Source organism: Dermacentor albipictus, chromosome 10 (genome assembly GCF_038994185.2).
Source record: "Dermacentor albipictus isolate Rhodes 1998 colony chromosome 10, USDA_Dalb.pri_finalv2, whole genome shotgun sequence".
In the NCBI taxonomy this organism is placed as follows: domain Eukaryota; kingdom Metazoa; phylum Arthropoda; class Arachnida; order Ixodida; family Ixodidae; genus Dermacentor; species Dermacentor albipictus.
Window position 1 is genome coordinate 63,715,101 of NC_091830.1, and position 137,989 is coordinate 63,853,089.

The 137,989-nt window shown below is 45.3% G+C and overlaps 3 protein-coding genes across 5 annotated transcripts; all 3 read right to left on the reverse strand.

The window, feature by feature from the left end:
• Window positions 1-53,646: 53,646 nt before the first annotated feature.
• LOC135904226 (glutamate receptor U1-like) lies at window positions 53,647-65,635 on the reverse strand. Its single transcript, XM_065434863.1, has 8 exons — window positions 65,533-65,635; window positions 64,075-64,165; window positions 62,732-62,893; window positions 60,367-60,502; window positions 59,519-59,616; window positions 58,137-58,262; window positions 57,498-57,784; window positions 53,647-53,918 (listed from the first exon to the last, which is right to left on the reverse strand). Exons 1-8 carry the CDS (start codon window positions 65,616-65,618, stop codon window positions 53,678-53,680), a joined length of 1,227 nt encoding a protein of 408 aa, XP_065290935.1. The 5' UTR covers window positions 65,619-65,635; the 3' UTR covers window positions 53,647-53,677.
• Window positions 65,636-80,466: 14,831 nt separating this feature from the next.
• LOC135904225 (glutamate receptor U1-like) lies at window positions 80,467-93,479 on the reverse strand. The gene is made up of 8 exons (XM_065434862.1): window positions 93,375-93,479; window positions 91,585-91,675; window positions 90,219-90,380; window positions 87,724-87,859; window positions 86,451-86,548; window positions 85,741-85,866; window positions 83,576-83,862; window positions 80,467-80,977 (listed from the first exon to the last, which is right to left on the reverse strand). Exons 1-8 carry the CDS (start codon window positions 93,458-93,460, stop codon window positions 80,710-80,712), a joined length of 1,254 nt encoding a protein of 417 aa, XP_065290934.1. The 5' UTR covers window positions 93,461-93,479; the 3' UTR covers window positions 80,467-80,709.
• Window positions 93,480-109,737: 16,258 nt separating this feature from the next.
• Window positions 109,738-130,352, reverse strand: LOC135904193 (uncharacterized). Of its 3 annotated transcripts, none has more exons than XM_070526752.1 (4): window positions 130,112-130,352; window positions 126,472-126,772; window positions 121,356-121,592; window positions 109,738-111,093 (listed from the first exon to the last, which is right to left on the reverse strand). In XM_070526752.1, the coding sequence occupies exons 1-4, from the start codon at window positions 130,154-130,156 to the stop codon at window positions 110,999-111,001; spliced, it is 678 nt and encodes a 225-aa protein (XP_070382853.1). In that variant the 5' UTR covers window positions 130,157-130,352; the 3' UTR covers window positions 109,738-110,998. The 3 variants fall into 3 exon arrangements, with proteins under 3 accessions (XP_070382853.1, XP_065290901.1, XP_070382852.1); XM_065434829.2 differs by having other exon boundaries at window positions 121,352-121,592; window positions 126,472-126,768; window positions 130,108-130,346; XM_070526751.1 differs by having other exon boundaries at window positions 121,352-121,592; window positions 130,112-130,344.
• Between the last annotated feature and the right edge of the window lie 7,637 nt (window positions 130,353-137,989).

The following is a 137,989-nucleotide window of genomic DNA, read 5'->3' on the forward strand; positions in this document are numbered from 1 at the left end:
TTGCTTGCCCCCATATTGCACGGTGTGGGCCTGTTGTGTTTCATGTTCAGGTGCTCTCGAGGTTGTTTCTGTAGGGATGGCTAGTCGCCTTTGCATCTCATATGCCAGCTAGCAGAGTATCTTGGGACCAGGTTCTGAACTCTTGAGGCAAAGAATTTGTGCTGCAGACTGCAACTCTACTCTGTCTAGGTGCTTGTTCGTTTGCTCTTTTTCATAGAAGTCTTCAAGCATGGTGAAGTCGGAAAGACCTGTTATTATTCTATACCTGTATTCGATGAGTTGTCGTTTTTCTGCGCTGCTGGTAATCCATGCCGTACAATACCTTGGACACAAGCATAACATTTGAGATTTTCCATAGTATCCACACGTCCACCCCCCATGATTTCAAGATTATTCTTTTCACCAGGTGTAGAATTTGCGTCGAGGCATGGCATAATTATTTCACCCACGTGCTGGCTCTGCCGTCATGGTCGTACACTAGCTGAGGATTTGTGGGTGTTTACTTGCGGGTATATTTCCACAGCTATGTGGATCACAATGAGCAATCAGGGGTTCTTCTTTATTCTAGTTTTTTTTCCCACGTCCATGTAAGCTGACTTACCAGAAAGCGAGAGGCCAGACTGGCCAAGAAAATCTGCAGTGTTGTCGAGAGCTTGTTGCATCATTCTTGCTTTCTGTATAAGATAGCTTTCCCATAGACTGTAGTTCACCATAGGCTGTAGTACTTCTAGTATTATGCCTGTGTTGTTGGTGTGGGTGGGCCAAATGTACCTCCAACTATCACCTGGAATTTTCCGTCTTTCAATAAGTTACTGTTTAACTTAAGTGCTCTCTTAGGAATTTGTTTGCTCATCGTTCCTCTTATTAGAGTTGCATCAGTTATTGCTTGTAAAAGCCTTTTCACTATCTTCATTCTTTCACACAATGCCCTGCAATAAAGTTTTTGCTGCTTATGGCCTCCTGATACCTGCAAGCATGGACAACTCTTGAAAAAGGTTTTCTTTATGCTATGTGTGCGACGTAGTTAGAGCCTTCATGTCTTGACATTTATACATCTGTTGAACCAGCTTCCTGAAAGAGTACTTGCTATACCTGGTTATGCCTATTTGTGCAGTGCTGCTGAACACTACACATTGATGCAATGAATGTTTACGCACTCGAATTATCACGAAAGATGGTTGTTTTACAATTGTGCCCTTTGCTTTCAATTGGCGTTCGATTATGCCTAAGCATGCCCCCCTATGCAATAGTATTTGGAAGTTTAAAGATTCAATAAAAGGTGATGAACTAAATATAAGTGCACGACCCTTTTTTTACCTATGGCTCCCATCGAAATGCGACTTCCATAGCTGGCAAATCAACCCCTCGCCTTGTGCTAGTAGCGGAATGCTATAGCCAGTGGCAGGTGAATAAATAAAAGAACAATATTTTTGTCTATAATTTTTTTTCTTGCCTGTATGTAAGTAAAATATGGAATAAGTTTGTCATGGCAAAAACAGAAGGTTGTGGTTCGTCATTGAATAAACCCCATATTTTGTATAGTTGTAATGCAGAAATTTGTTATAAAATCCTCGGGTGATATGTTGCAGGTAGCATAGTATTTCATTACTGATAAGGATAGTAATCACAGTGGATATCATTATATGGGTTTACACACTAATATATGGGATCACAAACTTAGAAACTTAATAAAAACATGTAAGGCATGCTCTACGCACTTGGTGAGCTAGGAAGGCGCGAGAACTGCTTGTACCTAAAAGATTCAAAGTTTCACAGGAAGGGATGCAACTGTCTGACTTCACTGCACGGTGTCGATTTACATTTCTTTAACGTGTCGTTTTTTGCTCGTTTATGCCCACAAGAACAGGCTGCTTGCCTGCTTTTCGCATTGTTGCGCGAGTTTTAGATGGCGGTGCAGGAGGGTACGTCGTCAGTGTGCCACTATAGCAAGCCAATAATGTATTTAATTTACTAGTTGTAGAGGTAATTACCTTTCAAAGCAAATGTTAATACAGGTGCAGTAAGGATACAAAGTACGCAACATATTCAATGTTTATTGGTGTCTGTGCAAGAAAGAGAAATTCTCCAGAGTACAGGCGCAGCTTAGCGTGCATGATATATTCGAAAAAAATTCACGACGTTGTCTATTCAAGACACGTATTTAATTCTACCGTAGAACATTCATTACGATAGCCTACACTGCTGCTCTGTCAAATTTAATAAGTGAGGTATGATAACCTTTCAAGATGCTTTGGGAAATTCACGCTTGAAAAGAGACAACGAAATGCAACTAAACGGTACCGCGTTCAGCACAAAATTGAAACTTCAGGTATCTTCCTCTCTTGTCATTTGCCCTTGCCGAGCTTGAAATAATTCAAGCTGCTTCGTAAGCGCGAATTTTGCATGCTACTGAAAGGAAGAAAATTTTGATGACCTCCTCCTCTGGTGGGCATCGAACACTTCCTAGTAATTACAACTCGCAAAAGCTTGTGAAGCAAACGTGAAAATTAACTTCATTTGTTGCGTAGCGTGTCAACATACGCATAGAAATGGGAGAATGGAATCTGCAGTACAAGTTTTTTGTTCTCACTTCGCGTCCGTACCCAATTCGGCAATCAAGGTCTCCGCGCACTGCAATTTTTGTGCGAGACGCCATCTTACAAAACAAACCAGCAAAATAGCTCCATGATAGCTCTCCGCGCAATTTCGACGGAAAATCGCAGCGATCGCCGCGACGGTGCGACTGTGCGACCAACCGGTTGGTCGCAGCCGAAAATCAGAGGATCGGCACTGCGACTGCAATTATTGTCGCAAACGACGGCTATCACAATTCCGGTGTGACGAAAGTCGCATCATGTGAAACAGGCTTTACTGTCCGCCCATTACCCGTTATGGGAGGCGTATCTGTTAGGTACAATGTGCTTAGCGCTGTGTAATCCCACTTAACGTACACGGCCAATATGACACCTAAATGCTTGGAATATGTTCCAATCACATGTATTTTGCCATTCATTTGGTGAGCTGCCCGGAATACAGTTGAGAAGAAAGAATATATGCTGCTTGTTTCAGCTATGATAAGTTTTTGATAGGTTGACCACTTGAGCATTCTTCGCAAAAGTTTTCCACAGCGACGCTTGCATGAAAGAGCTGAAGACAATTGTGAAGATATGAGCGTTCCCTCTTATAAGCAGGTAGATGTCAAGCTGTGTGGATCAGAACACGTATGCCAAAGCGATATCTATGGCTCACATAATCCCCACCTTATTAGATAATCAAGGACACAATTCACAAAACACAAGAAAACCAACTAAGAAACGCAGTGTACAACAAGAAAATCTTGTAAGACAAGTGCATGCGCAGAAATGTAAAAGCGCTCGTAATACGAAGTTTAGGATGCGCTCTGCTGGAAAAACAATCTCTGTAATTGACAACAGACATGCACGTAATTATAGCAGAGTTTATGATGATGATGATGGTTAGCGTTTAGTGGTGGAAGGGCCAATATGGGCTATGAGCGCCAGTGACTACAGTGACGTGTGCTATGTGTATAGATGACACATAAACTTAAACGTTCTATTATTAATATTTTCAAGCAGTACTACTTACATACAGGGACGCCTGAACGCAAGAGCCTGTAGGCGTGTTCTTTGATACTCCTGCCACAGCATAGGCCTCCATTGAGAGGCGGTTCTATGGATCGCTAGGATTTATAACGTTTAGCATACGAACATTATATGCGAAGCCTAACAAGGATTTCATGTCTGAGACCTGGCTTTTACCGAGAAACATTGCGGGTCGCAATGGTAAGCGTTGTCTAAATGCTAAAGTGCTTTTTTTGCTGTTTTACTTGGTGACATTCAAGCAAGAAAGGAGACAATTTAGCTTCTCGCTACATTTAGCACAGACAGAAGGATCACAGTTTGTTAAGAGATAAACGTGTGGGCCATACGTATGGTCTTTTGAAGGCGACAGAAAGTGACCTCTGTTCCTCGTGTTTTGTTTGTGCGTAGCAAACTTCTTAATTATGGCTGTATTATACTAAGCTCGTTTTAGTGTTACGCGCCCCATAAGCGTTGCCAATAGCACCACAGTTTTCTGAGGGCAACTGTTTCAGATCTATAGCACGGACCATGATGGGCGAGTTTTTAGTGTTTGATCCTACAGATGTAGCCAGTTTTCCGGCAAGCAGGTTGTCTTCATTTCCTCTGTGCCTTGGAAATTAGCATATATTAGTGAGAGGAAAACGCAACCAGTCAGTTCCAAGCGAACGATCGTTTACCGTTAGTTTTTGCAGCAGCTACCACCCACCCTTCTAGGTCCTCGGCTTCCAGCATTACTAGCGCGTGGCATTACCCCTCCTTCCAAAAGAAAAGAGACGTCCTCTCGCGACATGAAAGCTAACCCCATAAAGCTGGCAGCGTGTTGGGAGAAAAGAGTTGGGAGAAAATAAAAGAAATGGGCAAGACAACGGGCGTGTCGACAGGGAGCGCACCGCAATGTTTGTGAATGGGAGTCAGTGCGAGCGGCAAGGCTTCATTCTGATGACGTGAGCAATGCCATAGAAGCGTGTTCTACAATTGTCGTGCGATGTTTCGGCTGGGACAACTTTGTAGTTGACTTGACTTAGCCGATGCAAAATATGTAGGCTTGACTGTAACGGCGCCATTATTTTTCTGAGTGACCTCATTGACGTATAGGGGTCCAAGCCCATATGACATCTCCCTGCTTGTATATAACGTCGCGGTGGCATTTGATTGTATTGACGAGCATCTTGACATTGTCCAGACAGAATTTGTTGCCGTACAAAGTGCCCTGCTATTTGGGCACGTTGCGCTAAACTGTCTATATGATGTGGTCGTATCAGAGGAAGTTGGCAGGAGCATGACGTAGACGATAGTGGTGACGTCGTGTTCGTAGACCAGAAGAAAAGGAGGAAACCCGGTGGTTTCTTGAAGCGCAGAGCTGTATTCAAATGTCATATAAGAAAGCACTTCGTCCCACTTTTTATGATTCGTGGCATCATACAAGGAAAGCGTATTCGCAATCGTTTTATTGAGACGCTAACACGTTGTTCTGTGGGTGATACGCAGTTGCCGTACGATGCGTTGTTGCCCCCACCTGCAGAATATCTAGGACCGACTGCGCTTTGAAGGCCGTATCCCGGCCTGTGATGACGCCAGTGGGCGCACCTGGTTGCAGGAGAATATTTTAACAAAGAAGGTGGCCACATCTTACTCTGTAGCTCGCTGGACGGCTTGGCATTCACAGTGTCGAGTTCGGTAATCATTGGCGACAACAATCAAGCGGTTATCAGCTGAAGACGTCGCAAACGCACCAAGTAAATTCATCTCTACTTGTTCGAAAGATGAGAAAGGAGGTCGGGCAGACTGAAGCAGACCGGCTGCTTTTATTCGTAGAACATTGCGACGTTGGCAATCATGACAACTTCTGACGTACTACTTGAAATTTTTGTGAGTTTTCGCCAGTTGTACTTCTGCTTGGTTCTTGCCAAAGTATGCGTGGAACTAAGATGCCCGTATGTTAGTTCACCATGGCACTCACGTAAAATGTCATGGTGGAGAGAACCGGAACAACGAGGAGGAAAACAGTTTCCTTAAGAGGAATGTGGTGCTTGTATAGGATATACCTGTGTAAGCAGAAAGAGGACAAATGACGCTCGAACTGCCGCGGGGGTTGTTGGCGGCGTCCTTCAAGGTATTCAATCAAGGGCTGCAACTCGGAATCATAGCGTTGCCTTTGAGCTAGGTTTAACAATGAAAGAGTACAAAGAAAGCCACAGTCCTCGTTTGTATCTAGTGGTGCGGGCACTACATGTATGCGGGAGAGATAATCGGCGTCAGTGTGTTTCTGACGATACTTATTGACGATTCTCACATCAAATTCCTGCGACAAAACGCTCCATTTGGCGAATCCCAAGGATCTTGGGATTCGCCAGCCAGCAGAAAGAGTGGTGGTCGCTGACGACTGGAAAAGGGCGTCCCTATAAATATGGCCGGAACTTCCGGGTAACCCATACGACCGCCAGACACTCTTTCTTCAGTTGGTGAGTGGTTTTTTCAGCAGCAGACATCATGTGGCTGGCATAGGCAATAACGCGTTCAACGGCCCCTAGTTTCCCCGGCGTGGGCTTCTGCCATTGACTCCAGTGGAATCGATGTTGCGTGCAGTACGGTTTGCTGACCCGTCACGACTTGGTGATGACAAGCGCGACTGTCTTCGCTGTGTGGCAGGAGGAAGACGATTGCTTTCTGAGTATTGTTCAACGTCATGCGGACGTCTGCCAAATACGCGGGCAACGAGCTTCCGTGTGGTATCCACGCAGACCAATCCATCGGTACCGGCAGTCGCAATACACGGGACCAGACTCTCCACCGTCGTAGCACAACCAACTGTTGTAGGGAGCGCGCCATACTGTGGACTTCCACGGACCAAGATGCAGGAAGATGTTTGTTGGAAAGGAAAAAGGAAAGCGAGAAACTGATGGAACATCGAGATATGGGAAGCGATCGAAGAACGGCAGAATGCATCGCGACAGCATAGGTAAGCAAACTAAGTACAGTTACCACCGCATAACTCATACCGCTAACTCATTAATCGGCTTCTTATGTACCAGTTTTATGAGTTAGCGGTAAGAGGGAAAATCGAGGAATTCCAGATCAAGCTACAGAACAGGTATTCAGCTTTAACTCAGGAAGAGAACCTTAGTGTTGAAGCAACGAACGACAATCTTGTGGGCATCATTAAGGAGTGTGCAATGGAAGTCGGTGGTAACTCCGTTAGGCAGGATACCAGCAAACTATCGCAGAAGAGGAAATATCTGATCAAGAAACGCCAATGTATGAAAGCATCTAACCCTACAGCTAGAATAGAACTGGCAGAACTTTCGAAGTTATTCAAGAAGCGTAAGACAGCTGACATAAGGAAGTATAATATGGATAGAATTGAACATGCTCTTAGGAACGGAGGAAGCCTAAAAACAGTGAAGAATAAACTAGGAATTGGCAAGAATCAGATGTATGCGTTAAGAGACAAAGCCGGCAATTTCATTACTAATATGGATGAGATAGTTCAACTGGCTGAGAAGTTCTATAGAGATTTATACAGTACCAGTGGCACCTACGACGATAATGGAAGAAAAAATAGTCTAGAGGAATTCGAAATCCCGAAGGTAACGCCGGAAGAAGTAAAGAAAGCCTTAGGAGATATGCAAAGGGGGAAGGCCGCTGGGAAGGATCAGGTAACACCAGATTTCTTGAAGGATGGTGGACAGATTGTTCTAGAGAAACTTGCCACCCTGTATACGCAATGCCTCATGACCTCGAGCGTACCGGAATCATGGAAGAACGCTACCATAATCCTAATCCATAAGAAAGGGGACGCCAAAGACTTGAAAAATTATAGACCGAGCAGCTTACTGTCCGTTGCCTACAAAGTATTTACTAAGGTAATTGCAAATAGAATCAGGAACACCTTAGACTTCTGTCAACCAAAGGACCAGGCAGGATTCCACAAAGGCTACTCAACAATAGACCATATTCACACTATCAATGAGGTGATAGAAAAATGTGCAGAATATAGCCAACCCTTATATATAGCTTTCATTGATTACGAGAAAGCGTTTGATTCAGTCGAAACCTCAGCAGTCATGGAGGCATTACGCAATCAGGGTGTAGATGAGTCATATGTAAAAATACTGGAAGATATCTATAGCGGCTCCACAGCCACCGTAGTCCTCCATAAAGCAAGCAACAAAATCCCAATAAAGAAAGGCGTCAGGCAGGGAGATACGATATCTCCAATGCTATTCACAGCGTGTTTACAGGAGGTATTCAGAGACCTGGATTGGGAAGAATCGGGGATAAAAGTTAATGGAGAATACCTTAGTAACTTGCGATTCGCTGATGATATTGCCTTGCTTAGTAACTCAGGGGACCAATTGCAATGCATGCTCACTGACCTGGAGAGGCAAAGCAGAAGAGTGGGTCTAAAAATTAATCTGCAGAAAACTAAAGTAATGCGTAACAGTCTCGGGAGAGAACACCAATTTACAATAGGCAGCGAGGCACTGGAAGTCGTAAGGGAATACATCTACTTAGGGCAGGTAGTGACGGCGGATCCGGATCATGAGACGGAAATAATCAGAAGAATAAGAATGGGCTGGGGTGCGTTTGGCAGGCATTCCCAAATCATGAACAGCAGGTTGCCATTATCCCTCCAGAGAAAAGTATATAATAGCTGTGTCTTACCAGTACTCACCTACGGGGCAGAAACCTGGAGGCTTACGAAAAGGGTTCTACTCAAATTGAGGACGACACAACGAGCTATGGAAAGAAGAATGATAGGTGTAACGTTAACGGATAAGAAAAGAGCAGATTGGGTGAGGGAACAAACGCGAGTTAATGACATCTTAGTTGAAATCAAGAAAAAGAAATGGGCATGGGCAGGACATGTAATGAGGAGGGAAGATAACCGATGGTCATTAAGGGTTACGCTTAATGACCGATGGTCATTAAGCGTAACAGGGGGCGGCAGAAAGTTAGGTGGGTGGATGAGAATAAGAAGTTTGCAGGCACGGCATGGCCACAATTAGTACATGACCGGGGTTGTTGGAGAAGCATGGGAGAGGCCTTTGCCCTGCAGTGGGCGCAACCAGGCTGATGATGATGATGATGATGATGATGACCACTGGATAACATAGGAAGTGGAAAACATATCGGTATATAAGGTGTATGGATCAAACACTCATTCAAGCAAATTATAAAGGTAATAGTGAGCGTTGGTTATCAGAAATACGTGAGAAATTGCAGCACACATAGCATTGTGGAATCACATTAACTTAGCAGGCAGAAAGTCAGTAAGATACAAAACATAGAACATGATCGTCACAACCTGGAAGGAACGCAGCATTAGAGTACATAAAAATATATTAATCATTTAAAGGTAATGACAAGGTGGTTTTTGAAAAAAAAAGCACTTTGCTTTCATTCACAGCAAAGGTCATGGGTTCGGCTCCCGCAAAAGCCTATGGGTACGAGGGCTCTACTGAACCATATCTTGTTATTAACTGAGTGCCTTATTGACTTCGCTTTAATTATCACGAAAGGTTGGGTGCTCGACACCACTAGCGGTCGTAGCGCCTGTGTCCTAATTACCTGTGTTTTAATTAACTTCCCGATACTTAACACCAAAGGTCTTGTGTTCTATACCCACCAAAGGTTGAGGGTTCATAGCCTTTTTGTGCGTTCGTGTGGTCGTTCCGACGCCGACATCATCATCATCATCAGCCTGGTTACGCTCACTGCAGGGCAAAGGCCTCTCCCAAACTTCTCCAACTACCCCGGTCATGTACTAATTGTGGCCATGTTGTCCCTGCAAACTTCTTAATCTCATCCGCCCACCTAACTTTCTGCCACCCTCTGCTACGCTTCCCTTCCCTTGGAATCCATTCCGTAACTCTTAATGACCATCCGTTATCTTCCCTCCTCATTACGTGTCCTGCCCATGCCGATTTCTTTTTCTTGAGTTCAGCTAAGATACCATTAACTCGCGTTTGTTCTGTCACTCAATCTGCTCTTTTCTTATCCCTTAACGTTACACCTATCATTCTTCTTTCCATAGCTCGTTGCGTCGTCCTCAATTTAAGTAGAACCCTTTTCGTAAGCCTCCAGGTTTCTGCCTCGTACGTGAGTACTGGTAAGACACAGCTGTTATAAACTTTTCTCTAGAGGGATAGTGGCAACCTGCTGTTCATGATCTGAGAATGCCTGCCAAACGCACCCCAGCCCATTCTTATTCTTCTGATTATTTAAGTCTCATGATCTGGACCCGCAGTCACTACCTGTCCTAAGTAGATGTATTCCCTTACCACTTCCAGTGCCTCACTACCTATCGTAAACTGTTGTTCTCTTCCGAGACTGTTAAACAATACTTTAGTTTTCTGCAGATTAATTTTTAGACCCACCCTTCGGCTTTGCCTTTCTAGGTTAGTGAGCATGCATTGCAATTGGCCTCCTGAGTTACTAAATAAGGCAATATCATCAGCAAATCTCAAGTTGCTAAGGTATTCTCCACCAACTTTTATCCCCAATTCTTCCCACTTTAAGTCTCTGAGTACCTCCAGTAAACACGCTGTGAATAGCATTGGAGAGATCGCATGTCCCTGTCTGACGCCTTTCTTTATTGGGATTTTGTTGCTTTCTTTATGGAGGACTACGGTGGCTGTGGAGCCGCTATTAATATCTTTCAGTATTTTTACATACGGCTCGTCTACACCCTGATTCCGCAATGCATCCACGACTGTTGACGTTCCGACTGAATCAAATGCTTCCTCGTAATCAATGAAAGCTCTATATAAAGGTTGGTTATATTCCGCACATTTTTCTATCACCTGATTGATAATGTGAATATGGTCTATTGTTGAGTAGCCTTTACGAAATCCTGCCTGGTCCTTTGGTTGACGGAAGTCTAAGTTGTTCCTGATTCTGTTTGCAATTTCCTTAGCAAATACTTTGTAGGCAACGGACAGTAAGCTGACCGGTCTATAATTTTTCAAGTCTTTGGCGTCCCCTTTCTTATGGATTAGGATGATGTTAGCGTTTTTACAAGATTCCGGTACGCTCGAAGTCATGAGGCATAGCGTATACAGGGTGGCCCGTTTCTCTAGAACAATCTGCCCACCATCCTTCAACAAATCTGCTGTTACCTGATCCTCCCCAGCTGCCTTCCCCCTTTGCATAGCTCCCAAGGCTTTCTTTACTTCTTCCGGCGTTACCTGTGGGATTTCGAATTGCTCTAGACTATTCTCTCCTCCATTATCGTCGTGGGTGCCACTGGTACTGATAAATCTCTATAGAACTCCTCAGCCACTTCAACTATCTCATCCATATTGTAATGATATTGCCGGCTTTCTCTCTTAACGCATGCATCTGATTCTTGCCAATTCCTAGTTTCTTCTTTACTGCTTTTAGGCTTCCTCCGTTTTTGAGAGCATGTTCAATTCTATCCATATTATACTTCCTTATGTCAGCTGTCTTACGCTTGTTGATTATCTTCGAAAGTTCTGCCAGTTCTATTCTAGCTGTAGGGCTAGAGGCTTTCATAGATCGGCGTTTCTTGATCAGATCTTTCGTCTCCGACGCCGACAACTACGCATAATTTTCCGCCTCATGCGCGATTCTGATTCATGAGCTTTCGCAATAAGAACGAGGTGTACGTAAACTGGTAACAAAGCTCCCTTAAAAGCCCACATGTCAAGAAAATGGGGCTCGTTTTGACCGAAGCACGGTATGAGAACGGGCTAGTTGGTATTCCATTGCTGTTGTGACTAGCGCAAGAGTAGACACGGAACACGAAAGAACGACAAGGACAAGCGCCATCTAACCGTCGCCATCTAGGTGTTCTGGGGAAAACTGACAGCAAGCAAAAAATAAAAAAGTAGTGACATCACAAGCGGAAATGGCAGTGATATCAAGATCTTACGCTGCTTGGCGCGAATGTTTTAATTTCTTTAGCGTCCGGCGTTACGGCTGCTACAACAGAAGTCATTTTTCTTTTGAGGCTTTGGCGAGTTTGCGACTCGCCTCAGCTGAAACGTCAGCGTCTCCTGTAACTATCAGCCGTGGTATATGTCTTAATTTGGACGTAATTAGGTTGTTATTAATGGAAATTGCTGCAGTAGCTTCTTAGGAATGTGAGCAAATAGGACAGAAACAAATGACACTGCCAAAGAGCTTTCAAAATCAGCTTCACGCTTATACGTCTTGAGTAATGAAACCAATATAACTGGCCAAATTAAACATGTTTCAATGATAAAAAGTGCTATGGCCAGCATACAGTCGTAATGCATCGCAACCTATAGGAAACGTTTTCACAGAAGGATTTGCAATTCCGTGCCACATCATGTGTTCATATGCAACAATTATGAGACAAGACAACAATGTCTCACATTATCATTTCCAAAACATTCCACTTACTAGTTTTGCGGCCCATCGGACACTCAGCCTGTGCTACAAAGAGCAAACGTACATTGCGCGACGTTTCTTCGAGGGGCCGTTCCGCAATTATCTTCATGACGATACAGGCTCATCGGATGCCGCAGCGCGAACTTGCACGATAACACGGTACTCACACATTTCCCCAACAAATGCAGTGCTCTCGCTCACGCAAAACTTGAAGTGAAGCGCAAGCCACAGTACGAAGAAACATGCAAGGAAAAAAAGCTCGGGCGAAACTGCCGCATTCAAGTGAGCAACACCATTCCTCACGACGTAATAGCTGGCTCGCACAGCTTTGCTAAGTCTTGCGCCAGAATCACTGGTCTGTAAGGACCACCAAGAAAGAAATAATACATTCTGAAAAAGAAATAGCATGTGTTCTTTTTAGTACAGAATAAAAATATCTGAAACTGAAAATTTACTCGTATGCGCGTATTCTGATTAAAAATTTTAGATCCTTCTTTTACACATAGGTATTTAGTTTCAGTGTTTGTCCTCCTCTCGCCTAGTCGCGCATCAGTCGTGCACCACTAACTGATATCCTTGGCGATAGGTTTTGGCACGCTTTTGATTCCAAGCTTCGCGACCTATTTAGAGGGACCTTGGTAATAATTTGCTGCATTGCGTTGTAGTGAGCCATCTATCGTCTGTCTACTTAGCTCTTCCATGGCGAATCACATCAGTCTGTTGACAGTTTAGAGAACTTGCCCCCACATGGACCGTTTTCTTTTCCTGGGCGACGCCATATTGTGAACGCAGTGGCGCCGCCTATGAGCATGCGCCATGCTGGTTTGAGTGAAAGCGATGTTTTGCATGCTAGGTATACGAGCGGCTACATTTGCGAGCGTTTTCTTTTTTGTACTTGCATGCTCCATTTCGCATGGCATGAAGTGTTCCACATCGCAAGTTATTCTGTGGGACGTGCTGAATTGATTTAACCGGAGATTGCTGGATTTTCTGCTGCTAGTAAAGCAAACGTTGCACCCGGTCTGATGTGCACACCCATGTTGGCGCCAACAATCAGCCTCGGAGGTGAGTTGCTGATAGTTTTTATGAGTGCGTGTGCCGACGGGGCTGTCGCTAAATTTTCCGAGTATTTCTTCAACTTCAGCAGGAAAAGAGCAGTTCAGAAAATACCAGCGTATAGTAACAGCGTGTGCGCCGTTTAACTTTTCACTTTGAGAACCATTAATTATGTTGTAGACATATTGTTCTTGGTCGCTCTTAAAAATGTTTTCATTAAGTAGCAAACGGATGTCGCAAAAGATACAAGCCTTTGAAAACCTATTTTTATGTTCGGCTTTCGCATCGCTAGTAGCCTTTTATGCCCCCACTTGTGTTACGGAAATCGGGTCCTGGTAAGGAGCCACCGCAACTTTTTTAGGCTGGGTCTATTATATATCACAAATTTATAGGGCAAGCAATTGTTGCTGAAGCACAGCTATTATACAGAATGGTTGTTAGTAACTGCAGCAATCCCCATGTTAAACCAAGCCATTGGCGTCGTACAGGAGGTCCAGCGTAGACATAGCACCAAAGATTCAAAACTGCGAGAACAATAGGGGTCGTTTACGCAAATCTGCTCACGAGTTGCCCGTAAATGTTTCAAGGTTTTTGAGAAAAGCCCTTGCCTCCGACTTAATTGAGTTGGCCGTATGTGAGCACTGCTACATTTCACCAGTCCAGTCATACTTGATTGTCGATTTGAATAACGAGAGTGCTCACTATTAATATTTTGTGGCTCTTCCAGATTCCTAACCTGCGACAACACAAATAGTACCCTGCTGAGCAAGTTATGTAATAATCCATTGACAGCCTTATGTGCATGCCATGAACCCTTCCTGCCATATTGTTTCCCGCCGCCATATTTTGTTTAGCGGACGCAGGCTTTCGTGTTAAATGCAGCGCTTGCATTGATAATATGCGCTTCTGTCACAGCCACGTACCACTAATGTTTGGCACATAAAACGCTAAAGTTTTATTTTTTAATTGCTAAAGCTTGAAAACTACGCATAACAAAAACATTTTGTAGGCGCACCCTAAAAGAGGGGTAATAACTATAACCTTTCTGGCCCACCAATATGTGCCGTGATCTCCTAAAAAGTGTTAGTTCTCAAAGAGCTGCATGTGTGTCCTTTTGCTTGCTTGTCCTTTAGCGTGTTAAGCCAACAACTCCTGAAATGTAGGCATCCCATTGCGCCGTTTGATCTAGAAAAAGGTGCGCTACGATGATTTATTTGGACATATGTGAGATTATTTGCACACCAGCTGTATTTGATAATTGCAGTATGTCTATGCTGGAAGGTTAAAAATACTTCTTTCTGGCTTCATTTGACAGAGGACAAGTGTCACCAGCAGCCAAGTGTGATTTGCAGTTGGTGTGATGACATGAAAAAGATGATTATTGCTACTGTCCACAAAAAAGGCACCAACCTCCATAAAACCCACCAACATTATTGGTATAAGGCCACTTCAGCAACGCCTGCTGCACAAACGAACGAGGCAAATCTTTGATGGATGGCGCGGTGATTAAATGAGCAACTTCGAAGACTGCTCACTTGCCGCACCTTCACCTCACCATGGGTAGCCGTGCTCAAGATTTTGATTAATACGCCGTTACTTTATTATTTCGCCTTTAAGAGCGTTCTAGATTCGGCGAAAGAAAGGCCAAGAAATGCACAGTGATAACTCCCACTTCGCTGCTCTTGCACTAGGCGAAGTGACAACGGACACGGATCATTACTGGCAACCATTCTCCTCGCTGCATTTCAATCATGACATCGGGTGCGGAGAAAAATCGCTTGTGTAATCTCAATTTTAGAAACTTCGCACGAATATTGGACACTACCAGGGAGGCGCCCTTTCTGCGCGAGCTCGTAATATACCTCAAGAAGACTGGCACTGGGCCATGCGAGCCTCTACAAATCTCGCTGAACCTGACGCGCCACTTTTCCACTGACGTTCGGAGACTGAGGTACGAGGTCGACGCAACCTGCGCCCACTTCCTGCGCTGCCAGTGCGCCAACCATCGCGGCATAAGCACTGCGACAGGTGTTGAGACAAGCATAATACCGACACTCTGCGCCCGTCGCGAGCTGACATGTTCCACAGGTGACTTGGTGCCATACATAGTTAGTGTAACGCATCGTGCAATGCATGGTACTTATGTTTTTCATGTGCTTTCCATTGTTTGCATGCATGAGGAAGATTAGCGTCAGTAGATTTGAGAATCAGAAGAGGGTTTAGACGAACTGCAAGAGATATTGGAAGGTCTTCGGCAATTTCTGGCAAACGTACAGGATCGCGTTCTCGCCGTTCTATGGCACTGACCCCTCATCTAAGAATGTGCCTGAGAGCAGATACGTCAGCAACCTTGTTTCTTGCAAGTGCACATTTTTATACATTGACAAACTTACGTTTCTCTTGCGTTAGAGGCATGCGAAAATGTAGATAACCTATCCAGATTTTGGAAAAAATTTTTGTTTGCGACAGTGCTAACAATGAGATTGAAATAAGGCACACCGCTCACGTGAAGCAAAACTGAGCCTAACGCAACAGAGAACAATAATTGGATGCTAGATGAAAGCACATGTAAATGTATACCGTTGGGTTATGTGTAAATGTTTCCCTAGCTGCATTGATGCAGTGACGGCTTGTTTAAAGCGAAACTGTCTGATGGATGTCAGAATTTTTCAAATGCTTCAAGAGCTAATCTGTAAAATACGAAATCTAAATACGGACGCTTCGTTGGAGTAGTTATTCGGGTCCATTCATGAGATGAGTACCGAACGCCTCATTTTAGACAATGAAAACGTACGCATATTTTCATATTCGTATGGCTGCGGTTTCCATCTCATTGACGCAGCAATTAGATCGTATAGTAAAGAGGCTACGCTGCAGCGAAGCCTCGCTGATGTTGCGAGCCTTACTCGTGACTGTACTATGCTCAAATCACCCCAATATGCTAAATTTAACGTTGCAATGTTGCAATGATGGTCCCCGTGTCTGATGCTTAACCAAAGTATCTACACAAACATTTGAAGGAAGTCATTGAGCGCCCCAGCGAGTTCGCATATATATATATATATATATATATATATATATATATATATATCTTCCTTTGTAGGCGCCCCAATATCACAATTGCAGCTCATAGAGGTCAAACACAGTAACCTCATTGGATTTGTTCAAGTGGTTTCATTTACCCCAGGTGCTCCTTTTCATTGCACGGATTCCTTCAGTCGCATTCTATGTCGTTTCTATTTGTATAGTCCTCATTTTGTAATTCTTTACAACGTCTATGTGCTTGCATAACATTGACGATTGTTTAAAATACATTTTGTCCCATTTCATTTACCTTGTCATTTATGTCGATGCGATTGATTTCTCCTTGATTTTTTTTTCATCTCGTAAAAGAATAAAATGTACGTGTCCTGCAGGTTTTTAAGGCCGATGGGATGTTTTCTTTTCTGAAGTCCGTCATGCTTCAGAGTATGTGACTGTGGGCTGTAGAAACAATACATTGTATTACCGCTTTTGTCCGGAATTCAATCGGAAGATTGAAATAACTCTTGGGCAAGTGAAACTGATCGAGTAGCCACAGTAGTGAGCGCTGGTACATGCAGGTCAAAAGCGAACTTCTCGTAAAATTTGGGTTAAGCTCAGAAAAAAGTGCTTCTCGTATATGGGTGATCCATTTCAATGTATTTCGCTTAATATATAGCCATACTGTGTGGAATATATGAGGTTTGTGTGCTTGAACAAAGGCATCAGATGTATTACATAAGTTTGTTGGTAAAAGTATTTCCCGCCACTTCTCAACCAAACCATATCAATGAAGCAGCGAAATAAATTGCTCATATTAGGCGATTGTATGAAAAACAAGTTATCCGGGTTTTATGTCTTGTCGTGTGCATGGAAAACGTCTCTGTGAAGAATGAAGCTGAGGATTTTAATTTTATTGCATTGAAGATTCAGACTGGAGAAGAAGCAATTGGCAAATACGGCGTCGATTCTAGCAACGCTGGAGGAGAGATGCTGGCAGACTTCGCAGAAAGTAATAAGCTACGAATAATGAACACCTTTTTCGGGTTCCAACCACGCAAGTACGTCGGACTGCCATCGTTCATAATGCTGAGTTGGTGGTAGCAAGGAACTTCCACAAGCTTCCGGCCCCTGGAATCTATTCTGGAGCTTCCCCAAGCCACGTGATCAGTATTAAAGTATCCCGTGATAATCCAGGGTCCAGAAGTCGCCGTCAGGACGCCTCGCAGTCGATCGCCGCCGAACTGACTATATGGGGATATGTAGGTGCCAATAAAGGCGAAGACCACTTTATTCTTTGTAATGTGGAGACACACGTAGTGGATTCCATCATGAGGCTGCACCGAGTGGGGAATTTTAGTTCTGATCGGATGTAAATAATTACTTTGCTGGGTTGCCCGCACGTCGACACCATAAAGGCTTCGTATCCAGAGAGTCCTAGCGCTTTTGACGCGTTTGGTTCACATATTACCACTGCAGGAAATCGGTTCATAAAAGTCTATTGGCGAAAACATGAACTCCGTAATTTAAGTCCTCTGGATTTCCACTGGAAAATCGTCGCACTACGCACTTCATCACGGAGTGAAGGCAGTGGAAGAGCCATTATGCTTACGCAAGGTTCGCAAGCCCGCGGCTCAGAGCATCCAACACTTGCACTGCGCTTCGAGCTGTTGGCGTATTCGAGTTGCTCACAAACGTGCGAATCGCATTTATCAAAGACTTTAGCATTCTAACAATTCGGTGGTCATGCTCTGTCAGCTCATCTCGGTGAGGGGTGGGGTGGAGAATTGGGGTGCCTGTCCTTGTTGGAGTTTTCCCACAGGGCTTATCCTTGGCAGTGGTGGTCTTTCTTCATCCACGGCACTCTTCTCAGCTGCTCTGTTATCTATACGCGGTTTGGACACGTTCTGCACTGGGGTTGGAGCAGATTCAACAGCAAGAGGCTTTCCGGCACGCGTATTCTTTGTGCGGAGAGCAGAATTTCTTGATGAGCGTTTGCGACGAGAACAACGTCGCCTGACGTCAGCAGCTGTTTCACGATGAGTCGGCCTGTCCCTCACCATTTTCTCCAAGATGGAGAGTTCTCGCTTAACTCTAGGACATTCCTATGATGAGGCATCATGGGGCCCTTGACAGTTCGGACACTTATAAGTTTTTGCCTGGCATTTGCCTGCCAAGTGTTGTGCTGCACAGCGGGAACATATAACAGACTTTCCACAGACGGCTCTCACGTGACCGAATTTCTGGCAGTTTCTGCACTAAAGCGGCTTTGGAACAAAGCGCCGTTGAGCATGTCGGAAATGACCTACCTTCACATGCGATGGAAGGCAGTCACCTTTAAAGACATTTTTCACACATCTGGAATTTCCAAGACGAGCCACCTGCAGTATGTGGGTCCCATGATTCGCAAGCTTTATCAAAAATGGTAAATTCTCGCCTGAGATGGCCGCATCAATGCCATATATAACGCCTGTAGCAGCCTTTATTCCCATCGGGATGATGGTACGGACGTTCATGCCACCGAGGACAGTGACAGCTCGCAGAGAATCTAACGCCGACGCTTCGGTGACGTCTACCGCGACAACATTCTTTCGAGAGTTGACTCGGACGTCCTCAATGCCATGTGGCAACAGTCTCTCGAGTTCAACCTATGCAACTTACCTAATAGGAACCACATGCTGTCGTAGGGTAGCACATGTAGGAAAAGGATGGTGTACTTCGGCGAACTATGTGGAGTCCTCATAGTAGATGTGTCCACAGGGGCCCTAAGCATCCGCCGCTTTGCTTTCTGACTCAGGACAGTCACGTAGTCGTCGTCGGAGCTGTCGTCCCTCTCGGTCGAGTCTATCAGGGTAGCTTCACTGTCACTCGAGAGGCTGTTCCGCTTCCTTGAGGCTGCCGACGGGGGCGCCGCTACGTCAGGTGGGAGTGCGGTGGCTCCATTTCCATTCCCGTCGAGCAAGGAACAGTGCTTCCCGGAACAAAGAAGAAAGCCAGAATTACCAGAAAATACTGGTGACGGAGAACAAACACTAAGCAATAGGACCACTTCGTCATCTTCCTCAACATACAACGAAATTACAGTCATGCTGGGGGTCAGAGGAAGCGTCACGAGCTTCTCCCAGTAAGATTCAGAACACGTGAAAAAACTGTGACACACAGCCGAGTTGCTTTTCGCTGCGTCACCATGCCAGGCGCCGCAAGCGGGCCTCACAAGTAACAAAAAAGTACGTAACTTAATTTTCAACAATGTTGGGCGTCAGAGAAAGTAAAGCGCTAGAAACTTGCCATTACATTAAAGCCCGAAATTTAATTGCGTAACAGGGCCGCGCTGCTTTCCGCTAACCACGACACAACACCAGGCGCGGCCACTGCGCTTGAAAGGTACCATAAAAAGTAACGAAAATAGTTACAATAATGTTGGGGGCTAGAGAAAGTGCCAAAACTTGTCTCAGTACGATTAAGTGCACGCGAAACTGTGTCACTACGCCCTGTGCAACAAGCGTGCCCAAAAACTACCGAAATAAGTTAAAATAATGTTGGGACTATTGAAAAGCGTCGCAAATATCTCCCAGTACAAGCAATAAATTCAACTTTAATGTGCCACGACGGCCAACCTGTTTTTCGCTAACTCCGTCACAAGTGCAGGTTCCATGCCGCAAGCTTAACTGCTTGAAATGCGTCGCAGATGCTCGAACAAAATTTCTCATCATGCCGTAGTTTAATAGTGCAGCAGTGTCGTGCCGAAGTGCAGAAGGAAGGCAAGAATTCGCAAGACCCTTAACAATACACTACCAATGAAGTATCACATAACTAATACTTGCGCTTCAGCCTTCAGAAAACTATGCCTGTTGAAACGCATACTTACGAAATCCCCATGTAACGTTAAAGTGCTATGCTACATCTCCCTAATTAGACAGAAGGTGGAATAAGCTTGCATAGCTTGGGATCCATACACAAAAACTAATATCCATAGTCTTGAGAGAATTCAGAGAAACGCGGTCACATTTCTATTGAACAAATTTTCCAGATGTGATTCCCCCCCCCCCCCGAACTTATGGAAATTAGCAACATTGAACCACTCGAACTTAGGAGAACGAAACAGAGACTTCAATTCCTTAAACTACTTCACACCAACAATTTATCCCTTCACCCATCTGCACATTTATCGCAGTTATCGGCTACAAATACACGCCACCGCCGACAAGATGCATTAAGCCCTTACTTTGCAAGAACAAACACATACAAGTTTCTTTCTTTCCTCTAACTGTAACCGAATGGAATTGTTTAATTAAATCCACTTCCTAATCTCGTCATTTAGTGGTCCGCTTTGTTTTGTCAAGATGACTTTCATTGCATGTGCCATATGTCGCCCTCTCTGATTGGACCACGTGTCCGAAGTATTTAAAAATAAAAAAAATAAGCCAGGCGAAATCTAAACATAGAAAAATAGGCAGACGGGTCACCGAAAAGGCCAACGCTCAGATGCGCAGCCGGTCTCGCTCGCTGCGGTGGCGTGTTTGACGGCTAACACATAAGTCTGGCGCGTCATTCGCCTGTCACTAGGCCGCGGAAGAAAAGTAAGCCGCAAAGTATAATTTCATTTATACAAATATATATTTAGTTCTGCCGGGAAAGAATGAAAAAAATGAAACAATTTCTGTTAACTTCACTTCCCTTACTCTCTTTCTTTTTCTCGATGCTCGCGGCAGCAAAAGGTCAGCGTTAAAAGTGGCGTGAAGTATTTCTTATTGCAAGTTTTCGTCAATGTCCCCTCTTGTTGACGTCTTTTCTCTGTGGTCTCAGGCAGCTATTCAAAGCGGCGCGCGGGTTCAGGTTAGTTCAGCGCATACTTCCAAGAGAGCAGCGGAGAGCGGACGCGATCAATCAGTTCAAGTATAAAGGTGATGACATTTCGGCTGGCGCAGTGTAAGCGTCGCAAAGTGCCTAGCTGCAATCATCGCTCTCCCGCGTGCCACAAATGTCGTGCTATAAACGCGCCTTAAAGATGTCATTGCCAGAAAGTCTCATATGGACAATTTATTTGTGAGTTTCTCATTGGCCTTACTGTTAAGAGTCTTCTCCAAGTGGGAACACTTACGAAGCGCTGTGTTACACACACACGACCCAGATGCTGAGTAACAATATATTTGCGCGCAAAATTCGTGTGCCTTATGACACCGCCCTCTACCTCCAGTGCACGCATCGAGCGAAACGGTAACCTCAATTTATTTCCTTCCTTTTTCATCCGTGCGATGGTCGCCTTCGCAACTGAAACGAGGTCCGATGAGTAGTAAAATGTTTAAACGCTATAGTTAGTACAGGCACGCAATCCATCAAAGGCGGCTGGTAATGCACCGAAAGCGCCTGGTCATTTCCTTCTACTTACTCTCTGTAAGCCTCCTTGACAAATGAAGGAAACTAACGTCGAATCTTTCAATTACGTTTGACAAATTTTCATTCTTATTGTGCGGCAGGAATTGGTAACATTCATCAAATATCTTTGTGAGTAAGGTGTGCCTGATTATAGCGCATTACTTTTTTTATAACCTGCATAAATCTGCTTGCGAGCGTCGCGATGATGGTGTAAAAAAGCGGCCACCACATGACTTAAGCTTTCTCTGTGCCAATCGGACGGCCAGAGCGAAACCTGCTCGTGCACGCCATCTTGAAGGACGTGCTCGAATCAAAGTATACTTCTGTCGTGCCAAACGCCAACTGAGCCTTTGAGAAGAGTACCGCATGCGTCACGTTGCGAAGCACTGCTGTTGGAGAGAAGATGTATGAGCCCCAGTTTCCTTTACTCCAGAGACGCAGGATGAAATAGGCAAATTTTAAAAATTTGACCGCCCGCTTTACAAACGCTTCGGCTCACATTGGTTTCACAACGGGCTTTGGATGCGCATGTAGGTGTGCGAAAGCGTCAAGCGTTCCATTCAGCGAAAAAAGCCGTCGCCTGTATTCCGTAGCAGTAAAACTTCACCTAAAGTACCGTTGGCTGTTCTCCCTACGCGCCTCGAAAACTTCCCATTTGCAGCGACGCCACGACACATACGCGCCTCGATGGAGGAGAGAGAGAGTCAAAGGAGATTCTTCCTGTTGCCATAGCGTGTCAGGTGTTGCGGGACGGGAAAATGCACCACCGCGACGCCACGTCACCATCGCTCTCTCTCCTCGAAGCCGGCACGCGGGGCCCAAACCAGCGCCGCAGGCTTTGGTTGCTTGCGAACTTGGGCAACTTGTACAGAGATCGCCTGCCGTCCTTGGAGGCCATTGCCGCTTCCTCAGTCTCCCGACGCGAAGCACGTCGGTGGCATGCGCCGTTGGCACATAGGCTACTGTTTCTTTCTGGCTTGGGTAGAATGTACGGCTACGGTTCATTTACACGAAGCGCAGAACTGGAAAGGCTGCTATGCGGCGTTCAATTGGGCACTAATGCTTTTACTTTGACAGGTATTCAAAAGCGCTTAGGTTTCCTCAGTTTTTTCAGCCTATAGACGCACATTTATTCGTTGGTGCCCCGGCAACTAATTTGTTTTTCTCTTTATTACTAGGAGTCTTAGAATAGAAGCGGAAATACATAATATGGGAGATGAAGCAGGCCCGTGCCATCAAAGCCATACTGAGTTCTTAGAGAATTGAAAAAATTACCGACGATTACGTTACTTCCTAATGCGAAATTTGAGCGCAGCAAATAAGCTGTTTCACCTTTTCGATAGACTGAGGCAAAGAAATCGAGCAACACATGTATGCGCTATCACAGAATTTTTTTTTATTTTTCACACGTATTCCTTTAACAAAGACTCCACTAACAGTTATTGACAGTCATGAAGGAAGCTTTGTGGTCGGAGAAATAGACTGATATATGTTCGACTTGGTACACCAATGCTTGATTCTCAAAGACGAGATCTATACAAGTGCCTCGCGAGGTTGTCACAGCCGTGGGACGCGTTACGAGCGAGAGGAACGGGATGTTCTCCCGCATAAGTGTTAGGAAATTGCTGTTTGTCTTTATGTCAACATTAAAGTCCCCCACTACTAACATCGGTGTGGATCGATGGACAGTTAATGCGAGTTGCAGGAAGCGCACGACGTCTTTCGTGAGTGCGGTAGCGGACTCACGAAAGCGGTATCAGTCGGTCGCTGCTAGCGCTGGGGGGATGAAAGGGGGGCGGAGCTGGTTACGAGGCCGACGATAACGCCGACGACGACGCGAAACCCAGGAACGGACGCCAAAGAGCCATTTGTGTAGCCAGCCCTCCTCCACAGTCTCTCCTCCTCCCTTCCATCATCCTCCCTCGCCCGGAGAGCCGACAGCGCGCATGCGCGGCGGCGGAGCAGCAGATTCGTCGGCGAGCTGGTTACGAGGCCGACGACAACGCCGACGACGACGACGACGCGAAACCCAGGAACGGACGCCAAAGAGCTGCGCTCTAAAACAAAACAGTTAACAAGTGTTCGGTTTGAGACAGCTTAAAAGAAACCAGGCTGTGGCATTGACAATGCCAAGTAGGCCTTGGCATTGCCAATGTAAATATGTATTTGGGTGCTTATGTAAAGGGGCAGGTAGGTGCTTGAGCTTCCAAGCCACCACATAGTCGGCCGGTATGGTTTGGCGCCACCAAAAAAACGACTTCAAAACCCAGCCGGACATGAGATCAGCACGTCAGCATAACTTGTCGGTGGCTGCGCCTCCTAAGGACGTTCCTACAAGTTTGTGGACTTCAAACTTCTAATACTTTGCTAAGTAATAACGGTCGTTTGTTCGAAAAGGGAGACAGCGTTTTCAGTACCGCACGGTGAGATTAGGCAGCATTAGAATGAAGAAAGGAACTGTTAATGGTACAAAAATGGCATGCAAATGGCGCGAGCTAACCAACAAGCTTCTTGCGTATTCACTTCAAATCGTATCAATAAACCTGCAAATATCCTGTATTTCTGATTCGCGTTTGCTCGTGTTTACGTCGCAACACTCAAAGGCACCTAATACAATCATAATTTTGTATATTAACTCAAAACACCATCAATTGAATATATGAGTTTAGTCTCACTAAAGAATGTGTTCTTTTCCATCAGCGATAACCAAAAAACGAGATCGCCACTGCGAAGAAACTGGTAGCGTCAGTCAGCGGCAATCTGTTGCAGTGCTCTGAATGTTACTCTGTTTGTTGGCAGTATTCATCGAATGACCACCCGTGCGTTTTGAAGTGAGGGACGGAGCGACAACCGTATTCAAGTTATCACCGTCACCAAGATTGCACTATCATCAGGCCGTTGCTGTTCACCGCTTCATACCAGGGGAACCACGCGAGCAAAGGACAAGAAAGTTCCCACCGGGAGGCGCTACTGGAGCCGGCAGCAGCTACAAAAGGATACGCGAGCCACTGCAACCCTGCAGTCAGCGGCAATCTGTTGCAGTGCTCTGAATGTTACTCTGTTTGTTGGCAGTATTCATCGAATGACCACCCGTGCGTTTTGAAGTGAGGGACGGAGCGACAACCGTATTCAAGTTATCACCGTCACCAAGATTGCACTATCATCAGGCCGTTGCTGTTCACCGCTTCATACCAGGGGAACCACGCGAGCAAAGGACAAGAAAGTTCCCACCGGGAGGCGCTACTGGAGCCGGCAGCAGCTACAAAAGGATACGCGAGCCACTGCAACCCTGCAGTCAGCGGCAATCTGTTGCAGTGCTCTGAATGTTACTCTGTTTGTTGGCAGGTGAGCTGCATATATATATACATACATATAGATTTTTTTCCGCCGCTGACTGCAAAGCGTTTTTTCGTACAGTGTTTGATCCGGTACTATGACTGATAGCAGTGCAGAGTGTGGTTTATGCAATGCAATTTTTGAAGATGAATGTAGCGTTACTTGTGCGGAATGCAGTTTGTCTTATCATTTTGGGCAGCACTGTTCTGGTATTGCTGAGTCGACATACACGTCAATGGGGTCTGCGAAACGTGAGAAATGGCGTTGTCGTACATGTCGCGGAGACGCTAGAGCCACTGCCGCTTCTGGGAAGCTGTCGCAGGACAGCTCTTCAGGCATATTGGCAAGGTTATCTTCCCTCGAAGACAAGCTGACAGCTATCCTTGGTCTAAAAGACGTAATTGACAGTCTTGCACTGATACCAATACACGTTGATAAGCTGACGCTCACTTGTCAGTCTCTGCAGACCACAACTGTTGAGTTAAAAGCATCAGTCACGTTCATGTCGTCACAATACGACAAGCTTCTTGAACAGTGCAATAGCAACTCGCAAGCAACGATGAGACTTGATCAGAAAGTGGTTTGCCTTGAGGAAACTGTATCTGAGCAGGCAAAACAGATCAGTCACTTACAATCGCAACTAAATGACAGTGAACAGTATACTCGCAGAGCTAACCTGGAAATAAGCGGATTACCGGTCACGGCAAATGAGGACTTGCCGGCGGTCTTGTCGGACCTGGCTGTGAAGCTTAATTTGCATGACCATACGGCGGAACAGGTATGTGCTGTTCACCGCTTATCAGGAGGCCAGGGAAAAATACCGGTGATATTGGCTAGATTCACGTCACCAGACTTGCGAGATAAATGGCTGCAGGCAAGGGCTCGACTCAGGGCGTTGGCCGAAAACAAACAGATTCCTGACATTTTTTTCAGTGAGAACCTGACTCGTGCGAACAGTGAACTTTTTTGGAGGGCTAGGGTTCAAGGCAAAGCAAGGGGATTTAAATTTGTCTGGGTGCGAAATGGGAAAATATTTGCGAGGAAGACCGAGGGTGCTACTGCTCTAAAAATCTCGTCTGTAAGCGACCTTGATAAGATGGCCTAAGATTTGTAGTTCCTCGCAAAAGAGTATGTCGTTTCCAGATTTCGACTCCTTTGTTAAGACCTTTCAGCCAGCGTTGGGTTGTTCTTGTACCATTCTTCACATTAATATTCGGAGCATCAGGAAACACTGGGATCAATTTGCGGTTACGGCCTGTGCTCTCAGTGACTTTGTTGACGTGTTTGTATTAACGGAAATTAACATTACCGACACTCTAACCGATGTATTTAGGCTTCCTGGTTACCATGCCTATTTCATTACACGCAACAACAGCAGGGGTGGTGGCATTGCGGTATACTTCAAGGAATCATTGATGATCTCCGAGGTTACCGTTTCCTTCGGCACAGCGGAGGTCATGGCCTTTGAAGTATCCTGTCGTGGCATTTCATTTTATCTTCTTGCTATGTACCGACCTCCTAGTCAAAATGTGTTGGGATTTATTGAAGAATTACAAACTATACTGAAAACCAACTTTGTTGCTAAAAACGTGTGCATGATAGGGGACATCAATATCGATTTGATGAAGGGTGATCGCCATGGCACTGAAAGTTACTTAACAGTACTCGCAGAATTTGGCATTGAACCACATGTCGCCGATCCTACTAGAGAAGAATTTCTTAATAATCGCCTTACTACTACTTGCATTGACCACGCTAACGTCCGTGCGTCGGACATTTCTTCAGTGACCGGAGCTGTAATCAGACAGAAACTGGCAGATCACTATTACATTGCGTGTCGCCTTATGAAAACAGACTCTATGCAGCCCGCTAACTCTACCAGGTGTGTTGTGACGATTCTAGACCAAAAAAAGTTCGATAATCATGTCACTGAATATGATTGGGATTCATTTACTCATCATAACAGTAACGACACTGCGTACGATAGCTTGGTCACGATATTAGGCGAAATAAAGAAAGTGTGCAAAAAAACCTTGGTTGTGAAGAAACGTAAACTTGACTGCCAGTGGCTGACTGCGGAAATCCTGGCTGCTATCAAAGAAAAGGACACTTTCTGGTCTCGATGCCGCAGGGCGCCAAAAAATGACAAACTTCGAGCAGAATATCGTTGCATCAGAAATAAGGTAACTGCGCTTATCCGCTTATCAAAGAGGAAGTTCTTTGCACAGCAGTTTCACAACACTCGTCGCGACGTAAGGAACACCTGGTCTCTGATAAACCAGTTACGTGGTAACATACGCTTGTCCGTCCAGGAAACGGTGGAGCATAATTTTGGCGTAGTGTCGCCTATTTTGGCTAATGAGTTCAATAACGTATTTTCGGCTGAGCAACGGGTCGCAGTCCAAAGTTTGAGCTCGACAAAGATTAAAAACAGTGTATCGCCATCAGCCTTCCTTCCTCTTATGACAGAATCTGATCTTTTCAGCATTTTGTCTAGTCTGAAACGTAATAAATCCGCCGGACTTGACAACATTTTCATAGCTGATCTGATAAGAAACATTACAGCTCTGAAACATGTTCTGCTATTTATTTTAAACGGCATAATTGCAACTGGTACATGGCCAGATTCACTGAAGAGTGCTCGCGTTATTCCTCTGTACAAAAGTGGGAAAAAGAATGATATTGCCAACTACCGCCCTATTTCTGTTCTTTCCTGCATATCCCAGATTTTAGAAAAACACGTACTTTCTGTGATGAATGCATTTGTTGCTAAACATGACCTAATGAGTGTGAATCAGTACGGATTTGTTAGTGGGTCTGGAACACAGGTGCTATTAGAAAATCTCTCTGATTTACTGCACCAAAGCCTGGAAAACAATGAGGTGGCATTTGGGCTTTTTTTGGACGTAAAAAAAGCTTTCAACACAGTACATCATCAAATTTTAATCTCTAAACTGTATTCATATGGATTTAGGGGTCCTTTTTTGTCACTAATTAAAAACTATCTTCACAATCGCTCACAAGTAGTCATGTTTGGGCCTATCTGCAGTGACGCGGTAAGTCTGGTGTGCGGTGTCCCGCAAGGGTCTATCTTATCTCCTTTGTTGTTCAACTTATATGTGAATGATATATGTGACCACGTGAAAGCATCCGCCGTATTCCTTTATGCCGATGACACTTTACTAGTGTCAAGCAACCCTGAGTTTTCATGTGCCCTGGCTAACCTTCAAGAGGACGCTATTAAAGTTAGTGATTGGTTTGCCTCAAACTTAATACAGATAAATAGCACCAAATCCAGACTTGTCTGTTTTCGTAACCCGCACAAAGATGTACCAAGCGTCGCTTCCATATATTTTCACCCTTCATATTGCTCTTTGTGCTCTTGTCAACCTATAGCTAGCGTCCAGTCGGTTAAGTATCTTGGTGTGCACATAGACAGTGATCTGACGTGGAATACTCATTTGAGCCACATTTGTAAGAAACTTAGAAGTGTTGCATGTTTGTTGTTTAATTTAAAAACCATGATGCCTTTTTCTATCAGAAAACTAATCGCCCAGGCTCTGGGGTATAGTGTTTTAAGATACGGTATGTGTTGTTTTTTTAACTGCTCTTTCACATGGAAATGTCGAGTTAATAGGATTTTGAAAAACATTGCTACAAGCGTCCTACACATGCCACAGAAGAATTTGCCCAGCAGTGTCTTTAGAACAGCCGGTTTGCCTTCTTTCGAGAATCTTTTTAAACAAATCGTAGTACTTAAATATTTTTGGAGCAGTGCATACAGGCACATAAATACGAAACCGGTACCGTTGAGACATGTTCCTCGTTATCTTAAACCGAGAGTGCGCACTCGTTACGGTAAAGCAACAAGACGCTATTATGTTCCTGCTATCTTCAATGAACTACCGGACGATGTACTTTCTTTGTCCACCCGCAAAACACTGAGAGTTGCTGTACAAGCGTTAGAGAACCTTTAATATGTACTGATGTTATCAGTGTATCTTTGATAATGTGTGATGGTTGTGCCAAATGCACAACCAGCTTCTGATGGAGTTCTGGTGTGTCGCGTAGATTGCCGCGGCTGCCGGTTGTCGCCGCACAAGCCCTCTTGTGGCTTCGGCGCTTCCGTTTTTTGTATACTGTTTTAACTATGCTGAATAAAGATTATTATTATTATTATTATTATCATTTATGCCTTGTTAGCAATAAGGTAAGTAAATTGTCCATGCGTCCCATCTTTCCCTCCATAGCCTGCATGCGCCGAAGAATGTAATGTGTGATAGCACGCAACTCTGCACCAATTCTTCTGCAAGATTCACATGTAAAATAAATAGTTAAAGGTTCTAATTAGCAACCAGGCTCCATTTACTCCATTCGACTTACCACAGACACCATTATAGCCATGTGCTAGTTTGATTATGCGATGTGAAGAGACGTTTCATGCATGGTGGATTTCAGAAAAATTCCGACCACTCTTGCAATGAATGTCGATCATAGTGTGATTAGCGTTGATGCAACATTCCGACACGTCGTAATGCTGGTGCCGAAACGCGTGCTGGGTAGGTGCATCTGTTCGAATAAATTCTGACAGTAGTCCAGAGCACTGTATAGGCCAGTACAGGCCAATATAATCAGTATAGGCCAATCGGCCTATACTGGTTTTTATTGAACCTCTCTGGTGCCAAGTTGGGTCACTGGGTGAAACTGGCTGTGAGTAGCTATTCATCAAGCCTCTTCGAGTTCAGCTTGCGCAACTAGATATGTGCCACATGGAATTAGCGACTCGTGAATGATAAAAGAAGTTTCTCTAAATATATCCGATGCCGAGGAAAATTCACATACATGACAAGGGTTCTTCAAGTACAGTAACCGGATCATTTGGCTGGCTCCACCACTAATGCACTTGGCGTGGGCTGCATCAATGATACTCTCGTTTATTTGGGTCACTAAGCATTAGGAGCAGGTGAGCGCGTCTCCTCCTCTAGCGCAGTAACGGCGGTGAAGTGTAATCGGCGTGGTTGATTGCGTACCCACCTCCAACCGGAGAAAATACTGGACGAGCCGATACGCCCAGCTTCTTCATGTGTGCGCTTCTTCGCATGCACCAAGTGCTGAATGTCACGTAATCTCAACCATCGAAAAAGAGACAAAGAAAGAGCCATCAGAAGCGCTTTCTCCCATCTGTTTGCGCTTATCCTGACACCAGCGCTTTGACAGCGAGTGTTCGCCACCATCGAGTAAGGTCCGTTCCAAGATTGACTGTGCTCTCGCGATTGGACCATTGTTAATTAGAAAATCATTGAGTGAGTAAACAGTTGCTGCAAAAAGGCACTAAGCGAAAAAGTCGGCAGCGGAAAATTGGAGTAGTTTGCTGTAGAGGTGTAAAATGTTGGCATGGAAAGGGGCCGATTGTGTAGAAACGAGCGAACAGAATTGGACCAAAGCCTGCTTTCAACGAGCAGCGTTGAGCTCTAAAAAAATAAAGCAGGTGTTAGCAACGGAAATTTGGGGAAGACGACTACACACAGGTGAAGAATTTGACAATACTGTGTGGCGCTGCCCTGCTTCAACGCTAATCGCATTGAAATTTATATTCATCGTGAGACCAGTTCTGCTGGATTATCAATCGATCACATCACTGTGAAGAGAGGTATTCGTTGAATGAGACGGCGATGGCAGTATCAAAGCAATCTTGTGTCTGCAGAAAACGTATGCTGAGCTGCTATGAGATGATATTCACGTGTTATACGACACAAGCCACACCATTCCCTCGTTCCGCAGATTTTGCGTGCCTCGGTCACGACGTACGATGGTCGGTAAAGAAAATAACGATGTGTGTCGCGACATGTCTTTGTCCAATCTCTGCATCTCACAGCAGTTGTATTGGGCTAGATGATTAGGTGTGTCGACGGAACCCCGTAGAGAGGAATAAGGCATCCCTCCACATTTCAGGCAAAGATGCCGGTGCGCTCAGTATAAAGGTAGCATGCCTTGATAACAGTGACACTATTCAGAGAATCATGCAACTACACGGACGCGACGTTTCTTTTCTTTACATAATCGGTACCGCCAGTCTATTTAACGGTTACTTCTACAGCACGCGTGCAGTTTGGAAGTTTTTGATCATCCTCTTTCATTTGGAGCGTAAATATCTCTAAAAAAAGCCGTGCACTAAACGATAGTCAGCGTTCATCCTGTCCAGCATTTCCTGTGTTTTTTTTTCTCGCCCTGTTTTTCATCTTTAATGAACCTGAAGTAGCTCAGGTTCTGACCTTTTTAATGTATTGAAGTTGTTCAATAGCGCATGTTATCTATTACCTTCGGCAGACAGAATAGAAAAGATAGAGCATGCAGAGCTAAATACGTGTATGTTGTCCGTAACCGCAAGCCTGCGCAGTGAGAACCTTCGAGTCCCTGTCAACAAAAATGTGGAAGTTATCATGACAAAAAAGTTGAGGCATAAATTTTTCTTTGCGAAGTTTCATTGGCTAGGATCAAGGATATTTCGTATGAGCATGATGGTGTTCCCGCGCACGGCAGAAGCAAAGCTTGCAAATGGCTGCATGAAGTATTCCCGTAGCCGTGGTTTGGATGGCATAGGTCCATTGCTTGGCCGGCATGGTTGCCATATTTAGCTACCCTCGATTTTTTTATCTAGGGCTACGTCAAGGATCAAGTATACCGGACACCAACCACAACCGCAGAGAACATAAAAGAAAAAAATCAGACAAATTTGCAACTGTATCCCCGATACCATGATGGGCAGCTCCTCAGCCGGCCGGGACCTCTCTTGGAGCTCTCATGTTGCCCCCTTGAAGAAGAAGCTCACAACTATTGTTCACGTCTTCAAGTTCATCGCCGGTAAAACATGGGGATCGTCAGTGGGCTCTATGCTGCAGTTAAATCGAGCACTGGTTATCGGATTCCTACGCTATAGCTCTCCCATGCTTCGTAAAACATGCAAGTCAGATCTTCGAGAACTTCAGAGCGTGCAAGCACAGGAACTGCGCGTTTGCCTAGGCCTTCCGCTGAGCGCCTCAACAGCAGAAACCATTATAATGGCTCAAGGCCATCTGATCCCGACTTATATTAGCACCGACACGCCGAGGGCCATGTTCGTCATGTTTCACGGATGCAGTCAAGCCCTCTTGCCTGCCTGCCAGAACGACGACCACAGGCGTCCTTCTCCAACAAGGTCAGCATCCATCGTGCCTCTTCACCATCAGCCTTCACACACTCAGCCCGTTCAACCTCAGCTTTGTGGTGTTTAAAACAACCCCAAGTGTGTCTTACGGTTCCAGGGATAAGAAAAAAGACCGACCTGCCTACCTTGGCCTTGAAGCAAGTAGCCCTCGATTGTTTGCACACTTTCTACTTTGACTGAGTCCACATATATACGGATGGCTCTTCCATTCAGACCAGCTCCACCGGCGCAGTGGTTACACCATCACGATCACTAAGCATCCGATACAAGATTTCTCACTTGACAACATCGACCGGGTCGGTGTTTTCGCCCTCCGAGGTGCCGTTGATTATATTAACAACCAACCGGCTCATCAGTGGGCAATATTCTGCGATTCGAAGGTGGCCTTACAATATCTTCTGTCATCTCTTCGTCGTGGGTCCTGTGAACAACTCGTGTGGGAGACACGAGAAATGCACCATCACATGATCGCCAAAAGACACGACGTCGTGTTTCAGTGGGTGTCTGGCCATTGCGGTATCTGCGGCAATGACCTCGCTGACGAAGCTGCTAGGAAAACACATGAAGGACCAATCCTTGTTTCTGTACCTTTATCGCAGACTGGCGCTGCCCAACACCTAAGCAAGGTAGCGCACCGTATGACATTGGAGAAGTGAGACACACCTCAATTCACCCAACATAGATTGCATTCCCTCGATCTATCTCTGCAACTTCGGCTGTTACCAGGGCTTTCGCGTAACGAGGTAACAATGCTGTGCCGCTTACGCTTGGGCGTCGCATTCACCAATGCATATACGTTTTCGATTGGAATGGCTGATAGCGCCGAGTGCAGTCCCTGCGGTGTTGAGAATACTGTAGAACATCTACTGCGCTACTGCCCATCTTTTGAAAATGAAAGACGGGATCTCTGCACAGCTCTCAACCAGTTCGATAGAAAACCATTCACCTTGAACAAGATCTTGGGACCATGGCCTCGCATATCGAAGCTACAAAAGGACACAAAAGAACTGCTGCGATATTTGAAAGCTACAGGATTGAGTCAGCGTCTGTGATCCTGACTCAGTCAGCGAACAATATCCCCAGTGGACTTTCTCTTCTGCCTTTAATCTTTCCGTCCCCTTTTCCGTTTCCCCAAGGTAACGTAGCCGACCAGGCTCTGTCCTGGTTAACCTCCCTACCTTTCACTTATAATTTGCTGTCTCTCTTTCCGCGGAAGGTGTGCCACTGAGATGCCAAATGGTGCGTTACAGCAGATGGTGATCTCTGTAAACACGCATGGTCATCAAAGGACGCTTTTTGGATTCAGGGTCACTGGAAAATTATTCCAGCCCTAACGCCGCCTCCCCACCTAACCCCCTTACACTCTGTCAGCAAGATTCCAGCCCTTGACCATTTCAAGGATAAAAAAATTAAGCTTTGTTCCTGTTCTCTTTCGTCTCCTTAGACGCTTTATCGCTTCCGCACCACTCGGCCAGCTGCACGCAGGTGCACCGTCATGCGATAAAAGCCGCATGCCCAGATAACTATCCCAGGCATAACTCCTTGTCGTGGGCCAGTCTCGCTGCAGCCGACCTTGTTCAGCTATCACACCCTTGACAGCAGTCGAAAAAGAGGGTGGAATCACCCCGTCACATGGTATCTTTCGATACTTTGCGGGATTTCATTGCAACGCTGAAAAAAGGACCACGTGAGAAATATCTTGTTGGCAACAATTTATTAAGAGGTTTCTCACGGTGCTCTACAACTTTGCGTGTCACACTTAAGGTCTGCAGCCAATAATTCAAAAGTTGATGAGTTAAGCATAAGTCAGGGGGAAAGCATAGTTCAGGAGGAAAATAGTGCCTGAGTAACTCTAGGCCAGTGGCCAACATTATGCGTTCAGTTCAACTCGCGTCCGGAGTGCCTTTCATTTTTAAAACATTGGCTCAAGTAATGTGGGACACCATGTATAGGTAGCCTCCGACAGTGGCCGATGTGTGTCTTTCTACACGTCGCGTCGACAAAAAAAATGTATCCTCTCCAGTTTCTCGCGAATGATTTCCACCTCGCCATCCGACACAATTATCTCACAAAAAGATATACTGAAATTGCCCAGCAGCACCACTCTATCATTATGCGGAGTTTAATTTACTTGTCCTAAGTAGTTTGTTCACACTAAGAGAGAGAGAAATAACTTTTATTTATATAGCCGGCAGATTCGTGGGGGGGCCAACCCCGCCTAGATGGCGGCCAGAAGCCCTTGAGCTCTAGCGGCATCCTCGGCCTGCTGGACAGCCAAAAGTTGGTCTTCGGGGGCCGAGCTGAGCAACACGGTCTCCCACTGCTTCCGATCCTGAATTTTTTTGCCCTGTCGTGGCGCCCGAGGGCAGGCCCAGATAATGTGATCCAGGTCCGCCCTTTCTTGACAAAGTTTACAATTGGCCGAATATTGGTGTGGGTAATAATGATTATAAGTCACCGGGTTCGGATATGTATTTGTTTGAAGGAGGCGCCATGCCACCGCCTGCTGCTTATTAAGTGATGGGTGTGCGGGAGGAAAACGCACCCTTCCCAATCTGTAATGACTAGTTATCTCCCTGTAGCCAACCATCCGGTCCCCTGTCAGCCCCAACCGCGGCGCCCCGGTGGCTCGGTTTGTGAGTCCTCGAGCCACGGTGTCGGCCGCCTCATTGCCGGGGAGAGAGGGAGTGCGCAGCCGCCCAGATGATATGGACAACCCGCTCACCGCGAAGGTTTGCCAGGATACGTTGTGATTCCGGCGAGATGCGTCCCTTTGCGTAATTTAAAATGGCGGTTTCAGAATCACTGACTGTTATCGTGGCCAGTGTGGAAGCCATTGCGAGAGCAATGGCCGATTCCTCAGCCACCTCGGCTCTGTTAGTTTTAATAGATCCGCTCACCTTACGCTCACCTTGCGAGTTCACTGCAACGATACTCATATTCTGAGTAGTCGTGTACTCTGCCGCGTCGACGTACACCACGTCCTGAGAGCGTTGGAATCTCCTCTGTATAGCCCTTGCCCTTTCCTCTCGCCTTTCCCTGTGGTGTTCAGGATGCATGTTTTTGGGTAGTGGTGGGATAATAAGCTGCTTTCGTATGTCGTGGGGAATGTCTACTTTAGTGCCATACTGTGATGCGTATGTTACTCTAAGCTTGTTAAGTATGTGTCGGCCAGTAGGTGTTTGTGAGTCTTTCATATTGCGCTATCGTATGGGCTTCTATGAGTTCTTCGAGTGTGTTGTGGACACCTAAGGCTAGGAGCCTGTCATTTGATGTGTTTATCGGCAAACCTATGGCTTGTTTGAATGATCGTCTAATGATGCCGTCGATTTTTGTCTTTTCTGCTACTTGGAGATTTAGGTAAGGGGTTACATATACTATGCGGCTGATGACAAACGCCTGGACTAGTCGTACCAGATTGTTCTCTTTCATCCCATAATGGCGATTAGCTATTCTCTTAATTAGTTGCATTGTTTGTTGTGCGCTGTTTTCTAGTATTCTGATTGTTTCCCCGTTGTGACCGTTCGCTGATACGTGGAGTCCGAGGACTCTAATGCTGTCGACAATAGGTATTTGGGTGCCATTTACAAAAAGCGTGATGTTTGGTTTACCCATAGAACTCTTACGGCCCCTGCGTGTCGGTCGGTATAGAAGTAATTCTGATTTTTGCGGCGAGCATCTCAATCCTTTATCCGTGACATATTTCTCAACCGTATGTATGGCTGTTTGGAGGATTTCCTCAATCTGCCCATCACTTCCACCTGCTACCCAAAGGGTGATATCATCGGCGTACAGGCTATGCTGTAATCCTTCTATATTTTCTAGTTCTGCTGGCAGGCCAATCATAGCTACATTGTAAAGAAAGGGAGATAAGACTGATCCTTGTGGTGTGCCCCGGCTTCCGAGTTTTATCTCTTTGGATTTCACTTCACCGATTGTGATTTGCGCAACACGGTCAGAGAGAAAGTCTAACATACGCGTGGGTTCGTTGGCCCACTCCTAGGCCTTGTAAGTTCTCTAAAATAGCCCTGTGGGTGATATTATCAAAGGCCTTCGTAAGATCAAGACCAAGGGTAGCTTTTGTATCTAGTGTTTGAGGTCCCGCGTCTATTATTTGGTGTTTTATTTGCAACATAATGTCTTGTGTAGACAGTTTTGGTCTAAACCCAATCATGGTGTGCGGGAAAAGGCCGTTATCTTCCATGTAGTTAGTTAGACGTGTGAGGATGACGTGCTCCATGAGCTTGCCAGCACACGACGTTAACGAAATAGGCCTGAGATTCTCAAGGTGAAGTTTCTTTCCCGGCTTTGGAATCATTATAACCCGAGCGGTTTTCCATTGACGTGGAATATTACCCCGTTCCCAGCAGGTGTTAATATACTTGGTGAGGGCCGAGATAGATTCATCATCGAGATTTCTCAGGATCTTGTTAGTGATTCCATCCGGGCCTGGCGTGGATTTCGTGTTGAGCCTGAGGAGTTCCGCTCGAACTTCAGCCTCGGTTATGGGGCTGTCAAGATACGGGTTCTCCTTACCAGTATACGGATGTTGTTGTTCTTTGGTTGTATTTCCTACGTATAGCCTTTGTAGTTCCTGTAAAAGTTCTTCTTCCGTGCCTTTGTATCTGTGAATTATTTTGTACAGGCAGTGTCGTTGTGTGGACTTGCTGTTTTCCGGGTCTAAATGATAACGCAGAAGATTCCAGGTTTTAGGTAGCCCTATCTGTCTCTCCATGGCGTTGCACGTGGCCTCCCACTTTTGACGGCTTTATCTGTTCGCATAGTCTTCTATTTCCTTATTGAGCATAACGATTTTCATTCTCAGGTTTCTGTTAAGTTTTTGCTGTTTCCAGGGTTTCTGCATGCTGCTTTTTGCCTCCCACATATGTAGGAGTTTGCTGTCCGCCTCCTCTATCCCTGCTTTTTCCGGAATAGTCTTAGTGGCTCGTATCACACTTTGATGAAGTTTTTTAGTCCAAATATCGATGTCTTGTATGACCTCATCAGCTTCCTCCTCCCAGATTTTGCGGAAGAAGTCCCATTCGGCAATTGTTATTTTCCTGCCTTTCTTTCGTGATGGGCCTGCATGTACAGTTGTTGCCACAATGAAGTGATCACTACCCAGATTTTCTTGTGTGTTTATCCATTTTGCATCAAGTGTGTTCTTTGTAAAAGTTAGGTCTGGTGTGGTGTCGTTGCTGACACTGTTACCCATTCTAGTGGGCGCCTGTGGATCCGTTACGAGAGTGAGACCCTCCTGCTGAGCGTCTAGCCATAGATTACGACCCTTGACGTTCTCCAAACGGTATCCCCAAGCCGCGTGGGGTGCAATAAAGTCCCCTACAATTACCATTGCATTTCGTTCTGCTAAATTTAAGCATTTACGAAAAAGCGGGCTGAATCTCATCTTGTGTCGAGGGCTACTGTATACATTTAAGATGAAAAGGCTTCCTTCTCCCTTGCGCGTGGGAATGATTTCAATCAGGACGTGGTCTACACCGGTCACGCCAGTGGTGTGTTCTATGACCGTAAGGTTTCTATGTACGAGAGTTGTAACAGACGCCTTCTCGTTGGAAGCACCGTATGCTTTATAACCGGATAATTTAGCCAGTCCCCCCGTTTCTTGCAGGGCGATGACGTCTGGGGCCTCCTTGCTACTTAGGAACTGCTGTAGGTGTCCCCGTTTCCGGCGATACCCGCGACAGTTCCATTGCCTTGACTTTACTTTACTGACTGTCACGTGACTTTACTGGTTTCTGTCACTACGGGTCGATGATATGGTTTGGTGGTCGCTTTTACCGGTCCCACTCCCGCAGGCCTCAAGTCCTGTTGTGCATTTTCAACGACTGTTAATCGGGTTTCAATGCCTTCTATTCTTTGTATAATTTCCACGAACTGTGCCTGTAACCCGGCGAATTGTTGTTGTAGCGTCTTAGTTAACTCCACAAACATTCCCTCTACTTGCTTTTCTAACTGCGTTGAGACGCTGCTTTGCGCGTCTGGCGCGTCTTCGGCTTTTCTTTTGTGGGGCGGCGTCCCTGTCACTTGCGCGAGAGCGGGCGTTGACTCGCGGCTAGGCGTCTGTGCCGTACTGGCGGTAGACGTGCGACTTGGCTCGTGTGTCCTATTCTGCTGAAGCCTAGCGTTTTCTTGCTTTAATTGTTGAATTTCCTCCCTCTGCTTAGCATTTTCACGAGTAATTTGCGCTAGCAATTTTCTAATTTGGATCATTTCCTGCTCCAGGGCGGACCCTTCTATATTAGGTGTTATATTAGACGGAGAAGCAACGCCGGAGACCGTGTCTGCCCAGCTCACCTGCGTTTTGTTGCCGTCGGACCCGCCAGAGCCCTCCGGGGTTCCGCGTAGTGGGGATCCTCTCGATCTCGATTCAGACCTGGGCCGGGACCTGGACCGGGACTTGGAGTTGGACTGGCCGCCATCGCCTCCACCGGGGAGTCTTGGGAAGGAACTAGAGCGGCTCCTGTCGCGGTGACTGCTGCCGTGACTGTTGGTCCATGTCGATCCCTTGTGCGATTCGGTGCTGCCCGACCGCTCCCTGGACCGACTTGGGTGATTGTCCGCCATAGCTTTCTGCGGTGGATGTTCATTCCGTTGTTGTTGTTGTTGTTGTTGCTGTTTCCACTGCCTCTTTCTGAGAAGATATGGGGTCTTGAACCGTTCACGGCACTTTTTGTCTCCTGTAAGGCGTCCCTTCCCACACATGAAGCATCTTGGCTCGCACTGATGATCTTCGGGTGGATTGAGAGTTCCGCACCCGCGACATTTCTTGCTGTTCGGTGTCGGGCACACATCCGCTCGGTGGCCGAGGCGGCCACAGGTGATACATGTTTCGTACTGCTTACGATATAGTAGGCATCGGTATTCAGCTCCGCGGTAGTACACGTAGTGTGGTACGTACGTACCTTCAAACACTATCACAACCGAATCGGTGCGTCCCATGCGTCTTGCGTGTAGTATAGTCGGGTTTCTGCAGTTCACCAGGCTTTTTTCAACGTCTTCAGACGTGTCGTATTCTGGTATACCGTGTATGACTCCTTTGGAGGTGTTGTCCGGCGCAGTAATGTAAGCGGCCGTACTGTAGGTGTTCGATCCAAGTTTGATTTCCCGTATCTGGCTGTAGCGTTTCGCATTCTCCAGTTTCGGTGTGCTCATGATCATGGTGTTTTGTTTTGGATTGATGCGTAGCGTATCTTCTCCGGCATTTTCTGGTGTCAATGCGGCTGCCAGCAGAGCGCCATCCTTTATGTACGCAATGCGTTGCTGCGCCATGTCGAGCCCACCTCTCGGGCGGATCACGACCTTGTAGTCATCCTCCGGTAGCTGCGGTTGCCTCGGGGCCATTGGTCGCTGTAGAGTTCGCGCGTTCTTTTTTTTCCTAGCCGTTGAAAGCGGCGAGTCTCCGATGTTCTTCGATCGTTCATCGAGGTCTGGGCGTCTCTTGGCGTTACTGCGGCGTTCGTGAGCCGCAATCCAGCCCTGGTCGTCATATTCTTCCGGGGAAATTGTCTCCCCTTCCACCTCTACGACGTCCATCCTCGCGTCTCGTGGCGAAGCGGGGGCCCACCCGCACCCGAGTCAGGCGGCGTTCCCGCCGAAGTGGTGGGAACAGTGGCGTCGTAGACCCAGCTAGTTAGGGTTAGCCAGGCCGTTGGCGTGGCAGTGTATGAAAACTGCCTTTGTGGCTCAAAAAATCGCCCACCTGGGATAATCCCGATGTCTTCTTAGTCCGTCGACCTTCCTGTGTAGGTGTGTCGACCTTCCTTCCTGGTGGTAGGTCTAGACTCGAGAACTGCCTTTTTCCGCCACAATCAGGGAAAGTTTTCGGAGCCCATGTGTAGCCCGTCTTGTCGGCTCGGCCCCCTGCTTTCAGTACATGGCCGTCTACCGAGGGAGTATGGTGACAGAAAACGGCTGCAAATCTTGTTTCATCTAAACTAAGCCGAAACAAATTATATGACAATTAGCCGCTAAGGGAACTGTAAGATTACTCCGAGTTTAATCAACTTTCCATGATTAGGTGGTTCACAGCAAAGTTCTAAATATTGTGGAATTCCCGTCCACACCCCATGCGGTGGTACCTGCATACGTCACTACTTCATAAAAGAATAAGAAAAGATCGTTTCACAGCCACAAATGTACTCGTTGTTTGTATATAATAATAATAATAATAATAATAATAATAATAATAATAATAATAATAATAATAATAATAATAATAATAATAATAATGCCTTTATATATATAGATGCGTTGGTTGAGGTAAAACACACCCCAGCTTCGCTGCTTGTCCTTCTTCATAGAGTGGAAAGGCTGAGGAATTTTTAAAATATTACGTAACGTTCTCCTGGCAAGCAAGCAGCTGAATTTGATGCGACTAGAGAGGTTCTGCTCTTAGCTATCTCTGTTTAAATACAGAACAAAACGGATTCTTAACGGATTGAAAAATGCTCAGAAGAAAACAAATATATTAAGAGAAGTTTCCTCCAATTAAATTTGTATGTCGCCAGGGGCAACAATTCTGTCATAGGAAGGTATTATGGGGTATAGGCGGCTCAATTGTGCTTATATATTTTCTTCAAGTTGCTACTGCTTCACATTAACCAGTGGCTGCTACTGACTCTCTGCTATTTTTTGTTGTCCCTACCTACCACGAAGTCCTGCTGTGGATGCATCTGCGCAAAACTTATGGTACAGGAGCCACTGCTGGAGATATGTAAGTATGGAAAGTATACGTATAATACTATAAATTTCCTTGTGCGGCGCTTTAGCTTCGAAAACCTTCTGCCCCAATATTTTCTTCATACAACACAACAGTACATGCAAGTATTTGCAGTTATGTTTGCAGTTATGGGAAACCTTAATAATAATTTTACAATGTGAGCAAGTGCCATTTGCAATGGGAATAAGCATTGGGATGCATTGGGAATAAGCAATCAGAATGTTGGTTGCAGCTGTAGGCAAATAAGAATTCCGTAGAAATTAAAGAAGGTGCAATCCATATGGAACTATGCAAATGGCCGACACTCCCCAGAGGCACCACACATGTTATTGAAAGGAGACAAAAAAAGCCCAAAACATTCAATTACTATGGTAACCTGCACTCGCTTCGACCACAGGAGGGGACGGCGTAAACAACAAGGTGACACGCTACGCAGTTGGAGGGCTAACCGACCGAGTAGCGACGAACATTGGTGCTGTCAACTCGGGGGCCGCCGAAGAAGGCTGTTAGATTGACCAAATACAGAGATATGGCAATAAATTACAAAATGCAAAGCTGCATTTATCCATCACCTCATCATAAACTAAATAAATCGCAGCCTGCCCTGAGGCGGCAATTACACGGACACACTGTGATCCAGTAGTTCGGTATTTCATTGATCCAGATATATACAACACAAACGAATGTAAGTTTTGAGGCTCAGGAGCAACTCTTGAGCATATGCTCTGGGGATGCAATGGGCTGACGAGTAACAACGGAGAGACCACCTCTAGCGAACGCATCAGTTTGCGTTGACGTGCTTTACTGCTCAGCTCAGTCCCAGGTCAACTATGGACACTCCAGCGGGCCGACGACGCTGTCAGAGCTGAAGGGCTCGTGGCAGAAGCCTAGGCAAGATGAAGCCCTTGCCGGACAAAACTAAAGTTTTCATCACCACCACCACCACCAACCTATATAAAATACATGGTAACATTATGGAGCCGAATACGAAGATACTGCAATATACACGCGGTTGGTCACATAGAAAGAACAAAAATATTCCAAGAGATCCCGAACCGCTGCCCCTTAAGCTGAAGAAAAAAACACATTCCACTGATAGCGTAAGCTGCTCTTGGACATCTCACCTATGTACCAATGTTTTGCTCTCATGGGCCACCCCTGTGGCTGACAAATGGAGGGCGAAGTCACATTTTTCGGAAACGCTCCGTTTCTTCAGATCAGATTCATGCTTTCGAGGCGGTCTTATTTTGTCAAGTATTCAGGCTCCCGTACTCGGCTGCTATTGGCCAATAGCTGAAATCGTTCAAGTGGCGTTAGCCGATTATCGTCTTCTCACCTTGGGCCGCAACGCCAACATTATAACTGCGCGAAATTTAAGCTCTGGTCACACGTACGCTAGGCCTGCAGGAGCCTCTCGTTAAATGGCGATTAGCATTTACAAGGGACGCGCACCAGTGCACGCGCGCTCCCAGTCGCTCCTGGGTAGACGTTACGTTTTTCGTACTGAGCGCTACAATGTGCGCACTATGAATTTGCCTACTATCCGGCCGAACATAGCCTGTACACACCAGCAGCACGGCTAGAGTAGCGAACGCGTGCATGCACCATAGCCCTGCTGTGCACTTACCGTCACACGTAGCCGCACGTAGCTGCGACCTTTGCGTAGCGTAAATACCGAGGCCGGCGCGGCGCACCGCATTGAGTGCGCTTGCAATAGTGTCTCTCTGTATGCTCCCAAAAGGAACCGAGTTACACGTACTTTTACATTTTGCTGCTCGTTCCGCTACGCGCAGAAGCGCGTCACATAGCCTAAAAAATGATGTCACGTTGGTTGCCGTGCTGCGGAGACGCCAACTTTACGGACGCGACGCCGTTTTTTCTTTACCTGCAATGCCAGCAACATCGCAATTCGCCGCTTTCGTAGCATGATGCGAGTGACACGTGATGTCATCAATGACTTAACCTGATATGCTGATATGCACGCACAGTATATCAAGACATTAAATGAAAACGTGACCGGCACATGTCATGTGTCAATAAAAGATACTGACTCCATAGCAACAAGGTAATGATGGCCGAGCTGCACTGCAATGCATCCTTTGACATAACCAAGCAACCCATAGATTGTAGAATATACAATAGACGTATATTAGCGCCAGAATTTGCGCAAATCGGCCTGAAGTGGCACTCGTTATCTGGTGACGTGGACACGCGACCTGTGAAGCAAGTGTGAGTGAATTGACAACAACGGTAGCTTCTGAATGACGACGATTGTATGACGAGCACGATGATATGCGAAGCCTGGCAGCTGGCATGCACTTGCTCCAGCAAAGAAACCCCGCAGCCTGTTTTATTGCAACCTGCGTAAAATCCAGAAGGCAGCGTGATATCGTACAGCATGTGAATGCGTTACTTGCCATGAAGAACGCGCACGAGGTATTGGCGCTTGAACAGTTCCGCTCTTAACCAAGCAAAAACTACCATTAAGAAAGAGATCAGTTATGTTCTCTTGTGTCGTGAATACGTCTGCATGCTTTTGTTTCAGTTCTCATATACATTCTTATGTAGATTGAAGATGCTTGCGTTTTTTCTTTTACATATGGCCCCCCTCGCAGAGGAAACGGTAGAAAAGAAACTATACACCCAAACCAAAACGTCATTTATCATTTAAAAACCTGGCATCTCTCAATATGAGAGGTTCGTCTTCTTGGGTCTATGCAGTCTTTTTCAAAGTCCAATTTCTCTCTGTGATGAAAAAGGTACACGGAGAAGAAACTTGTTTCAAATCGACACTCTATGCTATGGGTGCAGTGTGTAAAGGGCGCAAGATGTTCCACATTTCTGGACTTCATATTAAAAAGATCTGTTTTTCATCATGATTATCAGGTTCTTGTTCGCATGGCGCTTTATTTTGCGTATACTTCACTGTGTGGTAAAGTAATAAATGCCTCTGCAAATGAGAGAGTGGAGCATTCCGATGCTACTCTAAGACACCTTGATTGTCCTCAAATCATCGCAATTGGTTCCATTTTATAGAGCCATGGCTTGTGCGACGCTTTTCCAGTACAACAAATATGCAAAAGCAGAAAAAAGAAAGCAATGTTGGAGAGAGAATAATAAAATAGCTTAATTTTAAAGTGTATGCGTGTCTATATAAACTTTCGATTTATATGCTGTTCTAGCAGATAGATAACAAGTGACACTGAATACATAAAAAATGACTTGCTAAACCACTCTGCGATCTTTTCTTTAGGACTGCTACAGAGGGCTTGAATGTCCTGCCCCTTGCAAGTGCCCTGGAGTTATTCAGCGCTTTTTCGGACACTACACTTGTCATTGATTTAGATCTCAAATGTAAATTTTAAGGGGTCAAAATAAAAATTGTTGCAAAAACCATTGTAGCGTTCTACTTCTTGAGAGCTTGTGATTTCAGCTAAATAAACGGCTAATAAATGGAGTTCATTAACCACACTTTACACAGAAAACATAAAAGAGATGATTTGCATCTGGCGGCTTAGGATAATAAAGATAACATTAGACAATACCATGGCACGAAAGCTACCCGTTGAATTTATTCTACCTGCAACTCTCACACTTGAAATTAAATTGCATTTATTATTTTGCATTTTATTTTGAACTGCCTGATTCTGGGCCAATCCTCAAAGGAGGAATGTGCCACTAACGCCCTGACCATGTATACATGACCATCTGTGCAAGAAGCGTAGGCTCAACGTACCAGAAATGCAGTCCTTCATTCGTAAAAAAATAAAAAGGTTGAGAAGTGCAGACTTTCCTCAGCCAGATCACCTGCTTTCGATGGTGGTTCTTAATTCGGAGGATATGTTATATATATTTATAGGTCTCTGGCCACCCCTTGCCCACCTGGCGGATAGCTCGTAGAGAAGCGGTGGAAGGCTGACTCTTTGCCCATTACTCGTTGTGGGAGGCGTATGTGCAATAGGGTTGCCGCTGTCTAATCGCACTTCCGTACACAGTCAAAACGACTCCTAAACGCTTGGAAAATGTTCCAATCACATGGCTTTGCCCGTTCAATAAGCAGGTGCTGCTCGGACATCACTGGAGAAAAAATCTACGCTGCTTGTCTTTCGTGTGATAAGTTTTTGATAAATTGACCGCTTGAGCATTTTTCGCAAAAGTTTTCCCTAGTGACGCTCTCCTGAAAGAGCTGAAGACGATGGCGAAAAAATATGCGTTCCGTGTTATAAACAACTAGATGTCAAGCGGTGTGCATCAAAACACGTATGCCAAAGTTATACCTATGGCTCACATCATCCCCACTGATAAGATAATCAGTAGCGCAATTCACAAAAACACAAGAACTATGATTATTCTATAAACATGTAATTAACCCGCGGCATTCACTTATATTTTGTTCTCGCGCTCGATCGCCGAAAATTTCCTATTCAAAATATTTTCGAATTAGGAATATACTGAATTCCGCCCAGGGGCGGAATTCAGAAAGCCAACTAAGAGACACAGTGTAGAACGAGAAAAACTTGGGAAACAAGCACATCCGCAAAAAGGTAAAAGCACCCGTAATACGAAGTTTACGACGCGCCCCGCTGTAAAAACAAGATCTTTAATTGACAACACACATGCACGTTATTGTAGCAGAGCTTATGGTAATGACGATGACGTATAGTGTTTAGTGGCGCGAGGGTCAGGTGTGACCAAACAGTGACAATGACTATAGTGACCTGTCTATGTGCTTAGATGACATATAAACCTAACGTTCAATTATTAATATTTTCAAGCAGCACTACTGACTCACAGGGATGCCTGACCGCGAGAGCCTGGAGGCGTGTGCTATGATAATACTGCCGCAGCATAGGCCTGTGGGATGTCGTGGCTGTCGAAGGACGAATCCCAACCTGAAAGCGTAACAACTGTTTATTGGATTAGTGGTGGCAGGGGACGAGCATACCAATGCTACGCTATTCTAGGTAGCGGAAGGAAAAAGGCAACTCTTGCTATCCGGGCAGCTTGTTTTTGTAGCCACCGTCGGTGGCGCATACCTCGCAGTGGCGCTGTGTTTTATCGGTAACGCAGTCCGACGTGTAGCCGTGTTATGCTGGGCCGGATGATAACAAGGTTCTGGGCCGGATGATAACAGTGCTCGCAAATATGCGCATAATGTGTGGCCGCCGGCCTTTATTGAAACGCCGTTCTATGGATCGCTCGGACGTATAAGGACGTCAGGACCTGTAAGTATAAGTATAAGGACGTATAAGGACGTATACGAACGTCATACAAGAAGCCTAAAACTGATTTCACATAAATGACCTCGCCTTTACCGAGAAACAATGCGAGATCCAATGCCAAACGTTGTCTGTATATATGCTAAAGGAAAGTGCTTTTTTTATTTTGCTGTCTTACTTTGTGACATTCAAGCAAGGGAGGAGAGACGTTAGCGTCTCGCTACATTTCCCACAGACATGAGGATCACTGTTTGTTAGGAGATAAAAGTGTGTGCTATACGTGTGACCTATTTGAAGATGACAGAAAGTGACCTCTGTATCTCTTGTTTTGTTTGTACGTGACAAGCTTTTCAGGTAGTGTTTGGCACATGATAGCCTAAGCTGCTTATGTGCCATTAAACTCAACTCAGCTCAACTTTTTAAGTATGGCTGTATAAAACGAAGCTTCTTTGAGTATTACGTGCCCCACAAGCATTGTCAATAGCACCTCAGTTTTCTGAGGGGCATAGTTTCCGATCTATAGCAGGGACCATGATGGACGAGCTTTTATCGCTTGATCCTACAGAAATAGCCAGTTTGCCGGCAAGCATGTTGTCTTCATTGCCTCTGCTTTGGCAGCCAGCATATATATTGTCGCGACAGGGAAAGGAAAGCACTCAGCTCCATGCCAACGGTCGTTTACTGGTTGTTTTTGCAATAGCTACTACGTACCATTCTTTGTCCTCGGCTTCGAGCGTTACTAGCGCGTGGCATTACCCCTCCCTACAAAAGAAGAGACTCCGTCTATGCGACATGAAAGCTAAGCCAAAATAGTTGCGAGCGGGTAAATCCCACAGGCATAAACTAAGAGAACTGAGCAAGACAGTGGGCGTGTGGACAAGGAGCGCACCACAATGTTTGTGAATGGGAGTCAGTGCGACGGGTAGGACAGTATCCTGGTGACGCGAAAAATGTTAGAGGAGCGTGGTCTACAAGAGTCGTGCGATGTTTCGGCTGGGACAATTTCGTAGTTGACTCAGGCGATACAAAATATGGAGGGTCGAAACAAGCGAAGCTATAATTTTTCTGAGTGGCCTCATTGACGTATAGGGGTCCAAGCCCATGCGAGATCTACCGCCTTGAATATTACGGCTTGGCGGCGTAGGTTGCATTGACGAGCATGTTCACTTTGTCGAGGAAGAATTTTTTGTGACGTGCAAGGTGTCATGCTTCTTCGGCACGCTACACAAAGTGTCTGCATCTGGATTGGTCTTATCAGATAGAGTGTGCAGGAGCATTACATAGAGCATAGTGGTGACGTCGTGTCCATAGACCAGACGGAAAGGAAGGAACCCTGTAGTTTCTTGAAGCGCAGGGCTGTATGAAAAAGCCCTATACGCGAGCAGTTCGTCCCAATTTTTATTATTCGAGGCAACATACAAGGAAAGCATATCTACAGTCGTTTATCTGAGACGCTAAGTTAACCCGCTGTTCCGCGGGTGATACGCAGTTGTCGTACGGTGCATTGTTCCACTCAGCTGCAGAATATATCCGACCAACTGCACGTTGAAGGCTGTACCCTGCTCTGTGATGGCGCCAGCAGGAGCATGGTGTCGCAGGACGATATCTTTAACAAAGAAGTTGACTACATCTGAAGTAGTAGCTCGCTCGACGGCTTGGCTTCCGCACTATCGAGTGATGTAATCGGTGGCAACAACGATCGAACGGTAATAAGCTGAAGACTTGGGAAACCGGCTGAGTAAATTCATCCACATTTGTTCAAAAGGTGAGAAAGGGGGCCGTACAGACTGAAGCAGACCGGCTGGTTTCATTCGTGGACCCTTACGACGTTGGCAGTCTCGACAACTTCTTATGTACTGCGTCAGAAGTTGTGAGTTTTCGCCAAATGTACTTCTGCTCCATGGTTCATAAAGTACGCGTTCAATCAAGATGCCCGTACTTTAGCTTGTCGTTGCACTCACGTAAAATGTCGTCGTGAAGAGAAGTGGGAACAGTGAGTAGGAAAACGGTTTCCGTAGGATGAAAGTTGCGCTTGTATAGGATCTCCCTATGAAGGCAGAAAGAGGTCAAATGACGTGCGAACTGCCGCGGGGGTTGTTGGCGGCGTCCTTCAAGCTATTCAATCAAGTGCTGCAGTTCGGGGTCTTGGCGTTGCTTTCTAACTATGTTTAAAGATGAAAGAGTACAAAGAAAAACCCAGTGCTCGCCAGTATCTACTGGGGCAGGTTTCACAGGTATGCGGAAAACCCAATCGGCGTCGGTGTGTTTCTGACCAAACTTATAGGCAATTCTCTTATATGCGAATATCCGGCATGCTACGATACGGGGTAAGAGTTCTGCGAACAGGTTGAATGGTCCGGCCAGTGATGTTTCTGTGTTCGGTTAGAGAGGTCTGCCTGACTTAATACGTGGTGGCAGAAGAGTCGCTAAATGATGATAGTACACTCACGAGCCTCTCCTTTTTGAGTTGTTCCAGCTGTGGATTGATCTTGACCTGACTGGTCAAGTCCACATCGCTGTATTCCTGAATCGAGATTGTCGTTACCGAAGCTCAGGCGTTGGAATCGCACAGCGTTTCAAAGAAGGACATTGTGGTATGCTTCGCAAAGTTCCTGTATTCGCCAATAATATTAGTAACTAGCATCGTGCTCCGCCTACTTTGGAGATCTGCGAGACTTCTTGCGATGCAGACTTCTTGATCCAGCGAAATGATGAGGTTGCCTCCGGCGATGCCTATATCTAGTTGATATTGTAGGCACTCAACGGGGACAAAGTTGCTACTTTGAGGCGGTTACGTTGCGCAGTCATCCACCGCGCGTAAACCGCATGATGATGTTCATCATTCCCATTAGATTCCGAAGAAACATAGAAAAAGTCCCGAACAAGTGACGCAGGTCATTGGTCTCCGCATATTTGTGAAGGAATTACATGACCAATATAACCTCCCGAGAACATTTGGGTAGCACAAGGAAAGGTGCTGCGAAGTTCGACGTACAAATTGCAAATATGGCGCTGTATCAGCCAGTGGGCGAATGGAGGGGTCCTCCAGCTGTGAAAAGATGTGGGCCGTCCGACGCTGTCAGCAACTTGCGTAGTCGAGTGGACAGTAAGGCAAGCATAACCGAGTAATCAGCTCCCGTATCGGCAAGCCCAGTTGCCGGATAACAGTTCACGAAAACTGTAACAGCAGCAGAAGCTCTTTTCGCGGTTTTGAAGGAAGGTGTAAGCTGTATGTGGCGAGGAGGTGGCGCCGGCGGGGGATATTCTCGCGGAGGTCAGTGTTTTCAGTTTGCCCGGCGTAGGCTTCCGCCGTTGACTCCAGTGGAACCAATGGCAGGTCGAGCACGGTTTGCTGAAGCTTGACGACTAGGTGATGGCGACGACGATTGTCTTCCATGTGGGGCAAGAGTAAGACGATTGCTTCCACGTATTCTTCAATTTCATGTGGACGCCTGCCATAGCACGAGCAGAAAGCCTCCAGGTGGTATCCCCACAGACCAATTGATTGGTGCTGGCCGTCGCAATACAAGGGTCCAGCATCCCCACCGTCCTAGCACGACCGACTGTTATCGGGAGGGCGTCATACGGTGTACTTCCACGGACCAAGATCAAAGGCTGTTTGAAGAGTCGTGTGGTGCATTGGACTTGGGAATCGTTGAGGAATCCCTGCAGGTGGCTACAGGACACGGGCCATTGACGGTGAAGAAACCCGAAGAGCATCCGCGTACGAAAACGTGCAGGTTCGATTCATGTTGGATTCGTGTTGACCAGGGTAGAACCACCTGCGTGATTTTCTCCCGAATGACGTCCGTAAGAGCCAAGGAACTTGAAGGGGACGTAGCAGATGCATAATACTTGTAGAACTCTCGAACAACCTGAAATATTAGTTCAGTAAGGGGATCCCTGTCATCATTTGCAGGTACAAGCGAGCATGCAGCAGCCATGGTGATCGGGCGTCCACACTGCGAAAGCCGCTGCCGAAGCATGCTTTCCGTTATTGTTGCCTCACGGAGGAACCGAGACATTGTTGTACGATGATTGCGCATGAGGCCCGCAAAAAGCTGGTCTTTTACGTCTCACGTTACCAGACGCACAATCTTGTCTTCTAGCATTAATTGGTTGGCCCGACGGAAAATTCGTATCATGTCTTCGACGAACGTGGCGATGGTTTTGTCTGGCATTTGGAAACTCTAGAATAGTTAGCCTCTTTCTTCCTTTTCGGGAGCGTTCAAGGCGTCGGAAGCAGTCGCTAAAACTTATGCCACATGGTAAAGGAGGCTTCGTGGTTAATCTACCACACTATGGCACCTCTAAAAGGGAAAAGTAGACATTCTTCAACTTCGGATATCGTCCTATTAATTAAAACGGCCACCAGGTCGAAATGGTCGAACCTGTCTTCGACGTCCTCAAAGGCATCCGGTGGAACGGGTTAGGCGTGCGAGGTGCGACGACAGTGCATGGTGCAGCATCATTTGGGACCCCCTCGGTTTGGTTTGCGGTTGTTGTCCGCATCTTCCTCGCAGAGCTTGCTAGGGGACTGCATTGCGGTGGAAGACCTTGGAGGAGACGGCTGTTTCGATGGATTTCTGCCGTCCACGAAGTACTGGCGTAGGTAGCATCTTGTTCAGGACCAGCAGGCACAGGGCGTATCTGTACCCTGCACAACCACCAGTTTGTCGCAAGATAGTATATGCAACACGCAAGGCCGTGAAATAATGATCTGCCACTTTTTTATGTATAACTAGCACCTCGGTTTCAAAGTGTGGGCATCTCGACGCTATATCATCAATGCATGATCTCGTGTGGCGAGAAGCTACAACTTCTTCACGGGTGAAATCGTGTATATGATGTACCGAACCATGGGCTGAAAGCAGATCTACATACTCAGCGACTCCCTGTTTTCTTGGTTTGGTGACATCGATGTTTATATCTCCCGCTATATTTATGTTATGACGAGCATGTTTAGTGAGGAATGTGGACAATTCAGATAAAAATACTTTCAGATCAGAATTAGGTGGTCTGTATACTGCTAATACCAGGAAATTAGCTTTAGGCGTCCATAATGTAAAGGGATTATATAATGTAAAGGGTTAGATTTATCTCTGTTAATATGCGGATGTCTAAGTATTGCAATATTTCGCTCAGGTACACAGTTATTGAATCCGAGTGTTTTTTAATGCTTCTGATATTAGTGTGCACAAGCTCTAAAAAGGGTGCAGTGCAGCCATCATTAGAGCGTAACCTTCTTTGTACCCATTCTGCGAATGAACTGAGCGCTGTGGGCATGACTAATTCAGCCTTAATAAATCAGCTTCGGTGACAATTTTCTGCGCGCCAGATCCTTCAGTTCATCTCATGAAATCCATTCCATTCTGATTGCACAAAAACTTGAATGCCTTAGCTTTTGCCGCTTGCTTTGCCTGCCAGAGCAGCCTCCTTGTGTCTGCTGTCAAGTTCTCATTGGTGAAAATGTTTTCCTTTACCAAGATTGTACGTTTGCTATACCATGTGTCTCTTTGCATTTTTGATATAAATTTAACGATTATGGGCGGTAACCTTTTTTACCAAGCTGGCGGCCTATGAGCTGCATCAATTCAATCAGCAGTCAGTGATGCTATATCGAGTTTTTCTGCTAGCGATTTCAACGCAACATTAAGGTCTTCATTATCACCAGGTTTCACGCCATGAATTCCGATGTTATTCCTGCTAGAATAAATCGCCAAACTTGTGACCACTGTCTGCAGCTGTGCGATTTCTTCCTTCTTCGCCGCAAGACGCGTGTCTCTTTCATCAGAGTGTTTCTTGAGAGCAGCAACCTGTCTGCTTTGAGAACCAATATTTGTGGTTATTTCATCATATTTCTTGGACAGCATTTCCATCGAGCTTTCAAATTTTTCGATTAGCTTACTCGGCATTTCAGCTAATCCTAGCACTGAGTCATTCTTAGTAGACTGTAACTGCATGTTCTTATCAAGTCTGTCTACTCTCAAGTAGAATTCATCTAGCCTGCTCTGAACAGAGCTTATGGCTACCGAAACCTCTCGCAGAGTGGGCTGCGGCTCTTCAGAATTGATCAATTCCGCAGTTGCTTTTTTTCATGGCGCACTCAGAACACACCCTGCGGACTTTTACGTTCTTTTTTTCAACGCTTGAGCACTTCACAGTGTGGTATAAGCTGCTAAATTCACAACAGCACACGTCTAGCGCATCCCGTGGCAGCGGTTCGCGACAAGCAGTACAGTTTGCAATTCTGGATGCAAGGGACATACATGACGAAATACACAGCCCTACGCAAAAAGCCCTGTCGCAGCCAGACGGGGTGGAATCAAAGCAAGAAAAAGTGGCTATCGCTAAAATTATAGCTTACCTACAAAACAGAAGGCATGTTAGCTTGCGAGCCCACACCTCGTCAGACTGCGACAGGATGGCTGTCCGCTGCCGCTTTTGTATGCAGTCCAGTCCCTGATAGCGTCCCTCGTGTCGCTGCCGGGCAGACGATGGCCAGAGGAACGTTCACGCATGCGCAGCTTGGACAGCCACACTAGTCGGCGTAAGATGTTGACCAGGGCAGCAGGAAAATCTTCTTTGCCGTTGATCAGCGGGGGAAGCGATTGCTACAAAACAGAAGGCATGCTAGCTTGCGAGCGCACACCACGTCAGACTGCGACAGGATGGCGGTCCGCTGCCACTTTTGTATGCGGTCCAGTCCCTGATAGCGTCCCTCGTGTCGCTGCCGGGCAGATAGAGTAACATAGTAAACGTAAAAAGCGGACACTCCCATAGGCGCCTGTGGCCGACTTTAGTGTTCCTGTATATGCTATGCTCCCTGCGGGAGCATATACAGGAACACTAGCCGACTTTGGCTCTCAGCGCACCTAGCGGAATCGGCGAAACGCACCAGCCCCCAAGATGGTCGCACACGCTGCCGAATCTCGGAGGCTCCATCACAACACATCCCGCCGGGGCGGGGATGTGTTGTTCCGTCTACTGTTTGCGACACGAAAGTGGCAAACAACATGGCAAACAACATGTTTGTTGCAAGCCACAAAGCTTGTTGTAGCCTTGCCTTATATGAGCAAATGTGTCGCTGATTTCGCATGCGTTTCCGAAGTAGTTAGGGGACCAAGAAAAACACCTTAACATTTACAAGTCCTGTTGGTGAAAGTCTCGTGCAGAGACTGCGTAACCGCATGTTAAAGGAATTCAGGTGTTTCAAATATTTAGCTGTCCTCCATGAGGCGCCACGTACCATGCATGTTGCTTTGGGACAAAACGCTGCGTATTTTAACTTGATAATTGACTGCAGTGTGTGGCTCAGTCTGTAACCAACTTGGTCATTGTATGAATAATTGTTTTAAGGAGCATCGCAACAACAATGAAAACATAAATTTACTCATATACATAGACCCCAAGAGTTTGCTTATTTCTTATAATTCTGTCTTGGTCGGGAAATGTCTGGGTGTTGCTTACATTCCTGAGCTTAAACGAAACCGGGGTAAACGAACAAGAACGAAAGACCAATTTTGTAATTTTATAACTACTGTTTCGAGTAAAACTGTGCTTCACGTGTTTCGTGAAGCACACGTGTTTCACGTGTTTTCTGACTTCTGCCTTTAGTGATAGCAATTTTGGAATGAAAATCTATAGCAGCTACACAAGAGACATTTCCACTTCTTTTTCCTAAAACAATGGTCATGAGCCAAGCAAACTATATTCCACGCTTGACGGCAAGCCTTTTTATTTACTAAGAAGGCTTCCAAAAATGAAGCAACAGTTCCACGACGAATACGGCCACGCTAAATGCAAGGGAGCATAGGAGAATCAGAAAGGCCGCTTGCACGTCCACCAGGTTCAACACCTCGTAACGCCCGGCAGCTGCTTCGCTACCACTGCCTGCTAGTTGGTCGAGGAAGCAGGTGGCCGGCTTGCGAAATATCTCGTGGTGATGCATGAATGGCACCGCACCTTCCAGAAGCCAGCGGATCCTGCGCACGGTTCACAATGCACCACAGAACATCAGAGTGCCCCGCATAGCTGCTGTATTTGTTGCTCATGTTTGTTCTCCTTGTGCCACGATTATGATGTAATTCTTGCTCGTCTCGACACAAGTCTACAGCAGTCGAGTTTTCTTGAGCGATGTGAAATAAGAATATGTTTTCTAGGTGTTAATACATTCCCGGATGTACGCGAAAAGCAGTGAACAATGTGAAATGTATAGCGGCCCAAGTTTAAACAGTGGAAAAAGTACATGACCATTTGGATTATATTTGACAACCGACAAAGATGCTCACCGCTGTCGTTATGATTTGATCCTTGCTTCTTTTTTCTTATTTTTCGCTGCCACAACTACGTGGCAATAATAGTTGTAAAAGCTTCGTGTGTTATGCCTAAAATCATGTGTCCGACATAATAAACTAACTCGGTAGCAAGCTCTGCACGCATGAACCACCCAACGAATGCACAAGGCATACTGATTTTGTTTTTCTTTTTTCATTTCCTAACAATAGAATTTGGACAGAGCCGCATTTTACGTGGAAGCAGCTCTGCGAATCCTCTTGCTATTTTTTTATGCTTTCTGCTTCTTTTACTCGTGTTTGCGTAATCTAGCGCATAACGTAATTTCATACGCGAGGCGTGCATTGGTGTAAAGCTTGCACAATCACATTCGGGAGCGACAATTAGCTAACAATGTTTCAGGAAAGTACCACGTGCACATCGGCACTTCTCTATAAGCCTTACTCGTGTGAGATCAGTTTGCTGTAAAAACTTCGAGAATGCGTGCAGAAGTTGAATATTAAAATAGAGCAATCATTCCCGTCAGAATTATTCAATGGAGCGAAAAGAATAAAAAGAACAAGGAATAAATAGCCGACTTCTAACAATATTTAAATGTGGCAGTCAATAGATTTGATGGCCCATAGGTCTGGCTCAACTGGGAAGCTCTAGCAAATCTCGCTTTTTTTATGAACAGCACAGGTTCAAAGCACACAAAGAACGCAACCACGGCTGTCCCTTACTGATGTTCAGAAAGTGATGTGCCTGCAGTAAGAAGACCCGCCTCATTTTCCTCCCCCCGTCTATGTATCTACCCCCCAGGGCATGGAGTCTGGAGAACCTGGAGGACACTGGGGAAACTGTGACCAGCTTTTCATTTTACTATGCTTACGTTTCATCGAAAGCAAGGATTTTGACATCCCCAACAAAGTTGCGGGTGTTAACGACCGTAGGAATATTCAGGACAAACATATTTTCTCGACATTTTACTGCCAGCTTAGTGGGACTGCATTGCATAATTTGCAAAGCTTTTTCCAAGAAAACAGTACTTTCGGCAACGTTTAAGGATGCCTTCTTGTTTGTGCTGAATCCTCTGCAGCGGTCGCGCATTAAATTACTCTTCGAATCCATTGATTGATGGATTTCGGTTCACACCGAAATTGGCCTGCTTCCCGTGCTTGTACCAGGAAACAAAGTATGCACGACAAGCTATGTGAATCATTTGTGACTGGGGATGTTTATTGGCAGACATAAGTAGGACCTCGGTAGATAAACAATACTAGATAACGTTACCGCCTCAACGAAACAAGTGTATAAATTGCTAGAATTTTCGCGAACGAAAACAAAAAGAAAGACTCGCGTTAATAGAAGCAAATAACTTTGCACAGCTCGCTACAGAAGACGGCACCACCCCCCCCTCACACACACACACAGTAAACAAGCTTTCAAATTTTTCCACCTGAAAAAGAACGATGATTTATATTTCTAGCGCAGCTCTTAGGCACGCGTTCCTGCGGCGAGCATTGGCGTCAGCGCAACCAAAATAACGATAAAACAAAGGGTGAAAGATCGAATGCGCAATGCAGCCACCCGTGAAAGTCCGCGATAGAGAAGAGAGCATGAGCTATAAAGCGTAGCTGGAGGATGTAACGAAACTATGAGGCGGAAAGCAAAGTAGGAGGATATGGCAAGAGTATGAGAAGTGTAGTGCCGCACAAGACGGGCTTTTCGGCGGCGATGGCTAGGAGACGGCGCCAAAGTAGCGCGCGTCTTCCGGAAGGTCTGCAAGGTGGCTACATTGAATCAAGCCCAAGCGTCACCGATGCGCTGGCTCTCGTGATCTCTGGATTAGAGGGGCTGTCGCGCCACACTTAGCTCCGTTTGCAGTGTGCCACACGAGATAGATTGTGCGCGCCCGCCAATCTATCGCGAAATGAAAACATCTGTAAAGAATTTCGCACTATGGAGTATAGGTATCGTCGGTGAACTTTCACAGCGAAGCTGTATATGCCTAGGCGAAACCTAGGCGAAACCATTGCACATTCTAAATGTCTACTGCGCACCCAAATTGCGTAATGAATCATTCTCCGGCATTTTTAACCCTGCTCTAAGAGTTGCGTGTCGGGACCCCTTCTTCATTGTTGGTGATTTCAACGCCCCCTGTCGAGTCTGCGGGTACCGGCGTGAAGAGAAACGGGGACGCAAGTTGGCGGAGCTGGCGTCAACGTTGGGCCTCACTCTTCACAGACCCCGTCCATCCAGCCCGTATAGGCAATTCCGTGACTCCGGATACGTGTCCGGACTTGACCTTTACCCGCAGCATTCAGTATGCAGACTGGGTCAACTCCGAGGAAACCCTCGTTCGCGACCACTGCATCTCAAACACTAGAATTCGGACCAAGCCATTAGCAAAACCCACAACACAGGCCCGTCTCCCAGATTGGTCCAAGTTTAGGCAAAATTACAACACAGCGACATCTATAATCGAGCAAGGCTACCAGTCATGGTCCTAACAATTGGTTTCTAGCCTTCGCTCCACCGAAACCAAAATTCAGTGAGGCGGTATCGGGCGTGGATAACAACCTCTTCTACCTCTGCGAAACGCGGGATTTCCTCGTCCGCCGGTGGCGCCGACAAAAGCATAACCGCAAACTTAGGGCTCGAATTGCGGAGCTTACCCAGCAGGCGGCCGAGTATGCGGCCGAGCTCGCAGACGCCAACTGGGTGGATCGTTGCAATACGGCGGCGCGGCAGATCTCCAGCAGGAATACCTGGTGGCTCTTCCGCACCCTTGTCGACACAAGGCGGACACGCACAGAAACTCATAAACATCTACAACGTGCCATACACAGTTTTCACGGCAACACAACTCAGCTAAAGCACAACATACGGGATCAATACTTGTGCACTACCCAGGACCCCTGCGGACCGGCGCCCTCTTATGCAGGTTCGTAGAACGCTGAGCTGGAACCACCGTTCTAGCTCGACGATCACTGTTTCAAATTGCGTGTATTGTTTTCTATACTTTTTGTTATTATTTAATGTGCTTCTGTGACCGCAGCTGCCAAGGGTGGCGAGGCCCAGTCTTGCATGTTCAGTGCGTTTTGTCGCGTCCCCCAAGGCATTTCCGTAAGGAATGTCTTGAATAAATGAATAAAGAAAGAAAGAAAGAAAGAAAGAAAGAAAGGAAATATGTGTCTCCAAGCTTCTTTGGCATCACATATTCCAACGAATTCTGACGTAACCACATTTCTTTTTGGATAGTGGCCGCTGTTCGTAAGAACTCCTACCTGCGGTCCATAGCGGCTATCAGCTTGGGATCCAGGCGCTTGTTCATGTACCAGCGGAAGTCTGCCGTTTCGAGACGTTGCGATGACATGTGGAAGTAGGCTGGCTGCAGCGCTTCGCAGTGAGGCGCCACGTACACCCGGTTGCCCGTGGCATCCATGATAATGATCGCGTCGCCAGCCACAACCTGACTCAGTGTGCGCTGAGAGTAGATGTCGGTGATAGGTACCTCAGTGCGCATTCGCATGATGCGGTCGTGCAGCGCACGGTAGGATTCCAAGCCTGAAAGCTGCAACCACAATGCAGGAACATTTTAAATAAACTAAATGATGGGGCTTTACGTGCAAAAACATAGATCTGATTATGAGGCATGCCGTAGTGAGGAACTCTGGGAGTTTGGACCACCTGGGGTTCTTTAACATGAACTTAAATCCAAGTACACGGGTGTTTTAGCATTTTGCCCCCATCGAAATACGGACGCCGTGGCGGGGATTTGATCCCGCGACCTCTGCTTAGAAGCCCAACACCATAGCCACTAAACAACCACAGCAGGTTGCAGAAAAACTGTTACGACTGAACTATTTAGCCTTCAAGGACGTCAAAGTAGTCATCGCATTTTGTGTTGACCGCGGATGCCCTACCTTCAGCATGTTCATGAGTGGAGTTGCTGTGAGTGTCACCGGCCGTATCGGTGGTCGCCTTTCCAACATCTGCTCAAGAGTGTCGATGCGGGGAGCTGGAGAACGGATTAGCAACGCCGCCTTCACCTGTGGTAATAAATAGAAGAAAAAAATAACATATTCTTTGATAAAGATTTCCCAGTGGAGGGTATTGCTTGTGAATTCACATGAGTACGATGACCTATTAAAGCATTCGGAGCAGGAATATCGGCGTACACAACTGCTCTGGCACAGCAAGACATTCGGGCACAACCCATGTCGTGGTGAATGTAGAAGTTAGTGCGATTGGCATGGAAACTATGTACTGACACAGCATATTGGAAACGCCCAAACGTGTATGCAGCCGGGCGCCTTTCTAGCGCTTCCTAGTACACACGCTGCGCCTTCTAGCGGCCCCGCCGAAATGTTCACACGTGGCGCGGCTTTGAATCCACCGAGCACCGCCACAACTTAAAGGATATTTTGTATCTGAAGAGACAACAAACTCGATTTGTCACACGCCCAGTACATAATCTGAAAGACCTTCATTGAAAAGCGGCCCACGCTTCATGGCACACACCCAGTTCTACATATCCAGTCCCATAAATTGGGCCAACAATCGTTTTCAAACCCTGTTCTAAAGTGCCTCAGCCCGATACGCTATTCAATTGATCATGGACTGGTGGCCCACTGACCCAAATAGGCTGAAGAAACGGTTCGGTACAGTGATAGGTATAGATGCAGAAAGATGGATAGACAGGCAGACAGACTCGCAGAAAGTTCGTGAAGAACCCTGAAAATGCTAATCATACCTAAGCTGTCAGATAATCCAGTTCAGGCATGTTAAAAAGAGGAGGTCAAAACGCTATCATACCGTGGGGCCACAGGCGGTGCAGATCTGCAGTGTAAGTAGGCGCAACAGTTGAATGCCTGATACGTGACATGCAAAAAGCCGCATATCTTTGGCAATACTTCGTGTCATTTATATACGTGTTATAGATCCGTGAAATTCAGTTTCGAAAACGCGCTCAATATAAGCGTTGAATTTAACCTAAAACCAACTACAGTGACAAATCCTGCGGCATGTACTCACTCTCGTCATCTATTTGTGCTAAACGCCCCCATGCCTTCTTTTTTCTTTTGCTTTCATTTCGTGCCACTTATGTGCTGTGTGCTATTTAGAATATGCTCTTGCCGCCACTGTGCATAGGAGCCATACAGCGGAAAGCAAAACACACAGAAAGAAACGCGAAATCAGATAGCGCACTGTAAAGCAGTTATTTTTTTTCTTACTGCATGTTTTGTTTGCCCTAATGCAGAGTAGCTGTGCTTGGGCGCAATATTGTCACGCAGTTACTGCTCACCTGACCAGTGAGGTACTGGCCGATGATGAATGTGCCAATCATCCAGGATGCGAACAGGATTCGAGAGGCAGTGGAGTTTAGGTGCCGGGTGCTTGTCGCTGGGCACGTGTACATGTTGGATAGAAAGAAATACAGGGCGTGTTTGCAACAATGTCTAAGGCTGCTGAAACGAATGCATTCCAGGCGTGCGCAACTTTTTTCCATTCAATACACTATATTGTCACGTGAAAGTGACGGTGAAAAAAGCAAAATGGTGAATGGCGAGACTAGTATTCTGTTGGGAAAACTTGTGCCCATAATAGCAAGTTACACACAAAGGAGAGCATTAGCGGCGAACGCGATCGGCGGTCCACGAAATCTGCTCAGCAAGTCTAGCGCATCGGCTTTTATATATCAGTCGTGGAATGTTCCAGAGTAATCGATGGGACCCGCGCGTCGTCCACAAAGTTCTACATTATTCGCATCGCGCATACATGCATTGAGAATACACAAGGTTCAGTCGCAGACAGCGGATGGGACCATCGATAACATTCCGGAAACTTCCGATACATGCAGGCGCGTCCTGCACTCTGCGATAACATTTGTTAGGCGGTGAAACGGGGTCGCCCGACAAATATAAACAAGTACACGTGTCCATATAAAGACGCAGCGGTGGTTTTCAAATATTATTGCCTGAATATCATTTTATGAAGCATGCAGAGGACGGTCAAGTATTCGATCGTGAATCGGGCTTCGGTCTTATTATTTGCAAAGGTCATGTCATGTGATATCGCAGTTTCGTTTTACGATCCCTTTCTTCCATTTAGAACACACTCAAAGTGCGGGTGTACACGATGCAGAAAACTCACATTTCAAGAACAGTGACTCAGCGTACACCCAGAAGAGCTTGTACATTTTTGTCGTCCATTTCATACGTGTAGTGCGCAGCGCCCAGGGTGACAGGATCACCAATACCAGCATACACGCGAACAGCAACGTCATCGTCTGCATCAATTTGTTATAAAGTACAAGAATAGTTAGCCAAAATTTATCTTGCAAAGTAGCACCCCCAAAGTTCAATACGAACAACGCATGCAGGTGATAATCAGAAGTACCCCAAGAAATATTGGTTACTGTTGTTTAGTATCATAGTACATAACCGGCGTAGACGGAAACCTTTTCGCCACTCATATCTGACAATGGCAACTTACCGCAAACACCGCGCCCTCACTGTTTCTAGACAGCCACTTCTGTTGCATCAGTCTCGCCATGCGTGAAAGTAAGTTTTGCGCTTTTTCTACTCTAGAATCATTTTTAGGTTTGATGTGAGTCCTATACCGCATGCATGAACGGCACAATAGGTGTACTTAAACGCATCACCCGACGGATCGCTGCGCATAGTTATCCGGCAGCAATGAGGACGCTCTGCTTCTTGTCATCTTCCCTTGTTAGACCTACGTGATGTTCGCCATGTCAGGCAAACTGCTTTGGAAGAAAATAAGAACGAATGAAGAAATAATTAGCGAATTGGTACCCCGCCCAGATACCCATCAGAGCAATCGGAAATTGTAACCGCTGATTCCTGCTTCTCTGCTTTCTGGCGCACAACATTTGTTGAATTGGGCGTTTATAGAACAGTGGTTTTTATGCATATATTCTGCATTCTAGTCAAACATTTCATATCTAACCTATTCGATGCAAACACCCATTGCAGGCTGTCTCAGAAAACCAAGCCCTCAGTCGCCTTGCCACCTATTGCCATGGAGGTGAGCTACAATAAGTATATTCCCCATTCCGTTGGCGCAGTGGTCCAGCTATATAGCATTCACTACTGTAAGCAGATTGAACAACATGAAAGTAGGAGTGTGTATACACCGTTTACCCGTGACGCCTGCTGCAGAAATGATGTCACCTAACCCCCCCCCCCCCTAAGACTGCACATAGGTGGAGAAGAATTGCGCTCCTGTGCTTCAATTATTGGTTGTGTTATGTTTTGGATTGCATTTTTGTCTTCGACATCTCCATAATTGCTAAATGCTGTAGCACGGGCACATTTGCAATAATCACCTGAGCAGATCAGCAGCGGGGCGTATTATATGATTGGTATATTTGCGAGAAGCACACGTTGTCATATCATCGTAACGAGTGGTACCGAATAGAATTCCTTTTGCTTGTTCTGAAAGCGTGCTTTTAACGTGATAGTAGAACCTGCAGCTGTTGTTGCAGCAGCGATGGCGACTAGAATCTGTGCGGTCCGCACCAATTCACGCTCACGACAGCTTACACACGCCGAATGAACAGTGACGTGAATGGAGCATGCATTTCGGTTTTCAGCGTCCTTATTCTCGACGCGTCTTAATGTGTAACACGCAAAAACCAACTAAATACGACAGACGCACTTCCATAAATACACTGCGTGATATGTGGAATATTACTGTAAAAGAAGTTGAAGCGAGACATCGGACGTTAATTTTATCTAAAGCAATAAAAATTCTTATTTCACACAACGGTAAGCAACGTCGTTTTGACATTAACCTGCGGAAACTGCTTCACCCTGTTAACTCCAGTAACCTACGAAGTTACTACAGCTAATACCGTTGTCTTGGCAACAGGCAATAGGTATGCACAAACAACAAGTTGCCGAAGCTCGATTTGAGAATGCGCGCTTGTGCTAGAGATGCCACCGGTGCTTTTTCGCGGTGGTTTTTTCTAGTTTTTCTTCTTTAATTTCGCGAGTATTCTATGAAACATGGTTAACTGAAACATTCAATCACATTTGCTAATGGTGTCCTCCAAATTCAATGATAGCGGAAATTGTGCCTAATTGAGGTTCCCGGGATGAGCCCGGACGGCTCTCATCAACCTCTGCAAGGGCAACAAGAAGTGCGCTGCCCTTGCTGAATCATTTGATAGCCCACAAATGTAATCACACGACACGTTTGTCTAGGCCTGGTGCTGCCTTTAGTCGAAAGGTCTACGGTATGTGGCACTCTATTGGGTGGTGTCATGACTTAAAATTCGGCTCACAATGATAGTCTTTCTGTTGGCACAGATAGGACAAAGAGTGCACAGCGTTCTTTCGATTAATATGCCATCTCCTACCACTCAAGAGGGCAGAGTCGAGCCAATTAATTCCACCTGTAAGAAGCTGCTTTCTTCTATTCGACTGTGTCCGAGCAAAGTAGAGCCTTGCTCTTTTGAGACTTCTTTGCGTGTGGTTAAGTCAACACTCACTTTAGGCTCAAAGGAGTCAGTAGATGAAAATGCGCCTGGCAGATAAGGTCTGCTCAGTCCCGATAAGATAGGCACATCAACATAGACGTGCGCTTCGGCGGCGTACAAATAGCGCAGGTAGTCCACCTTGAGTGAGAATGGCCCCACAGCGACGTCGGCCTCCTGCGTGAAAAGAGCCCGAAGGTGAAACCAAAATATCCTGTGGATTGCACGTCATGGCGTTACACGGGAGTGTTTAAGGTTTGTTTTGCAATATAATTCTTATCACACCGTAACCTAACGATTATTGACCAGTCTCAGTGGTATACCGTGTGCTTTGATGTGATGTTTATTTATTCGTAATATATTGCCATGACTATTTTTCCTTGTTGCCTAATTTAACATCGTTTTGCTATGAGCTGAAGTATTTCACCTAGAGTAGACGTTATTAATACTTCTAACAGATTATTGGATGATTCTGTGAAGGGAATTTCACTGTTACACGTGCACATTTTCAAACTTAGTTCAAGCTTTCGGTATGCAGCAGGATTTTTCTTTTAGTGTAGGCTGATAACCATATTATTCAGTGGTTTCTTATTAGTTTCTACCCACAATTCTGGTATTGTGGGTTCTTCCGTAGTGAGACTTTTCATTCTGTTAAACTTAACAAGCAACAGCAAAGACATCGAGTGTGGAGGTGGCGTATATTTACGTAAGTGCAAATGAACCTTCAGAACTATGTGCTTGTGCTGCGGGTATGTATAGTTGGTGACAGAAAAATAAGACAAATAGACTCGCATCGTAAATATCTAAAAAAATTGTCCACATCAGGCAGTTCGCATCAATGGATTTACTCGCCTTCTTGATTCAGTGGCTATGATATCATGAGGCTGAGCAAGGTGTGCCTAGTTGAATGCACTGCTGCAGAGAGCGTGCGGGCACCGACAGCACACATGTACTTTATGCTTCGTATTTGTTGGGTTTAACAGTACACATTCAAATACTTCTGCAGCCCTGCACTGTAGCCAGCAACCTATTCTCCGTGTACGTAGCTCTTTCGCGGCATATTACATCGATCAGTTGACAGCCTAAAGAATTGAGCCACGTACACAGACTGTCTAAAATATCGTGGCATCTAATTTTTTTCTCTAAATAAGTCGTCTTTTATAGAAAATAAGCACATATGCCATAATATTTGTAGTGTTTTCTCTCTTTGTAGCAGATTTCAGTACTTTTGCAGATGCCATTCGAGAGCTGCTCGCAGTCACATCAGCGGCATGGTGCACGAAGTCTGTAGGATCTCGACTATTAAGTTTCCGCCGTTATTTGATGCTAACAAAGAAAAATATTTAAGCACAACTTACGTTGCGTTGCAGCATCCCAAGGGCACCAGTAAAGTTGCCGTCATCCATTAAGTTTCCCCAGTAGGCATCCACGGTGTCCAGAAGTTCGTAGCTGCATAGTTGAACATCAAAAACAATAATATTTGTATTCGGCAAGTAGCCAATGGACGATAGTGACTAGCTCATCGGCCTGTTTTGCCGAGGGTGCTACTCTGTGATTCGCGCATTGCCAGAAAACACACGGCTAGCAGCACATACCGATTGAAACAAAAATGACGAGACTTTCATTCCCATCTCGTGGAATTTTGTGGAAAAGCGCGCTCTGCCTTCGCTAAGAAGGCAGTCGCTAAGAAAATAGCGACTGCCTGCGTATGTTCTTCTCAGATGTTCATGTCTCTCCCGAAGCAGACTAAACCACATCATGTGGGGGTGCCCTAAGCACTCCCTTCCCCCTTTTCTCAAGCAATTAATATCTAGTGAGGAGAAGTGGGAGGCTGCCTTGCGCAGCTCCAGGCCCGATCTTCAGGAGGCCATCCTGGAGTAGGCTGAGAGGATAAAGGAGGTCTACTTCAAGTAGCTCCTCCCCCCACCCTCTATTCCATTGCCCCCTTCCCTTTAAAGAGGGATAAATAAAGTTTTTCATCATCATCATCAGGTGAGTGAGATCAACAAACAACCATAGGTAATGAGAGCACCACTGTGATTTACGTATGCCTTTTCTGTGGCTCTAGAGCAGTTCTGTCGGCCACAGAAAATCGGTGCTTAGGAAGGCTCTAGAAGATTGGTGACATAGCGCAGGAGCATTTCTGTAATCCTTTTTCGACGCCACCACAGGGCATATTGCGACAATATCTAAGCATGGCACTCCAAGCAAAAAATCCATTCGGCTATTTCCTGAAGAACAACATTGTAAGCTCGTGATGTCATCTGCCTAAGCAATTACCACCAACGCCATTGAATCCTGTTGCTACATTCGATGATTTGTTGCAGAATCACGTGATGTCAGTATTAGTTTGTTTTTATGCTGCAGCAATCTACGGTACGTTATTAAATATGAATTTGTGCCTTCTTGGGGCGAAAATGTGATCATATGAGAGCTTAACCAAAGATACATATAGGTTAAATAATTAAAATGTAATAGAAACATAGATAGACATACAAGGAAAGATGGAATCAAGGCCTGCGTCAGCAGTTTACTATTCATTCAATCATTTTTATTCTTTGTTGTTATGCCTTCTATTAATTTATACTTTCGCTAAAAATATTTTTATTTCATTGCTGATGTTTCAGACACAGTTGGTCCTTAGAAAGCTTTTAAGTAAAGTTATTTTACTAAACTATTTTTCTAAACCCTGTTATTCATATAGCACGCAAATACACAAAACTAATGTTCCTGATTTCCACTGATTGTGCCCTTCCACAAAACCATACTGAGAGTAAACTAGCCTCTAAAAGGTTGATTCATTATGGATAGCATACCTGATGTTCAGCGATGCCGTAATGTTTCCGAAGAGGGAGCCTGTAATCCCGTACACTTGTCTCGTTCCATCTCGCACTACTGTCATCGTGTAGGGAAAATACTCGAACTGCAATTGGAAAAAAAAGAAAAGCACGCGATAGCATAAACAACGTATAACGCCATTTAGGCGTTCAATACAGGCGTAGGGTAAATTATATACTTTCGTAGCTTTTTCCAGCAGAAAGCACGGAGTTGTGCTGGACGCCGTGAGAGTAAGTTCGTTTCATAATGTTTTCTTGGCTCATATAGGCGGCACGTGACTGGATATCAGCCACTCTTAGTTTCGCGACACCTAGTACACATCAAGTCTGAAGTCTTACTGCTCAAACCTTGGATGCTATACCGCAAACGTATTCTAAAATTTTCTATTATAATTAGCGCTGCACAATGTGTCAAAAAATATTTTGGACCACCTCCACTTCTCCTATCGACACGAAGAAAACCGCAGTAGCTCCCTGTCTGATATGACGGGTACACACTGATTATGCACGAATAGACCGATCAAACCAAACATAATTACTGCTGGTTCGACAAAATTTTCGCCATTAGGCCTTTCTTATTGGTCAAAAGTTTTCGGTCTCCGCCCGCTTCGCCTGTCTGTCGGGCAACGTCACAAAATGACGAAAACTCGCAGCGTGAAAGTGACGTGTATGCATTATAGGTGCAACAAAATTAAAAAAAAACTGAATTTGTTTTTCTGAATAACCGTAGATTCACCCGTCACGAAGGGATAGAAGATGCCCGCCGAACGCTCAGGCACAGCTAACTTCCACCTGCAAGAAAGTATGGATTTATTTGAGCATAATTAGGCTTCTTGTGTGGCAGTATAACGTTATCGATCCTTTTCTGCACGTATACGACATCGCTCTGCCGACTCTTCGTCGCTGAGGATTCGTTTTAGCGGCATTCATAACCTTCCGTTCCACGGCACCGTGGTTTTAGAACAGCCACCACAAGCTAAGTAAGGAGAAGTGGGCCAAATACAGATGTCGGCACCGCCCTCCCGATCCGCTTATCTAGTTTCACTGCGCTGGCTCGACCTCATCAAAACTGTTTCCACATGAGCGTGCTCCCCCCCTCTTTTCAGTCAATTAGACAAGAAAACCGCTCATCTTAGACAATCTCATTCGCTTTGAAATCAAACAAACGTTACCTGCTATAAACGTACGGTGCGTTTAATGGGGCTGTTCAGACAACACTGTGGGACACCGCCCGATGCTTGCGTCGGAGGCTGCGTAAATTTGACGTTAGAATATTCGAATAAAAACAGATTGAAACAGTTTTGCGTTACAGCACCCTTGAGTGATTCATTCAGCCCGCAATGAAGTGCATTAAGCCAACGTGTACCAAGAACGTCCATGCATTATCGCATAGGATATCATAGCATTAGCTCAAAGATTTCCCTGAAAATGCCTAGAGTAGCGACAGTTCGTCACTGTGGAAAAAGTGATTTTGATCTGCTCTCTCGATTTCAACGGAACATGATGCATTTATTATTACGTAGGTTTTAGTGCACATGCAATTCTTCTGCCATTTTTTACACGAATTATTGAAGTTATGTAGCTTTCAGGAAACGAACGAAAAAAAACTGACATTTAGAAAACCATCACCGCAGAAACAAAGCGTACAACCGAAATGGGTAGGCGGTAAAATAATTTGAAACCTCGCTCCAAAGTTATTTCGTTATCTGGCAATATAATTTTTGTATGAATTATCCAGAAAAGTAATTATTGTACACACACAAGTGACAGCCTTAAAATTCAATAAAGACAAACAGCTACAATACAAAGAAAGAAATGAATGGTATACTAGCATATGTTCTATATCAATGTATGCGGGTCTCACCACTTACCTGCTTGAAAAGGTAAAAATTCGCAGCTGGCTTTAAGGAGAATGGAATACTTTGTTAGTAATTATCGAGAGGTAACCATAATGAGTTGTTTGGTTACTACGTTTTCTTGGAAAACTCACTTGCTTATTTACAAGTGATTTTTAGTATAAATATTGCAGTGGTTAACTAATAAACTGCTTCTGAGGTTTTGCAGGATTTCTAACAGAGGAAATGAAGTTACCATGGATCTAACGCATCCCTGTACGATAAACGAGTGGCAAAAAACATTGTAAACCTGTTGCTTTTTCGCTCTTAAACCAGTATATTGCCACTGCTCTGAATAGTTCAACACTTTTTTTCTGAGAATATTGGCACTAGTATGAACCAATCTAGTTCTTATGGGCCTTTTCCCGCACTATCAATTTTGCTGTAGGGATAGATTACCGAGTGAAGAATGTAAGCTTATTAAGATGGCTGCGGTGGGAAAGGTCACTCGAGGTTGTGTAGGTCCAGGCAGCCGATTCCATTAGATGATACAATTATTTCACTCAAAATACTACTCTTCTTAGAGCTAAAAACTCGAAACCTGTCATGTCACACATAGCGCGAAAAAAAAAACGTGCGAATTGCTGGTCTGAACAAGAAAACTTGTTCGAAATTTTAGGCACTTGCAGGTGGCTGAGATTTGAATAGTGATTGATGAACCCAGTAGCCAATGTCAAGTTTCAATTTTTTGGGAAATCCACGTAGCACGCGCCGCTCTCGCAAGTGTGCTTAAAGCTGTACGCCGGGTAGGCATGGCAAGCACCCTTCAATGCAACGCTCAATGAAAATAACTTTCAAGACACATCTGTCTTAAGTGCAATAGAAATGTGGCAATCACGTGTTAGTAAAATTGCTATGGCTGATTATTAGACGAATATTTTATACTTACCACCATTATCAAAGGTACAATCAAGTTTCTCATTCACTACGGCGGAGTATGGCTTCATTCGGCGGGTGGGCATGGAGTGCCATAGCGCCACCTCAGCGCCTGTCGCACAGGAGTGCCGAGGGTAAGCTCCCTGTGGCATTTTTTTTTTATTGCAGCTGAACCACATCCTACATGCTGGTACAGTATATGTGAGTATCACGCCCATTACGGTAGGGTTCGAAACAAATGGAAGCGTGAAAAGCAGCATGGATATGCTCCTTTAGAAATGTTATAACACCAAAATTATAAACCAACTTCTGCAATATGAGGCACCACCCAATATTATTGTCTATAGGGGCAGCTCGGGCGTATTTTACCTCAACGGCAACTCATACGTCTTGAAAGTAAAACTGAGATAGTAAGTGGACAGTTTAATAGGAATCACGCTGATTACTTACTGGCCCTTTGACGACTTTGAGGACAAGATTTCCAAAGCCACCTTCTGTCATCGCGCCTTCAGACGATTCCGACAGGTCGTAAAGAACTTAGACTCGCTACCCTTTGAGGGCGAATGGCTATGTCGGAACGGGCTTTGTTTCGAACACCAGGGCGCGCCAACGCCAAGACTGATCCTCGGCTTGCTAAACAGAAGCATTTGTAAGTCCTTGACCGCTACGTCCCACTGAGCAAGCAATTATTTGTACCAGCATCATGTTAAGTTATCGTTTACTTAGGGGATATCGGATCAAAACACTTGTTTTGTGCACGGAAGTATTGGCGGTTGAAGAGCAATCTTATCAGAGAAAACAATAAAGCCTGCAAGGAACTCCGAGAACTTCGACAGGACTCGAAACATGCGCCTTGACAACACTGTGCAAACAAGCGCTAAAAGTTCACATCGCCTTCAAACAGTAAACTCGCACAGATGCGGCACGTGCAGCATATAAAAATGTGAAGAGCAAACATCTTTGGGCGATCGGTTTGTTAGAAGATGGAGCCCAATGTTTCATCTTTCTTTGTGACACATTGTCTCACCGGCGACCCCAACCAGGCATCAGCGTTCATCCGTGAGACGATCGTTATGAGCCAACCCGTTTTATCCTCGGGGAAACTTCATATGTAAAACAAATATAAGTGAACATTGATGTGTCACGTGAAGTTGTGATGGTCCTCATTGTCGGTGGTGGCATCAGTTGCAACGCATGGAGTTCGATACTGCCTCAGGATGTCTTCGTCATTAGCATTCGACCGTCAACGGAGACATTGCGACTGTCGGCGAAGCGGAACGCCAGAACGCTTCACAAAATAGTCGACCACGCAGAGATTCATTTGCGCCATTGAGTGCACGATAGATTGAGACCTGAATATTTGCATTCACTAATCATCCTGGTACTGCAGGCCCCAGTAAAGTGGAACAGGACGATCGACAGTGTGATTGCAATCGGTATATAATTAGGCTAATTGTAGCACAGCCAAATTCGTGCGTCTGCAAAAAAAAATTCTTATTGCGAAAAAGACAGCCAAATAAGGAAACAGGTAAAGTGGACAGTGAAAGAGGGTTATTCTATGTACTCCGCTTTGTCCCGCAGTTCTCTTTTTTTTCTTTTAACGCTAACATTTTGCCACGAAACTCACCATCAAGCTTTACATGAGGCGCCGACAGAAACTTCCGGAAATTCTAATTGTGAGAACTGCATGGGCCGCGATTTTGAAGCGAAGTTTAATATGGCTAGGCGAAACGAAAACGAGTCTGTCCGCGCCTCTGTGCAGGAAACTATCACCACTAGGAATGGCTCGAGCGTCGTCGTCTTCTTCCACAGCTAGCTCGTTGGCGCCCTTCGGTGCAACTGCGCGAACACGCTTGTACCTGCTTGTACCACTGCTCCCGCTTTCGTCGTCGTCTTCTTCCGCGGGTCGCCCCATTGTCGCTCGTCTTTCCAGTGTAGAATTTCAGTTCTATCGTCGTAATGGGGATGCCGGGTTTACAGGAGTATGAGCCATTGTTTAAGGGAGTATGAGTCATGCATTTGAATAGGCGATGACAAGATTTTGAAGCAATGTAATTTTGAAGACTAGCAAGGGTCAGTGACGTGCGGATGCTGCTAACCACGCCGCTGACCAAACGTCGGCTTTTTCTGACGGATGCCAGTTGCCTCCGCAGATTTTCTTTTGGTAACCATGATGCGCATTTTCAAGGGCTTCATTTTAGGGAACATGCGCAATCCTCTGGAGCGCTTCGGCAACGGCCACTGCGACGCCGAGACAGATCGGGAATTCTGTGATGAAGACTGCGAGCTAGTGCAGTTATCTGTCGTCTTACTCCGTGCATGAGCACCTTGATCAGCTGCATACGTGTATTAATCGTGCGAGTGCTCCAAAACGACTTTCGGCGACAGTGCATTCACGTGTTTCTCGCGGCTGATTGTAGCAAGCCGTATCAGGTCGAGCACGACGCGATACATCACTGCGGCGGAGTGCACACTTGTGAAAACTACGAAGATTCCTGTCCATTAGTGCTCGTATTGCTTGTGCGTTCATTGCTGGGTGCGGATTGTGCGAGCGGCGGCAGTCGCGCCGTCCGCGCGTTATGTACTCGGGTAGATCATCACTGACTACGTTAATCCGAGGACGGCGAAGAACACCGCAGCCAACGTCAGTTTCTCTATAAATAAGCAGGGGTGCTCACTTTAATTTTTGCAATATTTTTTAAAATTTCATGCAGCACGTTGTGCTAGGAAAAACAAAACGTGATCTACTGTAGCTTTGCGTGCAATTTTTGCAACTTTATTTAATTTGATGCAGCTAGTTGCGCAAAGGAAACGAAAAAAATACAGTAACTTTTCGTTCAATTTTCGCAATTTTCATTAATCTCATGCAGCTACTTGCACCAGGCAAAGCAGAAAACTTACGGTAATTTTGCATGGAACGTGTCCAGCTGGTGGTAGTCATAAGCAATAATTACGTCAGCCTTTAATCAAAATATTGAGTCTATAAACATATGAGCCCAACGAAGAAGTGACCAACCATGAAACGTCATTCAAAATTATATCTGCATGTGCACACAGGTGAATGGAATGTTTTATTTGCATACAAAACACAGGAATAACAATACGACAGGATATACTTTTTGTGCATTACATATTTTTTATTGTGATAAAAGAAAGCTGGAGCACTGCAGTGAAAGCTCCTAATATATACATTGTCAGTAAGTGGAAGCAGACATGTCTCACATATCTTTGTTGCGAATATGCCAGTTAATAGACGGTTCATAATGTGAGTGGTGGATTGCTGTATGTCGGTGTGGCTGCGCAAATGGTTAGACCAGCTGAAAAATGTTTCGTTGCAAATATAAATAAAAACAGTCCGAGCTCATTATAGTAAAAAAATTGTCTTGTTGAGCAAAAACTCTTGAATGAATGTTTGCGCTACGAAAAGTAAACTGAAGAAAACTACTGCAGTACCTAAGCTAGTTTTCATGGGCGTTAACATCATCTTATATTTTTCACCAACCCCTTCTCTTATGCAGGAACCACGGTGCCAACACAAGCACATAGATCAACTGCCTTTCCAAATATGTGGCGTTTGCTGCGCTTGCGGGGGTGTGCATAATGTGTCCTGCTGCATTACAATAGTTGTAATGTTGTGGCTAAGATGACTATCTCTTTTCTGACCTCCTCCAAGCTCAAACATCAACACTAAAAGCATTTTTACTGCATGCATTTGCCTTCACAGACACCTTGTAGCTGAAGTAATTGCACCTTTTGTCCAAGTTTCTTTGTATCGGCCATATTTATTCAAGCAGTATCTACCCTTAATAATTTCTTGTCAGCCCGAGTACCCAATCATTATAAAACAAGAAATTACCATTAGGCTCGTCTTTGTGTGCTTTTATAAGAGGTAAAATACAGGGTGAACTCTGATCCTAAAAACAGAAGCAGTAGGACTGCTTACAAATATATGCTAGAATAAAACACAATCCGTGCTCGACACAGTAACCTGTCGGGTGTAGGCACCCGACAGCATGCAGTGGTAAATCTTTGCACAATGTATGCTGTTTCTGTTCTGGTTATCGCATCAGCCTAAGGTGAAATTTAAAGGCCGGAACTATTAATTTCTCTCGTTGGATGTGGATGACAGCGGGTTTCCATGGAGCATGCAGAACTTCAGCAACTGATTGAGGAATAGAACCCGGGGTAGCAGCGTACCTTGTGGGATCCCACAATAGGTCAAATGGTGATGCAGACTGTAACGATGACGGTGCTGAAAAATGCAGTATTGAGGGCATTACTACCGTTATTTCTGAAGAGCTGAGACCAACCATCAAAATTGTGGCATATTTTTTAATGTTCACTTCTTCATGCTAAAAAAGCTTCAGCATACTACTAAACATTGAAGTGGGGGCTACGAATGCTATGGAAATGCTGCATCACAAACTATGGGCAGTAAAAAGTTCACGACGCAAACGCAACACACCATTGGCAACTGATGACTTCGCACATCATAATCATGAATATATTCTCTTCAAAACAACGTTATACAACAGTTGAAAAGGAATAAAATATGCATTTGATTTCATCATGGCATAGCTTTTTTTGGTTTGTAGTTCTAGATGACATGATGTCCATTTCGACTTTTTGTCAATGTGGGGAGACGTAATATCAATTATTACACTGTTTTTTTTTTCAAAAGTAAGCACATACTAACTAACGGGCAAGGTAATCAAATACTTTTTCAGCACCAAGTTCTTTGAGGGAAGAGGGATGGCGCAATTCCAACAGGCAGGCACAGTGCCTATCGATTCTTTCAGGTCTGCCACAAGCCTTACTGTGCAGCATAGGGCATTTTTCATGGGCTCGTCCTTCAATGGCCTGATCTTGGATTGTAGCGTTAGGTGAAACGGACAAAGACTAGAAGCAGTCAGGACGAGCGCTCGTTCTGTCTGCTTCTAGTCTGTCTGTGTCAATTCACGCTACAATCCAAGATCAGAACGACAGAAAGCTGAGCTGGTTGGTAAGGATTAATTATGCAAAAAAAAGAGGTGAGTCGTGTAGACAGGACACAAGGAACGAGAAGTGGACAACACGAACGCCGACTATCAACAAAAGGGAGCACTGAGGCGAAAAAAACAAAGAAGACACAAAACTCATCTGCGCAAGCTGTGATACCATTTAGTGCTGATACAATTCCAGAGCTTGCGCAGATCAGTTGATAGTCGGCGTTCGTGTTGTCCACTTCTCTTCTCTCGTGTCCTGTCTGCACGTATCACCATTTTTAGATAATGAATCCAAGATCATGTTACCGTACGAACTCACCCAACTTTTTATCCTTTTGCATTACCTTCAAAGGCCCACGTCCCATGACAGGATTGAAAAAATTATGCACACAAGGCGTTCACGCGCTAATTCAGTGTACCTAAGCAGCGGAAATGAGAAAAAACCACAACTTCAAAAAATGTGGCCATTGTATGAACTCTAAAGCACAGTTCGTGGAACGTGCATCAGGTGCTGCCACATAGCACGATGAAGAAGGTAAGGCGAAAAAGCACTAATACCAGAGATGAACTACTGATAAGTCAATTTTCTGAAGATTACAACATTGCGTAGCGTATATGTGAAGTGAAGAAGCGCAGGAAATGCACACACCAGTGTTGGTACATTCACAATATGTACTACAATTTCAACAAACCGTCTAACCGTCACGGTTTATAAACCAAGTGCAGGACTCAGAAACGCTTGTTTTCTTCAACCCGCCGGAGCTTAAATTATGAGGTTTTACGTGCCAAAACCACTTTCTGATTATGAGGCACGCCGTAGTTGAGGACTCCGGAAATTTCCACCACCTGGGGTTCTTTAACGTGCACCTAAATCGAAGTACATGAGTGTTTTCGCATTTCCCCCATCGTATCTTGATGAAACGCCTATAAACTGGGTGCGACAACACCGTTATTTGGGCCTGATTGTGGATGATCGCATCTCTTGGCGTCCTGCCGTTAAATCTGTACGACGCAAATCGCACTCCCTTCTTAAGTATGTGGCCGCCTTAACTGCTCGAGGTGCTGGTTGCGACCAAACAACGGCTCTTCAGGTGTACCAGTCATCTGTACTCTCAGGCATGCTGTACGCATTACCAATTTTGAACATACCACCTAGTTTGATGGCCCAACTGGAGCGAGATCATCGCGTTGCCCTTCGACTAATGCTTGGATTACCTCGTGAGGCGCAATCTATTGCATTACTTACTGAAGCGCATCAGTTACCCCTGAGGCTGCAAGCAGATCAGAGAGCTCTGTATCACATTGAGCGTCTGCACTGCGCATCGAATGGTCAATTGCTTTTTGATCGTCTGATTCACCGCCCATTATCTCGCATGGGAAAAATGGCGGCATTATTTATGGATATCACTACCATTTCTGAACATGCAGCTTCATATACGTCTCCGCCTCCAAAAGGTATCACGAAACACGTATTCCACATTTTCCTCACCATCCCTGACATGCACAAAAAGTCTGATATGGCTGTTTCGGCAATATTTCAATTGACTCAGTCTCACTTGTTCGAAAAGTTTCCAGATTATCTTCAAGTTTTCACGGATGCATCTGTACACAACGACGGTCAAGGCGCCTCTGCAGCTTTTTACTGCCCTTCAACAGAAGTACGACATATCTTTCAAATACCTCATCCAACTTCGTCAACAACTGCGGAACTAGCAACGATTAATGTTGCACTGAAATACGTGCAAGAGGAGTTAATTACATCAAAGGTTGTCATCTTTACGGACTCCCGTGCTGCCCTTAGCAGGTTACAACGCAGTGAGCTTGATTGTCCGCTTGTGCGCAGCATTAATGACTCTGCGAGCAAAATTACATCACGTGGGGTATGTCTCGTTGCTCAATGGATACCTTCACACGTAGGAATCGCCGGAAATGAAGAGGCTGATCGGCTCGCTTCAAGTTGCGTTCATAACAACTGTGACTGCCCAGAAATTACGTGCAAGCTTGATGACGCTCGTCTGCTGATTCGTCGCCACCTACTCAAGCAGCATCCAGATCAGCGCGTCGCAAATGGAACGTTCCCGCCCCGTGTTCGTGGTCGAGGCTTGCCTCGTCGCGCTAGAGCACAACTGCTCAAGCTGAGGGTTGGTTGCGTGAACGTGCACGAACGTTTATACAGACAAGGGCGTGCGGAAAGTCCATTGTGTACGTCTTGTGGCTGTTACGAGACACTTCAGCACCTTATACTTCAGTGTCCCGCTTTCAGTGCGCAGCGCATGTCACTAGTGAGAAACTATCATCTCCTTGGCCTGCGGTGTGCGACACTCGAGGAATGTTTATACCCCAGTGGCTGTGCATCTAAACGTGATCAGGCCCATCGCACCCTACTAACCTTTATAGACCTAACTAACTTAGGTTCACGTTTGTAGCATGAACATTCGACATTCTGTTGTAGCGTGACCTTCAGTGACCGGCCCTACTGTGTGTGATCAGTGTTGTACCCTAACGCTTCTTCCTTTGAAGATGGGAGGTGGCGGGTTCAAACACCTTGTAGTGTATATTGTGAACTGGTGATTACGTGCAGGTCATTACGTGAAACGGTGATTACGTGCAGCTTTACTTGGCGTCTCATCGTGGAGAACACAATCACAATAATTGTGGAGGCTGTTCGACGCGGCGTCACTTTAATTCCGGCTGCAGAGTTATACTTTAGTCTTTAGATTTGTCCTGTTGCAGTGTTCTATTTTGGTCTTTAGATTTGTCCTGTTGCTCTCCTTTCCTTTTTCCTTTTTCCTCCCCTCCTTCCTATCTTCCATTTCTGTGTTGCAGTCGCCTCCCTTCAGAAGAGTAGGCAGGCGTTGTGCCCCTTCCGGTGGCAGTTGCCAGCCTGCTCCTCGCTTTCCCTTTCCTGTTACCTGTGTATATGTGTGCAAAACAAATAATAATAATAATAATAATAATAATAATAATAATAATCGTAATGCGGCCGCCGTGGCCGGGATTCAATCCCGCGACCTCGTGCTCAACCTACCGGAGCAAAGGCACTCAATCAATGCATTCTGCCACATGTACACTATAACTGCCTCTCCTCTGCGAAGGATTTCATACGCGATACTGGAATGATCATTGGACACAGGTGCCGATGGCCACCTTCTGCATATTTGTTTTAAAAAGTGGAACCATTACCACATTGTCGCGCCTAATCGACCACAAGCTGCAATTTGCAAAGTTAAAAAATGTTTTGCGCAAGCTTATCCTGCTTCGAATAACGTGCTTCCCGTGCTAATGTCCTCAGCATGAGCAACTGGAGCCAGTCAGGCTTGGACACAGAGGAAAGGTTTATCGACAGGACCGCCGCAACTTCACGAAAACTGCATCAAGATAGTGTGATTCCATGCATAGTGGCTCACTCACCCATATTTTCTGTCCAGTTGCGTTGAACAAACTTGCAGCACCTTGAAGCAATCTTAAAGGTAAACAAAGCTACCCATTGGGCGTTCCATCTGTGGCAACCGAATTAATGCTGGCTTGGTCATGTTACACAGACGTACAAAATCACCCTTAATAACCACGAACAACCGCAACATGAACTACCAATGAAGCGCATGGAAACGGAGCAGCATATAAATGTCGGCGCAAATTTTCTTGTTTCTAAACAATGTGGCACGCTTAGCCACGCTCTCAGCTGTTAGGTTACTATTGTTGCCAGACCTCAAACACAGCTCGCGCTTGATCTATCAATCGAGCACTAACAGTGGCAGTGTTGCCGAGCTAAAGTTGTGCATTCCAGCTTGCAGTTGCTTTATTAAATAGTCAAACTAACGGAAACGCATATCTGCCTTAAATAATTGTGCTTTTGCTAAGTACATTTAAGAATGTCTAAATATCAGATGCTTTTCACGGTTTGTGTACTTGAGTCTAGGGCGCCATTTCAAGGCGTTCCTCGATGGAGTAAACGGGGAGTAGTGTTCATGAAAGGCAAGACCACCTGAGTGAAGGAAGGCCTGTCACCTCGACTTGGCCGAGTCGAGGAGAATCGTTGAGTGAAGGCGTGTTTAAGAATACGGGCGTCAGTTGCACCATAATCTTGAAATGTCTGCGGTGCTTAATTTTACCAAGCAAACGTAAGGTGCAATTCTCACTTGTTGCGCACAAACTGCGCTTTCCTTCGGAATGTTCCTTTTTTGATTTCGCCTTTTCATTGTCTCCACATCTTATGCAGCTGCATCACAGTGACGCGACAAATGCCTGGTTGGCTGTTGCATTCTTCAGTCAGCTTCTTCCAGGAATTGTCCTAGGTGCACGTCGTTGCGTTATCAGTTTTGAGATGTTCTATGTCAACTCCATGCCTCACCACTAGGTTACGGAGCAGTTCTCATTTGTCATGCGTGTAGACGAAACTCAATGCGCCACTTTTACCGCCACCACGATTGACGCCGTTGTCGCTATGCATACTCATAATAAAAAAAAGAAACGCGCACAGCACGAACACTGCAGGAAAAGAATAGCCGGCAGCCAGAGCTGGAGCCGTCAACAGGAGCATGTACAAGGGAAGCTTCCGATTTTGACGGATTATGCTATGGCACGATTTGGCCAAGCTTGGCTATGATCCAGTTCCGGCAATATTAGCGTTTGATTGATCAAAATATATGTTGGAAGTGTCACTCATAACTTTATTCACAAATATACTGAATAATACTTTATTAAGTACAATAATTAAACGTGCCGTAAACATTTGCAGTTTTATTTCCTGTTCTTATTGCAATATTTAGCCATATATTTGCGTTATCGAGGGCGCTACTCGGAAGTCGCCCGCTGTTGAAGTGAATGCCGGTTTCTGCAGCAGGCCCTTGTCGGAGAAGTGCTGAAGTAGTGCGCATGAAACGAAGCGGCGCAGTGAGTGATGGAAGGCGCGTCGCCTCGACATGGTGAAGTGAAGGTGAAGCGCCAAGTCAAGGCGCGCGTAAGGTTACGGGGATAAGAGTTTATTAACCTTGTAGCAGAGGGTTGCATTGAGGTTTTGCCTTGAAGACTGATACCAGTCGTTCAGAGCCGACACTGTAATAACGCACGATTTAGTAAGCTTTACAGAGCAGATGGTGATTAGAGAAGGCTGTAGTCAAGGCAAGACGCCTCGAGTGTTAGAGCAAGTTGTGGCAAGTCTGGGTTCAAGTCAGGCACATGTCTCGTCGCCGTTTTATCTGCAGCTCCCTTTTATATATCTGCCGTGGTAAAATAGCTGCATTTTTCATCTGTTGAGCACGATCATGCGAGTTTGGTGTAACATCTGCGCCCGCCCAAGTCGGTATTTTCAAGAATAGAGTAAGATGCACGTTAAAGGCAAGAAGTGATTTCTGGTAACCAAGGGCGGTATTCTACTAGTGTCCACTTAGTGGACACGTCCATGCGATCTTCTACTTAGGTGATGATGGACTGGGGGCCCCTGCACCCTTCTCACGAGTACTCCAGCTCAGACACATGAGAACTTCAGCACCAAACCAAATGGACATGTGCACTACGTGTATGTACAGTCGCGGACAGAATAAAATGGACCACGGGATCTCCGAAAACGTTAAATTCCCGAGCAGCCTGTAGCAGTAACCAGTAAAACTGCCCACGACAACGTTGTTAGCATATTCTAGTTGAGGTCCAAAATGCAAATACCAGATTGCGTTGTGAGGTTGCGGAGATATTCAGCTTTTTCTTAGATTTCATGGTCCATAATATTCTGTCCGCGACTGTACATATAAAGTATATTTCGCCCTATAGGTTTTCCACTAAACAGTGTCTCATATCGTTGTTTCTGTTTCATGGCGCATTGGTGCCCTTCGAAGAAAGAGTACTGCTACATATTGCGAACTATGCCTCATCACCAGGTAGTCAGCTTTGTTGAATAAGCGTGAAAAGATGCACCCACCAAAAACACTAAGCATTTTCATTTTCACATTTCACATTTCACACTAAGCACTTTTCGGTTCCCCATAAAGGAACCTTTTTTCATTGTTTTTTGGGGGAAGAATGCTCCGTTATGTCGCCTTGAAGCAGACAAGTCCACTTGTCGAAACGTAGGCTCCTGCATTCCACTTGTTCACCTTATATATACCTATTCTTCACCTATATATTCACCTTGTTCACGTTTTGCTCATCGACAGGAAATAGAAGACACGCGAAATTGAGAAATATAAAAAGAGAAAAGAATAAGCGCAATATTCCTGAACGCGACATGTGCAAAACCATGCGTAGCTATATATGACAGTCGACGTGGTGTGGAATGTGTTATGCGTAGCAATGGTTAGTGTGTGTGTGTCGGGGGGGAGGGGGGCAGGGCTTATGTTGACGCAGTATGCCTCAATTATTTATATAGGAGCGAGGAGTACGAGCAGAGAGATGCAGATATTTGCATTTCTAAACATATACATTTTGCACCAAACTGACCGCCATATAATGCTACGCACACTTCTACAGTTCCCGTTTCTCGAGGTTCCACCTAATTTGTTTGTGTAAATGGCCGGTGCGGCTTGTCAGCGCATAATGCCGCCATAGGCAGCGAAAGTGCGAAGGCTGCACGTGCATGCGCAAATAAGAGCCGTATAACCAACGCGTTAATGCCGGCAGAGCCAGCGGAGGTGCGACGGGTGCGCGTACATGCGTGCACAATACACAAGTTGCGCATCCCTCGCATTTCGATTGCCTTTAGCCCTTTACATCCAGTAGGTACCCCACTGCTTGCTATCCCCATTTGAGTATAGACTTGGGCATTTCTGGTCTACATTGAGCACCTCCAATCAATGTGTTGTGTGCGGAAGGGCGAAAAGCGGACGGGCTCGAAGAATGTTTTGGTCCGGCGTGCTTGTTCTTATTGCGGTCGATGGGTTGGTGGTCACTGCGTCCCGGACGATAGCTATCAGCCGCGCGCAAAAGAGGCTAAAAATGCGAATTCTCACCCTGTATTCAGAAAGGAATTGTCTCGCTTGACACGGGATCTTTCGACCGACTCTGCACATAACGCTATGCATTTAAAGCAAATATTATGTGGCAGTCAGCTATAAATAAGAAGATGCAGTTTCTTCTGGAAGGCGAAGCATCGAGTGCGTCAGGAAAATATTAGACAGACATATAAAATAAGCATACTGGTTTTATTGACCGTATGTGCCCGTAAATATTCGTTTATTAAGTTAAAAACCATGGTGCCACTCGCGCACAAGAAAACATACACATCTCAGGTGATGACAACAATGCCGGCCTAGACTCTGGCTCCATAGCAGGTCGCTTTCAAAAAGGGGCCCTTGCGGCCGCACTCAGTCACGCCATACCCAGCCGGCAATGTAGTAGAAGGCCTCCGTATACATCCTTTACCACCCTGCTTGCCTTGTTGTGCCCGATAAAAGGCGGCGTGCCTTCTATCACGGTGAATGCCAGGCTTCACTTTTTCCCAGCGCGAAAGCCTTGTGGAAGGCCAATTCGAGAAGGAATGCTGTAGTGGCAAATGTCAGCGAGCAGAGCAAAATTAGCAAGGCACCCTCGACATCTTCAAGATGCAGCACTTCGTACTGTATGGCCGCCGCTTCCCTCCCGCTTCTTCCACGCTGGTCGAGGAAGCAGGTGGCTGGCTTCCGGAATATTTCGTGGTGATGCATGAACGGCACGGCTGCTTCCACCAGCCAACGGATCCTGTGAAGATTGATATGCGTCTTAGTTTAAGTTTTACCCTTTTATTATTTTGCTTAGTTTAAGTCTTAGTTTAAGTTTTACCCTTTTATTATTTTGCTTGGGGATTACGGCAGGATATATGAAGTCTGCGTTCAGCACCACCTGCCAACAGATACTTTGGATCGGCAGATAATAACAGAAATGCAAATGGTGCAAGCGTAGGCAGTGCAAAGTACAAAAGAGTATTTCATACTTTGTTCGTTATGTGCGAAAAGCAATGTTCCCGCATTTCTTCCTGTCGAGCTGAGTATTTTGTGGTGTGTCGTATCCCGAGTTTCTAGGGCAGCAAAAGTACGTGAGCAAGAGCCGGCAACATTGCTGAGATTGCGTGACGTCACGCGAGCACTCCACCATTTATACTTCAATCTCTCCGGCTGCACGTGTGGTTGCATAACTATAGCACGCACTGTGACGGCCATCCATGGGTATTCGGGCGCATGCTGCCAGTGCGCCTCCTAGCGAAGACTCGTTAGTAACATTACGTAAATATTGTTATCAATTTGGCGCGTTTACTTATAGATGATTGATGAGAGTCTAGGGAAAAAAGTACAGCGCCGGTTTTGTTCTGTGTTCCGCACCAAGAGGATCCGTCATCCTCTTACTTTCACCTCAAAGAAGGCGTTACATTCCCCGTTTCGCAGACGAAGCCCACTGTGGGAGTTAGGGCTGAGTGATAGTGTAATATCGCTTGAGGTCGGTGACATGTGCAACTTGAGCAGTGCTAGAGCAGCGTCCTGGTGACCTTACACGGGCGACAACATACTTAAAATCACTAATGCGGTCAGTGACGGTAAAGGGACCGGTATACTCAGCCAAGAACTTTTCGCATAACCAGCTTCTGCGCTGTGGGGTCCACCGCCATACGAAGTCATCTTTATCGAATAAAACTGAATTTTGGCGGTGGTCATACCGCTCTTTGGAGCGATCTAGTGATGCCAGTGTACACAGATGAGCAATTTGCCGGGCTTCTTCAGCATGGCACAAAGTTTTGGCAACTGAGTCGCATGTAAGAAATATAAAGGAGAAGATGGTCTCAAGACTACTGCGTGGTGCTCGAGCGTAGAGCAGGTAGATAGGTGTGAAATTCCGGGTTTCGTGCTTCGCTGTATTGTACGCATAGGTAATAAACGGTAAGATGTCGTCAAAGCTATTCTGATTGGATGATACATACATAGCGGTTGGTAGGCTCGACAAAGCAGTTATTCTGGGGATGATATGGTGTTCAGTGGCGGAACTGCGAAGTCCCGAGTCTAAGAAGTTCTTTCACGGGGTCGGTGACGAATTGGCGGCCACGTTCGCTGATAATTACGCGAGGCAGGCTGCGGCAAAGAATTACGTAGTGTAACAAAGAGGCAGGAATGCAAGCGACTGTGGACGAAGATATCGCAGTGGTTGCCGCGTTTCTAGTAAGGTGATCGACACAGACAATGACTGAGCGGTCATCAAAACAGTCCTCAATGATGATCCTCAAGATCATCAAAACAGTCCTGGCAGGTCGATACCAACATGCTCGAAAGGTGTAGTAGGCGGCGCTACAACAGAAAACCTTGCGGAGCGCTTGTAGGTCGCTTTTGACGCTGGCACTTTTCGCAGCTCCACATGTATTGTTTAGTGGAATATCACATCTTAGGCCAGTAAAACCACTCCCGTACCCGATAAGAGGTGCGAATGACTCCAAGGTGGCTAGACGTCGGATCATCATACATGATACGGAGAACGTCACATTGCAGGCTTTCGGGAATAACTGTTAAATACCGTGCGCCACTTGTTGAGTAATTTGTCTTGTATAACAGTCCTTCGCGGAGACAAAAGCGACCATTGCATTGGGACTAGAGACATCGGCAAACAGGGGGCCCAAACCTAAGTTATTGGGCTGTTCCTGCTGGAAAGCGGTAGAGTCAGGAAACATGTGAGACACAACAGCAAAGCAGGTGTCGAGACTGTCCGCGTTATCCTCTGTTGGGGACAGAAGAAGGCGGGAAAGGCAATCAGCGTCAGCATGACGTCTGTCACTTTTCTAGGACACAATGAACTGAAATCCTTGGAATCATACAGCCCAGCGTGCTAAACGAATGAAGGGTTCACGGAGGATAAGAAGCCAACATACGGAATGATGGTCGGCTACAATGCTGAAGGGCACCCGTAGAGGTGGCAACAAAACTTCCGAATAGCAAATACTGCCGCTGAGCATTTTCGCTCTGTCCCAGTGTAGTTTCATTCAGTCTTGCTGACAGACTGGCTCACTTGGCTGACTGACTTGGCTGCAAAGACCACTGCACCATTCATGCTGACTTCCTCCACATTGCGGCATCCATCTGATTTGCCATATTCTTTGTTCAGTATATTGTTGTGTATATCAAAAAAACTGTTCGCTTCCCTTCTTTACTTTCTTTCTCATTCATGAAATAAATGGTACATTAAAATACTTCAATGTTTCTGACATATATTGCTGGAGATTATCGTACTAAAATATATGCATTGCCCGTTTTCTGCTGCTTGCTAGGCTTGTTCTGCATGCGTGAGGCAGTCTAAATAGTAATATTTTTATGCAGGTCCCACCTGCGATCCATTGCAGCAACCAGTCGTGGATCCAGACGCTTGTTCATGTACCACACGAAGTCGGCTGTCTCGATGCGCTGTCGCGACACGTGGAAGTAAGCAGGTTGCAGGGTGTCGCAGTAGGGCGCCACGAAAACGCGGTTTCCCGTGGCGTCCATGATGATGACGGTCTCGCCGGCGACCACCTGACGCAGCGTGCGAAGCGAGTACACCTCACTTTGCGACAGCTCACCGCGCATGCGCACAATGCGTCCGTGCAGTGCTCGATATGAGTCCAGGCCGGATAGCTGCATCAGCCAAGTCACATAAACGATGTGCTTAAGATAGGCGGAACACTAAGGTACACTTCAAAAGCACGAGAAGAGAAGAATCGCTCTACATCATTTATGACACTGTAGACGTTGTGCACCAGTACACTGCGAACTTCTTGTAAACGAAACGCGTGAGTGTAAGACACGTTCCAATACTTCTGTATGTCTAGTGCAATATCGTCGACTTTGCATTCTATTAGCTAACACATTTCTACGCATCTCTGCAGTGCGCAATACGTGACATTAGGAGCTGCATAAGTTGTCTATTCGCTGAGAAAGGATACTCTAATGCATACACTAAATCCTAAGGGGTTAGGTAAATAATTTTGTGCTTGAATAAACATAAACATCAGTGCATATAGCCAGAGACAAATGTGGCAACCTTAAGGTTAAGGTTACATCTACATGAAAAATCCATAGTATGGGAAGTCTATCAATACCAACCAAATTTTCGCGATACCCATGAGGCGGGAGAAAAAGCTAACGCCAAAGGAATGAGTGATGCGCAGAAAAAGCCAGCAAGGGAACTACAACATAAGATGATTATCCAGGCTTGATTACGGTATCTGGAAAACACACGAAAGCGTTAAATTTTTTTATCCTAGTAAAAATGAAAGGATTGATTATTTGACATTAGAGCGGGATTGTTTATAAACAAGTTATATATGTACAACTGTGGCAAGTCAGACGAACGATCAAACAAGCCTAATAAATTGCACTACTTGCCTCTCAGTTGAGGCAATAAACCAGACCCAAGGAAAAATATATGTTAAGACAGTGGCCAAAGGAACGTCCAGCACGAACAAGGTGACTACGTTTGGGTGTGTACACCAATCCATTATCAGTGGCTTTTTTAAAAATTACTGCGCAGACATTTTGGCCCGTACGAGACCGTCAGGCGACTTACCGACGTGAACCACGTGGTCGTCCCTCAGAGTACAACTATGAGCTCGAGCTGACGACGGCCACGAGCCAATACTGTCCACGTAGTATGGATCAAGCCGTACTTCGCCCTCCAAGAAGTGTCCCTCTGATATACTTTCTCTTGCGCCCTCAATCGCCCTTCACTCCCTCCCGATAAGTGACCAGGACGGTCGCTTTTATGTTAGCAGTAATAACGCGAAGTAAGGGGCTGATGGCACGACCCGATCGCCAGAAGTCAGCTGCCCTCTACAGGCACCAATCGCCAGAGAGAAGACGACGAGGGGCGAAGTTATGCGACGGGGTCTTTTGGGTGCCGGCTGTCTTGAAACAAGGCTTTTCTGTTTCGGCGAGCCCGTCTTAGTTATCTTCGTGACAATATATTAGAACCGACATGGGGAGCTTAAGCGGCACTAGGTGTAGAAAAAAAATGGGTCTGGAGGGTCGACTCAGGAGGGCAACAAAAACATTTCAAGCGCATAAAAAATACTCATGAAATAAGCTTCATTTATTGCTAACCGATTCTGTCACAATCTTGAAGGTAAACTAACCATCTATCTATCTATCTATCTATCTATCTATCTATCTATCTATCTATCTATCTATCTATCTATCTATCTATCTATCTATCTATCTATCTATCTATCTATCTATCTATCTATCTATCTATCTATCTATCTATCTATCTATCTATCTATCTATCTATCTATCTATCTATCTATCTATCTATCTATCTATCTATCTATCTATCTATCTATCTATCTATCTATCTATCTATCTATGCTGTGTGTTTTCTTGGAGGAGTTCAGCCTTAGCGCATAAATATCAGCTATCGCTGTGACTATACTGAAATGGGGCGGTAAAATTCCAATTTTTTTTTTCCGTGGGGCTTAGAGGTGTTTGACCGCTTGCGATCAAGTACATTGGTCGTACCTGAAGCATGTTCATGAGTGGAGTGGCTTTGAGCGTCACTGGGCGTATGGCTGGTCGCCGCGCCAGCATTTCGTCGAGAGTGTCGATGCGGGGAGCTGGAGAGCGGATGAGCAGCGCTGCCTTGACCTGCGCCCCACACAGAGCAGCACTGCAGCGAACAATACGTATAATTCTATTCTATTAACTCAACAAACGTTTACATTTAGAGCGCAGTTATTAGGCGCCCGCGACGAGCGTCGGCGTCGGCGGCGTAACCAAGCGAACGACACAGCGAAATATGAAAGAGTGAACACGCAGCGGGAGATGAAAGACGCGAGCAGCAAACGGCAGAGACCAATGAGAGCGGCCCACTAAGTGACATCTTTCTCTTCCTTCTCCTGTCGTGCTGGTCTTCCTGTGGTGAAACCAGAAGAACTAACTTAACCCTAAATCTTGATGCTTCATGGAGGCTCGTTTCCCATTACGGTGGAGCGAAGCTGACGTATTTTTTTTTCTGCAGTTATGAACAGTTTTTTTAATGTATTCATAAATATTTAATGTGTATGGATCATACAAAAATTATGGCCTCTCCCCGAATACGAGGCGAAAATTACTAAGAAGGCTGAACTGTTTGCGCACCATGGTGCTCTGTCCTTGCCGAAATTTAGTTCTTCATAACGATTATCTGTTACAGATTGACGGTTACTGGGATGGCTGCATTCGTCTCTCACCTGACCAGTCAGGTACTGGGCAATGATGAAAGTGCCAATCATCCACGATGCTAAGAAGATCTTAGAAGCCGTCGACTTCAGGTGTCTGGTGCTTGTCGCTGTTAATCGATTAACGTGCAAAATAATTAAAACATTGGTATCATTCGCGAGAAAATGTCCCTATGATATACATACGCGAAAAGCCATAAATTTGTTTATGGTGCACTGATTACTTTGTTTATAATCACACTTCATGTAGTTCTCTAAAAATGCACTAATATTATGATAAGTAATCGGGAAAGGATTGTTTATTCATGCTGATTTTTTCTGGCTAAGTTCAACGCTCAGAGCTATATTCCTTGCGCTAACCTGAAATGAGAACCTGTGCGCCCGACAAGCATGGGTTGTTTCGTCCCTGCATAGCTCTAGGGCTGCTTGTGCAACGTTGGAACTGTTCGCATTCATCGCAGTTGTCAAAGCAAACGTACAAGTGAGATCGACGCAAAGCTATTCTGTGCATATTCATTGCGTGGAACGTTTTTAACGAAGCTTACACAGCATGTTTTAGAAGAGTTGAGGCTTGAGAGTGCTTGCTGCAATAACTGTTCATTCCAAAAAATATCACGTCACATTTACCATGTCAACGTCTTTCCTTTGAAAATCAATGACTTTGTGTCTGCACAACTTTCAACCAATTAGGTAGAATACTTTCATTGTAGAGCAATATCCTTCTACCATGCTCTCACACATCATTGTATCTAGGAAGTCATAACAAAACTGTGGCGCTTCCTGACAGTCTAACAGATTGGGTAAGCGTCTCTCAGATAGCGCCGAACAGTCCATCTCATCTGTGTACTTTATGTACCCTACTCTATCTTGACTTTTCCGCTTTATATTTTACTTTCTTCCTACATCTCTGCCGGCATGAAAATTGAGAACCAGACGGGGTCGTTGTAAGATTCCATGCGTTCTCATTATCAATCAGCCCTCGCACATACTACCTATGTAATGAGAGGTTTAGAAGCTCGTTAGTGGAAATGTTTCCAAATCAGAGAGGCTCTTTTATGAACTGGTGCGACCATTGCCTGATATTGTTCGACGTTTATCCATTTCAGATAGCTAGTTTCAATTTTTCGGTATTCCTTAATGCCCCTCTTTTACCGTTTATTTTCCACACGGCTAGTTTTCGGGTTCCTCTAAACGCAGCCGACATCGGGAGCCTCGAATATTTTTCTGTTGGTTACTGCGAATCATATCAGTAGTCATTATAACATCCACATAAGACATCACGTACGTTTTAGTAATAGTAACGCAGCGTAGACCCAGAAGAGTGACTGCACAGTGGTTGCCCAGTTGCTTCTTGCTGTACGTAGTGACCAGGCAGACAGAAGCACAAGAGCCAGCATTGAAGAGAACAGTAGCGCCATCGTCTGAGTGGAAAGTGAAATCGCAAAACACAAGAACATCAGACAAGACTAAGCTATGACGACTAAACAAGTATGCAAATAACCAGAACGCATCACGTGTAAGGCGCGCATTGTGGCAGCACTTCTTTCTCGCGATTCCCTCGGGACAAGCTCAGCGAACTTCCGGTGAGCCAGTAAATTCCGTATGTGGCCTCCGAGAAGCATGGCGTCCTGGTAGGTGCGAACACTGACCGCCATCTCTGTTTTATAGCGAAAAGGAGGTAAATCAAAACAGTTTAACAATGCACCACTGCAAGCAATTTCACCACGCACTATAGTGAAATATTATATGGAATTTCAACATACACTAATGAGTGCAAAAGTAATATTGTGCGTGTTTCCTCTTTGTAAGAAGTGTATTTATTTCTTTGTAACCAAAAAAAAAAGAATGTGCAATACAGAAAACTTATTCTGGGGTTCAGCGTGCCAGAACTACGATATTATCATAAGAAACGCCGGAGCGGGGAACTGTGCATATATATTTTTTTGAGAATCTGAGTTTTATAACGTACAGCTAAATTATGTAAACGAGCCTTTTGGAATTTCACCCTACATCGGAATTCGGCCATTGCGGTAACCATGAAACACGCGCCCTCGTGTTTGCAGCGCTATGCGGCAGCTACTAAAATACCGCGGCGGATACGTAAGAGAAGACAAGACAGGATGAACGCACCAAATGACGTGGTAAGAAAGCTCTTAAATAATACCGTTTACTAATTTCGTGAGGCTTTAGTTAACTAAAGACTGTGCTAGGAGTGAGCACTCTCGTAAGCTTATTGATCTAAGCGAAACTTTACTGGACCAGACAATTTCACCAACTTCATGTATCAAAATTGTTCGTAAGGATACGAGTGTTTGCAGAAGAACCAGCGTACAAGATAAATTCAGTTTAACTTCCTCATTCCAACCACAATCGGTCCCATCTTTCCGGAGCTATATTGAAGGAAGTGTGACTGACGCACTTCGACCATTCAGTTAACAGAGAGCCTGCTCTAGCCTAAATTCAAGATACTCCTCACTTTTTCGATGTCCCGCACTCTATGGCACTTAAAATTTTCTTTTGGATTTACGTTATAACACGCAAGTCGACAGCTCAACCACACCTCCATTTATCAACGACGCTTTCCCCTTAATACAACTACTGCTGATTAATTGAGCTTTATATGTGCTATAAAAGAATAGCATCACCAAAATTGTAAAGACTGTCCTGAAGAGACGAGACTGAGCACCGTACCCTCTCAGCGCTTGTTTTACTCTTCTTACTCTTCGCCTCCCGTTCACTGTTCAATCATGTGTAAGCACGCTCCCTCTTCCTTACACTCGACCACACTGCGAATACACATAAGAAAGCCCAGCATGGTAACTTGTTTCGTGTAGCGACGCATACATAATGAAACTGCCAGTTCTGTTCTCATCTAGGCCTAATGAACGAGGATGCACACTTGCCACATGTTCCCCACGAGGCGGTCGGTTACGGAAAAAAAGTCCTCTCGAAGTTGTCACGAAGCGTTCGGTCATTGAGCACTTCGGTATAACTGGGCTCCCTTGTTCCCGCCCGTGGAGGCCGTAATTACCGGTGATCACATTGTGTACGACCTCTATATTTATTCCACGTTTAAGCGTTCCGTAAGCGACGAGACAGTGCCTCAGAATCCGAAACTAGGCTTTGGTTGTCTGAGAGTAGTTCTGAGTGGTCGCTCTCAGTAGGAAGCTGTACAAAGTATTGGCGCTCTCCCGGCCTGTCCCTGTGCAGTCGCAAGTGCTGATGGTGCATTTGCTAATTCGGCCGAGGAGTCAAGGCCAACGAATGCCAGCCGGAGAGTAGCGTCCCTCTGGGAATCCATGACCACTGTAGCGGGCACTAGTTGCACCCATGGAATCATGGTGCGGTCCCTGAAATCCAGGCTGTCGAGTAGGAAGACGCTTTCGAACGAAGCTCGGTGCTTAAGGCTTGTTCGCCTTAAGCCTGACTGTTCGCCGACTGCACCGCTATCACAAAAAAACAAGACTGAGCGCCGTTCCCTATAAGAACTTGTTTTGCTCTCGTTCCTCGTTGTCCAACCGTTGTTCAATCATTTCTAAGCATGCTTCCTCTTCCTTGCCAGACAAACACCTTTACAGTGCAGCAACGCGATAACGTGGCTCACAAGCACAGGTACAAATATCGAGGGAGGTCATGTGTTCGCACACTATTATTAACGAATCTTATATGGGTCCTAATTATAGCTGAGCACATTGCGAGTTCCTGTTCGTCAAAAGTGTGTTTGACAAATACAGCAATGTTCAGTTTCGACTGCTTCAGACATATGAGTTGAAATTTTACCATTGGATCGAAGGAATCCGTGGAGGAGAAGGCGCCAGGCAAAAAGGGTCTCTTCAGTCCACTCAGCATCGGTACGTCCTCGTAGATGTGTGCTTGGGCCGCGTATACATAGCGCAGGTAGTCCACTTTTAGGGAGAACGGTCCCACGGCTACGTCTGCTTCCTGCGAAAAGCAATTATTCTCCGTATTATTATTACTAATAATATTGGCACCAACAAGGAGTTAAATTGTTGTTTCTTGCGCAGCATTTCCGGTTCACCTCCTGAGAAGACCCGGGAGGAAATAAAAATAAAAAAATAAAAAAATAATGCAGTACAATATTCGTGGGTTTCATAATAAATATGATGTCAGATCATAAGTTTAGTTACAAGTTGAGCTAAGGAAGTGCCTGGAAAATTAGAATTCATTATAAATCACTGACATGACCGGAAACGAAATTTAAAATAAATCAGTAAAATATAGAAAAATTCTACGTTACAAAAATCCTGGGTTTTATTATAAATGTGATAACACCGCATAAGTTTAGTTACAAGATGAGTTACTGAAGTGTCCGCATGGTAATACTGAGAAACCGAGGGTGCAAGAGCTACTTGTAATGTTATAAATAAGGGCAGTAACCTTACAATTTCGGGTGGCACATCGCCTTGCACATGCCCCCACTTCTGTGAAAGATAGCACGGGGTCCTTACCGCACATTGACAAACATAGCTAGCAGAGGCAGCGTGATATTTTGAGGTTCCTAATTCTGAAATATCTTCCGAAACTTCTATTGTATCCACACGCATTCGTATTATTTGTAGTGGTCCACAAATTTTGGCTAACTTTGATCTTGGTCGCATATCTAATTATGGAAGGGAAGGAGGTCAAGGATTTATCCACAATTAAGGCACACTCATAATAATCCGAAGCGCCTAGATGTACAATTTATTGCAAACGCCGCAATTTACCCATATATTTGCAACTTTGATTTAACAATAACCATAACCTGCCTAAACGTTTTGACGAAATATGAGAGGGGTACATTGTACAGTTCACCAAGGATTCCATAAACACGAAGTGTGATCTTTCTCAACGCGTCTATTTAAACTAGGCACACGATAGTTTCACCCCATGCTGCAGGTAATATTCCCACCAATTTGGTGGAGTTTCGCTGAAGCTAGCGTTTCCTGTGGTTGTAGTAAAACTTTGGCAAATGTAGCGGCAGTGTGGCAATCCGTTACGCTTGAATGAGTAATTTTCTACAAAGGCCCTAATTATTATACAGAGATAATACGTTTATCAGGCGTCCCCCGGACAGGTTTCGTAAATGAACGCAAAATCACCTTTAAAAAATTCGCTTTCTAACAAACAACCCCTAAGAACGTACATTCCTTTGCAACATTCCAAGTGGGCCTGTGAAATTTCCATCGTCGAGGAGGTTTCCCCAGTACTCGTCCACGCTGTCCAAGAGGTCGTAGCTGCAGTTAACGGCAGTTGAAATTTACACTTCAGCACCGCCAAAACGCCGAAAATGTAAGTGTTATTTTAAGCGTTATTTTTATGCCTGTTCGCACAGATAGCTTATTTTAGCTCCGAGCAATGTACCGAGCAGCGCGTTATAAACTATTACGCAGCTTGTTATTGGAATATCAACATACCAGTCATACTCTGCACCTTAGAATTTAGTCTGACCTTCAGCAACATATAGCTAGTGACGACTCGTAGGGCCTCTCGTCAAAACCTGTCTTAATGAAAAGTACACCAATCCGTTATAAATAAAGTGCTGAATAAGCGAGAAGAGATAATCGGGCCATAATACCCGTGTTGGCCGCTCCACCAACAAATACAACATTCGCTTTCGACCTCACATTCGACGTCGGGGAGCTTGCTCCGACCAATTGCTCCGGCTAATAGCTTCGGCTCACTTGCTCGGACTAATTTTCCGGATGGTACGTAAATGTCACTGTCTTCGCCATCCCTAAAATAAAGGTATTATTTTGTGTAGGCTGTTTTTTCGCCTATTTTTATTCAGCAATAGACAGATTTTGTACCCATAAGTAAATATCCTCTTTGGGGCCACACCAAGTTTGTCGCTGCGGATTATTCATAGCAATGCACTGCGCGCCCCGGAGGCTGTCCTAAGAAATAACGTTGGAAATTATATAAGGTTTAATTTGGTACAATGCTGTACGAATGTCTCAGTGAAACAAAATTTATGATAGAACGCAGGTGTACATGACTGTCAATATCAATGCAACAGTAGTTGAGTGAGAACCTGCCAAATTGGCCATCATAAATATTGAGATCTCAAATATCGTCCACACAATTATTATAATAGGCATCATGAAATGCGTCATTATATGATGTCGTTGCTGTAACACAAGGAATTGATTTCATCAGGCGCCATCAGACGTCAGACCCCTGTGGTGGCAGTGGGAAAGTCAGCTAGACATAGAGGCCAGAACCCCAAGGCCAACAAAGTAGTAGCCAAGGGTAAAAAAAATCCGCTCACAGTTTTCTATATATTCCCGGGCGCCAGTTGATAGTAACATGGTGCACTCAAAGAATACATGTAGGTTGTTTAAGGCAGGTTCAATACATACATATCACTAATCATTGCAGTTCATATAACACGTATACTTAAGCTGACACGAAACTTTAATATGGAATAATAACAGGCAAATAACTCAGAGTTTGAACGCAGCCTCAAGATGCGGCAGCAATTTGTTCTTCTTATCACTTTTGTAGCGATGTCACCATTGACACACCGCTCAAATACCATATTTTAGTATAAGGAAACTGTAATATTATCTATTTAGAGTGGTGCGTTTTATTTCTCTTGCATTCACTGACAAAAATCTTCGGACTCAGTTTATTGACAGCTATTACATACCATCTTCCAAGATATTGGAATACGGCACCACATTTCGCTACAACAAATTTGGCTTTTCGCGACAGCAAGTCAGGCTTACGAATTAAAAATATTTTACTAGCACCCAGTTGTGTCGTTTGGCAACAAAACAAATCACCACGCTACAGAAATTTGTCGTGACAAGAAATGTATGACTAGATATATGCAACACGTTGTACTCTTCAGATAAAATTTTCAATTTCGTGTCTTCATCGCTGAGAAATACCGAATATATATTTAATGTAGTCACAGGCAAACACACTTACCTTATGTTGAGAGAGGCTGTGATGTTTCCAAAGAGAGAACCTGTCACACCATACACTTGTCTCTTACCGTGTTCCGTTATGCCCATGGTGTATGGAAAGTAGTCGAACTAAAAAAAAAATCATAGCATAGAAAAAACTAAGTTCACTGTTTAATAAGAGCCTAGCTCTATAGACACACTTACAACTGAATGCAATCTCTGCGTGTGAAATGTTCAAAATAACATTGCCTATCAAGCGTACATCGCATTGAAGGTTCCTCTTTAGTTGCGCTTCTAAGACAGAACTAATGACAAAATGTAAAACCATGTTATATTGGTACTCACCATAATTTTCGCACTCTTACTGGTAAAGATTGTCTCGTTCCCTGCTTACAAACAGGTATAACAAGGCGGTGATTTCATTAATTCATTGCGACTTTCAATTGCGGCATAAAAAATTGTAAGGCGTTTAGTTTACGGTAGCAATAATTAGAAAGAAAGATATTAAATGAGGATGATTGTTGGTTTTCCTGGCATAACGAAAATTGTGTTCTCTTTCCTTGTCCCGTTCTTGAACGCTCCTACAAATAAAATTCAGCCCTTTTGTATAGAAACATTCTTCAAGGTGTGGATGCAAATAGCATTATTTAAGCATTGTTAACATCTTACCATTACTGGTGGTGGCTGTCACGTGCAAATGTGCGGTGATTACGGCTCTCGCGACATTTGCCACTGCCTTCCGGCAAATTCATCTAGACGGCTTCCACTGATTACTACAATTCCAAGGAGAGGGTAGGCAAGCACATAACAGAGAAAAAACATCCCAGTCAGTTCGGCAATGTCTGCGGTCATTTGCAAAATCCTGTATAGTCGCAACCATATTGTTTCTGTTTTGAACATTTCACTGGACTCCTGATGGTGTAGTCGGCAGTGGACAGCTCGCGTGCCCCATGTTCTACGTGTGCTCAAGTAGTGCAAGTAGTAGCAGTTATTCTGAGGTGGCTGAACATTACGAAGTGGATTAGTACTACTACGTGCTGTGTTAAACGAGCTCACTAAGCAGGTTTGTGTTATCTTGCTTTTTTTGTTTTCATAGCCCATTGAACTGAAGCTAATTAGACGTGATAATTCTTCCGCTAATAGATTGCAATTTCGGGCGACTTGTGGCGAAATTAGAGGAAACATTGAGTTTAGCAGTTTGTGGCAAGTTCAAGAGTTTCCAGTTAAACCTTTTACGGAACATCTAAAGAAAGGAGTCATTGTAGACAACAAATTGACACAGTGTGCAAAAGGACCCTGCTGCTTGTCCACAAAAAACATTTACTAGTTCATAAGCGGCACAACGATCCTTTTATGATGACTGCATACTTACCGGGCCCTTGACGACTTTGAGAACTAAGTTTCCGAACGTTTCTTTAGCCATTGAAGTGTGTCAGCTGGCAAGAAAACAATGATTGCTTCGAGCGACCGCCGCTAATGCGAAGATGGCTAAAAAGCCGGCCGTTCGGCTTACTCAGGGACCCTTCCAGGACGAAGTGAAAATCTGAACTTCGAGTTCCCTCCACGTGGTATATAAAGCACATCGAGGTGGATATGCATTGATCCGTCAGCCGCTGAGCATTTAAAATGCCTGCAGGTAATCTATCTCCATATTCTGTTCTGAATGAGAACACTAAACGTACTGAAGTGCGACATTATTCTGAGAAAATGTTTTGTAAGTACAAGCATGAAGCAGAAACACTTAGGAATAATGTCCCCTAATCATTAGGCTAGTGTAGCCAGCGTGACCTTTGGTGCCATGAAAGCCAAAAAATAAAAACTTTATCATCAGTCGTACAGCCCCCACCCGTTCGCTGTCAGTTTGCAATAACTTAAGCACAACCAAAAGAGGCGCTGATGGGATCGCATACAACTTTGCACTTTTCGCAAGTCTCAGACATAAAAACAACCGCCTAGAAGAGTTAGGTGTTCAGCAAGTCAATGCAAAATATCCATGATTTTTGAAAGGTCCCTGTCACACTTGTGGTCAACTCACTGGAGTATCACAATCAAATGATCATTGCCTGTCAAGGGCTTTGCGCTCTGCGGGCTGAGACAGATGGCCTGAGATTTATGTCAGATTGACGTGTTTTGTATTCGTATGACGTTCGAGACAGTTTAAGCCGCACTGCGACCTAAGTACGCATTGCGGCTCGTACATAGACCTTAAAAAGCATCTCAGGACCTTGCCTATGCGATTATTTAGGTATCGAGTTGCCCGTAAATACTCAAAAATTATAGTAATGTCTCTCTATTACCATACGTGGCTCGCCAAGCCACTGTACCATTACCTTTCTATCGCAAATTGATGGTTGACTTTCAGAAACGTGCCTGAAATTGTGATATCCTTCATACATGGCAACGAGGCTTCTACCCGCATTCGTGTGTAGAAAAAAGCCCTAAACGCGTTCTCGTGTCCCTACTTTATCTCGTATAAAGGTGAATAACCCCTTTGAAACTTTCCGTCAGTATACTAAGCTCTCATTGGGGCCTAGCAAATATTTATTGAGATAAAATCCTAAACAGGGCTTTCTTGAAGCTAGTCACGTACACTTCGAGTATTTTTTCCAGTAGGAGCAAATGCTTGCTCAAGCATAGGACGGCACCCTTGCCTAGGTGCGTTCGGCATCAAATATAAATATTATTTCGTGACAGTCGTCTAATATTGTGTTACATGTTCAATAGAACTATGCATCGAGAAAACTACCTAAAATAATTTTGTGGAGTCTCCAGAAATAAAGTCGAATATGTACTTGTTCACATGATACTGCCGATGACTTGCAGGGAAATCTACAATTTTTTTTGGTGCAGCAAAAGCAAGAAACAGGCCCCCACAAATGGTAGGCTGCGGATATACATAGCAATAAAACAAAGGAACTGGCAGCACACACATTGACTTGCATGCTTTGAGGTGCCTCGAGTTCTATGGCAACGTTATCATCTCTCACAAATATTCTGAGGCACGATCACTTGTGTTTTGAAACCATTGACATTTAAAAAAATTTTCGCAATGCTACAGAGAAATTGGTGTATAAAATGTGCCGATAGCTCAGCCTAAAACACCTCTGCCGAAGTAACAGTACGTTGTCGTAGAAAAAATTACCTACATTGAAAATACGCACTCTAAGAAGTGCTCCTATGGAAAAGGTGGGGTTTTACGAAGCAATAAAAAATATGGACGATACAGGAAGAGAGGGACAGCTGCGGGAGTGGTACAGTTCAAATAATTTAGCACCACTTAAGAGACGCATTGAAGAAATATGTCGCGCATAGCTACACCGTACACACTGTTTTCGTACAATTTAATTACCCTCTAGTCTTGTAGAAGCGTGCGTGCACAATTTTTCTCTTGAGAGCAGAAACTATGTTTTGCTAACATTTTGAAGCCTACACAGTAGGGCGGATGTATTCATGAACAAACTTGCTTCAAAAGATATTTTTCTGGAGTACTTTCTGCAAATGTGATCTCAAGCCTAATCAATGTCTTTTGTGTGCAAAATGAGATTTCTCTCTGTCCTGTGTGCTTACGAGGAATTCAACTACCTAACGAGGTTAGGAGTGGCATACTTGAGATTGGCGATTTGGCAAGTTGCGATTTATTCTTGGACATTGATAATCTTCTTCTAAATAATTCGGTGAACATAACTTCATTATGTAGATTTACGGGCCCAAAACAACGATTTCATTAGGAGGCATGCCGTAGTGGGGAATCCAGATTAATTTGTACCACCAGGGATTCCTTAACGTCCCTAAATCTAGGTACACGAGAGTTTTCGCATTAAACACCCGTGTACTTAGATTTATGTGCACGTTAAAGAAACCCAGGTAGTCAAAATTTCCGGAGTCCTCCACTACGTCGTGCTTCCTAATCAGAAAGTGTTTTTGGCACGTAAAACCTTATAATTTTTTTTTCGCATTTTGCCCCCATCTAGAAGCGGCCGCCGTGGCTGGGATTTGATTCCAGGAACTCCGGCTTAGCATCTGAACACCACAGCCACTAAGCAACCACGGCTCGTGTGAGGATATAATTACAAGATAGAAGCATGTACAATATGGGATAAACAAATATGGTCTAAAATAACACATAACTTGCAAAAGGCAAGCCTAAGCGTGAACTAGAAAGGTAGCGGAACATCGGCTGAGCACTGTATTCCTTTGCCCTCGAAAGAAGCACGACTGGAGTGGGAGCTAAAGCTTTGACGATGAGCCGCAAAGCTTCCCAGCAGCCGACTTTCAAGAGGCCCCAGTGAAAAGTAGAGACATCAGTTCTTGTAAGATGGTGCTTGAAAGCTTTTTCAGAGAAATATCAGCTATAGTTTTTTAAGGCCTAGGATAAGGACAATGCTGACATAAACATAGTTGTGAATGTCATGAAAGGAAGTGTAGAAACAATGACATTTTTATTGACATTCATGGACAAGACAACGCGCAAGAACTTCCAGTGTAACAATTGGCAAGGGGAATCCTATGACTAGGGCCGTTGTGTCTTCATTGTTGGCCTGTGCTGAATGGGCAAACTTAAGGGCCACATCTAATGTGTGCAATTGTTCCAGTGGGATGTCCCACTCACTCCTCCTAATAAGAAAGGTGGCGTGAGACTCATTTTGTTGTTGCTAAATTTATTTGGACAAAGCTTGGGGATTCTGGGCAAAAAAGAAAGTTCGTAAGTTTTTGTAACGAAATGTTTAATATAAATATAAAGCAGGTCAGCTTCTATCTGACACAAAAAAACAGCAAACAATTCAAACTTAAGAACTGCCCCACTCCTGCTGCTTGTCCTCTGGGTGTGACAATGTCCTTGGTAAAGAGACCTAAGTTCTTATTGCGATAAGAAGCACTCGAAAAACTTTACAAGCGTCTTTTTTGTGCTTGAAGTGCTGTAAGTGAGTCGCAGACAGTCAAACGAAATTTCTTACTTTGCCTTAGTGCAATATTACAGTGGAGCTGTGTCGAAGTGCCGAAGGAACGCAAGGATAAACCGGCAGCCTGAGAATCTGGGCTACGTAAAAAAATGCAGACGGGTCGCCGGACAGGTAAATGTGCAGCCGCTCACATGCGGAGCCTGCCTCTCTTGCTTCGCTGGGGTGTCTGCGGCATTACGCATGCCTCTGGCTCGGCTGGCATGTCATTGGCCAGGTCGCTAGGTAATGCAATAAAATGAAGTCGCAAAGTATAAGTTTATTTATACAGAACGCTTTTAGTCTTAGGCGGAAATAATAAAAAAAGTAAGATAGTGCTTGTTAACTTCATTTCATTCATTTCTTCCGATGCTCGCGGCCGGTAATGGGCAGCAATAAGACTACATCGTTGCGCATTTCCCGTTGCCAGTTTTCGCCAAGCGTCACTTCTGTCACGGTCACGCAGAAGTTCTGCGAAAAAACGTTCATGATCAACATCCAGTATATTACATGCCAAATTGGGAGGTCATCAAACAGTCACTAACCACCGAACTCAGAGTTATATTCAACATATCTGCCCGTGTCCCAAAACTACTTTCACTAAACAGCTGTCTTGAAAAGCAAGCCAACCTAAATCAGCAGCTTCTGCATGTGCTGCTTCGTTTTCAATGGTTTTATATGACCCTGGACTCAGACATCGAAAAAGCCTTCTTTCAGATTGAAATCCAAGAGCCAGAAAGAGACGCCTTTCAATTTCTTTCGTTGGTTAACACCCTCAAAGACAAGAGCGCTAATGTTGTCAAATGGCACATGACGTGCATGGCTGAAGTCCATTTCAGTTGATGGCTACTATTCATAACCATCTAGACAACGGTACTCAAGACGCAAAGCTCGCGGTGAGTCTGAATAAGTCATTTTACTTTGATGACTTCCTTACTGGAGTAGATGTGTACAAGAAGGCCCTAACGTTTACATGAGAACCAAGGCAATCATGAATGACGCCGTAATCAACTCCCGAAAGTATAAAACTAATAACAGAACTCTGCAAGCTTTACTAACAAAGGCAAGGCAGATATATGGAGGTAGTATCGACGTTAACGGTTGTTATACGTGTACAGTGGCGTGCAAATCATCATATTTTGACTTTATTCTGAAGTCAGTAATTGAGTGCTTAACGCCAAGAAAGAGAAATACAAAATGGTGTTTATTAAAGACGGCATCCAGGATATTTGTACCTCTAGGAGTACTTTCACCCTTCACAGTGTTAACGAAACTTCAGTTCCAACAATTTTGGGCTCCGTACGTGTTCCCGGACTAAGAGTTATCGATATAAATGTGTACGCCTTGGAGTAAATGGTGCACGGACGTCCTGCAGCTTCACTTCATTAGAATTCAGTGCTGCATCAGAAGCGTTCTCCGCAGAATCAACGGTACGATGAAACTCCGCATTTTTTTAATTCTAGTTTGAGATCGGCTGGAGCATCTGCATATCCGAAGGCAACCAACCTGCAAGGTTCCATTACTACGCCCACAGCAGTCAAATGTCGAGCTTCACCGATGAAAACACTGACCTTATCGAAGTAGGAGCTAGTGGACGCAGTAATCAGAGCAAGGTTGCAGAAGTACATCCGATCTGCGCAGGATTTCCGACATTTTCTTTGTATAATGTGGACGGACTCTAAGGTTGTTCTTAGCTGCACCCGACGAAGCGGGAATAAAACGAACCAGTTCGCCAAGAGCAGAGTGAGGGAAATTTGAAGCGTAACAATTCTCGAAAAACAGCGTTACTGTCCAGGACAAGAAAATCCGGCAGACAAGCCAACAGGCGTATTGTCCATAAATACTCCTTTCAAAAGGCGCCCATGTTGCAGTGGTGCAGAATGGCTCAAGCGAGTGAGTTGTTATCAGCCTGCAGAGACAACTATAGTATCGAAGGTACAAGTTGAGCTAGGATCTGAGCCTACAGTGCCTTCATAAATGCCCAAAATAAGAATGAAATGTTCACTGATTTAACGAGATTCAGTGAGTTGAAGAAGTTAGTACGTATCGTTGCGCTGGCATTACGGTTTGTTGATAGACGCCGTCACACTCGAAAACCTTGCTAAGGGAAAATTTTTGCAGCAGAAATTAGGCAGGCTAAATCATGTATTCTTCGGGTTCGGAAAGAAGTTCTCAAAGACATGTGTCAGTGGTCACGAGGCAATGCCATAAACAAGAATTCTGCGCTGAGATATCTGCATCCATTGTTTTGCCCCAAAGGAACACTTCGACTTTGCCGACGACTTCACAATATGGATCGTATCTACCAGGATCAATATCCCGTCATGCTTCCGTGTAGGCATGCCTTTACAAGACTGATTATGACAGATGCACACTGCCGTGTTTCACAAGGTAACGTATCAATCACAATAATGCAAGTGCGACAAAAAATTTGGGTTGTGCAAGCTAGGCGAGAGGTCAAAAGAGTCAACAACGCCTAGTTTTTGTGCAGAAGATCCAACACAAAATCGACAGATGTGAAGTATTTTCCTGTACCCCAAGACAGGGTCAGAATGGCTCGACCCTTCGAAGTTATGGCATAAGATTTTTCCAGGCTTACTGTACGTAAAAGAAAGGAAGCTTGAGCCTGGCAACACTAAGTCTTTCCTTTTACTTTTCACTTGTGCGAGTACCAGAGCAGTGCACCTTGAGCTCACTAGTGTCCTGTCAGCAACAGTCTTCTGTCTTACGTTTCCCAGAATTTTATTGCGCAAAGAAGTTCCTCTATGACTGCCGACAACGCCTGGCACTGGAAGCAGCATCACGGGATTTGCAAGATTTATGGCACGTCATGAATACCTCACCTTTCGCAACGTTCCTTGCTTCCCATCGCATCGAACGGAAGTTCATTCTACCAAGTGCACCATTGTACCGTGCACCTTTTGCTTATTTACCTACCGGTAAATAAGTAAAAGTGCGCTGCAGGCCCAGTGCTTGAAAACTACGGGAGTTCGGAACGTCTGACAGGAAACCTAGCTGATAAAAAGTCGGCCGCGTGGGACCGCGAGACTTCTTTGAAATACTGGTTCATGCTATAACGTAGAACTTTGGGTTAAGAGAACCACTGTTCACCATGGTTCACAGAACAACTGGTACACAAATTCACATAACCCAGCCGCGCGTAGTGGTGCCACGGCTATGCATGGAGGCGCCCTCGAAATATTTGTGCATTCACATCTCTCTCTACTGCGTGCCACGCAAGGCAGCAGCTGATGGGCCTGGCCTGAGATATCTCCCCGGCGCATTCTCGGGCGCTCCCCAACCAGGGAGTGCATTTACTTCCAGCTCTCCCTGTGGTGCGCCGCGCTGGCTGGCATCTGGGCTTGGCCTCCGAGATCGCATTGACATCAGTGCAATATCAGAGGCCACGAGCCGGCCGGCTGAGCCAAGCCGTCACAATAAAGCTGTCTTGCATCTTCCATCACTCAGCGAAGTGCTGTCTTGTGTGCCAGATGCTGCTCGACCGCGACGAGCGAAGTGTACACTGGACGCGAAAGACAGTCAAAGTGGAACAGAAGGCAGCTATGTAAAGGATGTCGTGTCATGCGCTAGGTGGCGTGAGGCACACGCCGAATGTTGTCTTATTGGTTTATTCTAATTTTATCGCAAGCGTGGCCATCTAGCGGTTTCGTGGGCCGCAAAGCTATCTTATTTATATGCTCATAATCATGTGCCCTGTATGGAACATTTTGCAACAAATGGCACTAATCTACATAACGCTGCAACGGATATAGCGAAGTAATTTAGGCTTTTCTGCAACTTCATTTTAATATAATTCGAGTGCAACCCCCCCCCCCCTGGTACCATTGCAGCGCTTCAGTCCTTACGTGCGTACGATATTTGCAGACGTAATATCTCCTGTGGTGAAATTTGCATGCACAGAACCTCAGGAATTTTCGCTAGGCTCACGTACAACGCATGCCACATAAATGCGCTTCAGTTAGGCTCCCTACACAAGTGAAAGGATCTACGTACCACTCGCAGAATAAACTGCTGCCCATTAAGTCGACCTGCAATTCGTCCCACAACAGCAGCCACCTAGAGCAAACGATTATCGCAGATGGAATTGAGAACGATATCAGAACGCGAGAATGTGCCACCAGAAACGATTTAGGCAAGTAGAATGCAAACTTTTCACAATAATCTAACGCATGGCTCGGACTGGCGATCATCTAGGAGAAAATTGGACTGCCGTAGCTTTCGCGTCCGCCAACAGAAGGGTCAAGGGAGCACGCGAAAGAAACCGCCGTATATTCATAAAAGCTCCACCAGTAAACATTTCAGTACGCGTACCATTTCGTAGTGCTAGTGCGCAACGCGTAACGCACCCGAAGAAAAACACTTCAAATTACACCTCAAAACACCTTGAAGGGAAACACGTCAAATTAAAACTCTACTAAGGCAGCCCTCAGTGCATCGAACATTGACAGGAGTGCACATATACAACATTTCCTCGAGTGGCAGTAAACTAGAGCAGATTCGTTGCTCCTGGTAAAATCATTAAGATTGATATTGACTTCTGTTTTCATAATATTATACACTGAATACAGTGTTATTTACCATGTAACTCCAAAGGTCAGCGCAAAACCAAAATTAATACAAAGAGCACACTGCTACCTACACCGCTTGCTTTAGGCGCATTACTGCTATATTTCGCAGGACTCGATTTCATTTTTCAAGCGTCTCAAAACTCTATCGGACACGACGCTCCTGCTGGTAATAAATCATGTTGCCGCTTATCCCGCCTGCCAGGCCATATAGAAGGAGGAAATTTCCTATAGGCACCTCATCGCTGTGGTGGACCTCACCCTCGCTTAAACTTACTAATGAAATGGTTTGCACAGCGGCAACGCCGGTTGCCTCAAATGCTGAACCCTGTTCCGAGATATTGTCGTGTACCACCTGATGAGGGCATCCCTTGGCGCACTACTTATGTGTGAGCTCTGGCTGAATCCGTCTTGCTGCAATATTGGCTGGTATGCTTATTTCAGCATGTGCATTGTAGACGACTCTCATCACAAAACTTACAGGATTTCATTCATAATTAATGGCGGCACCCATTCGAACATAAGAGAAAAAACATGTGAAGCACATACAAATCCTGAATTGAAAGAGTAACTACGGTATTTGCTTGCCCTAAATTACGGTATTGGCAGTAGACACCCGCTGCACGAGGTTATGAGTTTTGCTGTACGAAGTTTTGTGTTTTCCTAATCGCTGATAAACTATTCCTGCCCTACTGGTAAAAGAGGTTTAACTGTCACTTAGTTCAGACTTCCTGGAACATAGAGGGACACTACAGCTGACCAACGTTCAAAGTTTCAAATGTGTGCTCCGTTAGCGATAACTAACAAAGGCAGAGACATTTTCGGCCTTGTTCACCAAGCTAAACCCGCCTGTTGCTACAACTCACCACCACCACGACCACGGCAACTAACAAATAATTTATTCATAGAAGTGGCCACAAAACGTTATACAGCCATCTTATTCAATGTTTCCGAATGTTCCGGGAAAAGTTCAGTTGGCATGGACTCACCAAAATAAAAGAAAATGAAGGGGGAGGGGTAGTGGTGTGTGGCATAGGTTATGAGATAGTTTTTCGAGATATTAAAGAAAAAAAGTTTGCCAGAAAATGCAAATAAAAAATTCTACTATCTTGGGGCAGAACACGTGTTCTGAATAGCACTGGCAAAAGTATTGATGTGGGTAATCGAATTCTCGGATGTGAAGGAACAGTGGTGGTTGACTGACACAGGTGCGGTGTTTAGTTTTTATGTTTTATGCGTCTGCTATTCGTCGGGTCAACAGGCTAGATTGTATCAAAAGAATGGCTTTACTTTCAAAACACGAAGTTTATCACATAATGAATCTTACTCCGAGTCGTCGCTTTTGGAGTGCAACCGTATCTACTGTATTACGCGCTTGGTTGAAACAATTTCGACTATGCTTCTGTATCCAGCGTACGTGGAAACTACCGCCGTTTGGGAATAAACTTCATCAACCGACCGACCAACCGTCCGACCAACCGTCCCACCAACCGGCCGACCGACCGACGCAGTGGTTTCCAGGAACAGTGGCGCAATATCCTGCACAATGCAGAGTTGCAAGCTGCTACTGCACAAAATGTAATTTCGCATTCTTTTATTTTCTACATACCTCGCAGCAAATCATTCTTTAAAATACAGGCTGCACCATGAATATTACGTTTGGTGCACTAAATGTGTGAGGAAGTGTTTCTTTCGAGGAAACTTATAGTTTCGGATAAGTTCAAGAAGAAACACCCAGAGGCGGTTGTTTCTACAGCAGTTTGTTAGTAAAGAACCAGCCATGATGTCCAACATCAGGATTTTCACGTAGCTCTTATTCCCGTCCCACTTAGTCGCCTCTGCTGTGAAGCGCTTGTTTGTTACCTTTCCTGCACAGATGCCACTAATCGTGCATGTAATCATTGAGCCTAACGAATTATGGAGAAACCGACCACTAGGCCGCGATAGGTCCTTAGCGCGACAATATGTCACCAATGTTCTGGTAGCAAATGGCATTGTTGGCATTGCGAAGCAGCCTTTCTTTCCGGATACCCATCAATGTGTATGGACCTGTCCTGAATATACTGCAGTGTAAAAATGAGCGCATATTATTTATTATTTATAGTGAATAGCATTCTTGGCACTGCCACGCCAGTTTTTATGGGCCTCTATCTGGCCGTTTTCATTTCCTAATACCGAATATAGTGCGCTCTCCAAATGTAGGCTAAGCACAATGGTAGTCCTTCTAAAATGGAGGGTGTTCATGGCTCTTAATAAATACATCTCTCAAAAGTTATCCCAATTCATTTTCGCCCGAAAAGCACGCAATCACCATGCATTTGCGGTCCCGGTAATTGAATTGGGCTCGAAATGTTTTACCACTGATTTATCACCCTCCAACGCTATTTCGTCGCCACCAGCACACGAGAAAGCCGAATGGTTTTCGCCAGTTTTGTGCAACTTCTTACTTCCCACTCAGCCTAACCTAATTGCGCGAATGTCTCATGCCGAACTGAAGCTTCGCGTCGCCCGTCAGTCCCGTGCGTGCGTGTGGGACTGTGCAACCTGATTGGTTGCAGCCAACCAGCAGGCAGCAGAGGTGTGCGAATAATAGATTTTTAAATCTAGTCGAATACGAATGTGCGCGAAACGAAATGAATCAGATATTGAATCTTCTTCGCAGTGTTTGCATATAATCAACACCTTTCCTGCCATTCCAATAACAGATTCTTCATATCTTTATATTGCCGATATGAATCTTACCTTGTTGCATTACAACACACATAAAACTTGCTTTATTAAAATCGAAACCGCAGCATTACCTATAACAGAGAAGTTAGGAAACTGGCGGCTCCTTAAAGCATATGCAGTAATCTATTATAAAAAAAGCTTGCAAATGCAATCTTTAAGCCAACTACTACTGTACCTCCACGCAAGAAATATAGTATCTTTCCTAGGTAGTTCGACAAAGGGCTCGCGCAAATGATACAGCTAGGATATCATGTATGCTGCAATATATCCTGTTGAGGTTTATTCCGGTGAAGGGACACAGCGGCTGCACCTACAAGTGATATTCGCTGTTGAATAATCTGTCTAAATTTGACTGTGATTCTTTGTGGCTTTGGTGTAAATGTTCGGCACTCTGAGCGACGCAGTGGGCTGAAATGCGCTATTTTTTCAACCTTTGAGATCAAATTATCGAATTGTAACTTCGTTTCTATCTCTTATCGTGCACTAGAAGACAATGTGAAGTATTCGAAAAATATTGGCATATTCAAATAATGACCATTAGATTCTACGACGCCAGTACTTCATTTTCCATATGAAAGTTGAGTTTTGCGCAATGCTATTCATCTCTGGTGTAATTGTTCTGCGGAAACTCGCAAGGTGGAGAGAAGTAATTAATAAAGGGGAAACGAAACAGCCTCCCAGTCGTAGTAGTTGCTACAAAAAAAAAAACCATACCAGTTCCTCGAAAGAAAAACCTTGCAGTTGAAAAAAAATTCGCCCTGCTCCGGGACTTCAACCCAGGACCACTGCCCTTCCGCGCAGCCGCCCTACCAACTGAGCTAACCAGGCGGCTAGCAGACGGCAGGGCGAAGTCGAACTCGCCAACAACGAGACAAAGCAAAGGCAAGAGATTGATGTAATAGTTACGCGGAAACCCTCAAGGTGGAGAGAAGTAACCAATAAAGGGGACATGAAACATCCACACAGTAGCAATTGCCTATGCATCGTTTGCTGCTACTGGGTGGGTGTTTTTTTGTCCCTTTATTAGCTGTTATTGTCTGAAAGCAGGATTTGTAATTTCCCTACGTTTCGTTATTGGAACGGCGTTAGTAAAAAAAATTTGAGTTTACCTGTCAAAACCGCGATCTGATTATGAGGCCCGCCGTAAGGAGGAACTCTGGAAATATGAACCACCAGGGGTTTCTTAACTTGCGCCTAAATGTAAGTACACGGGTGTTTTCGCATTTCGCCACCATCGAAATGCGGCCGCGTTTGTCGGGATTCGATCCTGCAACCTCGTGCTTGGCAGCCCAACAACGTAGTACCACACTATGGCGCTGGGCTACAACATTCTAATCTATTGTAGCCTACATTACAATGCACCACACTTCTCGGATGTTCTACATCCGAGCACTGCTTGCATATAATTAATATTCGTGCAATATAATATGATCTGCGTGAGAGCGAGAAAGCAAGGAGAGAGAACATCACGCAATTTCGCCGATAGAATACACCCTCAAATAAATCGAGCAACGTAAACGGTCGTCTATCACATTTAGGCTTAACGTTTATCGCTTAATTATCAACCTTTCTCGCAATTAATAGATGTGCTTCGGCAGCAACTGCGCATTTTGCAGTTTTGACCCGGCCAGCAAGTACTTACGTTTTATAGCTAAGCACGGTAGCACGCGCTGCATCTTGAAATCCAACCAAGACGCCATGAAGCTCCTCAAGCATGAGATCATTGACGCAGACACGAGAGACGCGAGAATAATCCTAGGGCTAGACCTCGAAAAGGCATTTGATAACTTATCACATGACTACGTACTCGACACGATCTCCAACCTCGACCTCGGCACGAGACTCTACGCTTACAAAAAATCGTTCCTGAGCAACAGAACGGCCACCCTCCGTCTAGGGGAAATCAAGTCCCAGAAATACAAACTCGGTGGCAAGGGCACACCGCAAGGTTCAGTCATCTCTCCGACGCGTTTTAATCTTGCGCTAGTCGGCCTAGGCAAGAAACTGGATCAAATCAAGAACGTCAAATACACGATATACGCAGATGACGTAACGCTTTGGGTCCCCGGAGGTAGCCTGGGATCAATTGAAAGCGCTCTGCAGCAAGCGATCGACGCGATCGAGGAATACCTCGCTCCTACCAGCCTGCGATGTTCGCCGGCGAAGTCGGAGCTCCTCGTCTACAAACCATCGAGAAGCGGACCCAAGCCAAAGAACGAAATCAGAGACACACATTCCATTACTCTCAGTACAAAAGACGGAGGAACCATTCCACACGTCAGCAAAATCAGAGTCCTTGGGATGATCATTGAGAGCAACGGCTCAAACACCGCGACAGTGGAGAAGATTGTGACCAAGTCGAATAATGCCTTGAATCTCATACGACGCGTAGCAAACAGACAACATGGCCTTAAGGAGGAAAATCTCCTCAAGCTAACACACGCCTTTGCGCTATGCCACTTCACCTACGAGGCGGCCATGCACAGATGGAAGGTAGCGGAGAAGGACAAACTCAATGTACAACTGAGGAAGCTAGTCAAACTAGCGCTGGGAATCCCCAAGAACACAGAGACAGAGCTCCTGCTGCAACTGGGGGTGCACAATACACTTGAAGAAATCGCCGAAGCTCAAGAACGGGCTCAATGGACAAGACTCTCTGGAACCAAACCAGGTAGAGAAATCCTAGCCAAACTAGGTCATGACACCACAGTAATGGAGAAACTTTATCAAAGCGTTCTGACGGGCACACGCAACTCCTACACGGTTCGCCCACTCCCACGGAACATGAACCCCGCGCACCATCAACCCAGAAGGCTGGCACGCGGATCGTTCATCGTGCGCGAAATACGTGATAAGAAGATCTTAGCCTGTTTCGTAGACGCGGCACAATACCCAACCCGGAAGGCTTTCGTTGCCACCACGATCAATAAGCAAGGTCAAGTCACAAACGCTCTCACAGTCAAGACCCACAAGTCCGAGATAGCAGAACAAGTCGCCATCGCACTCGCGCTCACAGACCCGACCACCACCCACGTCTACAGCGATTTACGCTCGGCTGTCAAAGCCTTTCAGAAAGGAGCAATTGCAAGCCAAGCTCTACAAATAATCAATAGATCCGCACCGCTGCAGCATCACACCATCTGCTGGTTCCCGGCACACCTCGGAGATATCGAGGACGCCCCTCGCAATCTCAATGAGATTGCTCACAGGAGCGCGCGAGACCTAACCCTCCGCGACGCCACCTATTCTGGTCGTGACCATCCCATCGAGAATCGGGACCCTCCCTCCACATAAAACAAGATAACAAAGCACTTTTATCTAGACCGCAGAATATACAGCACACCTCACAATAAGCTCACCAGACCTCAAGCCCTCACGTTCAGAATGCTTCAAGCAAACACGTACCCCACGCAGAACAGACTACATCACCACATGACTGACCTATACGAAACATATTGCGAAAATTGCCATAGCACACTAGACGTACATCACTTGCTCTGACCGTGTGGTCGGACCCACGCAAACAAGGATCAAGACTCCGTCAGGCTACAAGAAGCATTACGCAGCACGGATCTGGCGGAACAGCTCTGGGCCGTCCAGCGAGCCCATGATGTGGCCAGGGAGTTACAACTCCCGGTCCCAACGTGGGAGTAGCCCGCTCTATGGGACCTTGCGTCCCGTAGCTCGCAGGACCTCTCATTAAAGTTATTCAATCAAATCATACATTTGCGCGCACTGTGTTCTTGCCGCTCCTGCGTTGAAGCGATAGAACACACTAAAGTCACTTCGCTCGCTGCCGCTGCCGCACTCGCTCACGCCAGCCTTTTCACAGCTAGTGCACGCGCTCATCGAGCACGATGTGTTTATGTTTGCTTCTGCACGCTGACACCATGATTGCTAATTCAGTTAGTACGCAAATGTTTCCAAGTTTATACGCCCGATGAAACTACTGTACTTGCTTCCTAGTTTACTAATTTTCTCTCACAATCAATGCTTCACTTTTCGGCTGAAACTGCGACGTTTTTTAGAAGGTAACTGTGTTATCAGGTCAAGCATTCATATTCAACACACTGATGATTGAAGGCAATGATACCGCCAATTACGCATGAACACAGACATATTTGGCCAATGGTCAGGTATATGAATATGTTTATTGGTGACCTGAGGAAAAATGAAGAGTATGTTCCAGCTATAAACATTACATTCTTGCGATAAGAGCAGCGATGAGCACACAAGGAGCATATAATGGTACATTAAGGCACACGAAGGTAAAAAATCCCCACCGCTATAAGAAACACATGTGGTTAAAAAACTTATGTCAAAATACTGTGACGTGTACTGCGAGGCAGCCTGTATACAGATACGTTAATTGTGTATATGCAAATAATTACAACAGATAGTTTATGAATGGATATATGCATATGAAAATAAAATTGTACCAGTCGAATTAAATACATATTGATGCAATGACGCCAATGCTATGAAGTTTAAAATGCGCGCTTGAAGAGGAGAACAGGGTGCGCCAGATACGTAATTATGCCCTTTCAGAGCACAATGAATTTCTCTTTGTAAAAACTAGATTGATATTCTCACTAAGAACCGACAAGCAATGAATAGGGCTTATTCAAGCAGTGAAGTGAACACGTCTAGATACATTGCTCAGCATTTTCTGTGACCGGTTCAATGAATTCGGTCATTTGCCAGTGACTACGTGCAACCTGCCTTTTAAAACCAGCAGTTGCCTATGGGCTTGTTCCAGGCGTCTTAACCTCCAAGGCGTAGCCATTCCGCATATGAAGCTACTGCTCCAGCTGTTAATTTTGCCTGGTACCGATACATCATACACCTCACAAAGCAAGGCTATGCCTTGCGTGCTACCTGCAATCTTTGACGCACTGGCATACCTTCAAGCGAGTCCTTAACGGGAACAGTTTCGGTCGCAGGAGTGGGATGTACTTTAGCAAAGTCAGACTGGTCCTATTGTCATTTCGGCAGACACGTAGCTCTAAAGGATCGCCGTGACAGGTCGCTTGCTAAGCCAACTGCCTTGACTGTCAACGGCGTACAAGTTTTGGGTCACGCTGTGCATTGCCACGGAAGCTAGTCCTCATGCCCCAGAACCACGTGTAGAGTGGATACGTGGTAGTGCACCATGCGAGTAGCGTAGTAAGTAACCTCAACATGGAGCAGCGGATGGGCACCGTATGATCCTGCCAGTTCGCGAGCAGTGAATTTTGTCGGTGTCATCGTTGGCTCGAGGCTAACGACTGTCTTTGCTACGCGTTCATCGCCGCCGATGCAATGCAAGAAAGGCCCGCATGACGCCCCTACGCAGAGCGTTTTCGTGGTTTCTTTGTCTTGGCCGAAACCGAGGATCTTCGAGGTCACCCGGCTTATTCTTTGCCCAGAGCTGCTGTTCTGCACACAAAACACCAGCTTGTCGAGGAAAGGCATTTTCTTGATGATTTTAATAAGTCTCGGCATGTTTCTGAAAACAAGACAAACGTCCACAAGTATTAGTGCGGTGACGAGTTCTTTATTTATTTATTTAGCGCTGTTTTAGACAGTGATAAACAACAAGGCATAAAAAAACACGATTCCGCGTTTTTTGCTTTTTCGTCAGTGAAACGCGGCAGGCCCAGGTGTGTGTTAGTGATCTATGTTTCTCTATCATTTCTAACACATCCATCTTCGTAAATGATCATCTCACCCCATGTAACAAAGCCCTGTTTTTCAAAGCCCTGACACTGAAGAAAGAAAAGAAGTCGATGTTTATTCGGACTGACAACTGTCCAATCAAGGCTACAATGACAACAGCACAGTTCCGAGCATTACGGATGACCGGCTTGACTAAACAGACGAACAGCATAGCAACCAGTGTTTGTTGTCCCATCGCTTATCACATCAATAATGGTCCTTTTCCTGAGACCTAATCAAATTAACTCGTTCATAAGTGCCTTCCATTCCGTCAATTATTCCTATGCTTGAAGCCTTCGTGAACACTTTGATGAGATTGATCATTTCCTTTCATCATGCTCTTCCTCATTCTCACTAATTGCCTTAACCGAAACTTGGTTATCGGACGATCACAAACATCTATATAGCGCCTTTTACCTACAATTCAGAACATTGTAACACGTTAACTAGCAGTCATAGTTGTGCGGCGATATATATTTCTTCTGATCTTACTTATCGCAGACGACATGATCGGCATTTACCCATCACAAATTTCGAATCTGTCCAGATTGAAATAGTTATTTGTTCTCCCTCCAATGATCACAGATATATCATATTAGATTGCATTTACTCTCCCCCTTCATCATAAGTTGATGTCGCTATCTAATATTGATGATACTATACATACCGTTTCACTGGAAAACGAAAAATTCATTATAATGGGTGACATTAACATTAACCTACTCAAGGACACATCAACAGTTATTTCTTATACCAGGCTACTACAAAGCTACGGATACGAATGCTTAATCAATGTTCCTACAAGACAGGTTCCTAATGGCGCAGGGACACTAATCGATCACGTCCTCTAATTTACTAACTTAACCAGAGGTGATAGTTCTCGACATTAACAGCACTCATCATTACCCATTCCTCCTACGCTTTAATTATAACTCGAGTCCTTGCCATCATACACACTCTAAATATGTTCTGGACAAAGAGCTTCATAACGCCCATTGCTAATATAGGCTGGTCTGAAATCAAAACCTTTGACTGTCCATAGAAAGCATTTTCTAAATTTATTACTGTAATTTTAAAATACATTCATTAATTCAGTCGTAAAAGGAAATATAAATAAGATTTGCATTCTCCACACTCCGTAGATGTCTAAAACCTTATTAGCAGCATTGTAAAACACGAGAACCTGCACAAAAATATTAAAACCACCCTTTTATACCAAAATAATTTCCCGATATAAAAGGTTGCGTAACTATGAATAGCCAGTGAAAAGCGGCGAAACAATTATATCTATAACGAAAAAATCTTACAAGCAGGCAATAATACAAAATTCGAAGGGAACTTTGTCAACTCCTTTCTAAACGAGAATTCTCTATCAGAACAGGTATTTAAAGCTATGTTCAGCAACTCGGTACAACGCCCCCATCCACATAGTCTATGCCTTCAGCTCCAATTTTTTTTTTTTTTCACAATGACACACCCACTCCTTCAAAAGCCAGTCAACTTAATCGTGTCCCCTCACACATTCGCTTTTTAGAAGAAAGATGTCAGGTCACATAAAACCCACCAGTGCGGGAATTGATGAAGTTCTGCCTGCTACCATTAACATGATTGCTCACCTAATTTCTTATATTTTGTCTTATATTATTAATTTGAAATTCAAGACTAGTGCGTTTGCTAACGATCTTAAGTGCGGTAAAGTTGTTACTTCAGTAATGGTTACTTCAGTTCTAGAAAATGAAAGGTGACAGCACACCATGACATAACTACTGCCCTATCTGTATTATTACGATATCATCGGGAGATACCCAAGAGACGAGCCGCCGCGAGAACGACGACGAAGTGGGTCTGTGCACTTGGCGCGAGCGAATGTCGGCCTGGCACTCTGGCTCCAGTCCAGTGTAAATAGCCTGTAAACAGCATCTTCCGTCTGTGTCTTTCTATATGTAACATTCTCGTGGAGGTGAACGATCTCCGTCCTCGCCACGGAACACTGGAGTGGTCGGTACATCCAGCTTGTCACTATGCCTCCCGGTGACGAGACCGCCTCTGCAACGGCTTCCACTTGTCCGACTGCTCCTATCGTCACGGTTTCCCAACATCGCGACCCTGGTGTCTTCTTTGGCCTGGAGGGACAGGACGTTGACGAATGGATCAAGCTATATGAACATGCCAGCGCTAATAACAGATGGGACCCAACCATTTTGCTCGCCAATGTCATCTTTTATCTTGGCGGCACGCCACGCGTGTGGCACCAGACGCATGACGACGAGATAACCAGTTAGGACAATTTCAAAGAAAAGCTACGCGAACTGTTGGGCGACCCTATTGGCCGCAAGGTTACCGCGAGAAAGGCTCTTGCGTCTCGTGTTCAGACATCTACAGAGCCATACGTTTCATACATCCTCGATGTCTCGGCTCTATGCCGCAAAGCTGACGATGCTATGTCTGAAGCCGATAAAGTGTCACATGTTCAAAGAGGCATCACCGACGACGCTTTGAATTTGCTTGTTTTCAGCAACGTCTCGACAGTCGACGCCGTCATTAAAGAATACCGTCGCCTTGAACACGCTAACAGCCGCCGCATCACACATCACATCACGCGGCTACCCAACACTGCTGCTACGTCAGCATGTGAGGGTCGACCATGTCAGGCTACCACGTGTGACGACGTCACCCGTATTGTTCGCCGCGAGCTCTAGGCCACGTGTTCGCCAGCTTTCGCCGCGACGCCTCCCGATCCGCCAGCAACCACGATTGCGGTGATTCAGGCCGTAGTCACACAGGAATTTGAGGACATGGGCCTGAACTCCGTGTGTACAACGTCTCAACCCAGCGTTCCCCAGTTCTCTACCGGCCCTCCTCGCCCCCGGCAGTCCTTTTCTGTCGTATCTCGCCGCATCCCGTCCCAATGGCGTACCCCTGATGAAAGGCCAATCTGCTTCCACTGCTGTCGCATCGGCCACGTCGCTCGTCACTGCCGCAACCGATGGCCACCACCTCCTCGGACATACGCCGCCACTTATTCCTGCATCTTTGGACCTTCTGTTCCGTATGCCACCCGCCGTGAACCCCCTGCCGCTGATGCCCCTGCTCCGATCTTTCGGTACAGTCGCTCGCCCTCACCTCGACGCCATCAGTCTCGTTCGCCCCAACCCCGCCGCTTCTCTTCGCCGCCTATCGTCTCGCGGACCCAGTCGGAAAACTAGGCACTGCAGCTTCTGGAGGTGAAGCCGCGTTGTCGACCTTGCCCTTAAATCATCTGCTCACGTTACGAAAGAACCGAAACCTTCTTGACGTTGACGGCTGTCCTGTCACTGCACTCATCGATACAAACGCACATCTTTCTGTTATGAGTGCTGCCTTCCTACGACGACTCAAAAAGCTCTCACTCTAGCGTTGGCACGCGTCGTCCGCGTTGCGGATGGTGCTACTGTGCCTACCTTCGGCATGTGTACCTGTTTCCGGCAAAGTTCTCGAGAAATTATTCGAGTTGCGTCTAACCAAAGACCTCATTAAATTTAATATTCTCTCTTCATGCCAATTTGGCTGTCATAATGGTTACTTCACAGATCTGGAACTCACATCCAACTGAATTGAAGGTTTATTTGCAGGTTAAGTCTTCCTCGATCTAAGAAAGGCATTCGACTGCTTAAATAATAGCATCCTTTTTGCTAAACTTGAGGCTATCGGTGTAGGTAATCTTGCCCTCTGACTATTAAAAATCTACTTATCCAACATAGTTCAAGTTCTGTGTGTGTCTAATGTCTGATCCAGACAACAAACCAATAAAATTGGTGTCCTTCAGCAATCCATCTTAGGACCGCTACTCTTTTTTGTTTACATTAATTATCTACATAACTGCTTTCGTCTACTAACTGCATTCTGGTCGCTGATTATACTACCATATTCGCATCTGATAAAAACATGCGACTTATGAACAACCTAAATAGTCATCTAGAAAAAGTTTTATTTTGGTGTATTGCTACCTTATTATCTAATAATGCCCGAACTAAATTTGTTGTTTTTTTCCTCACATCCACAGCATTCGGCCTCCTTCCCTTCTTTAACTTTTGGCTCACTCTCTCCCAGCCTATGCTCATCTTTCCTTGGGATTTCTTTTAAGTGCAATTTGAAATAAAAATATCACATTTCTCATGCAAAAAAGGAAAATAGCATACGGTATTCTCGTTGTAACTAAAACTTGTCACCCTACTCACCCTACTCTGCACACGTTAATTAATCTTGCTATACGACTCATTCATTCACTCTCATTAACTACCGCATAAGTAGGCCTAATATTTATGACACTCACTTGCGATCCCTCCATGTAACTGGGGCGCAATCCATAAGAATTGTTACATGCAGTTCACGCTTTGCATATGGAAAATCAGTTCTAAATGAAAACATGCTAACCATTTCAGAACTCATCAAATATAATCTAGGAATGTTAGTCTACAAATATATAACTAAGGAATTACCATCCATCTGCTTCTCTGCTTGTGACCTGACAGCTGTAAGACTAGATTTGCACGCAATAGTAATTTTCTTCTACCTGAAGCTCTTACTAACTATGGTAAACAGACTGCGGAATTCTCCTTGATATCGCTCTGTAATAACCCATCACCCATAGTCAGAAATGATATTTTTAAACCAATTGAAAAGAGAACTAAAAGCATTCATAATACATATTTACTGATACTGTCATTTTTTTTCAAATTTTATGTCGTTTGTACTGTCATACTGTTACTAACTATTGTTATTGCTCAAATACTACAAACATGTTTTTATACTACTCTTCGCCCTCATCCGAGCCACTGTTGCTTTAAAAATGGTATACCATCATCAGTGTCTTTAAAAGGAGGTCCCAATACAGTTTTCCACTATGGGACCTCCTTATTGATACTACACACAAGTAAAATTTTTGTATTTTTACCCATAAATATACTCTGAAATTCTAAAAAGAACACTGAAATTTTATGACAAGGCTAAATGCGGAGAACATTCTGCGTGGCAGATGCCGTATTACCGCACATGCTTGAATGGCGAAGTAGTGTAGGATATTGAAGACTCCAGCGCACTTTCTAAACAGGAGAGAGTAGGCCACGTACAGCAGCACGCGTAGCAAACATTTGTATGGTAATACAAGCACAAAGTGATTCAGACTAAAATTTAGCCACAATAAAGGGCGTCAATTACTACAGAAATGTAATAACAGCACTTATCGGCACCATAGCGCTTCAAATAACAAAGGCAGTACGGTTTGGAAGCTGACACAAGCGCGCTAAGTCTCAAGGTCAAGCATGGGTTTTAAAGAAATAAGTACCAGTGCACATGAGGCAAACCCTGCGGCACGCCAGGATCACCGTGACGCTTACAAACTAAGAATCAAATTTTATCTCAGCATTGGGGTACATTTGCAGCGCAAAAAATTGGAGGACGCTTAAGCTTCGCCTTCAAGAGTGGGACGCGACAGCGTTCCCGTCGACCCGCCAAGGGGTATAAGACAATGCGCTACGGCACAGCAATCACTTACGATGCGCCCCGCATCGGACTTAGCGCCCACCTATCACGCGGTGAGCGTCGAGCAACGCAGCGTTGGGCGCGGCAACGAAACGTGCGCCTGAGCGAACGAAACGAACCAAAGAACTCGGTGTCTCGGAGGGGAAACGATCTAGATAGTAATCTAAACCGGAAGCACGGCGAAGCGTCGTCAGGGGAGAGGGAGTCCCGCGACGCGCCTGGCAGCGGTCCCAATGCGCGCGCGGCGCGCCTCCTGTCGGGGCAGCGCCGTACATTGAGAGGAGGGGGTCTTCTGTGTTTGCCGCAAGATGGCTCTGCGTGTGCGGAAAGCGCAGAAGAAATGCAGCGGAAACGCACTTCGCAACTCGTGTAATTGTGACTTCTGTACGTTACATGTTCATAATTACCGATATACACCGCAGTATAACTTTCCACGGCTCGTTTCGAAGGCAACACCGCATTCACTAGAGGCGCGTTTGCACCGCTTGGAAGCATCGAACTCGTGGCTGAGTGGTAGCGTCTCCGTCTCACACTCCGGAGACCTGGGTTCGATTCCCACCGGGCCAATCTTGGAAGTTGCTTTTTATTTATGAAGCGCCTGCCGTGATTTATCGCTCACGGTCAACGCCGCCGACGCCGACACCCGACGCCGACGACACCGGCTTTTCTGCGACACGAGCTCCTTAACGCTATCGCGTTAAAATGCTGGCGGCCCATGCTAGAAGCCACAAAAGGCTTGACGGGGTTTGTTCGCGCGATTGTTCACGCGTTCGCACAACGCCCTCTCACCGTGCTTTTCACTCAGCTGTCGTTGAGCGTTCGTTAAATCGTAGCCTCGAAGCCGCACCCGCTAAACAGGTAGGATGCAAGCATTTAAGAGGGATGTCAAGCATTCTTTCCTTCCTTTCTTTCTTTCCCGTACACTGTAGTGGGAGCGTCTAGTTTAGCATCGCCCATGTCTGTAGCGGTGCTCGACAACGCTCTCATTATGCGCATTTTTTTTTTCTCAAGGGAAGGGGACAATCTCTCCAATGGTATTTACTCCATGCTTCGAAGTATTCAAACTCTTTCGGTAAGTTTCACTGCGAATGGCTATTAAGAATCAATATTTCGGCAACTTATAGGAGTAGTCCAGGATGATTTATTCTTGAGAGGAACTCCTACGTATTTGGAATTTCTAAGCGTTCGCTATCGGTACCATAAGAGTAATAATGAAAGATAACGATTTCCTTCTGGTGACCCTAAATAAAAATTCCCTATATTAAACTTCTTGTGTCAGGACTGGCACTGCTGGCTAACCGTACTTATAGACTCCTGGAGAACTTGATCAAGTGCTTTAAGAAAATAGAGGAAGAGAGCTAGCTTACTTGACCTCGTGTCCTTGAAACTACCAACATTAATTGCATGCTTGTTTCTTATTTTGCTATTACAGACATTCTACCACGAAACATGCATCGTTGCATGTACAAGGCGTTTTTGTTTAGCTATGACCTTATTTCGCGAGATAAACCCTGCTCCTCCAAACTGCAGCAGGATCATGTAAAGAAAACCGGCCTATAGTTTGACACTATTACTACACCCTTTTTTTGTAAGCCTGAACGACTTGCTTTGTTCCATTCAAGTCTCTTCACCAGAGTTCATGGAAGCTATATGTACAGAAAAAATCATTTTAAGAATGCATTTGGCGCATCAAAAGGACCCGGGCTTTTTGTTGTTCAGTCTCTGTGGGAATAATAAAACATCATCTGGCGTAACTAGCTGCAGACTACCAGCATCTACAATCTGTTTATGCTCTTCATGAGCAACACCTTTCGTAAGAACAGTGTAAAACTAAGCTAATCACATCAGCAATTGTTTAATTATCCGTTAGTCTTGCCTACTACTACCATTTCATTATTGGCTTGTTTAGTTTTACCTAGGTATGGACAACAGTTGCAGGATGTTTAATAAAGCACGAAGGGTAACTGTGTGACAACGTATCAATTAGGTTGTTTCAAATAATTTTTTTCACGTCTCGCATTCGACTTCGTGATGACCGCGTTTGCGTAAGGGCTTGAACACCCGCTTTAAATGTAGAATGTCTCTAAGGGCAAAGAGATTCGTGGAATTTCTCTGCGCTGCTCTACAAATAATAAGGAGCTCAAATTTAAAGATCAACACAATTATTTAAACACATCCACATACTATAAACATCCTCACAGGATCCGCTTCAGTTTCAGTACCAAAGTGAATAATAACATTGCCATTAGCGAGAGAGAAAACCTAAAGATAAACAAGTTTTTTTATGACTCGCAACAAAGTCTGGATCACTAGACCAACAAAAATATATTCTAAAATTAATGCACAACTATAAACATACATTGAAAGGTAACATTCAACTGTCTTGCAAGAGAACAGGAATTGCTTAATGGCTGCCAGCCTCTAGAATCTGCAAGAGTACTTTGAATTAGATAATTTGCTGATGATGGATCCTGATCAGGGGAGGGAAATCTTTAGGACAGTTAAACTGTGTCAGAGCATGCGGTGGTCATCACCAACACATGACCGGCAGCTTACCGCTAAGCTTTAAAAAAAATGGAACTTATCTTCATGAAAGGGGCAGAGCGGCAGTAGAAGATGGAATACCAGTTCGTTTGGTCACAGATGTAGAAGTCATAATGCTTGGAAAACGTGTGGCTCTCTATACGAAGTGTCTATCCACCGCAAAGGAGCCAAAAAACTGAAGGAATGCGAACATACTAATCCACAAAAAGGTAGACGTTAAAGAATGGAAAAATTATAGGCCAATAAATTACCCCCGGTATTATATATAATATTCACTAAAATGATCCCCAATAGGACAAGGGAAACATTGGACTTCAGTCAACCAAGGGAGCAGGCATGTTTCGGGAAGGATACTTTACAATGGATCACATGCATGTCATCAATCAGGCAATCGGAAAATCCGAAGATTACAATTAGCCTCTCTATATGGCTTTTATAGATCACGAAATGCATTTCTTTCAGTAGTGATACCAGCATTACGCAATCAAGGAGTACCGACCACTTACGTAAATATCTTCGAAAAAATCTACAGAGATTCCACAGCTCCCTTAATTCTACACACACACAAAAAGCAGGAAGATTCATATGAGGAAAGGGGTGAGACAAGGAGACACAATCTCTCCAATGCTATTCACTGCGTGCTTGCTTGTGGGAAGTATTCAAGCTATTAAACTGAAAAGGCTTAGGCGTAACGATCGACGGCGAATACCTCTGAAACGTTTGGTTTGCTGATGGCATTGTTCTATTAAGCAACACTACAGACTAGTTACAATAAAATGTTTGAAGACCTAAACAGAGAGAGTGTAAGAGTAGGGTTGAAGATTAATATGCTGAAGGCAAAGATAATAATGAATAACCGGGCAAGAGAACAAGAGTTAAGGATCGCCAGCCAGCCACTAGTGTCTGAAGGAGTACGTTTAGTTAGGTGAAATAATCATAGGGAACCCTGATGATGAGAAAGAAATTAATGGAAGAATAAAAATGGGTTGGATCGCATAGGGCACACACTGTCAGCTCCTGACTGGAAGCTTACCATCATAACTGAAAGGAAGGTTGTGTAGTCAGTGCACTTTGCCAGTGCTGGCATATGGTGCAGACACTTGGAGACTGACAAAACATCACAACAAGTTAATGGCCGCGCAAAGAGCGATTGAACGAAGAATTCTAGGCATAACGTTAACAAACAGGAAAAGAGTGGTTCGGATCAGAGAGCAGACGGTGATATCGGATATTCTAATTGACGTTAAAAGAGAAATGTGGCGCTGGGCAGGAGATGTAATGCGCAGGTTAGATAACCATTGGACCATTTGACTTATAGAATGGGTACCAAGAGAAGGTAAGCGTAGTAGAGGATGGTACAAGACTAGGTGCGGAGCTAAAAGTTGGGAATTCGTGGGCGCTAATCCGCTTATTGTGATAAATCGACTTACAGTGATGATCATCATAGGAATCAAGATGTTCTATATATGAGGAGAAGCTTGGAGGTTAACAAAGAAGCCTAAAACGAAATAAGGACCGCGCAACTAGCGATGGAAAAAATTCTAGGCGTAACGTGAAAAGGCAGAGGCAGCTGTGTGGACTAGAGAAAATTCGGGTAGCTGATAATCTGGTTAACACCAGGACAAACGAAATGACGCTAGGCAAGCCATGTAATGCGCAGGGCAGATAACGTGTGGCATATTAGAGCTACAGATTTGCTGCAAAGGTTAGATAAGCGCGGCCGAGGACCCCAGAGAACTAAGCGCTTTTAAAAAGGTGTGAAATTCGCAGGCATAACTTTGGAACAGGCAGCGCAACGCAGGGGTAGAAAAGACACGCTGGGCGAAGCATTTGTTCCGCATCCGACATAAAAATTGGCTGAATGTGACTCACTGCATCAATGCACGTGCAATGCAACCAGTTGAAGTTTCGAAACTAATGGAGACAATGGCAATACGACTGACGAGTGTTACCTCGAGCAGTGCGTGAACTCTACAGAAACTTACGTGCCTGGAAGACCTTCATCGATGACTTGGGACACGTAGACAGGGACCCCACACATACTGGACGGTTGGCGCACTGCAGCCGTCTGGAGGTCAACAACGACACAGCCATCTTGCATCTGTAACGATCGGTAGAAAGGCCGGTCCGACTTCGACGACGTCCAGATGTTGAATCGCACCTGGCGAATGCAACCGTGCACTCGCAGCAGCAGCGTCAGGAAGGCCTCCCACTCGGCAAGGTCCTCTGCGCAACCAGCTCTTTGTTACGCTTTAGATTTTGGCATTCAAAGGTAAACACAAACCTGCCAGAATAATGAACTGTTTCCAGCACAGAAAAGTAGTCAAAGGCAGAAAAACTCACCAAAGAAATATGCTGAATTCATGGATATCGCGGTTCGAGCACAAAATGAGTAGCTATATTAAATTACTGATCTCTTCAATGAGGGTACACTATCCAATTAGAGTTTAAGAGCAGCTGCGTCGAAGAAAAAGAGAATATAGTTTGTTATAAAACTAGCATGGACTCCGAGCATGTGGACCGGTATATTTCGATCCACATAGAAGACATATTGCCAGCCTGCACACAAAGTAAGTATCTTGCCTGTCCTCAAGTTTCCGCAGCAAATTTCTTATAGGCCTGCCGATGCCTTGTAAAAAAATTTGCAGCTAGCAGGTGTTCATAAACAACGAATAAAAATGGTGTATTTCCATGAGTGGGCACGCCAAAGAATAGAAATTCAAGGCATTGAGTTGGTTGTTTGTGTGCTGCATAATGAGCAATCGGAGTAGACACTAATGTGCCTATTTATTGTTCACATGGTCTCAATGTACCACTGCGTATAAAACATTTACAAGAGGAGTGCCGACTACAAACGATGTTTACGAGCAATGCAGCTGGCACCACTTTTCTCTTTCACCAGGTTTTGCCACTGGAACAAAACAATCACCTACATTTTGTGCCTCCAACAACAAGTGAGCCACTCAAAATGACACTTTAATATAACTCCGGCTTGATCAACTATTCTCTGAAACAAGCGGCTCTACTTCTATTGCAAGACGTGTACTTCAACCGGAGCAAACTCACCGAGGCAGCTTTTACGAAAGTCGACGAAAAATGTAATTCCATAGCAGCATACGCTTAAAACATACTCCTTAGCAGTGGCTGTGCTTCCCTAAATATGAACTTGCGACTGCGCGACGAGCGCTTGGGCACCATGTGCCCTTTCTCAGAAGAAATTGGTGTCTTTCCAAGGTTTTCACCAGTCGCATTGCTGAATGTTGAGTGACCGAACTAGGTTGATGTCAGTGAGTTCATGACCTTTCTTCTGATAACGTTATCTGCTTGGTAACGAAACATTTTTTCGTTGAATTTTTCCAGTATATAAATAAACATTGTCAAAATCAAAATCAGTAGACACCGCTTCTGTCATCTGTCTCTTGCCTTCATTTATGTTCTAAGCTGCGTGTAATTGCCTGCAATTAGAGATATCTTCTTCGCAAGAGTGCCACCTTCCAGCTAATAACACTGCTAAGCTGAGCCGCGTGTTTTAAAGTTTAGAATGTGCGGAAACGGAGGGTGGCAGGAATGACGTCACCCACTTAAAATCCTTCTTGACGATTACAGCCCACAGTCTACCGTGTGGGTAGGTCCAAACGAGATCGGCGAAGAAATGCACTTACAAGTTTTGCATATCGCCTAGAATGGATATATTGCCATGTTGTCAATTGAATATACCGAATAAAACACAGCAAACAGAAGAGAAGAAGGGACTACACAAAAGCGAGTGCCATGAGAAGTATGAATAGGTAAAAACACAAATGTTCACGGCTGAAAAAATTCAAGTCCTTAGCTGCTAGCTCAATCGCTTCGATGGCTAAATTTGTGGTGTCACGCTGCTTGGCGATTTGTGCTGTTCCTGTAATAACTAATAATAACTGTAATAACTCTGAATGTTGCTTATGCCTATGACGTTACACTTACCAAATATCATCTCGTAACCGATATTCTTTCGGCAAAAACCCATGTGAGCTGTTTGCACAATGTATATATACACTATACGAATAATTTGCAATGCTAACTTTTCACACGTTCTTCCTAGCCTTTCTTTACCGCTGCTCTATTTTGCGCGGTATCTTTAATTGAGCTGCCGGAAATTGCCAGAAGTAATCCTGGACGTCTCTATCTAGAACATTGATTCATTCAATGGGGGCCAGACGTCAGCGAAACGGAGAATGAGCTTTCGGCACTAGTTGGCGAGGCGCAGAAATTCTCGCTGTGTCTTCTCAGGGAATGTACGCGGAAACTGAATGACTGCTTCCATGCGATCCACTGGAGGCGAGGCCATACGGCAACCATTTCATGGCCAAGGAAGTAGAACGCAGAATCGACAAACTCGCTTTTGGAATCCGGTCACCACTAGTCCGTATTTCAGGTTCCACGTGAAAAGGTCAAAATCAACTTGAGGTGTATTCTTATATGCTGAGGATGACGATATTGCCGGTATATCTGAAACAGATGAACAGACCACGAAGTCGTTGGTTGATGAAATGTTTCCACTGTGTCTTATGGAGCAAATACCACGCATTTGTTTTCAAATACGCCAGAAAATGCTGTAACTGCGGCATTTCATAGGTCCTAAACTTCTATAAGCGTTCTGGGATATGCTTTCGCCGAGTCAACATTACACAAATTTTACACATGCACCGGCCTGCACGTGCACTGGCCAGCACGTGCGACGCACCCGTCATGGTAGCGCACACATTGCGAGACAAACTTAACGATCGCTTTCGACTGTGACCTCTGTGTCGTGTGGTGCAATCATGACAGCCTGCTTCTAGGCAGCGACTTTCGGCGGTCAGCTGGCCTAGATTTGGGCTGAGCTGCCAGTTGGGATTAATGAGATGGTCCAAGTAGTCGTCGCACTTCAGTGCGCAGCATGGACAAGACTCGCGCCATCTCCCGATGGCAACAACGATGAGGTGGGGGGAGGGGGAGGGTCACTGACATTGATGATCTAGTCAGACATTTTCGTCGAGCGTGAAGTACCGGCTCGATTTTAGATCATTTTTCGAAATCAATATCGCTGCACTACGGCTGTACGCACGAATCGCACAGAAAGCCACGAGAGTGTTATTCCAGTTACTCAAGGCAAAAGCTCTTGGCGACCGTTTGTAGACTCTGTGCGAAAACTCCTACCTGCGCGGAACTGCCCTCTCACTTACTCGTGTCGACAACTTCCTAGCTTTCGCGAAAGCCTTCGACAAGGTTCCTCACAAGCGCTTGCTACTAAAACTTTCTTGGTTAAACTTGCACCATAACGTACTGCAGTGGATAAAATAATTTCTGACAAACCGTACCCAATTTGTTCACGTTAATAACCAAGCCCCTAGGTCTCTTGCACTAACATCCGGCGTCCCGCAAGGGTCAGTCCTTGGTCCCCTTCAATTTTTACTATATAATAACGACCTACCAACACATGTCTGTTGTAACATTCGTATCTTTGCCAATGACTGTGTTATATATCGTGCAATCAGTAACCCCTCTGATCAACTAACTCTCCCAAGTGATTTAGCTTGCGTCCAGGACTGGTGTAACCAATGGCTAATGGAACTAAACGCCGATAAATGGAAACTACTGTCATTTGATCAAAAACGTAATCCTCTCCTTTTCCCTTATACAATCTCGCACGTCACAATAGCATTAACACAGTCTTACAAATATCTAGGCGTAACGTGGCCTAACGATCTAACCTGGAAAGCCCATGTCACTAGAGTGATATCATCTGCTAACAGAAGCCTTGGTTTCCTAAAACGTCATCTACGTCTAGCGCCCCCAAACCTAAAGTTGCTCGCATACAAGTCACTCGTACGCTCTAAGCTGGAATATGCCTTTGCCATCTGGAGCCCTCGCAAAAATATGTACCAAACTGTCTAGAATCAGTACAGAACTGTGCCACCAGATTTCATTCATTCATATTAATCATATATTGTCAGTATATCATCGTTAAAAGCAGAAACCGACTAAACAACCCTGGCTTGTCAGCGTCGTATCGCTACTACGTACTTATTTCATAGGTTCTGTTACAGCTCACTTCATCATCCACCTTACATCAGTCCTCCTGCACGCATTTCATTCCGCATTGGTCATCCCCTTCAAGTCACCCGCCCAAGTGCGCACACTACCAGTTTTGCCTCATCATTCTGCCCACGTTCGGCCTCGGTCTGGAACGGCCTTCCACACGACATCACCGCAGTCACCTGCCCATGCACGTTTTTGAACTTTATAATTAACATATTTACCAGCGAGCAAACTTTTACCTAAACTTGTTTTTCTTGTGTATTTAATTTCTTTTATTAGCTACCCACCCCTTATTTAATACCCCCAATCCTGGGGGCCTTTATGGTAAAAAAAGTGTACTGAAAGTGAAGTGAAGTCTCTTCTGGCACTATACGCCGTTTGCCCCTTGCAGGGTAGTAGACGGGACGTCCGTCGGGTTCACCTGTCTGCCCTTTCTATTTCTCTCTCTCTCTCTACGCCAGCGAGTTGAGGGATTCGGAGGATCGTGTATGTTTGATGTGTCCAGTGAGGCTGTGTGGTCTCCGACTAAATGCAACATGCGACGTAGAAATGCGTGGCCATGCGGTCACCGAGTCGCACTGCAGTGATCCGATACAACGGATGAAGCTGTACTGCCTCGGCTGCACAGCGTGTGGGTTCCGCCTAGCGGTCGTCGCACGGTCTGTCAGCAGACTGATACCGCAAAATGTCCGGGGCGATGGCAATGACCGCAGATAGTTACCATCACCCGTCAGCACCGGTCATCGTAGTTTGTAAGATCCGTATGTTCCAGCGTCGCAAGTTCACGTTGAGCGAAGTGAAATTGTTAATAACTTGGTCACGTACTGTAAAAATGTTCTCTAACCAACAAGAGCGTACATAAATTTGAAGCTTTGAGTAAAGCGATTGCAAAAGTGCGCGTGATTCGCATATTATCACCTACCCGGTTCCTATTGTCGGGTAGATGACAAGGTTAACTGTCAGGAGAATTTACTCAACGTTGTAGATTACTGCGTAACTCATTTGTGTTGTAATGTTTGTTCTTTTTAGTATATCATATACTTACGAGCTTCTTCAAGAGCCCCCGAAGCAGTCAAAATCGAGGATCCACCGCCGAGTAACACTGTGCATCTGCAAGGTCGGTGTTTTTCAATATGAAGGTCCCGAGGAAGCAGAATGGGGCTCGGCGACTGCTCCCCAGATCCATCGACTCGATTGTTGCCCCTTCTTTCTTGCACAGGGAAGCGGCTCCAGCTTTGCAGAAGCTCGCGTTCCAAGGGACATTTCAAGCTAGATGATTGGGGCTGAATATCTTCGCCTTCGGAGGGTTGAACCCCTTTGTGCAGCCGGCGTCGCCCGGCTACTTCCTGTACGACAAAATGTGTAATATCAGAAAAAGAACACACTTTCACCTTATAGGCGGATGGTTGATTGCGATAGCAAATTAGTAGATAGCTATACGCAGTGAGGTTACTGGTATTGTCTGCTTTATAAACTGTTGTAAACATTAGCTTGCTCACTAAATTAACAAGCACGATGGTGTGCGCGCACAGGGAGACATGAAAACGTCTTACTCGGTGATTGTGGACACTCGCTACGAGAACGCTAGCGTGATGAATAGCGGCAGTAGCGGCGAGCGACTTTCACTTCGTGCTGTCTCTCGCATCAGCGCAAACTGGGCGCGCGAGTACGCAGCGCACACAAAGCCATCCGTTACCTTTGGTCGTGTAGCCCTCTAACCCACCGCAGATTACGTTCAAGATGGGACTCGCGCGGCCGGAGTTGAAGGAAAGACGCCCGCAACCCTGATCCCCCTTTCACGCTTCCCACTGCCTAGCGAGCGTCCATATCCGCGCGTCAGGACCCGCTTGCCAGGGCGACAATTCGGTGCGCATGCTGGCCGCCTTCCCCCTATGGTCGCGTGAGAAGGCGCCGGCCCATCAAGCCGCCAACGTCTTCGGCGCACCCTTGGCATGCCTTCCCTCACACCTACATCTTACGGCACGCGGCCACGATCTTATTGCACGTGGACTTGTTACAGAACCTAACGAAGACGACGTAAATTCGCTTGAAGTGCGGATATAACTGCTGCTGCATTAAAATTCAACTGAAAACGAAAATAAGAGTTAAAAACGCCTCCATCGCTTGAACAAGTGCGGAGTTCGCCAGGCAAGCACACGTTAGCTGTTTTCTAAGCCTGGTGTAATTCCGAGTGGTTGTCAGGAATCATCGATGGGGTGATTGCTGCAAATCCAGCCAAAGAAGGAGAGGCAGGGGTGCATGACATTCCTTGTTGACATCTTGGCCTTTGAGTTGATGTTGACTGATGCCGAGCTTCACGCTCAGTTAAATTCAGGCCATGCTGGCGCTTATGATGCCCTCACCTACAGGCCTGCATAGCACGCGTGTCTCTTTCGAGGCGACCCTTTGCAGCTGCTCTAGTGGTTTCAGCGAGCACGCAATTTTCGCCGGTTCTGTAGTAGACACAACGCCAGCCCACAAATAGATTTTCTTGTGCGATCCAAGTAAATTCACAAAACGAGTTAATAAGATTTACGGTTTTTTACGGCGGAAGCATGGTGAGGTAGTGCAGGCAACAGCTTAGATAGCGAATTGTGGTGGCGCACGCAATGCGTGGTCCATGGAAAATGCAACGGACACATTGCAACGTTCTCCTGACCTACTCAAGAGGATGAAAACTCTCTGATACTTTCTCCGTTTAGATGATATATCAAGAGCTGATGCTTTCAACGTCTATTATCCGGAAGGGCAGTAATTAGTGGCTAAACCATGGCAATAGGGTGAACAACCATCAAATACTAAGATGCCTCCCCCTGGCAATGAAGCAATAGGCCGCAATGGTAGCCTATCAGTAACGTGGAAGAGCGTTGATCTTGCACGCTTGCATAGCAGGGGTTGAGAAGAAACGAGGAAGGACCCTTGCTTTCGCCCGACAGTAACCCTGCGGCATTTTAAGGGAAACATTTGTCATAGCGTCACATTCATCGTGTTTAGTTGATTATAACGCTTCTGGTCTATGGAATCAGGTTTTCTCACCCTTGCGAACGGCAAGAACGCGTGTTAGACTTTCGATGACTTGCGTTTCCCGCGCATATCGAGGCGAGCGGCCACGTTCCTTCTGTTCCTTGCATGGCCATGCGGATTTCTCATCGGGTTGATGTACAAGACGTCTCTATGTTGTGAAATATGAAGCTGAATCATCTCTCCTACACCCTCAAGTAACTAGTAGAATTGTGATGCTCGATTTCATTTGCTGAAATTTGTTTCGTATATCGCGCGCCATTGTTCTATATTATGCAGGTAAAGCTGCGAGAGCGGGACCTCAGAAAGTGCATCGGATTGCAATGTAGTTTCGATTAGCTCCTGCCCGCTATCGTCGACGCCACCTAAGCGGGCCTGACAGATTTCGGGCTTTTCAGATTGATGCACATCTGGGTAGCGCATACACAAAAAATAGCAGAGCTGTGTAAGTGAGCTATCGCACCCTTTGGAATTTATCTTAGAGGCGCAGCATGACATTCACACGAAACATATGTGAATGTTCGTGCAATGAAACTTGTTTTTATGTTTAGCTTTTAAGCGAAATACTTTAGGCCAAATATTTCAATTTACGAATTGTAGCACCGTTGGTTGCTACCTAGTAAAATATGCGTAATAATTAGAACTGTAAGTAATGCGTAGCTCTTGAAGCATTCTCTTTAAATTAGTAGATTTGGGGTAAATGTCGCCGGCAATCTTTAAAACTCATGCTAGCTTTAAAATAAAGCAGCCTGTAGGTAGGCTTCCTTTAAAGCAATCCATTGCGGTTTTAACAAGAAATCCCGTTCTAGCGAAGCTAGCACGTCGTCCATTTCCGCGGATATAGTTGAGCAAGGAGTGCAGAAAGAAATATTTAATAAAATGCGGACGGGAAAAGCAGTAATTTTCTGACAGGGCGCAATAAAACAAACAAAAATAAATGAAAACGAAATACACTCGTAAGTTCAAATATTCACTACGACAGCACAAACATATAGCGCCCGGCGTCGCCGAAGCCAAGCGACGCCAGGAAACAATATGGAACAGGAGGTATGCTACTGTCGCACACAGGAACAAACGCAGTTTGTTTGGCTGCGAAAGAGAAATAAGACCAACGCTTGGCTGGATTATGCCGTGATTCTTTGCGTGAACTTAATTTCGAAATGCTTTGACGCACGCTTCATGCAACGCCTACAACCTTTTATAAACGGTGCATCAAAGCATATCCTGTTATTCGGCGCCTATGAATGTGACATGAAATTGAGGGCAGCCGCCCAAATCCTGCGTGGCCAACTTTCCACTATTCTTCACAATTTAAGTTTGTGCGTCTGAGTAACATTGAAATCTAGGTAGTTTTAGGGATTCTATGGTGGCTGAAAAAATTTCATCCTGCAACTTTGCGTGCCAGAACCACAGCGTGATACTCAGGCACGCAAAAGCGAGTGACCCCGCATTTGTTTTGACAATCTGTGCTGCTTTAACGTGCCCGTAAATCGAAGAAGGCGTGCACTTTGAACAGTTCTCCTCTATTGAAACACGGCAAACCCCGAACTTGAAGCGCCGTGGCACAATTCCCTGGACACTACCGATTCGGTTGCCTGTGTTCTTAAGCTTTGGCTCACGGGCATACGTAAATATAACGTCGGTAACAACCAAATGGTACTTGCCTTATTGTGTTCCGTGGGCACATCTTGGATTTTGTTTCCTTCCATAGTTGACTTTGCTTTTCCTTAGGCTTGGCGGTCGTGACAAGCTGTGCCGAACGAGTGTGCCGTCTACCAGTTCACCTATTTCACATCACTACGCAATAAGGACTGCTCGAAAGAGCTAGCTTATTCTCTAGTCGAGTTTCAAAGGAACATTAACTGCTTGTGACTGCATACGCGCATGCGCTGAAAGCAAGTTCAGTTACTTAAAACTTAGCGCCAAGACTGCATGTAAACCTATCATTCTAGCTTTCATGTTTTTTTTTCTATTTACTTCTTTTCAAAGGAAAGTTGTTGCTTGAATTCAAAAGTTTTCCCTCAGTGGCTTATCGAAGTGATAATGGTGGCGCGATGGCAGGCGAATTGATGTTGAGGGACACGAATAATGAATGTGGCATTTGTCGCGAAACGTGGCGCTTCGCATACAGCTGTGGGCTGTGGTTTAAGAAGGCCTGACTTTCCAACACGATATTACATCGCGTTTAGCCATACAGGCCCGTCCTAATATTACTAATGAAGGGAACTCTGGCATGATGATTGTTCATCTAGACGAGAATTGGTGATTAGCGCATAGATTAGTGCACGAAGTGCATAGACTCATTTTTTTCTCTTATCGCTGGAGATGGTATTGTTCCTTTTAAGCTACGCATTATGTGCTTTTTATTGGCCCAAACTGTACCCACTGGGGTTGCTTAATGGCTATGGCATTACCCTGCTAAGCACGAGGTTGCGAGATTAACTGCCGGCTACTGCACCCGCATCTCGATGGCCTTTCAATGTATATACGCCCGTGTATCGGGCTTGCAGTGCACGTTAAAGAAGCTCAGCTTGTCAGGAATAATCCGCAATCCGCAGTAAGGTCTCATAACCTTTATTCAAACAATAAAACACAGACTTTAATAACAGAAGTACACTAAAAACAACTGTCTACTTATTTCTTAACAAAATGACATCTTAACTATGTTTCTCGCTTACTATATGTACATTTATAGATGCAATATTTAACCACGTTGAGCGCCCCTAGCAGAAAAACAGATAAATTAAAGTATGCGATGAAATTAGTCTACTTCCACGCTTCGTGCTTCATGTCCATTTTCGCCATCTGCGGCTTTAGCTGGAATTTGAGAGTGTGCGGGGCCTGTCTTCTCTTCTTTCTTGTATTCCGTTCCGGGTAATCACCGACCAGGTGAAGCACGTCTGCTAGGCACAAAGTTAGATTCCGTTTTGTAAGCTGCTTCGTGCGCTGTGACAAGGCTGTTGCGCGCCGTTGACGTTCGTTTAATGCGAAGTATTCTCCGAGTCGAGCCGGTTTTCTCCATCTGCTTGTCTACGTTCAGGACCAGGGCCTCGATGCGTTCTGCCTCCGCTCGAAGAAGAGCGCATTGGGGTGGCCAAGCTAAAGAAGCGGTATACTCCGGCTTAACGGGGACGCGATCCACGCGTGGCGCAGTTTTGCGCTACATCGGCGAATAATGGCCGCTCTACAGTCTAGTGTGACTGGCGCGGGATACGATGTCCTACCGTACGTCGCAGCAGCTGGAACAGGGTGCATCACGCGCTCGCTTAGCTGACCAGCAGCATGCCCTTCAGGTTCACTGAAGCGGGGGTGTTGGGTTTGTGCCTTCGACAAACAAAGAGGCTCTCGCTCGCTGCGCAATTGCTCTCTAGCGCAGCGGCAAGAACTGATCGCTGCACTGCTGCAGTTCACGTTTAAAGCGCAGGGTAAAATTTTAGCGATCTTAGCGTCATCAGCATGACGTATCCGACTTCACCCGCCGCTGCCCGGCACGCTGAAAGCGCTGGACTCATCGACCGTTCAGACCGATCAGACTACTACCGCTATCTGTATTAAGGAACATAAGTAGCAGAAGCTTGGCATGGCCGGGCTAGAGGGGCTCGGGGGTGCAGCGCCATGTCCGCGTAAACTCGCGGCAGCAGAGGACGCATTGCGGCAATAATAAAGCGTGGGCCATTTTGCTCTGGTGGCATTGCATTCCTGCATGGCTTGCCGCCGCAACTATACCAGGGCCGCCACGACGCGTTGTCCTTCGTGACAAATGCAGCATGCGGTTCCTGCTCGTTTCTGGCGTTGTGTGAGAGATGATTTCGTTCGCCTCCTTCGACGCGTCCAATTCTGAGACACACGAGATATCTTGAAGATATCGCGCTACTGTATACGATCGCTCGAGAATATCGCCGTTGAATGCACTTTACCTTTGAGCGTTGCCCTTGGTTTTCGTGCGCCATCGCGGCATATAGTAGTAATAGGCACCCCAAGAGAGCGTTTGCCAAGCAAATTTTGGTGTGTGCGTCACTGTGCCGAATGAATGGAGCTTGTGCATCTTCGTCACCTGCAGTTTACATGTTTTGTGCGCGTTGGCCTGCTTGCGTCGCACTTGCCTGCTGCGCCACCGTGCACGCTTTCGCTTTGAAATCCGGGACAGGAAACATGCGTTCACCCTTCCTCTACTCAGCATTGTGTACTGCACAGCCAATCGTTTGCGCTCCATTACGTATTCGAGCAGCCGACGGCCACGTGATGCATCGGAATTCTCGGAAAAGCTCAAATCATGAGCGCAACAGCGGGAACACGGGCGGAGAGAGACGCCCGTCAACTCGCAAATGATGAGCCAGAAATGCGCCTGGCTGCCTAGGTGCAATAGCGCGCAAATGAGAGATGAACAGTTGCGTTCATTTCTTTAATATTTGCCGTAGCTGCATCGCTGCCGGTTTGCCAGTTAATAGCTGGTAATAATAAAATTAAGCAATTACCAGCATTGCGACTTTGCCAACATTACTTTGAGAGTATGCGCTAGGCATTTAGAGTCAGTATAATCCAAGTGAAATTTCGTTGCAGTAGGCGTTTAAGTACCCTGAAGGGGCTGCACCTGAAATCCGAGTGTGAAACCTGGGTACGGGATATATTAAACATAATTACTTTCAAATAATACGGCAGATAAATTCATTTTTGCTAGGTCCCAAGCTGGTAATGAAGGAGCAAATGGATACTCATCCATGGCAGCATGCTCCCCCCCCACCCCACCAAAGGCATGATGAAAAGAAAACTTTCTTACAAAGACATTATCCGAGCGATTCCGAAAGTCTCGACGTTAAAATTCCAACACGAATGGGACTCTTGCACAAAGAGTAATCTACGTCTTACGAAACCCCTGCTCGGCGAGTGAAAGTCTTGTAATCGCCACGATATCTGAGTATAAGTGTCACGATGTAATTTTTACGCATAACATGCCGTGGCCTAATCACATTGATTACATTTGTAACAAAGCACTAAAAGATTAGGTTACCTGCGTGGTACTCTATCCAACTCTCCGAAAGATACTTAGCTACTGTTATACAAATCGCTATTCCTTCCTGATGTTGACTACGCATTTGTTGTTTGGAACCCTTATATGCAGTATCTGATTAACAGGCTAGAAGCAATTCAGAAAAAAGGGGTAAGATGTCACCGCTATGATCGCGACATTTCACAATCTTCTGCTCTCCGTTCCCTGAAGTTAGCCTCGCTCTCTTCCCGTCGCCACATAGCATTGTTTGATTTCCTGCACAGTATCGCCAATTATTCCGTTAGACTTTTAAGAAACAACTATATTAACCTGGTGCCATAGTCAACTACGAAACATAACTTCAATTGATGCCCATCTTTGTACGCCCACTAATGTGTATAAATTCAGCTTTTTCCCTCGCTCCATAGAAGACTGGAATCGCTTACCGGGGTCTGTTCGCTGATGCTCACCCCGAACTTTTACATCTGCCATCCAAGATAAATGATCCTAACACTCATCGTTGTATCGAGCTTTCTTGTGTATAATTTCCTTTTGCTAATCCGCTCCTGCTACAGCGCTTATTGTGCTGCAGTATGTACAAATAAATAAATAAATAAAATATTTATTTAAGTAATTTCATACTTGTTATGGATTATACACACACACCTCACGCACAGTTTTTACTTACAAAAGATGTCTCACCTACATGTGAGAAGTGCCAAGAACTTCTAACAGTTATTACCTGTATTACTGACATCTAGACGTAGTGAAACACGCGGACGACCAACTGTTGCACAATTTATACAAATTACCCGTGCCTTTGGGCATTGCCTTAGTTTTAGGAGATGATACACTAGCATGATTAGCTAGTCTAATTGCCTTTCTAGACGACGCCGGCTATTTACAGAAGCTGTAGAAAAACACAGCCTTTGCTGTTTTTCAATTCCACGGAACACCTTGTGTCTGGGGCAGCATAGCCTTAGTCACCTTTGCGCCACTACACCCCATTTACTTCTACGTAGTTCTAAAGGGAGCTAATCAGTAGTCCTTTTCATCTCACGATGAACAAAGGAGGCAAAATAAGCTGTTGTCATATAAAGACCTTGTGTCACATATATAGGCCTCGATGTGTCCGGCTCCTCCATCCATCTTTACATCCTAACACGTTGCTTGACAAAATACTTGCGCAAGGAGCAAACACTCTGTCAAAGAATTACGTTAGCACCAAGACAGATGTATTTAGGACTACAAGAACACAGACACAGCAACATAAACTGCAGAAGTTCAGAAAAAGAAGCACCAGTTTCTATGTGTTCTCCCAGCAATATATAAATATTGTAACGACGTGGGATCGACGAGTATGCGTAGCAGCACCGCCAAGAAACGCACTTGGCGGTGCTGGAACAACAACAACGTCTTCTTCGTTTCCCCCGTTTCACCTAAAAACCCGCGCTACTTCAGCATCGTCCCCACTGGCGCATACCCGCTGAATTATAGTTCTGCCAAATATAGTTGTGTCATTTGCTCCCCCTTTAGAGAAGATCATCGTCCCGATGATAGAGGCTTGGAAAGCAGCGGTAAAGAACTGCGCAGTCTTGGCAGTCCTCATAGTACGGCTTCATACGCAGCACGTGAACGACCTCGGGTAAATGCCGTCGGCGCTGTGAACAGTGCGAGTTGTCTGGAACGACTTCGTAGTTGACGTCACTGATGCGTCGGAGAACTATGTAGGGCCCGAAGTATTTGCGTAGGAGCTTTTCAGAGAGCCCACGCTGTCGAATAGGTGTCCAGATCCACACTTTGTTGCCGATGTTGTATGTTACGGCTTTGTGCCGAAGATTGTAGCGTTGGGCGACAATGCCCTGTTGTTCGCGGATTCGCAGACGCGCAAGCTGCCTAGCGGCCTCTGCTCGGTGTGTTATCTCTTCAGCACCCGTCTCGTTGTCGTCACATTCATGAGGGAGCATTGCGTCTACTGTTGTTGTAATCTCACGGCCGTATACGAGACTGAAGGGTGTCTTGCGAGTGGTCTCTTGACGAGCCGTATTGTACGCGAAGGTGACATAAGGTAAAACCTCGTCCCAGTTCCGATTATCTACATCGACGTACATGCTTATCATATCAGCCAACGTCCTATTGAGTCGTTCTGTCAGTCCGTTCGTTTGAGGGTGATACGCTGTTGTCTTCCGGTGGGCGGTACCACTTAGACGTAGAACGATATCTAAAAACTGGGCCATGAACGCAGTACCTCTGTCCGTGACGACTACTGCGGGAGCGCCATGCCTTCAAACGATGGATTCCAGAAAAAATCGTGCCGCTTCATCTGCTGTTGCCCGTTGCAGGGCACTTGTCTCGGCATATCTAGTGAGATAATCCGTGGCAACGATTATCCACCTATTACCAGTAGTAGACGTTGGGAAGGGGCCCAGAAAGTCCATGCCTTCTTGTGCAAATGGTGTGGCCGGTACGTAAACAGGGTGCAGTAAGCCGGCTGGTTTGACGGATGGCGGTTTCCGACGTTGGCAATCCAGACATGTCTGAACGTAACGTTTAACGACCGCAGTTAGTCTCGGCCGGTAGTAATTCTGCCGAATCCGTGCCAATGTGCGAGTATAGCCCAAGTGCCCAGCAGTCGGCTCGTTGTGGCAGGCGTGTAAGATTTCACGTCGAGGCGGTTATGGAACAACAAGGAAGTAGTTGCTGCGGCTAGGCGAGAAGTTCTTCTTGTAGAGGACGTTGGGACGCAAGCAGTATGATGCCACCCCTCTTGCAAAGAGCCTCGGCACGCTGTTGGTTCGTCCTTCGAGGTAATCAATAAGCGGCAGCAATTCAATGTCATCCCGTTGCTGGCGTGAAAGATCGGCAGTATCCACGAGTCCCAGAAAAACCGTGTCGTCATCGTCTTGTGCTGCCGGCTCAACAGGAGACCGAGAAAGGCAGTCGGCGTCTGCGTGCCGTTTTCCCGACTTGTATGTAACAACAAAGTCGAACTCTTGGAGTCGAAGACTCCAGCGTGCGAGCCGGCCGGAAGGATCTTTCAAATTAAGGAGCCAGCAGAGGGAATGGTGGTCACTCACGACGGTGAAAGACCGACAATACAAATACGGACGAAATTTCAGAACTGCCCATACCATTGCGAGGCATTCCTCGCAGGAGATATCGCAGCTTTCTTTCCTCTGGCATGTCTGGGTCTGCCCTACGGAAAAGACGGGCCATGTCTTCCGAGAACATAGCAACACTCTCATTGGGCTTTTGAACGCGGATTTCAAGGAGACGCTCCGCGTTTTCCCTCCTGTCGATGCTTGAAAAGGTATCCAGCAGCTGTGCGCGGAAGTCGTCCCACGTGGCAAAGCTCCTCTCCCGGTTTACGTACCACGTATGAGCAGTGTCCTTCAAATAGAAATAGAGACTCGAGAGTTTGTCCGCCGAGCTGGTCTTATGGTTATACTGGGCGACGCGCTCGAACTGGTCTAGCCAATCTTGGACGTCTTCAAAGGCATCACCATGAAAGCTCTCCGGGACCATAGGATTCTGTAGTTTTACTTGCGATGGAGCTGCGGTGGCCATGTTATTCGTAGGAGGCAAACGATTTCTCGAAGTTTCTTGCAGGGGACTGGACTCGGGCGCTAAGCCTAGCAGGCGACGACTGAGGCGGTGGACCGGTGTTTCGATGCGCGATGGTGATTCCGGGCTCGATCGTCGGCTCCGCGAAGGGGTGCCAAGCATGAAGAATACCCAGCACCTCCACAAGTGTAACGACGTGGGATCGACAAGTATGCGTAGCAGCACCGCCAAGAAACGCACTTTATCAGTCGTCCTAGGGAACAACAACAACGTCTTCTTCGTTTCCCCCGTTTCACCTAAAAATCCGCGCTACTTCAGCATCGTCCCCACTGGCGCATACCCGCTGAATCATAGTTCTGCCAAACATAGTTGTGTCAATATATAAGGAATCAATATGCAGTGTCCCGTATTTGTTCCATTACGCTGCTGGGCCTCCACACTTTCCTCATATATTCGCCACGCATTCGATGGCGCACAATTTTCCTTATTTATTAGATTTATTAGATTTCCTTATTCGATTTGTGGTAGACCCATTACATCCGAAGAAACTCTTGCTGAGGGCAATTCTAGCTATACTGCAGTTCGGCCACTGCATTTCACACAGTAAAGAAAACGTTTACATATAAAAAGGCCGGTTGACCACGTTCATCTACAGAAACACCACTTCTGTCATTTATGCTCCTTTAACTTTTATTTCCCAACATTATGCTTATGACATACATCGTCGCTGAGTCTACTTCAATCAACTACCTGACACAGGACAAACACGTAGCAGCTGTACATCTACCAGTATCAGAGAACGAGTAAACACACAGCCGAAAAATTATAGCAGTATACGACTCAAGTAAGAGCGCCGACAGCGAACTGCCCAACTAGAAGTGAATTCAACTACCAGGCGTACAACTCTCCAAAAGTATAACCACCTTAGAGCCTCAGAAATAACAGTATAAAACACAACAAATGGATATTACCCCAAACACTCCGCCATCAG

What these genes read in the sequence shown, in the direction of transcription:
- LOC135904226 (XM_065434863.1), bottom strand. Translation starts at nt 65,618, where the DNA reads ATGACAGTAGTGCGAGATGGAACGAGACAAGTGTACGGGATTACAGGC. An exon ending in ACGGCATCGCTGAACATCAG is followed by an intron (nt 64,166 to 65,532) that starts GTATGCTATCCA and finishes TCAACTATGCAG; the next exon opens with CTACGAACTTCTGGACACCG. An exon ending in TTGGGATGCTGCAACGCAAC is followed by an intron (nt 62,894 to 64,074) that starts GTAAGTTGTGCT and finishes CTTTTCACGCAG; the next exon opens with GAGGCCGACGTCGCTGTGGG.
- LOC135904225 (XM_065434862.1), bottom strand. Translation starts at nt 93,460, where the DNA reads ATGGGCATAACGGAACACGGTAAGAGACAAGTGTATGGTGTGACAGGT. An exon ending in TGCGTTACTATTACTAAAAC is followed by an intron (nt 86,549 to 87,723) that starts GTACGTGATGTC and finishes ATCGATTAACAG; the next exon opens with CGACAAGCACCAGACACCTG. An exon ending in GTTGCTGCAATGGATCGCAG is followed by an intron (nt 80,978 to 83,575) that starts GTGGGACCTGCA and finishes CAATCTTCACAG; the next exon opens with GATCCGTTGGCTGGTGGAAG.
- LOC135904193 (XM_065434829.2), bottom strand. Translation starts at nt 130,156, where the DNA reads ATGGAAGGAAACAAAATCCAAGATGTGCCCACGGAACACAATAAGGCA. An exon ending in CACGGAACACAATAAGGCAA is followed by an intron (nt 126,769 to 130,107) that starts GTACCATTTGGT and finishes TCGTACAGGAAG; the next exon opens with TAGCCGGGCGACGCCGGCTG. An exon ending in GGGGGCTCTTGAAGAAGCTC is followed by an intron (nt 121,593 to 126,471) that starts GTAAGTATATGA and finishes CTGGTTGCGCAG; the next exon opens with AGGACCTTGCCGAGTGGGAG.